At 43.1% G+C, this 121896-nt stretch overlaps 1 protein-coding gene across 3 annotated transcripts; it reads right to left on the bottom strand.

Annotated features, from left to right (window-relative positions):
* Positions 1-1015: 1015 nt before the first annotated feature.
* Positions 1016-99864, bottom strand: LOC142383629 (NT-3 growth factor receptor-like). 3 transcript variants are annotated; one of them, XM_075469245.1, is made up of 19 exons: positions 99821-99864; positions 98218-98289; positions 95367-95438; positions 93823-93977; positions 85088-85230; positions 81070-81211; positions 66252-66364; positions 59077-59260; positions 57661-57674; positions 55128-55147; positions 54843-54861; positions 51476-51490; positions 46575-46677; positions 31855-32043; positions 26903-27033; positions 24710-24882; positions 10691-10934; positions 6868-7026; positions 1016-1227 (listed from the first exon to the last, which is right to left on the bottom strand). In XM_075469245.1, the coding sequence occupies exons 1-19, from the start codon at positions 99847-99849 to the stop codon at positions 1042-1044; spliced, it is 2163 nt and encodes a 720-aa protein (XP_075325360.1). In that variant the 5' UTR covers positions 99850-99864; the 3' UTR covers positions 1016-1041. The 3 variants fall into 3 exon arrangements, with proteins under 3 accessions (XP_075325360.1, XP_075325358.1, XP_075325359.1); XM_075469243.1 differs by lacking the exons at positions 54843-54861; positions 55128-55147; positions 57661-57674 and adding an exon at positions 55530-55553 and having other exon boundaries at positions 51476-51522; XM_075469244.1 differs by lacking the exons at positions 54843-54861; positions 55128-55147; positions 57661-57674 and adding an exon at positions 54819-54830 and having other exon boundaries at positions 51476-51522.
* Between the last annotated feature and the right edge of the window lie 22032 nt (positions 99865-121896).

Raw genomic sequence — 121896 nt, 5'->3', positions numbered from 1 at the left:
TTTCAGTGACGTTATTTGTTTTGTTTTATGGTCAGTGTTGTGGCCTCTTTTTCATTTTTCACCTCATATCAGGATTACAATGTAAAAATCGGGTAAAATCAGGTGTACACATGGTCAAAATAATCCATAAGGGGCACATTCTCGCCACACATTCTTCCTTTGAATATATTGTTTATGTGGAGGAAAAGGTATAAACATGGTTTATGCATCTGACCACAGGTCTTCTTTGACTAGCTCCAGGCAGTTAATAATAATACTGTGGTCTGGCAATAATCTTTTGCTCATCTGGCACTTGAAACAAATTTATGCAAATGGTATATCTCTTTGGAGATAGGCTCCAGCCCCCACGCGACCCGACCGACGGATTAAGCGGCGGGTATGGAAAATGGATGGATGGTATATTTCTTTCTTTACATAGACTCCTCCAGCTGGTTTTCACAACACCTGTGCTGCCTCAGAGCAGCAACCACAGCCACATTGGCTAACCCTAACCCAGGCTCAAAGGTTAAGACATACTTTTTTCAAAGGAGAATAAGAGCATGAGCAGCAGTTAAATAGGGAGGCATAAAGCTTCGTAAATAAGTTTAAGTGATTCATTTGAATAATTTCTTCCCCTATCAATGTTGCCGGAGGGCAAACTCTCCCAGTTACATATACAATTGGATAAGGCACAAAGATCACTGTGTCCACACCGTTCAGGTGCTACTGCGCCTTGTTGGTAAATACTGACTGTAATATTTTTATGCCAAAAGGGGATTTGTGACCCTTAAACCCTTAGTCGATCTGAGCTCAAGTCTTTTCATTTATGAGATCAGCTGAAAAAGATTACAAAGCCCAGTAACACAGTTGAGTTCAGCATGGTTCATTCTGGCCTCGTTAAAACATCACACCATTTTGGTGCGTTTTTTCATTTGAGTCTATGTTGGGTAGATGGATGCAATGTATCATCGATTCCATTATCTTATTTCACATGATTCTATGATGCAAGTCCAGACAACACTTCTCCTCTAACGCGTTATTCCTTTGCCATGGTATCCATTTTCATCCCAGTATATCCAGATACACTGGGGTGGCTTTCATCATAGTAAACAGCTTCTTTTGAATGTCCTTAATATTGAGCCGCTGTTGTGGCTCCCTTTGCCAGCAGCCCAGCATAATATCATTCACTTCTTTTGGGCAGAGTCTTGGGCTCTCCAGTACCCTGCCCTGAGTAATACACTCTATCACCTGAAAAGGAGGAAGACAAATGATTAAAACCAGATAAACATCATTAGAACAGAACAACATACACTGGCTGAGGTGAACAGCACTGTATTTTCACATGTGACAGCAGAAACATGAAGGATACGGTGTTATACTGTTATTGTGCTACTGTTAACAACATGCGCCAACCTTTGAATGGAATTTAACAAATACTGATGCTTTTCTGGGCTGCGTGGTGATGTGAATTGGATTGAGTGGGTATAGAAAATGGATGGAAGCTGCTTCTCTGGTGTGCATGACCTGCTAATATACCCAATGATGGCCTTCATTTTCTGTTATACAGCTTCCAAAAAAGAAATACCATGAGAATATAGTTCTGGGGGAGCAATTCAATATGATTAGAAAACTGTAGATCTTTGGAACGTTTGGGAGAGCGCATCCTAAAGATCAAACCCAACTAGAACTGAACATTCCGTTTCTAAGGCAGACATAGTGGAAAAATCTAAAAGTATTTCAAGCAAGCTTGTGAACATATTTTTTTCTATTTGAATAATTTGTATTATTCAAATTGTTGGCTCTGTGTGCTGCTCACCGAACATACACTTAAGTATAGCTTGGCAGATTAACTGTTATGCCGTTTGCCCTTGCTGCCTGCTGAGGACCACTGAGGAACATCAAAACAGTTTATGAGATTTAAACCTCTAATGGAAACCTTGAGTTTTGGTTTTATAAATGTCTTTCCATTACGAAATAGGCAATGTATTTACATACATTTAAATCAATAAAAGTCAATGTTCTTAACACATTTGTTAGAGCTCAAGTAGAACCCATTTGAATTCTCATATTCAAAGGTGATTTCAGATTCCTTATTATTGGATGGTATTGTTTTTGTGACATAACAAAGCACAATATTTCCCTTATTCATTAGGACATAATAATGATAATAATAGAAGTAGTAAAAGTGATAATAATAATAATAATAAATGCTTCTCTAATATCGCCAGTACTTTGAGAACTCTTTAGATGAAAACAGAATTGAACAGTATGATGATGTATAGTATTACTCAAAATAATTCAAGTTCCAGAGCACAACACGCAGTTGAAAAACACTTTTTGTCAGTCATGCCCTCAGGGCTGTGTTCCTTCTCCTCTGCCCTGCTCCCTGTACACCAACAGCTGCCCCTCCACTCACCAGGGACACCACTCTCATCGGACTCGTCTCTGATGGCGACGAGTCCGCCTACAGGTGGGAGGCTGACCATCTGGCGACCTGGTGCAGGGAGAACAACCTGGAGCTCAACGCTCTAAAGACAGTGGAGATGGTTGTGGACTTCAGGAAGAACTCAGCCTCACCTACCCCCATCACCCTCGGTGACTCCAAAATTGACACTGTGGAGTCTTTACGCTTCCTGTGAACCATCATCTCCCAGGACCTCAAGCTGGAGCTGAACATCAGCTCCCTCATCAAGAAAGCCTAGCAGAGGATGTACTTCCTGCGGCAGCTGAAGAATTTCAACCTGCCAAGGACAATGATGGTGCACTTCTACTCCTCCATCATTGAGTCCATCCTCACCTCTGCCATCACCATCTGGTACGCTGCTGCCACCGCCAAGGACAAGGGCAGACTGCAGCGTGTCATTCGTTCTGCAGAGAAGGTGATTGGCTGCAACCTTCCGTCTCTCCAGGACCTGTACGCCTCCAGGACTCTGAGGTGGACAGGGAAGATTGTGGCTGATCCCTCGCACCCCGGTCACAAACTCTTTCAGACACTCCCCTCTGGCAGGAGGCTGCGGTCCATCAGGACCAAAACCTCACGCCATTAGAACACTTTCTTCCCATCCGCTACTAGCCTTATCAACAAGGCCCGCCACCCCCCCCGACACTAGCCCCTTTCACACTGCCGAATAACCCGCGTTTAATCCGCGAATTTAGCGTGTCCGCTGTTGCGTTCACACTGCCGACCCGGGCTGCCGCGTCAACTCGACTCGCCTTTCGACCCGCGTCGGACCCTAGTCTTTTGCCGAGCCGAGTTTGGTGTGAACGCAATCGACGCGGGTCGGACGTGGGCGTGGCGTGACGTGAGGAGTTTGAAAGACAGAATGGACAGCTGATTCAGAACAACAGCGACAGGTGAGGACAACTTTCACTCTGTTTTAGCCTACATCAAGTTCGAGACTTTTTAATATGGCCAACTGGGGAGACAAGGAGGTCCGCGAGCTCCTCAGCCTCCGAGCAGAGGACGTTATTTACCGCCACATTTCGGGGACTATAGTGCTCTTGTATTCTCCGCATATGTTCTTCGGCGGCATCCCACGTTGTAACCATCCACACCCCGTAAAATAACATCTCCATGAACTGCATATACAATTGCAAAAACGAGTCCTCAAGGTGTATTTAACCCTACCTCCAACGCATGGCTTGTGCCTACGTCATTGTACACGCCCAGCATTTTATGTGTTCCGTGTGACGCTCTGCCACTAGGCAACGCCCCCTGAACTCGGCTTCAGGCGACATGGGTCACCAACACGCCAAGCGTTCACATTGCTCGACGCGGGTCGAAGGTGCAATTTGGACCCGCTAAGGTAGCGGGTCGCAGTGTGAAAGGGGCTACTGACTCTCTCCCTCTCCCCTTCCAGACCTACAAGCTCCATTAACGTAGCATCTTCAGACCTTCTGCCTTACAGTAACGCACAGTCTCTATTTATTTGGGACCACTTCATCCTGTTGTATATCTGCACATTTATAGTATTTATAGCATTCAGCTTGCACCACAGCTCCTTATTTTTTTAAGCTTCTGTATATATATATATATATATCTAGATTGTCTATACTGAATACTCTGCACCAACTACACCAAGTCAAATTCCTTATAAGTACAAACCTACTTAGCAATAAACTTGAGTTTGATTATGAGGTAGATCTCTCCTCCAACAATAAAGAGAAGTTTAAATCAGAGCACTTGGCTTCACCACCGTCATTCAACAGATGTGCTTCTGGTTTTACTGGTTTACTGGTCACCTCTATTCAAAAGGTGGGAACAGTTCTCTGTTGACTCTAAGTCCTTATGGAGGGACACAGTGGTAACATCTGGGTACGTTTGTGGTCAGGGGTGCTTCTCTCTAAATGCAGAACACATCCTGTGCAAAGGGCCTAATTTTATATACAACCTAATAATATGCACTGGAGTGTCAACAGTGCAAACAGTACAGGCCCCCCCATACCATTGTTTGACAAACATGCAGGTGCCAAGTCACATTACATCAGTTGAGTGAGTTTCTGTCATCTGATTGACCATGAAAATGGAACCAATCGCTGCTCAGAGCAGGGCGTTACAGCAGGTGAAAGGATGGTGACCAAAAATTTTAATCAAACGCAAGTAAGAAGAAATTTAAAATGAGAATTTTGAGCTTCACTCAAAGATAAGTATGTTATCAAAGTAAAAATGTAAATATTTGACCATATTATACAGCTGCAGTTCACCGCATGACAGTCTTTTCCATACCTTTATCCAATTCAAGGTTGTAGGGTGCTGGAGCCTATCCCAGCTGGCATCATGCTAAAGGCAGGGTGCATCCTGGACATGTTGCCAGTCCACCACAGGGCCAACACAGAGACAAACAACCATAAATACTCAAACTCACTCCTCACGTCAATTAACTGTGGAGGAGGAATTTGAACTTCCGCACACAAGTAGAGAACATTCAAACTACACAGAGAAAGGCTCCAGCTGATATTCACTCTAGAACCATCTTGCTGAGAGTCGACAGAGCTAAGCACCACAACCCCTGTGCGGTACTGTGACCCAAGTCAGGCCACAGGACCATCATGTTCCAAAACCTTAGCCATCAAAAAAATTCTGTCTTAATGATTTTTGACCAGTAGCACTTACATTAGTAAAGGATCATACCACATCCATCCTCCCCTCCTCACTTGACCCAAAGCATTACATTGAGGATGCTATATCCACTGTACTTCATGTGTGTCTGGAAGACCTGGAGAAAAAAGATGCTCATGTTCGGATGCTGTTTGTCGATTTTGGTTTGACATTTAACACCATTATCCCTCAGCATCTGCTAAACAAACTGGGCTCACTTGGACTTAACACTCCACTGTGCAACTGAATTTTAGTCTCTCACAGAGAGGCCTCATTTGATGTCGGTAGGCAATAACACATCACATACCATCTCAATTAGCACCGGATCCCTGCAGGGATGTGTCCTGAGCCTTTCATTGTTCACAATGATGACTCAACTGTTCTGGTAAGTGCAACACAAACTACATCATACGGTAGGCTGACAACACAAGAGTGGTGGGACTGATTCAGAACAACCAGGAGAACGGTTCAAAAGAGGAGGTGATAAACATTTTAAAGAGGGCTCATCTCAATTCTTCCATCCTCACCACATTCTACAAGGGCACCATAAAGAGTGTTAACCAGCAGCATTTCTCTCTGGTACGAGAAGAAGACGATCATTGGCTTCATGCTGCCATCTATTGACAACTTGGCCCAAAATTGCTTACTGGCAAAAGCGACCAGTGTCCTGGATGACCAATTAATCTCTGTCACAGACTGTTTTACCTAACGCCTTTGGGCAGGAGCTACAGCAGCCTGCACTGCAGGACTGTCCGGTTCAAAAACATCTATCTACAGAACTGCAACCAGGCTGCTTAACAGTGTGAAAAGATGCTGACTGACTGTGCTCTGCTTGTCATGAGCAACATAAATTCCAGGTGCAAAAGCCCCCCCCCCCTAATTCAGAGCAATACCAGGGTATGCAAACTATATATTTTACCATTTAGTTACTGTGCAGTTTTATACATAGTTAGTTTCTAGACCTGTCTATTTATTTCCTGTTTTCTTACATCTGTGATATGTTAGTTGAACGACAATAAAAGGAATCTTGAATCTCGACTCTAGCCCAAGTAACACTGCTATATTTATCCACAGTGGCCGCAGGACAAACAAGCAACAGGCTGTTGCCTCTTTTTTCTCTTCGAAGAGGATCTAGACAAGCTTGTCCACTTTTAAAATTTTGTTTGGTAGCACAACTGAAGAAAAAATTTAACCACGATTCTATTTCAGCAACATCAATTATTGGTAGTTGCTTCATAGTGGTTTCATATGTCGTGAGTCCTTGGAACCAATGTTATTTTAGGGACTCTAACAAGATGGACTGCACATTCTTGGTCTCCTTATCCATATCCATCATGTACAAGATGGATGAGCCAATCAGAGAATCTTTGTATTTAACTACATGCTTGTTCATTCATACTACCGAATGCTCCACATGAAACCAATTGAAATGAAATTTTAAAAAATGTGCTTTATTAATCAATTCACAAAGGTGTCCTAGGGGATTAAGCTAGTGAGGGATTAATCACATCTTTCAAACTTGACAAGGTCAGGTTTGACTTTAAATACACTTTCAAATATGTTTTTCTACAGTTGATGGCATTGTGCTGATGTGTAGTCTTGCTCTGTTTACATTTTTGACAAAATATCAACCAAGCTCTATTATTTCAGAAATATCAGGTGTCTTAATCTGGTTTATTCTATTTATTCTAAGCAATCAATTTAAATTTTTAAGTTTAAATGAGAAAACCCAAGATTTAAAAAGTCACAGAATGGAACACTTTTTCATTTTTCTGTAATTGTTACTGTACCTCATTATTAGCGAGCTGAAACCATGGCTGTTTACCATATGTGAAAATCTCCCACAGAATGACTCCAAAGCTCCACACATCACTCTCTGTGGTGAACTTCCTGTACATGATGCTCTCTGGGGGCATCCAGCGAATAGGCAGCATGGTGTGACCTCCCACCTGCTTGTGCACGCACACAAACACGCACACACACACGCACACACACACACACACACACACACACACACACACACACACACACACAGTAGGAAGATGTTTGAAACAAGGAAATGAAAATGTGTGTGTTAATGTTTGTTAAAACTGTCTGTGCCTTGCTTGTATGTCTGGATGTGAGGTTCAAGTGATCTTCACAACTGCGAACCTTTGAACAAACGAAACAGGAGTGATGCTCCATTAAATCTGGAGACAGCTACAGTATTAACACCATTAGAGGCATTCTCTAAGTGCTTAGCACGGATTTTATAAACTTTTATTTTACTAATAAAGTTGGGTCAGTTATAGGAAGAAAAAAGTAAACTTTCCCAAAAGGTTCAACGGTAAGTCTGTAAAAAAAAACATGATCTGTTGGATCACCTCCCAACCTCAAGGTTTAATAATGTTCTAAATCTCACTAAGCGCTGTATTAGAACAGATCAATTTGTCTTCGGTTAGCTTTAATGAAACCAAAGCTTTAAAAGCCTCTTGATCCTGACAATAATCCAAAAAAGTATGAAAGTTTAGAAAAGGTTGTTTTAAAACAAATAATTGCCCATTCATAGAATAATGGTCTGTATGAGGAGTATCAGTCTGGATTCCAGTACACCATATTACTGAAACTATATTTGATAAAGATACAAATGACCTCCTTCTTGCCTCTAAGAATATTGTAGTGTTTAAGCTGGTCCTTTTAAAATGTAATACTGCATTTGACTCCATTAATCACAGAATACTATATCAAGGACTCAAACACATCGAGGATACTGTTTTAGAGTGGTTTTAAGTCTAGTTTGGATTCTAGTTTGTTTTAGTAAGGGATGTTTCCTCCTCTCATATCATAGTTAATTACAATGTTCTACAGGGCTCTGGACCTAAAATTTTCTATATGTGGTTCCCTGACGTAAGATCATCAGTAAATGTAACATTGCTGATACCCAGTTCTATTTCTCAATTTAACCTGATGACGCCCACTGAACCTGTTTTAGAGACATGTTCCAGAAAACTTCCAAGATCAATTTTCAAACGATATAGTTACACAACATGGCATTTTCATGGCATTACTGCTAATATAAATGATCATTGCTTAATGATGCAGAGATATCTTTCAATTAATATATGAAACAGGTCTCTAAAGCAGCTTCTTTCATCTGTGAAATATTGCCAAAATTAGGGGCATCCTGCCTCAGGGTGATGCTGAAAAACTGGTCCATGCATTCATAACCTCTAGAATGGATTATTGTTATGTCATTTTAGCCGGGTGTCAAAAATCTCGGAAAAATCTATTCATTTTTTATACCGGCTTAATCCATTGCTGGAGCCTATCCCAGCTGGCATTGGGTGAGAGGTGGTGTCCACACTGGTGTCACCAGTCCATCACAGGGCCAAAAAGAAACAAACAAGGCAACCATGCACGCTACTAGAGTTATCTATTTTGTCAAGGTCACGTTTATTGATAGAGCACCTTATAATAACCTAGGTTGACCAAAGTGCTTTACATAAATGAATAACAATAAAATCCAAAGATAAATTTCACAAAAGATATATGCACTCGACACACAAAGGCAACTTTCGTCTTACCCGGCTCCGAAAGACTGCGAGAGAAGGTTATAAGAGAAAAAAAAGTTTCTGACGAACGGATATGCAGCGGTAAACCATTCCACAGCGTAGGGGCAACCAGTGCAAAAGCTCGATCGCCTTTAGTTTTTAGCCTGCATTTAGGCACATCCAGGTATAGTTTGTTAGCAGACCTCAGAGCTCTGATTGGTCTGTGCACATGTATGAGTTCAGCTAAATACTCGAGGGGCCAAACCGTTCAAAAAAGACAAACATCAGGATCTTAAAATCAATTCTGAAGCCGACAGGAAGCCAGTGCAGAGAGGCCAGAACTGGGGTTATATGTTCCCGTCTCTTTGTGCCAGTTAAAAGCCGAGCAGCAGCATTTTGCACAAGCTGTAGGCGTTGCAGAGAGTGCTGGTCTAAATCTACATACAACGAGTTGCAATAATCCAGTCTGGAAAAAATAAAAGCATGAATCACCTTCTCCAGGTCACGAGGAGAGAGTAAGGTTTTACCCTGGCCAGAAGTTGCAGCTGGCTCATCCAAGTCTTGATGTCAGTTATACAGGCAAGTAGAGTTTGTACAGAGTTTTTACAGTTCATTTGTAAGGGGAGATAAATCTGAACATCATCAGCGTAGCAATGAAAAGACACATTATGTTTGTCTATTAAGAGAGTCCACTTGTGTTGCTTTCTGATTCTGCATGCGATGTCATTAGCTCAGTTGTTGCCAGGCAACAAACACAACAACAACCCAATCTCTTCATGGTGAGAGTCTAGATATCAAAAAGATGTGGTTGAAATCTGGATATTCAAACCATCTCTCTGCTACAATTCCAACTTTCCAAGATCTGTTTGTTTGTTAATCAACTCGCGCAATTACTCTTTGTAAATGATTATATTTCATATTTCTTTGGAAACATTCCTTCATCCTAATTTCTTAATGCGCACACACACAGGGGAAACCTTTTCCAAATGTGACACTATCTCCTTTGGCTTCATCTGCGCTGTCCCATCCATTTATTCTGAAATCTAATGTTGATTTTAGCTGTGACTTCTGGATATATAATCATTCATGTTTTCCTCCTGTCTTTAACTACCTGTAGTCATTAGCAGTCAGGCTCCTTACATTTCATTTAAGAATTATTATTACATTACCATGCACCTGTATATATCTTCACCAGTGCTTATCAACTGAATGAAAACGTCTCTGAATGGATGATTCGATTTTTATGTCATTTCCATGTCCATTAGTAAGTTTAAAACAAAATATAATGCTTCTCCACGAATGTGTAGCTTCTTGATGTCACCCATAAGTTGGCAAACTGTGTCAAATTTGATATTCAGGTCATCATCTTGGTCTTTCTTGAGCAAGAGGTGACCTAATTTGGCTATGATGAAAGTAAGTGTCTTTGTGGAAAAATACCAATGAAGTTAAGGAATCTTTCTAGCAGGAGTGAATCTAGCTCACCACACAATCATGACTACAGGGAATATTGAGAAACTTTTTTATGAAATGAAAATCTGTTGGAGCCTGAGCTGCTTTGAAGCCAGAGCCCTGTGGTACTGCGACGTTTAAAGCACTTCCACGTTAGTTTCACATCTAACATCAAATCTTGTTGACCACTCAAAGCACTTTTGCACACACATTTGAGGGTTCCTTTGGACATACTGGTTTAATACATTCTAAAAAATGAAAGTAACAACCTTGGACCAAATAGCATAGACAAGCTTTATAGTAAATAGTGCTGCGATGGTCTGTTAGCCTTGTGCCATAGAGCTATTGAGCACACTGAGGAATGCAGAAACATTCATCCTTCATTTCTCCAACATTAACAGTTTGAAAACAGATGGCACTAAGCAAGCATAGATGTGGAGTGGATTCATGTCATTCATTTAATTCTGATTTGAAAATATAATTTTTTAATGGAAATAAATCAGACATATATTTCTAAAGATTTTAAAACCATACTATGTAGGGGGGGGTTAACACAGAAATGATTGGTAAATTAATGGACGATTAAAATAAATCAAACGTTGTGATATGTACCAACAGTCCGATGCATTCTTACCCTGTAATAATCTGTGCTGTAAATGTCTCTGGACATGCCAAAGTCTCCAATTTTCACCAGAAGACCATTCCCCACCAAGCAGTTCCTTGTTGCCAGATCACGATGTACAAAGTGTTGAGATGCCAAGTAGATCATTCCAGCTGCTATTTGACTAGCAATGTGAAGCATCTGGGAGAGACCCAGCTCACTGTTAGTCTGAAGAGGCTGCCCATCTACCAGGATCATAGCATCTGGCCCATGCGCTCTGAGGAGACAGTTAGAGATAATGTTAGAAACTTAAAATATATCTTTGACGTGTGCTCATGTTCAGGGCAGATCTGAATGCCACAAAGTTTTAACCATTTACATGGTAATTGTTGCCTGAATCCTTTTTCAGATGGTTTTAGTTTATTTGATTATACTTTTCACACAGCCCCCTAAATTGTCACATCAGACTGCTTGACAAACATCAAAAAAAGTTTTCATATATTGAAATGCAAATTATAGAAATAAAACTAATTGATTGATTGACACCCTCTAAATAACTAAAGGGAGAGGCCAGACTGTACTTCCAACTTATTAACTTATTGCTTAAGTGACATTGAATAGTATAAACTTTAACGTGTGCTCAGACAGAAAAAACTGTCAGAACAGTTATGCACACACAGTACACTGATAAAGCTGTCATTTCGCATTTGCACTCCCTCGTTGGTTAGCTCTTTACAGTTTGTTTGTCTTTCTGTCGCCCTGCTCACAAAATTTCTCAAAAAAGATACAAATAAAAAACAGAAGTGCCTCATAAGTGGAATAATAAGTTGCATCCAGTTTCAAACAAATTTGGATCAAGTGTACAGACTGGGATCACAAATAAGTTAAAAAGCATTTCAATGTCAGATTCTTAGTAAAGGAAAACAGCTATAATGAAATGGGGACACATCATTCAGTGTTTCCCACAGAATTTTTGGAAACTATGGGGGGGGGGGGGGTAAATTCACGCGGCGTGAATTTGTGCGGCGTAAATTTGTGCGACTGCAGATTTTATTTTATTTGATTGATTTGCACACATTCATTCAAATATAACAAAAAAATACACAATAAAACACAACAAATTAAAAAAAAGGAATGTGTGCTGGAGATGTCAGAAACCCTTGTGGGCTTATGAGGAAACCTCATCTTGTCATTAAAACCCAATGATAACAATTGTAATAGAAAATATTTACAGGTTAAAACTAAACTTCATGAAAAATATGAATGGATCATATACAGTGAGGACTTATGCCTTTTTGAGAAACTTGAAAAGGTTTTCCTTGATAACAAAGGGTGTGGGAAGTACACAATGAGTTCAGGAACACATCAGAAGCGGTTTGGTGTTGATATCTTTAAAAACAAGAGAGCTATTACAAAATAAAAATCTAAAATGGAATTAACTATGCACACTGAGTAAATGTTCTACCTAAAATGATTTTTCTGGAAACTAAAAGACTGTGAAAGCTTTATAGTGAGTTCACAAACCCATCCGAATTGGTTTGGTGTTCATTGGTTGAATATCCAGTGAGAACAAAAAAAGGCGTTGCACTTTTGCGACGGTCCCTAAGCGCTCCGGCTGCCGTAGTTCACTTAGAAATATATTCGGCGCGGTTACTCTGATCTTTCAGGCTTACTTTGGTGAGTTGATAAAGCCTGTGGTATGTTAGTCTTAGTTTTCTGTAAATATTAATACCATCCTGAGGCTAATTGGTGCGGTTTTCGTGACGCTATTACAATTACAAAGCCGGAAAATAGGCGAATGTCGAATATAAAACCAACTTCACCCCGCTCCGCCTATTCGGGATGGTTGAACCACACATGCGGGACGGATGAAACACCTTATTTTAAACAGAAACTATTGAGCTTACTATTTTTTTAAGCAACATACCGGACAACATACTAGTGTACCCGTCATTGCTCAAATTTCACATTATTTCTCAGAATATAAATAGGTCAAAAAAATATGTTTGTCAATGAAATCACGATGATTACAGCTGATCTTTATGCACGCGCACCCACTAATTTATAACGTGTGTCAATCGCCCCGACAGCGACTAATAACACATAAACCTTTTTTGCCACTAAACTTCAAAACTCTGACATTGCACACTTTAGGACATGTTTAATTACTAGTTCACCTGTTGTATAGTCATATTGGTTGGTTTTCGATGAAATCGCTGTGTTTTAAAAAAAAAAAAAAAAATCGCTGTGTTTCAAACGATTGGGATTCGGAAACTATGGCGGCCAAAAGGAAACTATGGCGGGCTGCCATAGTTTCCTCAATGTATGGGAAACACTGTCATTCTTCACACAAGTCAATCTGTATTACAGAGGTTTAGTCAGTAAACCGAAGACAAATGGTTTTGCGTTCAAGTCCAGAGTACAATTAGAGTTATTGATCCCGGCCGATAAAGTGTATGTTTTTTTTCAGTGTAGGACACAGATGCAGCCCTTCAACAAACTGACAATGGTCTGAATAAAGACAATTTCACAACAAAGAGGATGAAATACCCAAAACCATGAATAGCAAAGAAGGTGGAAAAGCTCAGCGAGCAGCTGCATCCAAGCCATAAATCACCAAGTGCAATGCAAAGCGTCGGATGCAGCGGTGTAAAGCACGCCGCCACTGGACTCAGAGCAGTGGAGACGCCTTCTCTGGAGGGACCAATCCCGCTTCTCCATCTGGCATCTGATGGAGGAGTCAATTCAATTCAATTCAGTTTTATTTATATCGCGTCAAAATGACAACAAAGGTCATCTCAAGGTACTTCAATAATACAGTCCAGTTCGAGCAAATTGGAGTTCAATTCATTGTAATCAAATGTACATAATATCATTTTAGAGAATAAACGGGGGACAAAGAGAGCAAAGTGAGAAAAGGTGTGACGTAAGGGGCCTCTTATGTTACACCTTTCCTCACTTTGCTCTCTTTTCCCCAGCAGTCTGGACCTATGGCAGCTTAACTATGGGATGTTTCAGGATCACCTGAGCCATCCCTAACTATAAGCTTTATCAAAAAGGAAAGTTTTAAGCCTGGTCTTAAAGGTAGAGAGGGTGGCTGCTTCCTGAACCCAAACTGGCAGCTGGTTCCACAGAGAGGGGCCTGATAACTGAAGGCTCTGCCTCCCAAACTGGCAGCTGGTTCCACAGAGAGGGACCTGATAACTGAAGGCTCTGCCTCCCAAACTGGCAGCTGGTTCCACAGAGAGGGGCCTGATAACTGAAGGCTCTGCCTCCCAAACTGGCAGCTGGTTCCACAGAGAGGGGCCTGATAACTGAAGGCTCTGCCTCCCAAACTGGCAGCTGGTTCCACAGAGAGGGGCCTGATAACTGAAGGCTCTGCCTCCCAAACTGGCAGCTGTTTCCACAGAGAGGGGCCTGATAACTGAAGGCTCTGTCTCCCATTATACTTTTAAAAACTCTGGGAACCTCAAGTAAACCTGCAGATTGGGAACGAAGTGCTCTGTTAGGAAAATATCTTATAATGAAATCTTTCTGAATGCGCCACTGAGGTTGGCAGCTCGTTGGAGTAGCTCTGTACCTCACATTGAGATTTTTTCTTTTTTCTAAATTTCATTCCTGTTTTTTCTTGGAAGAAATTGCATTTTTTGGACAACTGTTCCTTCCTGCCTTGGATGCTGTGCAGCTGGATTGATTTTTCACAATACTTTTGTATATTTTGCTCTTTTGTTATGATGCATAACCATAGCAACAGGGTGGTTTACAACAGGGAGCAGCTGATTAACATTGGAAAAGCAGAAATAATTCGACAACTGAAGCCAGAAATCCCACTGGAATTGAAAAGGAGGCGTCGTGGATGCAGAGCAGGAGCAAAGAGGAGAGAAAGAAAGAAGAAGTTCAAACCATCACTGCCATCCGTCATCATGGGAAATGTAAGATCGTTAGCTAACAAGTTGGATGAACTTCTAGCCTTGACAAGGACTCAGCAAGAATATCGGGAATGTAGCATTATGTGTTTTACTGAGACATGGCTGCAGGATCATATCCCCGACTCCAGCGTCTCTCTGCCGGGCTTCCTGACTGTACGAGCAGATCGAGATTTAAAGAGTAGCAGGAAAAGGAAAGGGGGTGGATTGGCAGTGCTTGTCAACAACAGATGGTGTCACCCAGGACATGTTACTGTGAAGAGTCGTCTCTGCAGTCCTGACATTGAACTATTGGCAGTAAGTTTTCGTCCATATTATTTGCCAAGAGAGTTCACCAGTGTTGTTTTGGTGGCTGTTTACATTCCACCCTCAGCTGTTGCCGACACTGCATGTGATGTCATCAGTTCCGTTGTTGCTAAGATACAGACACAACACCCCAATTCTTTTGTGGCAATATCTGGTGATTTTAATCATGCCTCACTCTCTGCTACACTGCCAACTTTTCAACAGTTTGTCAGCTGCTCTACCAGAGAAAACAAGACATTGGATTTGTTTTACACAAATGTCAAGGATTCATACATTTCCAAATCAAGACCTCCCCTGGGTAAATCAGATCACAACCTTGTTTTTCTCTGTTCAGCATATAAACCCCTTGTCCAGAGACTACCTGTCACAAAAAGGACTGTTAGAAAGTGGTCACATGAAGCTGAAGAAGCCTTACAGGGTTGTTTTGATGCAACTGATTGGATTTCTCTTTGTAAGCCACATGGAGAGGACATTAATGCCATGACTGAGTGTGTGACTGACTATATAAACTTCTGTGTGGACAACACCATCCCCACCAGAACAGTGAGATGCTTCCCTAATAACAAACCCTGGATCACCAGTGAGCTAAAGGAACTATTGAACAAGAAAAAAAGAGCCTTTAGGGAGCGAGACAGGGAGTTACTGAGGAGTATACAGAAGCAGCTCAAAGTCAAGATCAGAGAGAGCAAGGAGGTGTATAGAAAGAAGCTTGAGAGTAAACTGCAGAGGAACAATATCAGAGATGTGTGGTCAGGAATGAAGAAGATCACAGGCCTCAAGCAGAGGGAGGATCGGATGGATGGAAGTCTGGACAGAGCAAATGAGCTGAACCCATTCTTCAACAGGTTCAGTTCAGGAACAAGCTCACCATCCTCCCCTCCTGTTCCCAGCCAAAGAGACATCCCACCCTCCTCTGACCCACAGCTTTCCTGTAACATCTCCACCTCCACCTCAGTCATGGATTCTTCTGCTTCCACTAGTTTGTCTTCAACCCAATCAGGAGATGCTGCTGTCCCCTTTGACTCCCCCTCCCACTTTTCTGTTTCTAGAAGTCAGGTGAAGAGGCAGTTGGAGAGACTGAACCGGAACAAGGCTGCAGGTCCAGATGGTGTCAGCCCCCGAGTCCTGAAGGCCTGTGCAGAGCAGCTCTGTGGGATTCTGCAACGCCCTTTCAACCTTAGCTTGACCCAAGAGAAGGTACCATTGTTGTGGAAGACATCCTGTCCGGTTCCGGTACCAAAAAAAAAACCTCACCCTTCAGAAATCAATGACTACAGACCTGTTGCCCTGACATCCCACATCATGAAGGTCCTGGAGAGACTCCTGTTGACCCACCTGTGTAAGCAAACCAGCACATATCAGGACCCCCTGCAGTTTGCTTATCGCCATGGAGTTGGAGTTGAAGACGCTATCATACACCTGCTTCAACAAACCCACTGTCATCTGGACAAAGCAGGCAGCACTGTGAGGATCATGTTATTTGATTTCTCCAGTGCATTTAACACAATTCAGCCTGATCTGCTTCGTCTGAAACTCCAGAAGACTCAGGTGGAGGCCTCAACAATCACCTGGATTAATGACTACCTGACAAACAGACCACAGTTTGTCAGACTGAAGAATTGTGTGTCTAACCAGGTGATCAGCAGCACAGGAGCACCACAGGGGACTGTACTCTCACCATTCCTTTTCACTCTGTACACTTCAGACTTCCAGTACAAGTCAGACTCCTGTCATCTACAGAAATATTCAGATGACTCTGCAGTTGTCGGGTGTATCAGAGATGGACAAGAAGCTGAGTACAGAGAGCTGGTGGACCACTTTGTGGCATGGTGTGGGAACAATCATCTCATCTTGAATGTTAACAAAACAAAGGAGATGATTGTAGATTTCAGGAGAAACAGGGTCAGATCGAACCCCGTTTCCATCATGGGAGAAGAAGTGGAAGTGGTTGAGGAATATAAATACCTTGGTGTTCATGTGGACAATAGACTGGACTGGAGACACAACAGTGAAGCAATCTACAAGAAAGGACAGAGCAGACTGTACTTCTTGAGGAAGCTAAGGTCCTTCAAGGTTTGCAACAAGATGTTGCAGATCTTCTACAAGTCTGTTGTTGAGAGCGTCATTTCCTCTTGCGTCATCTGTTGGGGCAGCAGCATCAGAACCAGGGACCTAAAAAGACTCAACAACCTGATAAAGAAGGCTGGTTCTGTTCTGGGGACGACTGTGGAACCTCTGGAGACAATAATGCAAAGAAGGATTTTGCATAAAATCAAGAGAATTATGGACAACCCTGAACATCCTCTCCATGAGACTGTTATCGGAAAACAGAGTCTCTTCAGTCAAAGGCTTCTTCAGTTTGGATGCAAAACGGACCGCTACAGGAAATCATTCCTGCCCACAGCCATCAGCATCTATAATAACTCTTTGATTTAATTGAGCTACATCAACATTTAATTTCCCTCTGGGATAAATAAAGTATTTTTGAATTGAATTTGAATTGAATTAAGATATGATGGAGCTCGGTCATTAAGAGCTTTATATGTGAGGAGAAGAATCTTAAATTCTATTCTGAATTTAACAGGGAGCCAATGAAGAGAAGCTAAAACTGGAGAAACATGATCTCTCCTGTTAGTTCTCATCAGAACTCTGGCTGCAGCATTTTGGATCAGCTGGAGGCTTTTCAGAGAATATGTGGGACAGCCCAATAATAAAGAATTACAGTAGTCCAATCCTGAAGTAACAAATGCATGGACTAGTTTTTCTGCATCACTCTGAGACAAGATGTTCCTGATTTTAAAGATCCACTTCCATCGTTATTTAATTTACAAATATACATATTACTGTGGTCACCACTATGATTGAATGCATTGTGCATCGTTTCTGTCAAAAATATCGTCCTTGTCTCCTTGTTTCAAGCTGTTTTGTGTGAGCTAGAATTGGCCTGTGTGGCAAACGACTGGCTTTTCCGGTTTTCCTCATGAATATCCACGACGTGACAATAAGGCACCTCTGATTGTTTTCTAAAAAAAAAAAACGTCACGGGGCACACCCCCTAGACCCCAGCTGAGCTGTGCCACTGCCAGCCCGCAGCGCGCTATGTTTGAACTGTGCCCGCAGTTTCTTGCTGCACTGCAACGATTGGCAATCATTGCTGTGAATTTGTGAAAGTTGGCGGATAAAATCATGTCTTCGGAGATACAACCCTACATTTACGACCCTGAATCGGACGAGGACGAAGAAGACGACGAGCAACAACAACAACAAATGTCTCCTCGTTTGTCAATGACCGTATCCCAATGGTAATTAATTGATCTCTCCCTAAACTCTCCATCATTATCTTGCATGAAATTGCAATTAACGTTAACAAAGATATTAGCAATGATCCTATCTTTATCCTGTCAGTCACTGTAGTCTGGCAGATTGCTGTCAGATTGCTGAATTAGCATTATAATGCAAATTCATAGGGTTAACATTCAGCTAAATATGTGTCCACCAACCGTGCATAGGCTACTAATCTCATTCTCATCAGTCAGATAACGTTAATTTATCTTTTACACACCGCGCTCTTCCTTATTGTTGGTGCGTCTCTAAAGTAATCAAACAAGTAGGGAATGGATCGCACTCAAGTTTCTTCTCTCTTTTCTTTTTTATTCACTCATTGCAGGGTCAGACAGATGTTTCAGCTGTAGCCGGAACGTCCGTCTGACCCTGTGATTAGCGGAGATTAGCTGTGGCCATGCCATACAAGGCTATGGGCGAGGCTTATGACCGAGTGACGAATCAAAGTTTCGCCTTCTCTCACGCGCTCATTTGTCTGTGTCTCTAAGTGGGTTGACCCTTCAATGACCAGTGCAGCCCAAGTAGATCGAATTACACTTTGGCGAGGCGCATACTCATATGACTTGTTGTGACCTACCACATTTTAAAATGAGTGACACAAAAGTGGTTTCCAGCGAAAGTTGGCCTTTAACTCATTCGCTGCCAGCCATTTTCAGTGCAGAGAGACCCATACTGCCAAGTGTTTTACAGTATTTTGACTGATTTTCCAAGACCCACAGAAAAGTGTGTCTTATGACTATGTACACACCGAAATTACCAAAAGAAAGAGTAGACTCTCTTCTTTCATCAGGAAAAAAAGTTTGTTTCTACCATTTTCAGTCCTTTAGTAATAGACAGTAGAACATAGGTTGGTTTCACCAAAAACAGCTGTTTTTGACCAAAAAAAATGGAGAAAACAAGCTTTTTGTGCAAAGAAACCTGTCAAGCAGAACAGTGACTTTGGTGCTAACATTTTTTGCTTTAGTGACACCTCAAACATCTGAAAAGTGGTTTCCTTCCATAAAACAGCAAAAACAACAGTGAGAACGTATTTTGATAGCATAGCATTGTCTGAGTCATCAGAACTGTATGGTGGTGCGCTCCGCTGAGGTGAAATACGCGCACGCCGACGACTCTCTCCGCTTGGCCCGGGTATCTCGTCGGTGGATAGTGGTACACTACTTCTGCTGCACAGAAGGCTCTGTTCGAGCGTTAGCTGCCTAAATTTTTTGTTTTGTCTCGCCGGCGACATTTTCTCCTTCTCCGATCATGGCAATTATAGTTTACAAACATTTTGATTAGTCTCATTGGCTTCAAAGCCGCTTCAGTCTTCTTCTACAATCTATGTGATCTTTACTCATCTCCCATCCAAAGTAAGTAATTTTGCCAGTATATTCTCTGTTTAGTGTTTACAAGCCCAAGATTTAGTGACAAACTCGGCTAGATTGTTCCCCAGCCCGCTCCGTTAAAAAACGCAATTGATGTCTATAGACGTCTTTGGCAGTCAACGGTTGAATTTAAATTGACGGCAGCCAATGAGTTAACAATATTACGAAGATGAAATAATGCAGTCCTAGAAACCTGTTTTATATGCGAGTCAAATGACAGATCCTGGTCAAAAATAACTCCAAGGTTCCTCACTGTAATACTAGAAGCCAAAAAAATACCATCTAGAGTAACTATATAGCTAGACAATTTCTCCCTGAAGCGCTCAGGTCCAAAGATAACGACTTCAGTTTTGTCTGAATTTAGAAGCAGACAGTTCTGAGTCATCCAGGTCTTTATGTCTTTAAGACATGCTTGTAGTCTGACCAACCTATTGGGTTCATCTGGTTTTATAGATAAGTACAGCTGAGTATCATCTGCATAGCAATGGAAATTTATGCCATGCTGTCTAATAATGTTACCTAATGGAAGCATGTATAAAGTGAAAAGAATCGGTCCAAGCACAGAACCCTGGGGAACTCCATGACTTACTCTGGTGTGTGAGGAAGATTCTTCATTTACAAGAACAAACTGAAATCTATCAGATAAATATGACTTAAACCAGCCTAATGCAGTTCCTTTAATCCCAATAACATGTTCAAGTCTCTTTAATAAAATATTGCGATACATATCCTATCAACAAAGACAGATTGATCAAATCCAATATGGAAGTGTCAATTAAGGGAAAACTCCTTCTTGAACAGTCTGTTTGGGATTGGGTCTAAAACACAAGTTGATGGTTTAGAAGAGACTATTGCTGTTGTTAGTTCAGAGAGATCAACTGGGCAGAAGCCGTCTAAATACAAATCAGGTTCTAAAGATACTTCTAAAGCTGCTGTACTTGATGATACATCACTGATAATAGTGGGAAGGACTCCATCAATCTTCCCTCTGATAGAAACAGTTTTATTGGTAAAGAAACTCATGAAATCATCACTGCTGAGAGTTAAAGGAATAACTGGCTCAGCAGAGCTCGGACTCTTAGTCAGACTGGCTACAGTGCTGAAAAGAAACCTGGGATTATTCTTATTCTCTTCTATCAATGATGAATAATAAGCAGTTCTAGCTTTACGTAGGGCTTTCTTATACGTTATTAAACTATCTTTCCAGACTAACTGAGACTCTTCTAAATTAGAGGAACGCCACTGTCTCTCCAGCTTTCTTGCAGTCTGCTTTAAAGCACGCAGCTGTGAATTATACCAAGGAGCCAACCTCTTCTGACTGATTACCTTCCTTTTCAGAGGGGCAACATTGTGTGCCATGGTTGTGTTTATAAGTTTTTGGATTGATAGTGAAGTCAGGCACCCTAATACTCTCAAGCACAGAAAGAAGTGATCCTTTTAATGCTGAATCTGTTTGGCCATTTTAGACATGGGTAACATAATCAAATGCCAAATACTCCTAAAAATTACCACAAGAGATTTTGGGAAGAAATCTTCTCTGCAGAATTTGAATACAAGATTAGTTATTGTTCAACTTGCTCCTAAAACATGTAAAATCTTGGTCCTCACAAGTGCATCAATATCTGGTGTCAAATTTTGAGCTGCAGTCAATTTCTGAATGTAATCTAAATGCTTGTTTGCGAGTCTGGAACACAGTCTTAATTTGTTAATCTTCAACATGGAAAAAAAAAAATTGTTCATGAAGGTAAGTTGTTCCACACATGCACAAAACATTTGCTGCCAGGGCTGGGAGTTTTGTGTATCCTAGTAAAGCTGGGCATACACTGTGCGATTTTTTCAATCGCAGTATTCAGCTGCTGCTCATACTGTACGAGTGAATCGCAAGGGTCAAAACGTCACAGCTCACGATTCCTGTTCTCACACTGTACGACCCGATGGTCTGATGCGATCTGGCTCCTCACACTGCACGACACGTCGGACTCGGTCGCCGGTCGCTGCCATGCTGTTCTGTTGTCTTCTTCTTCTTCTCCTGTTGTCAATTTTCTCTTCCGTATCTATGTTTGCGCATGCGTAGTGTGACAGGATGAGGTAAATCGGCTCGTGCAACTGCTTCAACTGTGCGAGAGCCTCACGAGGGGCGACCAGGATTTCAAACAAGTTTGATTTTCATCCGATCGATCGGGAGGTGGTCGGGAGGGCTTAATCGTCTGTCGTTACCCCATGTATACTACACGATGCGAGACGCACGATTGAGCCAAAACTCGGCCCCATCTCCAAAATAGTCGCACGAGTGAAAATCTTGTCGACATCGGGCCAAAAATCGCACAGTGTATGCCCAGCTTTAAAGAGACTGGTAAAATGTGTCCAAGCTCACAGATGCAAATCTGTTCTTCAAATCAGAATCAATAATCTCCAGCTGGATCTTGACGGGCAGATAAGATACCTGACAGGGAATGGGGAGTGAAAAACAGTGATTTCTGTCTTGAGTTTATTCAAGACACAAAAGTGTTGTTGAAACTTCCAAAGTAATGCTATCATTTTGTCTCTGTAGCGAATCATGTCATCTTCCAGCCCCGTTGCACATCCACCCTACAAACTGGGAACATGAGCAGAATCCCCATTTGACAGATGAGACTCCCACAAAGTTAGCTTCTGTTGTAAAGTGCGTATGCTGTGTGACAACATTAGTGTGTTCTGCTTTGTTATAATGCTGTATATTTACTATAAATGCAATATTCTGTAGTCACTCTTTATCCTCAAACCTTCTCTCTTTTACCTCACAAAGTGTCCAGTTTCCTTTCTCATAAGTCAAAGAAATGTACAAGCACAGCTTCTTAACATCACCCAACAGCAGTGTGGTACGGTAGATCATGAGTGGTGTACTTACCATTAAGCAGGCTGTCAAACTGACGATGACTCATTCCTCTTACTCGAATGGAGCAAACAGTTTTCAACATCAACTCTCATTATGTTATCTGACCTTAATGACTCCACTATCCGCAAACATAATGTGTCTTTTCATTGCTACGCTGATGATGTTCAGATTTATCTCCCCTTACAAATGAACTGTAAAAACTCTGTACAAACTCTACTTGCCTGTATAACAGACATCAAGACTTGGACTTCTGGCCAGGGTAAAACCTTACTCTCTCCTCGTGACCTGGAGAAGGTGATTCATGCTTTTATTTTTTCCAGACTGGCTTATTGCAACTCGTATGTAGGTTTAGACCAGCGCTCTCAGCTTGTGCAAAATGCTGGTGCTCGGCTTTTAACAGGTACAAAGAGACGGGAACATATAACCCCAGTTCTGGCCTCTCTGCACTGGCTTCCTGTCGGCTTCAGAATTGATTTTAAGATCCTGATGTTTGTTTTTAAAATTTTGAATGGTTTGGCCCCTCAAGTTTTTTTGCTGAAATTTTCTTTGTTGAATTTATCTTTTGGATTTTATTGTTGTTCATTTATGTAAAGCACTTTTGTCAACCTAGGTTGTTATAAGGTGCTCTATACATAAATGTGACCTTGACCTTGACTTGCAGCACAATACTTCCTGGTGAAGATACAATATAAATCCACATATTCGGCCCTCCATTTGTGGCCTCACTTTTTCTTTTGAATTTGGCAATATCGCCTTTCTCTGATCCTGGATGATGCACCTTCTTTAGCCAAGCTAGGGCATGGGCAAAATATTTAGTGGTGGTATCCATCATTGGCACTAACTTCAGGACTTCCTCTGTGACAGCAAACACCTCAAACGAATATGTCAAGTTGAGCAACATTTGTTATGTCAAATTATGTATAAATTGACTTGATTCTGTCCCTTATTTGGTTTTCTAAATATTCAGGAAGATGAAGTCAGACAGCCTGAATGTATGGCAGGCCATGCAATTCAAAAGCTTATCCAGACAAAAAGCAGTTTATGTTTTGGAGAACATAATATTTATAGGGAAATCTTCAATATCCTTACCGTGCAAGCATGAACTTAACATAGTTATCTACCGAGAAACAAGGATAGGAATATAAGCAAATGAATTTAGTTGCCAAACTATTCCAAAGTTTTGTTACTTTTAGTGTTTAAGAATGTTATTATGTATTTTTAGGGCCATATTCAAATAAACATACATAGAAATTGGGGTTATCGACAGTTATTTCTTGCTCATTTCTTTAGAATAAAATTCAATGCGACATTTATCATGTTGGTTTTATAGGATCTTCCATTGTAAGTCTTAAAGTAGGATGAATGTATGAAATATAGGTCAAAATATATTTATTAAAGCCTCTGATTCATCACTGGGAATTATTTTGTGCGGTGAGCATGAAAATAGAGAATATAGATTTGTTGAATAAAGTGTTCAGTTTTGTGTGTGTCACATACAGAATGTCTGTGTGTGTGCTCAGTGGCTCATTTTAGTGCTCTTTGCTTTCATGTTAACCAAGTCTTCAGGATCATCATAGATTTTGTTGTGTTCTTCATTTATTTTTAATTTAGGTTTCATTCAGATCTTTTGCTTTTGTTAATCCGTTGTTTTTTTCAGTAGGTCTGTTTTTATTATCTTGCAGTAATGTTTTTTTGTATAGCTTCTGTGTATTTACCTTATTATTCATCTTCCCTATTTCCAGTTAATCTTTCTTGTTTTATATAGTAAGAGAATTCTCACTTGTGCTTTTGTTCAGTTTTACTCTCTGTCCTTCTCACCTGGACTTGATTTACTGGTTGCTACACACTTGCTTTGCATCTGGTGTTGGTCACGAACAGTATAAATACTCTAGGTTTTCCTTTGTTTAGTGCCAGGTCAGTGACAGAGAAGTGATATTTACTTGATTAGCTTTGGAGGGCTTTTTAACATGCTAAAACCGGAGTAGTGTCACAAATTAAACTGTGAAAAAGAGGAAAGAAGAAAGAGTGGAGCAGACTCCGCAGAGGCTCCTCTGAATGCGACATGGTCCACCGTAATAGAAGTCCCAGCAGGGAAAACCAACGTCAAACCAACATGATAACTTTGAAATACATTCTTATTCTCAGTTTATGTTCATAATATCAAAACTTAGATAATTCTTCTTTGTTTATTATTGAGGTTGTAGTAGATAGTGGTGTTCGAAACAGGTGAACTCACCTGAGAAACTTATTAAGATCTCCATGCTTCATGTATTCAAACACCATGCTGAGAGGTTCTCCATCCGCACATACTCCATAGAACTTAACTATGTGCTCGTGCTGGAGGTTGGTCAGCAGCTCCGCCTCACGCTGGAAGTCCTTCCTGGCTGCAAGTGTTGGGTCCTTTAGAGTCTAGAGAGGGTGAGAGGGCTAATTATGCACTGGGCTAATAAATAATGTTCTGCTTTCTTTTTTAAGCTCAATACATTTCTCACTTCACTAAAGTATTAGCTCAACTTTTTGTCCCACAAATACTGCAGTGTTTGTATCGCACATTGAAATTAAACCTTTTCTTTAATATTCTACTTCCATCAATTAAAAGTAAGGTTAAATAGTATTTTTATATTCTCCACAACACTCCCATTATTTTGGAGAAAGGGTTGTATATTTTACATGCAGTCTGAAAAGTAGCCTAGGTAGATTATAGTGTTTTTGTGTTCTGGCCTCTGTTTGGTTGATATCACTGTCTCCATGTAGACCTTTTAGGTAGTTTTTTTTAAAAGGATTTTTATTCATTTGTGTTTAGGTGGAGTTGTGTAGTACTTATGAGTCGTAAGTGTTTTACCTACAGTAGTCAGCAGTGAGAGTGCTCTTATTTGGAATATCTGATGGTTTCCTACAGGATGAGCTAAAGCTAAAACATACTCAGAATGGGACCACCAGAGGAGCAATTTTTTGGCATCTAAAACAACTCAAATTGAACCAATTTAAAGCTGTTCAAGAAAACACGATACTGTTTTTTTTACACTGCGTCCCTTCTGCGTCAGACACTTTGTCAGTACACTTCCTCAACTGCAGAACATCCATATAGCAATACAGTCCATTCCAAAATGGTCTGGGTTGCGACACCACGTGGCAACACAAACAATGTTACTTCGATCCAGTCCACCTAACTCTCTAATATAAAAATGTTCCAGTATGAAAATCCAAAAATCAACCTTTTGCTTAATCTGCCATGAAGTTTCCGTTTCAGGGGTTTCATTCATTTTAGCTGGAAAATCTGCTCTTCTGGTGTCCACTTTCTGAGAAGCTTGAATTGAGTGTTACGCCTTCTACAGGTAAAACATCGAGAAGACACAACTCCACAAAAAGGTTTTAAAAAAGTTTCTGCTCTCCATTTTGGTTTCAAACAATGATTTGTCTACAGTGAACATGGGAAGGCATGAACATCGTTCTCCAACCTTTGTGCAACTTACTGTGAGACCATGTTGAAATAAAGCATGTGAACCTATGCTTATTAGTAGGTAAGCAACAGTACATGCTGTCAACTGTGCTGCTTCATTCTCTTTTTTCTGAAAAGATCTTCATCTGAATGAGAGCATTGCTCTAAAACCTGTATGTGCCTTTCAGCACTGATGGACCCCTTACAGATGTACAACTTTCCAGTTCTATTTACACAAACGCACCCCCATACCATCAGAGATGCAGTTTTTTTAACTAAGTGCCCACTGGATGATCCCTCAAGCAGAACATGAGCTGGTGTCTGAACAAAAGCTTTACTTAAGCAAAAACAAAGCGCTGCAGAAGCAGGAATTCCAAAAGATAAACAACTGATTGACTGACAGAATATCTGGGACAGACTGAAAAAAAGACAAAGAACATATATACTGGGATGGGTAATTAGGTGATTGGATGCAGGTGGAGTACAGGTGGTAGCATGGTGATTGCAAAACAAGACAAAGGCAACTGAAAGCATCAAAGGATAATAGCCAGAAACAGAGGGAAAAAATAACTGAATAGACAAGAAAACAGCGACAAGAAACTGGACATAATACACAAGATATAAGGCTCTACAAAACAAAAGCCAGGGCAGATACAAATTAGAGTTGAACAAAAACAAAGAACACCAGAAACCAAATGACAAAACAAAACCACAACATCTGATCCAAACGTAAATCCAAAAGACAACAAACCAAAGCTCAAAAAACATTTTGTATGAAGTATATTTATAATTACATTGACATACTTTTTAGAGCTGCGTATACTAATGATGTTGATTGTAATGATTATCATTTCCTCACAAAAATGTGATCCATTTTGTAAAAAAAAGTGTAAATGTATTGTCTTTTTTTTCTTTTAGTGCAGAGAGCACTAAAGTACACAAATTACCAACAGGCCAAACTGAGGCGGCACATAAATGTGTGACTCTTACCTTCACAGCCACCAGCATCTTGTCCTTTGCTGAACTTAGGTTGTAACATTCGGCTAAGAAGACCTTGCCAAAGGCTCCTTCCCCGAGTTCCCTCTTCAAAATAATATCTTGCCGTTTAATATGCTGAACATCTGAGAAAGACAGAGACAGAAGTCCAGTCGATTCAATTTTTTGTATTTTAGCAACTGTGTCCAGTGTGCTTTTTATGGAAAACACTGATTTTTGAAAGATTTTTGCAAGCTGGTTTGGATGTTGTGCAGTCCTAGTGATTTCTGCTGTTAATTCTGGGATTTGTTAGCATCTGTTTTGATTAGGAACCGTGCCACAGGGAAGGTTGTTTACATCCAAAAGTAGCTGAATGAGCTTGTCAAAGCCATGATACTGCCCAGAATGAGACTCCAAATACGGGACAAGTCAATGTTCTGTGGAAAATAAAATCACTGTCACTTAAGTGGCTCAGGATGCAGGATTGAATAGAATTTGAAAATGTGATGCAATCTTTTGGCTTCCTTTACAAGCCAATTTGTCTGAATTGGCAGTACATGAAACTGAATTGGACTGCATTGTCTTAATTGTCTTAATGTGATTGCATTTCATTTGACTTATGTTGAATTTGTTTTCTTTCTCTGTTAGGAGCCCTGATGCACTGACTTGTGCATTGCCTTTCTTCCTTCTTAGTTTCTCACTGAAAATGTTTTGGGGAAGCAACAGGCCACACAGGGCAGCTTAAAGGTGGTACATATTTCCCCTTAGTTGTATTGAAAGTAAACGCAAGAAACTTGTGCTACAAAAAAAATGGACCAGACTCAGTGAATAATTCCGTAAATTCAACAATTAACCTTTTAATACTGGCTCAGTACCAAACGAGATTAATTCGATTATAGCTATAGTTGGATTATGCTCCTTATTTGAGCAAGGGCAATTATCCAAGTATATATGGCGGTGAATAAATGGAATTATAATCAATGAAATTCTTCACCACCACCAACAACAATAACAAACTCAGGCATTCGAGAAAGATGGCGAATGAAAAGCAAGATGAAGCTACGTCCCTCTACATTTAGTTTGTGAGAGGCATGGTTATTGCACAACAGCACATTCTCCATCGCGCTGTTTGTTTCTTTCCGACGGCAGCGACAACAACAGTAATATCGTCTCATTTGACTTCCGGGTCATGACCCCGGGAAAAAATCTCGAGCATGCGTAGAACGCAAAGTCCAATTTATTTGAACAGGGACAGTGTATAATAAACATTGACCATGAGGAAAGAATTCACCACGTGCTTCACCGTCTACAAGCAGGTTTAGTGTGACTTTCAACCGAGTTATCGCAGGGTCTTAATCCGATTGCGAGTATCCCGATCCAGTCCAATTTTTAGTCAAACTAAGGTGTATACATGAACTTAATAACTCTGTCTTATTGTAATGTAGCCATTAATCCGATTCTTTACAGTGCCATGTAACCCCCCTGAGTGTTTCGTCTAGTTGGGCACACGACGCCTCCAGGAGGCTCGACAGTGATCACTGGCGCCCCAGAGTCACTCCCCTAATGCCAGCCATCACTGCTCCTCACACCACAACAACCATCTTTTCTTCCACAAGCAGCATTATTATCAGCTAACCAAGCCTCTCACCAACTGCACACCAGTCATAGCGGGGTGGGGATTCAAACCCTGGTTCCGGTAGGGGAAAGATATAGAAGAGGTGAAAATAAGTAGGAATTGAGGCAGTACAAGACACACTAGCAGATTCAGCCGACAAACTCTCCTAAACAGTCCTATAGTCATTACAAATGCCAGCAAATACAAGGCCATACAGGCCAAATCACCTGAAATGGCCGCCTGGTTTCAAAAAGCTCACACGGGCCACACCCTCCAGTTAAATACATCCTGGATTTCATCCTTGCTTCTCCCAAGAGTCTGTTTACCCTAAGTGCTGCCCCTGCCGGCCCCCCAGCTGCTATTGCTTCTTCTAATCCAAATCCACTGACTGGACTTTACTGCCTCATATGATAGTTCCTTCACTATTTTCCTCACACTCTGTCCACTTACACCCAGCTCCCTCTACAATGAGACAACAGACTTTGCAACAAATCCTCTACATCCTACTTCCACTGGACAGATTCTAACTTTCCATCCTCGCTGCTCTGCTTCTGCCCCCAACTCTACATATCTAAGCTTTTTCCTTTCATATGCTTCTGCTACTAATTCCTCCCATGGAACAGTCAGCTCTATGAAATAGACTCTCATTCTACTCCTAGACCACAAGACTATATCAGGCCTTAGATTTGTAGAAAATATTTCCTGGGGAATAACAAGCTTTCCTCCTAAATCTACCTACATCTCCCAATCACAAGCCTCTTCTTAGCTGCCGTGCCTCCTTATTGTATTATTAATTTTCTCCCCCTCTTGAACAAACTGAATTGCCACTCTCTTTGCCTTAGACCCTCCTCAATTTACCTGCCTTGGTTTTTAGCTTCAATACCTGGAGCTAAGCTTCTTAATACTTGGTCATGTCACCATGTATACCGGCCTTGTGACAGACTAACCTTACAACCTGAGAAAATATGCCTTAGAGTTGCAGTACCTGAACATAACGAACATAGCTGGTCTCCATTTACCCAGAGTTTTAGGTTCTGGGGAGTTGGCAATACATCATATGTTGCCCCTATCAAAAATCTATCAAAATCTTTCGTCCATACTCCACAGCTCTTTCCAACTAAGATTTTTCTTCTACACACTTTCCCAATTCAACCACCGTCCCTGCTTAGCCTGAGCCACTGCCTTTGCACCCCTTAACATTTCCTCCTGTCTACGAATCTGCTCAACAACTAGCTTTCTCTTCTCCTTGGGACCTGCACTACTCCACACCGGTTTGCCTGGGCCAAGCCCCAAGCCTCCCCGGCCTATTTGCACATTACCCACAATCTCTGCATGTCTAAGCATTGCTTCTACCTCCTGAGCTGCCATTCTTGGTTTCCACTTCCTCCCCTTGGTTGGGTTTGGAACCACCTTACTAACTACCACATCTTTACTCCCAGCTAACAGGAGCTCTGTCCTAACTTTAGTACATTTAAACTCCTCTACTAGACTAGATACTGGGAGCTGGAGTATGCCTTTCCCATACAGTGCCACAGTACTTAAGTATCTAGGAACACCTAGCCACTTCCTAATATAAAAGCTAACTAATCTTTCCATTTTCTCTACAACAGATAATGGAATCCCACACACAGACAGTGGCCATATCAATCTAGGAAACCATCCAAACTGCAGACACCACAGCTTCAACTTTCCTGGAAGCTCTGATTTATCTATTCTATCCAGTCCCTCAGCAACATCTTTCCCAAACTGCAGTGCCCGCTCTCCATCATTCATGTCTGCCTGGTACCACCTACCTAAACACTTTACTGCCTTTTCCCTAATTATTGGAATGTTTTCTTCACCTATTACAAACTTTCTATCACTTAATTTCCCTCTACTTATTGAGATACTTCTAGACTTAGTAGGTTTGATTTTCATACCAGCCCACTTTAAATTTTTATTAAGTCTCTCAAGTATTCTCTATATACATGGCACTGTTGTAGTCACCAACGTCATATCATCCATGTATGCCCTAATTGGTGTAAGACGCATGCCATCCTGACGTCTCTCTCCACCTACAACCCACTTGAAAGCTCTGATAATTATCTCCATCGCCATTGTAAATGCTAATAGAGAAATCGTACACCCTACCATAATGCCTTAGTTAACAACTACTAAAGGCAATCTAAAATAATCAAACGCTTTCCAATAAGGCTATGTGGCACTGAACCAAATGCATTTGCTAGATCCAGAAATATAACAGGCAAGTTTTTTTTCTCAATCTTGGCTGTCTGAATCTAATGCCAAATCATGCTAGTGTGCTCTAAACACCCTGCGAAACCTGGTATTCCTGCCTTCTGCACAGTAGTATCTATTAAGCTATTCCTTTCGAAATAACTAGTTAATCTCTGTGCAACTAAACTAAAGAAAATCTTCCCCTCTACATTTAGGAAAGCAATCATTCAGAACTGACTCAGGTCCGAGGACTCTTTCTTATTTGGGATAAGAATGCCTCCTGCCCTAGGTGGTCTAACATCCATCTTATGAGCTATCTCTCCTAATGGTGGCATGTCAGGTGGAAGGCCTGCTACTCTACGCTGCTCAAGATCTGAATATGTATTTCTTAGATAGTCTTCCACCTCTGACTTTGTTGCCTTAAGCTGCCCTCCCTTTTCCTGGTTAAACAATCCTTTAACAAACTTGAACGGGTCCCTGTAAAATGCCGTCCTTACATATTCTTTCTTCTTTCTCTTTTTCCTAAGATATTCAGCCCTTCTGAGTATTGCTAGCCTGCTTCTCAGTTCTTCCTGCAAAAAATTAATTCATAAAGAATTTCACTTCTTCTTTCCTCAACCAATTTCTCCATCTCTTTTTGCCATCTAGACTTAACTAAATGTACTCTTTCAACCCTCTTTCTATCTTGCACTCCAAATCTTTCTTCACCATAGGATTAAATTATATCTCCCATCTTCTCTAGCCTATCGCTTGCATTTCCTCCTAACCTATCTAATATCGACAAATTCTCTACCATGGATTGCTAGCCCATAGCAGCACCTTTGGGGTCTTTGCCTCCTGTTGTAAAGATATTTCAAAAGTAGGTTTGAAGAATACCATAATTACACAAGTAATTTTCTGTTATGAGACCTTAGTACAAATGGTGCTATAACACAAATCAAAGGCAAACAGTGATTATTAGAATGTTTGACTTGCTTTTAAATTTTGAACTGTCGAAATGCACCAAATAACTCATGAACACACCTATATAGGTTTCCATCTTTTCATTATTTCCTTTTTTTTTTTTTGCTTACTGTGTCCAAGAAGATACAGAAAAATAACTAATACTTAAATAACTAACAATAATGCCATTACTCACAGGTGACTGGTTTGTTGCAGTTGTGTCCATGTCTAAAGTACTGTGGGTTTTCTATAATGGGGATCCTGGTCATTCCAATCACCACAGCATCCGGCCCAACATCTAGCATGCAGGGGCTGATGATCCCGTGGTTTACATGATGAAGGGGGCTGGCAGAGTTTTCCTCACCACTTATCACTGCCACTGGACCTGGAAAGACAAATGCATAGGCATGAATACATGTTCACTGACAGAGTCTTAGATAAATAACTGTTGCTCAAAGGAATTTGTTTCTTACAGATCCTATTGTAGATGACTATGAGAAGGAGTATGAAAAGGATAGGTGGGATGGAAGATTAAAGAGAGGTAGAATTTGTCTTTAGATTAGAATTTTTTTCTTTTTTGGTTTGATCTTTTTAAATATTTAACATACTAGACAATACAAAGAGCAAAACAAGAAGTCAACACATTATTAGCTTTCTGTTAATGTACAGTAAAGAGGTCAAATACTCACATTATCTGTGTGCACTCATAGCATTTCAGCAAGAGACTCTACTTCTGTTTTGTTGCTCTTTTCCCCCTGTCTGTTTCGTTTTATGCACGGTATCTTAACTGCTGCACACACTCAATGGCTCTAATCCATTCTGTGAATCTGCACATGCAGACTCCACTTAGGGTGTGTTTTTTGCTCTCACACATGCAGAATAGGAAGTGGGTCTTTTTCCTCCATAGCTGTCATTCTCTGGGTTTTGTGTTTGAGTTTGTATTTTATTCTGGGGCTTTATTTAAATCAAATTTTAGTTTGTTTTGCTTCCTGTTTTATTTGTGAAGCATGCCCCTTGTGTTTTCTCTTTAGCTTACTTCTTGTTGTTGTTGTTTTTACACCTGAATTTGTTTAGCAAATTTTAACCACCTTCCTTTTGTTATTCATCAGCACCATAGTATAAATACTCCTTGGTTTCCTTTGATCAATGCCAGATACTTTTCAACCCTGTCTTGTAGCTCCTCAGTGGTTGTCATTCTTGTGTTCTTTGCAGCACCTTCTGTTAACAAAGTGTTTGCGCTGACATCTACCTGCCTCCCGCAGCTTAGTTCTTGTTTGGGTCCTCCATCTGTCGTCATACCTCTATACCATGGACTGTGACAGTAGCACACCAAGCAGAGCCAAATACAATAATCTTACTAAATCTCACTAATGCCTTATATTTCTGCCCATACTTGAGCTTTCTGACATCTATTGGGCTCATAATAATAAAGCTGTGGGCTCTTATGTCCTTCTGTCATTGCATTTATTAACAAAACCTGTGTGGATCCAGATATCTTATAGTTCAATTCATCCTAGCTTGTTTGCTTTTCTTTAATGATACGTTGCTGAAACATGATAGTATAAAGATTATTATTCAGTCTGCAGACTGTTTTCTTCTTGCCTCTTGACTTACCAGCTGCCATTTGGCATTACAAACACCAATGAAAGCATATAAACTTGCAGTGGCCCAGTGATATCAGGCTGAATATCAACATAAACACTAGATTAACACCAAGGGGGTATTCCTAGAAGCTGGCTTAGCGGAAAGCCTGGCTTATTTCGCTACTTCTGGCTAAATTTAGCGAGAGTTCCGTTCCATAAACGTGGCTTATTTGAACTCCCGCTGAGTAACCATGGTAATTTATGCTGCTGAACTAGCCTGGTCTCGGGCAGGCTAAAGTTGAAGCTTAGCTTAGCTGCAACTCAAAAAATGTCCGACCGGCTGAAACGGACTCCAGAAAGAAATGTTCACCAAGAATTCTGCGGTGCCGCAACTCATGTCTTGTCTAAAAAACGAAGCAAAAACTCTGGTTATCATATCACCACTTTCACTGTCTCAAAAAATCAATCAGTCGGTGCCAGTTCAACTAAAGAAACGCAACTATACACACGTATTGAACATGAAATTAAATGAGAGAGAACATGGTATTCATTAAAACTAATCAATACCTAACAAACATCCGATCTACACCCACGTAGGACCAGACTCAGAAAAATGGGGGACAGGTTTGTTAATAATACAAATTATTGAAAGCTCCTTTCAAAACAGTCAAGGACACTGTACAAACAAGATATTAGATAAAACGCAGGAATTAAAACATCATACCATATTAAAAATATGACCTCTGTCCTTTCAGGCTGCTGCTCCACATTTACAGTAGCCGATAATGTAAAACAACCTACTGGCTGAAGTATTTGCATTAAGTTCATCATCTCCCTCAGGCTTCCCTAATGTTATCGGTGCACTACACTGTACCCATGTACGCATCCAAGGCAAGGCAATTTTATTTGTAGAGCACAATTCATACACAAGGCAATTCAACGTGCTTTACAGCTACATAAAATCACAAGAAGGCAATAAAATCATTCCAAAAAACAAAAAAATCATTAATTCATTCATTTAAAGTGAAGAGTGCAGATAAAATACTTTCAGGTGTCATATGCACATCTAAATAGAACTGTTTTCAGTCTGGATTTAAACATTGTCACATTGTTCAGGCCCCTGCTGGACCCGTGGAGGCTGACTATGTAAACCAAACATTTTTCCATATCCTAAATGTACAGGTACACTTGGGGATAATTGTCCATAGACTCTGAACTGGATTTCTCATTTTGAAAAATACCACATCAACCCCTTTGAGTGATGCTGAGCAATGTTACATTTATGCCCTGTGAAACCTCATCATTGACTCCTATCCTCCGTGCATACAGATGATCTGTGATGGAGCTCATTTCATTTCCAACATTGAGGCTAAATGGCCGGGATCAGTTCATGATTCTTGGATGTTCCGAGCATCCTCACTGGCACAGAGGTTTGCACAAGGCGCAAGAATTTTACTGACCTGAAGGAGTGTACTTTTGAAGTAAGATAGGCATAATTTTGGTAATCTAATGAGAGGTCAGGTGTAGAGGTCATCTTAAGGAATTTAAAGTGCTCATCATACTTTATTATAAATAGCCATATAAGGCACATATTGCATCAAATTGCCAAGTCTTAACACATGTATATCCATCCAACATTTCTCTTATTCTGCAGGAGAGTTCAATGGTGTCCTGCTTGGGGACAGAGGCTATGCATGCTGGCCGTACCTCCTCACGCCATATCCTGATCCAGGAACAAGGGCATGCACATGCACATGCACATGCTACAACAAGGGCACGGATAGAAATGACCTTTGGCCAAATTAAATACAGGTTCATTGCTTAAACTTCTCAGGCACCATGGCTGACTTCTGACAGAGCCATCTTAAATTAATAATATACTTCATATTTTATACATTTTGTCTTGTGGACAACTTTTCAGACTCAAGTCTTTTTTCGTTGAGTCCCCCAAAAAGAGCATTAAACATCTGCAGCTCATCCAGAACGCTGCTGCTGGAGTTTTAACCCGGACTAAGAGATCTGAACACATCATAGCAGCTTTAAAATCTTTACACTGGCTTCCAGTCAGTCACAGAATAGATTTTAAAAGCCTGCTGATGGTTTACAAATCCCAGAACGGTTTAGGCCCAAAATACATCTGTGATATGTTCAGAGAATATAAAGCCAGCAGAGCTCTGAGATCCAAGGACTCAGGTCAGCAGGTCCAGTCCAGAGTCCAGACTAAACATGGAGAAGCAGCATTTAGCTGTTATGCTGCAAACAAGTGGAACAAACTGCCAGTGGAGATTAAACTTTCACCAAATGTAGACATTTTTAAATCCAGGTTAAAAACATTTCTGTTCTCATTCGTCTATGCATGAAACCTGCACGGTATCTTTGAACTTATCTTGACTGTTGCTTGTTTTTAAATTCATTTAAATGATTTTATTTGTTTCTCTTTTAAACAGATGATTTATAACTTTCCACACGTTTAGGTCATGGCACCCCACTGTGAATATAAATGTAAAAAACACATTTCTAACACGTTGCATGAACCGTACAATAATGACAAGTTTGAGTTCAAGTTGTGTTGAATTGTTTAATTATTATTACATGTTTCTCAAGCTGTGGAGAGAAAACAGAATTAAATACAGTTCAACCTATGACCTTCACCTTTATCTGAATTTATACTAACATCCCTCTCCAGTTTCATAATCTCTAGCTTGATCTTTTTTATTTTCAGTTTCTTGTATTCCATATCTAGTTTGCTGCTCTCTTTATTGGACAAACACATTTCTTCAAAGGCTACTTACCACTCTGAAATATGTTCCTGTACTTTACCTTCACCTGCTGCCAGGTACGCTTTTGGCTGTTAAGATTGCTCCTGCTGAGATGTAACAGTGAAGAATTAATATGTGGGTCACACACTCACGATAATATAGTCACAAAGTATGATGATGCGTGTCGATTATTGGGTTATTAATAAAGTGAGCAGGGCCAGTATATGTGTGCTGTACATCTCATACAGAGACAATTCAGCATGCTTTATGTAAACACATTATAACACAAAGAGGAGAGCATAAATACATGAGGACAGTAAAATAAATGTCAATGGTATGAAACTTTCATAACTTACGCATTTAGTCTGTCAGCAGTTGCTAGTCATGCCGTTTCTTCGCTTTATTGATCGCAGCTGTATTACCATTTCTGGTGATGACACTTTTAAAATCCTCATACAGCTCCATCAGCATTATTTGTTCAGCTGCCGAAAAAATAACAGCTCTTGTCTCGCTCTCATTTTCACACAGATCTCGTTTTTTCCACCATCCACTCGTCAGGGCTTCTTACGTTCCTCGTGCACTCGCACTAAGCTAGGCTATGTAAGCCTCGCTTGGATTAGCCTCACTGAGATGCAGCTAAAATATCTTTGAGCAACGACTTGAGGCTTAAATGGGAGATGGCGCTAGTTCAAGCGACGCTTACCGGCTATAGCCTGGCTTTCTTTAGCTACTTTCTAGGAATACCCCCCAAGTCATTTCAGTAGCAGCTAAAAGGATGCAAACTCAAAGGTGAAATAAAGTAGCAACAACAAAATGCTCGGCCTAGTTGATCCTTCAAAGATCAATTCGAAAAAAGACCACCAGATATGTTAAATCTGGTGATGGGGCATCATAACTGTAATGAGGGATTCCAATATTTATATTCAAAACTGGTTGGGAGAATTGTGACCGCTGTGGTGCATCAGTCAAAATGCACAAGATCCATTTCTTGAAGATTTATTAACCATCAAAGGGAATCTTTACATATACGTGGGTTTTACTGTTACTGTGTGGTTTTCTCCTTGGACGCACACAGAACACAAAAACCAGTGGATGGCGAACTAAACACAAGATATCAAACAGATTGTCTCTGCAAACATCCTTCCACTGAGCTGCTATCTTGAGAATGAAGGAAATTAACAAGGAACATGACTGGGCAAGTCTAACCTGCAGTACCTACTACTAACCAAAGGGGGCGCTGATGGGCTACTTTCTACACACTACAAAGTAAATAGGCCTAAATAAATTGCCCAAAAATACCAAGCCCAAGTCCTTCAATACAGCCGCCCCCAAATATGCAAAGTCATATTTGCTATCCTGGAGAAGGACTGCCGTCGGAAGCAGTCTCTGGAAGGCCCGGCAGTGGGACCAGACGGGCGACTGGTCTAGTGTAGGTCCGGTCGTTGACCTTGATGTCCGCTGTCCTGATCTTCCCGTCTGCACTTGGGGTGACCTTCGTGATGCAGCCTACAGGCCACGAGACTCTGGGTAGTTGCGGGTCCACAATCATGGCGACAGCGCCTAGCCGTAGCGGGGTGGTGTCCCTCTGCCACTTCGACCGTGTCTGGAGGAATGGCAGGTGATGTCTTATGAACTTCCTCCAGAACTGGTCAGCCAAGACCTGGGTGTGTCTCCAACGACGTCGGCTCAGCAACTCAGATTCTGTGTACACAACCTGAGGCAAAGAGGGGTCGTGCCGCCCCATCAAGAGCATGTTGGGTGTCACTGGATCTGGGTCTGCGATGTCACTGGATACGTAACCCAGTGGCTTTGAATTAAGTATGCCCTCAATTTCAATGAGAACTGTGCGAAGGACCTCTTCTGTTACGGTCTGTGACTGGATGGTGGCATACAGGGCCGCCTTGATGGACCTGATTTCCCTCTCCCAGGCACCACCAAAATGGGGAGCACTTGGTGGATTAAACAGGAACTTCACCTGGTGCTTAGCCAGCTCGGACTGTAGGGCAGGGTGCATAGCCTTGAAGGAGTCATGGAGCTCCCTCGCCCCTCCTCTGAAATTTGTGCCCTGGTCTGAGAGTAACTCGGCAGGTTTCCCTCTGCGGGAAATGAACCGGCGGAGTGCCATCAGAAAGGAATCCTGGTCCAGACTAATCAAGAGATCTATGTGGACGGCGCGGGTAGTGAGGCACTTGAATAGTATACCCCAGCGCTTCTCCTGTCGTCGTCCAACCTTGACAGTAAGAGGGCCAAAGCAATCCATGCCGGTGGAGAAGAAGGGTGGCTTCAACAATCGGAGACGTGCAGGTGGTAAGTCTGCCATCTGGGGTATAGCTGGTTTTGCCCTCCATCTCTGGCACTCAGTACATGAGTGCTGATGCCGCTTCACTGCCTCTCGTCCACGGAGGATCCAGTACGTTCGACGTAATTCAGCATAGAGGCGCTCAGATCCGGGGTGACGAAGATCACAGTCGGCACTCCGGATTATGAGCCTGGTAACTGGGTGGGCTGGATCCAGGACGATAGGGTGAATGCTCTCAGCCTCGAGCACGTCGCTGCGTCGCAGTCTGCCTCCAACCCGAATCAACTTGAGCTGTTCGTCATACTCAGGGGCTAGGGCGATCAGACGGCTGGTTGAAGGAACGGGTTTGCTTTCTGACAGGTGCTTGAGGTCCTCTGGGAAGCATTCCACCTGCACTTCTCTCAGCAGGTCCCTCTCGGCGTTCTGATAGTCCTTGGCTGTTGGGGTAGACTGGTTGCTTGCCGCCCCATGACGCTCCTGCACCACTGCTTCCACTAATTCTTTAAAGCTGTTAAACTGACTCGCGTCAGGTAAGCAGGAGGGTGGGGCAGTGGTTATGGAACCACAGAATGCGGTCTTGCACAACTCTTCACCCTCCAGGGACTCCGCTGTGGGTTTTGTTGGCCAGTGCTCAGGGGACTGACTCAGGAATGCTGGGCCGTGACTCCAACGGCTGCTTTTCCCTGCAAGGTCTCTTAGGCTCTTCCCACGGGTTATGTCATCTGCAGGATTGTTTGCAGAGTCCACATACCTCCAGGATTGGGCCTCGGTCATCTCCTGGATTTCAGCGACTCTGGCACCCACAAACACCTTGAATCTGCAGGAGTCTGACTGGATCCAAGACAGTACGGTGGTTGAGTCCGTCCAGAGCGTAACCTCAACAAGGCTCAGGGTTAGCTCTTGCTGTAAGAGTTTGGCCAGCTGGGCGCCTGTCAAGGCTGCACACAGTTCCAACCTGGGGATTGTCTGCTGGCGCTTGGGGGCTACTCTTGATCGCGCTGTTAGGAAAGCCAATTCCACCTTCTTGCCTGGTATCTCTGTACGCAAGTACGCTACTGAGCCATAGGCTTTCTCAGATGCGTCGCAGAAGATTTGCAGGCTTCGCAGAGCAGCAGGGTTGTCCAGAGGGGGGCTTGTATAGCAACGAGGCAGGACAATCTCTGGAAGGTGTTGCAGCTCGGCTTCCCAACTCAGCCACGCCTTGAGAGCATCCTCTGGCAAGGAGGGATCGTCCCATTCTCTTTCCTTCTTCCACAGGTACTGCACAATGATCTTGGCTCGCGTGGTGAAGGGTATAAGAAAGCCTAGTGGATCGTAGAGCCTTGCCAGTGTGCTGTAGATATTCCTCATAGTAGGAGTGGGGCTTTCTGAAAGTCGATACTTGTAGCCTAGAGTGTCTGACGCACATAGCCAACGGAGTCCAAGGGTGAGCTCTTGAGGATCTTCATGGGAATCTATGAGCCATAGCTCACTGCTCTCAGATCTTGACTCCTTCGGCAGGTGGCTGATGACTTCCGGGGCATTACTAGCCCATTGGCGCAGGTCAAAGCCACCTGTGGCAAGCTGAGCCTTGAGTTGGTCAACCAGCTGCCGGGCTTCTTCAGTGGAGGGGAGGCTTTGCAAGTGGTTGTCTACGTAGAAGCACCGCTCAATGGCCACACGAACATCGTCCCCTGGCTGGCAGTGGTCTGCCACATGCTTCTGCAGTGCATACGTTGCACAGCAGGGGCTGCATGTGGTCCCAAAGGGGAGGACTTGCCATTCATAGATGCTTACTGGTAAGTCTCTCTTCAGATCCCTCCACAAGAAGCGGAGCAGAGGCCTGTCCTCTGGTAACAACCGAACTTGGTGGAACATGCCCTTGATGTCACTGCTGAGGGCGATGGCATGTTCCCGAAATCTCAGCAGGACACCAAGAAGGCTGGAGGTAAGGGTCGGACCAGGGAGAAGTAACTCGTTCAGGTTCTGGCCTTTGTAGGTGAAGGAGCAGTTAAACACAATCCTGTTTTTCCCGTTATGCGTCACCATGTGGTGTGGGATAAACCAGGACTCGGTTGATGCGTTTACCTCCTCATCTTTAATCTTGACAACATAGCCGGCCTGTTTGAGTTTCGAAATCTCCGCCCCATAGGCTGCTGCTTTCTCTGGGTCTTTAAGCAGACGTCTTTCAGTGCTCCGCAGATTGGCCAGGACAGCTTCCTTGGGAGTTCGGAGGCAGGGCATGTCCTTTACACGTAGCAGTGGAGTGGCGTAGCGCAAGACTCCATCAACTTCCACCCTCACTGTCTTTGTGTCAAGCGTGTGTACTGCCTCCTGGTCCTGCTTTGAACGCGTCACCACCCTTTCACTCTTGTATGGCACCACGTCGTTCTGCCATAGCTTCTCCACATGGTGTTGGAGCTGCTCTGAGGGTGAAAGTATGCCAATATTCAGACACAGTTCGGGCTGGAGCTGTTGCCGAATAACACTGGTGGGCCCTTGGACGGCCCAGCCCAGTCGGGTCTTCACAGCCGCTGGTCCTCCTGGTGGCCCCAATCGGACTGGCTCTGTCGGGGTAATCAGGTGATGATTATCAGATCCAATGAGGACCATTGGCTGAACTCTATCCAGCGTTTGGAGCGGCAGGCCTTGGAGGTGTCTATACCTGCGCTGGAGCATCTTAACAGGCTGGGAGTGCTCTGCCAATCCCAGTTGTTCAGCAGTAAAGGCTCTCTGGATCTGGAAGTGTTTCTGCGGTTGACCAGCAGGTGAGATGGCGAATGAGACAGACATGCCCTGAAGCACTTTCAGGTATTGGTGCACTGTTCTAAGAACAATCTGCTCTGGCTCACCTTTTAGATGTAAGGCCTTAGCAGCAGCTTGAAGGAGCATTGTTCGCTCTGAGCCATCATCTAGTATTGCATAAGTTTCCATAGCCTTCTCCCCATGGTGTAGCACCACCTTCAACACCTTTAAGAGCACTTGGCTGGAGCCTGCCTTGCGGTCTAGATAGAGCACTTCATTGGTTGGAGCACTCACTACGAAGGACTTCTCCTCTCTGGCTGGCTTTGTGTTGAGGTCATGAAGGGCATCCAGATGTCTCCCTCCACAAGACTTACACCTGGCTTTCAATCGGCATTGGGCGGCTTGGTGGGAACGACCGCAACGCCAGCACCGTCTGTTGCTCTTGATCCAGGCACTGCGCTGCTCAGTTGTGAGCTGACTGAAAGTAGTACACTGGTTCAAGTAGTGCTGGGCATTGCTGCAGTATGGGCATGATGGTGGGACCTTACTCGCGGGGCTAGCAGTAGGCGTTGTACTCTCTGAAGGCTTCTCGGTACCATGGAGTACTGTGGTGGGCTTAGCCGACTTGAAATCCTGTCTTCGCTCTTTCTTACCCTCAGTGGTCTCTTTCACATCTTTATACAAACACTGCCCATACTCTTGGACCTTTAGCTCAAACTCTAGCCAGTTGGAGAAGTCGAACAATGTGGGTACTCGGACATTGAGTGGATGCACATACTTCATGAAGTCAGCACACCGCTCTTGTGGGAGCTTAGACATCAGCCTGGTGACGTGCGACCCACACTTCAGCTCTATATGACCCTCTTCTCCAAGCTTGTCGAGCATGCCAACCAAGGCTCTCACTCTGAGGGCAAACCTCTTGAAGGCGGCCGCGTCTTGGCTTCGGATGGTGGGCGCCTCCATTAACTCTGCAATGCGCCGTAGCGCCAACTGATGAGGTTGCCCATAATGCACTGTGAGTGAGGCCATGGTATCCGTATATGGTTGGGGAGAGTTCATATACGAGTCTGCTATGAGGAGTGCATCTTCAAATTTAAGGTGGTCCAAAAGTATTTGGTATTTAAACCTTTCTGTAGCATCTGCAGGGAGGAGGTTCTCAAGGGAGTCTTTCATCCTATTAAACTCACGGGGGTCCCCTTTAGTGAAGTTTGGGATGGTAGCTTTAGGCCCCCTATAGACACTCTCTCTCTGTCGGTGGGCATAGGCATCCTCATGGTTTGGGTCACTAAATGGGGCTTGGCGTAGAGTGTTGAGATGCATAGGTTCAGCTTGAGTAGACAGTGGCCGGTGAGTGGGCCCTTGCAACACAGACGCTTCAGAATATAGCTCACAGTAATCAGGTGTTGGTACCCTTGGTGGGTGCTCTGGGGCCCTCCCCATCCTCTTAAGACAGGCTGTCAGCTCTTCCACTAGAGGCACTGGCAGAGGAACTGTTGCTGATGGATACGGCGTGCCGTCCTCGGCCACAGGTGGGGGAGGAGGAGGCCATTCTCCATCTTCAATTTCGTCCTTGACAGCTACACGCATAGGGGGTGTGGGCGCCGGAGTGGCCTGTGCAGCTGGCTGTGAGAGGCTGCGATCCAAGGCATCCCTGGGTAGCGCTGGCGGTATGCGTGCTGGTAACTGTGTGACAGGGTCTGACAATAGAGAGGGGGGAGGAGGAGGCAGGGATATGTCTGACTGTTTACTTGCGTTGAGCTGCCTTTGTATCTCCATTACAGTGGCCTGAAGCCTGCGATTCTCTTCCTTAACCTGGCGCAGCTACTCTTGCATTGCAGGTGAGGGGTCTAGTGGTGCTCCGATAAACCGTGGATCAGGGGTGCTATGATACTGGGGTCCCGAGTACACTGAATCTCTGGGATACTTTGGTCGGGCATCATACGATGGGGTCCACGGGTTAGAGAGCACAGGTGGGGCAGAGATGTCTCCACGCCTCTCCTGACTGTAGTATGGTTGCTGGGTTAGGAGATCAAACTGGCTTGGAGCTGCTGTAGCGAACAGAGGTCTATCAATGGGTGGCAGCTGCACTTCATAATCATCCATCCATGCTGGGGGACGTATCTGACGTCGGGGGCGATCATCAGCAGGTGTAGTCATATCTCTCCTCTCATATGGAAACATTTTCAAAGTTCACAGTGATCACTCTTCCCGGGTTTCGGCACCAAATTTGTAATGAGGGATTCCAATATTTATATTCAAAACTGGTTGGGAGAATTGTGACCGCTGTGGTGCATCAGTCAAAATGCACAAGATCCATTTCTTGAAGATTTATTAACCATCAAAGGGAATCTTTACATATACGTGGGTTTTACTGTTACTGTGTGGTTTTCTCCTTGGACGCACACAGAACACAAAAACCAGTGGATGGCGAACTAAACACAAGATATCAAACAGATTGTCTCTGCAAACATCCTTCCACTGAGCTGCTATCTTGAGAATGAAGGAAATTAACAAGGAACATGACTGGGCAAGTCTAACCTGCAGTACCTACTACTAACCAAAGGGGGCGCTGATGGGCTACTTTCTACACACTACAAAGTAAATAGGCCTAAATAAATTGCCCAAAAATACCAAGCCCAAGTCCTTCAATACAATAACATTTTCTTCAGCTCTCTCTCATCTGAACAAAACAGGGAGCATTGTATGGATCATGTTTTTTTAATTTCTACTGTCTTTTTAATACAGTTCAGCCTCCACTATTTTTTGAGAAATAGAGATGGATGCCTCTACAATCACCTGGAATATTGACTACCCGACAAACACACCCCGGTTTGTTGAATTGAGGGGTCGTGTGTCTAAGAAGCAGTGCAGGAGTACTACAGGAAACTGTACCCTCACCATTTCTCTTCCCTCTGTACACCTCAGACTTCAGGTACAACTCAGAGTCCTTTTATCTAGATGTACTCAAATCATTGTGTGGTTGTTGGACGTATAAGTAATGAAAAAGTTGCTAAATACAGGGAGCTTTTTGTCCCATGGTGTGTCCTCATAAGCCCTCCAAGCTTGTATGTTTTATTTGCCATGGATCGAACATTTCTCTAAGTTTCTCCTTTCTGAGGTCTATCTGGGGTCCACTGAGAAATTAAATGAAAACTTGACCATTTTGTTGTCAATAAAGATTATCTGCATGGCCAGAAAGCAGAAGCTAGATAACATTCTTGAGTTTTCTGCAATATAATAGCACCTCTGCAACAATGCACATTTTCTTTTTTACTTTATTTTTAGCTTGAATTAATGTATAGAAATAGAAATAGAAAAATACTTTATTCATCCCCCGTGAAGGAAATTCAAATGGTCATGTAGCTCAATTAAATGATGTATCCAGTGACCTGATCTGGCACAGCCTTCCAGATCCACTTCATGAGTGGGTACCTCTCTGAAAATCAAAGCACTCAAAGCAGTGCTGCATCACAGGCAGCATCATCTGGCCACACAGTGATTGGGTTTTTTTTGCCTGCTTGATGGTTTTCAGTAAGGGTTGGAACCAACAAGTCTGAGATATGGTCACAGAGGCCAAGATGGAGGTGCAGGATAGATTTATATGCGTTCCTTGTGTTTGTGTACACTTTATTTTTGAGGAAGCCAATGTAGCAGCTTAGCTCTGCTATCCCCACATCAGCATTTACGCTTGGGGGATATAAGCAGCCACTATGAACACTGCTGTGAGCTCACGGGGTAAGTAGTATGGTCGACATCAAACAGTTAGGGTACTCAACAGCCTCAGATCAGTGGCTTCTGAGAAGGGAACTGTTCGTACAACAACCTATGTTTACATGAACACACATGCCGCCTCCCTGAGTTTTACCCAATAAATGGTTGTGGTCAGCTCTGAATAGACTTATGGCTCATTTATAAAGAAGGAGCAGTCTGTGTCCTGCATTCTTTTTGTGCCAATTTTGCTACGTTTTCTGAGACCTTGCAGATGCAAACCTAAATGCAGCAAACAGAGCAGTATCACCAGAAATCGTGGGGGCAGTATTGTATAGCTGTACAGTATAGCTCACGTACAAGCAGCGAAAGGAACAAACAAGAAGAAGGAACTCCGTCACATGCTGCAATGAATTTAATGGCTGCACAGACCACCGCCTTCCCCTGCGCGACCTATTTTATATGGTGCTAAATCAGTCTCAATTTTCACAAATGCGCAGGACAACATTCACAAATGCGCAGGACGATTTATGAGTAAATCATCTCCCACGTTGGGTGCGTTCTTATGATTGGCTGAAACAAGGAAGATATTTGATTGGTTGCAGATCATTCCGTGTTGAAAAAAAATACATTTGCAGGTTGACGCAAGTCAGAGGAGTCTCAAAAATCACACACAAATGCAATGAAGTCCACAGACCAGAAGTCATTTGTAAATCAGGTTATATTTGTGTGGATCAGAAATACATGTGTGAATCTTGTCCTGTGCGTTTGTGAAAATTGAGACTGATTTAGCTCCATACTTTTTATGCAGGGCTTTCAAGTTTTGAATGCAGGCAAGAGTAACACCCCCCCACCCGTTGGACAGGCCAGTTGGATGGGTCGCATGAATGGGGGTCTTTCATTAATAACATTATTATTGGTGTTGTTGTTATTAATAACTAATAATACAGACTCATGGGAAACATGCTTTTTTCTTGCTGTTTCCATAGCGATAGCGGCGCGCCAGAGAAATTTATATGATCATTTTTTTCAGCTTGAGAAATACAATGTGTGGCGGGACTGCGTGAAAAAAAGACCAAAAAGCGCGACTGTCACGCTTAATGCGTGAGACTTGAGAGCTCTGTTTTATGTCTTCCCAAGAAGGTGCATTATCATGATCTCCATCACTGTTGCCATGTTTGTTATTGTCTGTAACTGACATCAGAACTTGGAGGTGAACTCTGAACTCTGGTGGATGTATTTCCTAACAATCATGCCAAAGTAAAACACACATGGGAGGAGGTGGGCAGTGAGGTTCAACAACGTTTGAAACGGATGTACCTATGTACATACATAACCGGAGTATAAATGAGCCTTTAGCCTGTCAATCTGGAAAGCCATGTCAGGCAAAGTGTCTTTCAGCCAGGATTCCATCAACAAAAGCACACAACAGTTCCTAATTTCTCACTGGGAGTTGAATCAAAGCTGGATTAGGTCCTCTTTGTTGTCCACTGAGCATACGTTGGCTATGAAGAGTGAAGGAATCACAGCTATGCTCCTGTTAGCATTTAGCCTGGCTAACAGGCTAGCCTGCTCCCCCCTCTTCTCTTCAATAGCTTCAAAACTTTGAATGGACTGTACTTTAGTCTCTCAGACCGGAGTGGCTCACTGTTGTACTCATGAAAAGGAGAGAAAGACTCAAAAGAAAAACGAAAAACAACCCTATTTTCATCACTATTGATTGCTCTATGAGCTGCAACCACGGCAACCATCTCTGGGATATTTTAACCACATCTCTCTTTTTGCTACAGTTCAACCTTGCGAAATTTGAACAAATAGACTGAAAAATATATTACTTTCTTACCTTTCATGTTGAACTTTGATCGTCGTCCATACTTGCTGATGAGAAGGAAGAAAACCACCAGCATAACACATGCAAATCCTGTCAGACCTACTGCTACGGACACCTGCAGACAAGAAGCAGAAGCAGAATTTTAAGAGGCATCTGTCAAACAGTTTCTTGACAACCATCCTAAGATATTCAAATGTAATTTTCGGGGTTAGATGGTTTTACCATCTAAAAGACATTGTCATAATCAAAAGAATAGTGTCTAAACCAGACTTAGAAAGATTAATCCATGCGTTTGTCTCCAGCAGGTTAGACTACTGTAACGGCCTGCTCACTGGGCTCTAAACGCGCAGTAAGACAGCTGCAGTACATCCAGAACGCTGCTGCTCGAGTCCTGACAAGAACCAGGAAATAAGACCATACTAGTCCAGTGCTCAGGCCTCTGCACTGGCTTCCTGTCGCTCAGAGAAGAGACTTTAAAACAGCTCTGCTTGTGTACAAGTCTCTTCATGGTCTAGCGCCAAAGTACATCTCTGACATGTTAGAGCCATATGAACCAACTCGGGCTCTGAGAACCTCAGGGAGGGGTCTCCTGCTGGTGCCCGAGTCAGGACTAAACAAGGTGAGGCTGCGTTTCAGTTTTATGCTCCTAAAATCTGGAACAGACTTCCAGAAGATGTGAGACAGGCCTCAACTCTGACAATGTTTAAATCCAGTCTGAAAACAGTTCTATTTAGCTGTGCATATGATACCTGAAAGTATTTTATCTGCACTCTTCACTTTTAATTTCATGAATTAATGATTATTTCATGTTTTATGGAATGATTTTATTTGCCTTCTTGTGATTTTATGTAGCTGTAAAACACTTTGAATGGCCTTGAGCTGTCACCTTACCGCGGTGGGGGGGTTTGCGTGCCCCGATGAGTCTGGGAGCAAGTTGCCCGGGGCTTTAAGCCCCTGGTAGGGTCACCCAAGGCAAACAGATCCTAGATGAGGGACCAGACAAAGAACAGCTCACAAGACCCTCTTTGACGAAAAAACTAATTTGGACGACTTCTTCCTTTGCCCGGACACGGGTCACCGGGGCCTCCCCGTGGAGCCAGGCCTAGGGGCGGGGCCCGGTAGCGAGCGCCTGGTGGCCGGGTCTGTGCCCATCAGGCTCGGTCGGGCACAGCCCGAAAATTTGACATGGGTCCCGCCTCCGACGGGCTCACCACCCGTGGGAGGGGCCAATGGGGTCGGGGGCAACGCAAGCTGGGTGGCAACCAAAGGCGGAGACCTTGGCGGTCTGATCCTCGGCTACTGAAGCTGGCACTTGGGACGTGGAATGTCACCTCTCTGTTGGGGAAGGAGCCTGAGCATTTCGGACTAGATAAAGTTGGAATCACCTCGACGCTCGGCTTGGGCTCCGGAACCTGTCTCCTTGAGAGGGGTTGGACTCTCTTCCACTCAGGAGTTACCCATTGTGAGAGGCGCAGAGTAGGTGTGGGCACACTTATTGCCCTCCGGCTGTTCGCCTGTACATTGGGGTTTACCCCGGTGGACGAGAGGGTAGCCTCCCTCCACCTTAGGGTGGGGGGACGGGTCCTGACTGTTGTTTGTACTTATGCACCAAACAGCGGTTCAGACTATCCACCCGTTTCGGAGTCCCTGGAGGAGGTACTGGAGACTCCCTCGTTCTGCTGGGGGACTTCAATGCTCACATGGGCAATGACAGTGAGACCTGGAAGGGGCTGATTGGGAGGAACGGCCCCCCCGATCTGAATCGAAGTGGTGTTCTGTTGTTGGACTTCTGTGCTCATCATGAACTGTCCATAACGAACACCATGTTCAGGCATAGGGGTGTCCATATGTGCACCAGGACACCGTAGGCCGCAGTTCAATGATTGACTTTGTGGTTCTATTGTCGGACTTGCGGCCGTATGTCCTGGAAACTTGGGTGAAGAGCGGGGTGGAGCTGTCAACTGATCACCACCTGGTGGTGAGTTGGCACCGCTGGTGGGGGAGGACGCCGGTCAGACCTGGCAGGCCCAAACGTATTGTGAGGGTCTGTTGGGAACGGCTGGCGGAATCCCCTGTAAGAAGGAGCTTTAACTCCCACCTCCGGCAGAGCTTCAACCATGTCCCGGGGGAGGTGGGGGACATTGAGTCTGAATGGGCCATGTTCTGTGCCTCCATTGTTGAGACGGCTGACCGGAGCTGTGGCCATAAGGTGGTCGGTGCCTGTCGTGGCGGCAACCCCCGAACCCGCTCGTGGACACCAGTGGTGAGGGAAGCCGTCAAGCTGAAGAAGGAGTCCTATCGGGCCTTTTTGAGCAAGTGGGAAGGAAGCAACTGATGGGTACGGCCAGGCCAAGTGGAATGCAGCCTCGGCGGTTGCTGAGGCAAAAACTCGGGCTTGGGAGAATTTCGGTGAGGCCATGGAGAAGTTTTCTTCTTGGGTACAGGGGAGGAGGACCCATCGGATAGTTGCATCTCGGATTCAGGAGGTGCAGTGTGGTTTTCGTCCTGACCGTGGAACAGTGGACCAGCTCTACACCCTCAGCAGGGTCCATGAGGGTGCATGGGAGTTCGCCCAACCGATCTACATGTGTCTTGTGGACTTGGAGAAGGCGTTTGACCGTGGCTGGGATGAGAATCAGCACCTCCAAATCCGAGACCATGGTCCTCCGGAGAAGGGTGGAATGCCCTCTCCGGGTTGGGAATGAGATCCTTCCCCAAGTGGAGGAGTTCAAGTATCTCGGGGTCTTGTTCACGAGTGAGGGACGAATGGATTGGGAGATTGACGGTGCGGCGTCCACAGTGATGCGGGCTCTGCACCGGCCCGTTGTGGTGAAGAGGGACCTGTGCCAGAAGGCAAAGCTCTCGATTTAACGGTCAATCTACGTTCCTACCCTCACCTATTGTCACGAGTTGTGGGTAGTGACCGAAAGAACGAAATACAAGTGGCTGAAATGGGCATCTTCTGCAGGGTGTCTGGGCTCTCCCTTAGAGATAGGATGAGAAGCTCGTCAACTGGGAGGGACTCGAAGTGGCCGGGGACAGGGATCCCTTGCGATGCCTTGCCTTGCCTTGCCTTGCCTTGCCTTGCCTTGCCTTGCCTTGCCTTGCCTTGCCTTGCCTTGCCTAAATCCACACATACATAGGGAGAACATGTAAACTCCAAATAGAAAGGCCCCAGCTGGAAATCAAACCGAGAACCCTCTTGCTGTGAGGTGATAGTGCTCACCACCACACCGTCATCCAGCCGCCTTATTATACATCCATCCATTCTTTACCGACTTAATTCAATTCTAGGTTCGCAGGGGATCTGGAGCCTATCCCAGCTGCCATTGGGTGAGACGCAGGGTACACGGTGGACAGGTCGCGAGTCCATCACAGAGCAACACAGAGACAACGGAGACAAACAACCATGTACACTCACACTCACACTCACCCACCAGTTAACCTAACGTGCATGTTTTTGGGTGGTGAGAGGATGGTGTGGTGGTTAGCACTATCACCTAGTATAGGCTTTTGATGCCTCCCAAAGTATTCATCTTACAATGTTGAACAAATCATTAAGCAAACCATAAAGCTCATTGACTAACATGATTTGAAAAAAAAGAAAAGTGATAAAAAGAGGGTAAAACATGCATACAGATGTAAGTATAGTGTACATGGGAGAAATAAAAGAATGATTTTGTTGTGGGAAATGTGTACCTTCATGAGTCTGTCAACCCAAGTATGAACGGACAGAGAACCACTTAGATGTGGCTAAACACGTTCATTATAACACAATGTTATCACACAGACTAGATTGTAGATCATTTCTAATAGATACATTAATCAAAGGGGCCTAGTATATCTTGCTATAGGCTGAGTGCTAGCAACATCTACCTGCTAAAAACAGTTTAGCTAAGGTTAAGAATCAATCCCTCTTCCTTATGCCAAACAAAATGCGTCCCCTGCAGATTCCAAATGGTGTAGGTGGTAAGATTAAAAAAAGTTTTGGGTCTACCAAAGGGATGCAAGCTGCTGTCTCTTTACATCTGCAGTCCTCATGAACAATATGACCGTGTAATGGAAAGCATTCTTGAAAATTGTAAAGCCTTTTTCTTAATGTCTTTGGACAGAGAACATTGTTACTGCTCTAAAAGATGTGGATTACAATATTCTGATATTTCAGTTTAACCGCAGATTATAAGCCTCACACGACCTGCTCCTGGGCTGGAATCTGTGAAAATGTATTACCACTGCCCTGGGTTTCGGACCAGGGGCTGGTTGTGCTGAAAGGTCCATCTTCAGGGCTGATTTCTCAGTGAGCTTGCCAAAAACTTTGAGCAGATATCTAAAGAAGAAGGCTGTTGGTTGGGAACCTTTGTTCTTGTGGCTTCTACTATTCAGGTCAATAAGCCTCGTTCTCAGCTTTACATTATCAATGACTATAGCAGTTAGCTGTATCTACATGACTTGAATGTTGTGACTGGTAGTGTCAGAGGATGATTCCAATAATAGAAGACAATATTGCCCAGGTTCCCCTCAACTTTGGAGAATACTGCATGCAACTCTTTACAGCATGAGGGGAAACTATCAAATGTACTTTGTTTTTTGGTTGTTGTTTTTTACAGCTGGGTATAAAACTCTGGCTGAACAATAAGGAATGTTAAAAGTGAATTGCTTGGCTGCATGAGAAAGTATGGCTACTCCATCTTACCAGTAACTATTGACAGTAACAGTAAGTTTTACAAAAAATAGGCCTATCTATTCAAGATTTGTGTACATACTGTCTGTGACAGAATTTTCCAGTTTATTCCCAATTTAGTAAATTTACCACAAATTTCTGTCAATAAACACCAGTGTTATAAGTAGAAATCTTAGAAACTAGTCAAGACCTCAGCTAAATATTCAGTATGTGTAATAATTCAGTCACTCACCCCAAAAGTATCTTCCTCAGGTTTGTGCGTCTCTGCAGTCGGAGTTACTGGAAAACACAATAATTTACTGTCCCGCTTCTGCAGGGGAACTGTGTACGCTAAAAATATTGCATATTAAAACAGAACTACTCATATCTGTAATAGAAAAAAGTAAACACAAAGACTGGCAGACAAAGTAAGGTCTAAGGTATATAACCTAAAGGTCATTGATGTGAAATTACTTACTTACTTGCTCACTTTCTCTACATCAAATAGAAATCAAAGGGTCTCCACGGTGATATCTATACAATCTAATACACTGAGCAGCCCTAGCTTTTCAAAATTCCACTTTTGCCACTGATTGAACCAGCACATCTCTGTTCATCAAAAGTGCACATTTGGACATAATAATATAGCCACCCATTTTTGTACCTGAATACGAATTCTGAGCCACATAAGGAGTGTATATGCTCACCTTGTGTGTCAGTCTCTAGAATATTAGTCTTTGGTTTGACAACTTTGAAGAGCCGTGTTGCTACAGAAAAATTAGCATTTTCTTTTCAACACTATAAGCAGAGAGGAATGGTTCCTTAGGTTTGCTTTATATGAAATACTGGCTGCCAATGTTTTAGTCACATATATATATTTTCAAAACTGTCATTGCAGTGGTATGATTGATACATTTTCAAGTAATTATGTTATATTAAAGCTGGTTCAAATTAAATTAAATTCAAGCACCTGGGCATGCAGACTGCTTCTACAAACATCTGTGAAAGAATGGCTCGCTCTCAGGAGCTCAGTGAATTCCAGCGTGGTACCGTGATAGGATCCCACCAGTGCAACAAGTCCAGTGGTGAAATTTCATCGCAACTAAATGGTATTATAGTGGTATTATAACAAAGTGGAAGCGATTGGGAACAACAGCAGCTCAGCCACGAAGTGGTCGTCCACGTAAAATGGGTCAGTGGATGCTGAGGCGCATAGTGCGCAGAGGTTGCCAACTTTCTGCAGAGACAATCGCTGCAGACCTCCAACCTTCATGTGGCCTTCAGATTAGCTCAAGAACAGTGCATAGAGAGCTTCATGGAATGGGTTTCCATGGCAACTGCATCTAAGCCATACATCACCAAGTGCAATGCAAAGCGTCGGACGTAGCGGTGTAAAGCACGCCGCCACTGGACTCTAGAGCAGTGGAGACGCCTTCTCTGGAGGGACCAATCACGCTTCTCCATCTGGCAATCTGATGGAGGAGTCTGGGTTTGGCGGTTGCCAGGGGAACGGTACTGGTCTGACTGCATTGTGCCAAGTGTAAAGTTTGGTGGAGGGGGGATTATGGTGTGGGGTTGTTGTTCAGGAGCTGAGCTTGGCCCCTTAGTTTCAGTGAAAGGAATTCTGAATGCTTCAGGATACCAAGAGATTTTAGACCATTTCATGCTCCCAACTTTGTGGAAACAGTTTGGGGATGGCCCCTTCCTGTTCCAACATGACTGCGCACCAGTGCACAAAGCAAGGTCCATAAAGACCTGGATGAGCCAGTTTGGTGTGGAAGAACCTGACCGGCCTGCACAGAGTCCTGACCTCAACCCGATAGAACACCTTTGGGATGAATTAGAGCGGAGACTGTGAGCCAGGCCTTCTGTCCAACATCAGTGTCTGACCTCACAAATGTGCTTCTAGAAGAATGGTCAAAAATTTCCATAAACACACTCCTAAATCTTGTGGAAAATATGTCCAGAGAATCCATCTTCCCTAAAGACCCAGCAATCTTGGATCAGTGGATGTATTGCCCCACAAGCAACAGTCGCTAAAATGTTTGAGTTTGTTTGCTTCACTTCACAGACAATAGTATTTTGAACAAGGCCCATTACGAAGCTGGCTTTGCTGGGTGACTAAAGCTAAAGCTAGCCATTTGTTGCTTCCACAACTGTTAAGCAACCATAGTTTTCATTTTGCATTGATGTAAACAACCCATAGTGACAATGATGCAAACAAGAACATAATGAGCAAGTGTCTAAGTGTCATACATATGATCTCAACAACTCTCACAGTTCTAAATGTTTGCATTTTTTTAGCATGACATTCCTAAGTGTTTGGTTAGAACTGAAGAAGCCTTTTGGATGAGAAGTGAAATGTCTTAAAGAAACAAGAAAATAAATCCATTTGTATTTTACTTAAAACATTTAGGTTTACCAAAACTTGTTTTCAAACATGAACAGCAGATATGTTCAGGAGAATGTACTGACAATTTGATCCAGTCTATTTCTGCAGTAGCAGTTCCCACAAACACTTTACAGCAGAAGGCTTTCTGCTTTAGATGCTCTCTCCCTGCTGGAAATGTGAGGGAGGGGTACAGGTGTCTAAAGCACAGACGTTTTCTTAAAAACACAGAACATTGCAGATAAGGCCACTTCTTGTTTTGAATCTATCCACAAATACATTTAGGTTTTTTGTAAATCATTAAGAACTCCAGTGTTGCCAAGTCAAGAAGAGAAGCAAACACAACAGCTAATACAATTAGTTTTGGCATGATGTTGTCATGCCAAAACTAAGTTGTCAACTTTTGTATGATGGTTATTAGCATTTATCTATAGGGATGGGAATTGATAAAATTTTTACGATTCCAATACCATTTTCGATTCTGCCTAACGATTCGGTTCTTTATCGGTTCCCTTATCGATTCTCATTTGGAGAAAAAGGACAACAAACCGGTCGATTATCATCAACTTTGTTGAGTTTAGAAGTAACACGAGTCATGACCTTACAAACCCAACAACGGTGAGGTCCACATTGGTCTATCATGGCCTGGGTAATTTAACTCTTCCTGCTCTGGTGAAAGGAGAAGCTGGAGGTAGAGGTGAACTGGGGGTAGTACCACCAGCCTCTGGCTCTGAGCCAGTCAGGCTCTGTCTCTCATGATTTCATCTAAATGTAATGCCTGAGAAGGCATTCATTTAACCTTAGCCGTTACTAACAGCAGCTTTTACAATGAGGCAAATGGCGCTAACATGATAGGCAGTGTTTGTTTGTTAGTTAGTTAGTTACCTGCAGTGTTAGCCGAGGATATGCTAACGTTGCTAACGTTGCTGGGTTCAGATTCACCAACGTTATTCCGGAGCAGATCGAAAACGCGACATTCATTCATAGTTATTGCATGTTGGTAGTATTTCCTCCCTTTGGTGAAATGTTCACTTTGCAAGTTGCCCTGTTGTCGTCTTTTTTAGGGATGTGTAATCAAACTTTCGAGCGTTTGGGCGCCATGTTTACTTTTGACTGCTGGCTGCACTGGACACGTCATTCGCGCCCACTGGAATCGATAAGGGAATCATTTGCAAAATTGCCAAACGATTCCAAGGAATTGAAACACTGGGAACCTGTTCTCAACAAGAACCGGTTTTCGATTCCCATCCCTATTTATCTATCTATCTTTCTATCTTAATGATCCAGGTAGCTGCATTAGATGCATGAGTGACTACCCAGGCAGAATGAGTAGTGTCTTCTCATTTGTCACAGCCGGCAGCTCATTTACCAGTGCAGGCTTATCATAGGATAAGTAGCTGGCTTCATGAGCAATATAGCCTGGCCATATAAGTAAGTATGTAGTGGGGTACTCAGTCGTTTTATTTTTGTCTCTTTTACTCCACCTTTTTCAAAAGTTGTATGGACGGGCAGCAGCTCAGGAGGAGGAGCGGTCATCTGCCAATTGGAAGGTCTGTGGTTCAATCCTCAGCTTCAGCAATCTACATGTTGAAATGTCCTTGGGCAAGACAATGAACCCTACATTCCATTCGATGTTCCAGTGTGTTAATGTGTGTGAGAAAAAGCATTGCACAGCTTTGTTAGTGTCTGTGTGTGCACAAATGAATGCGCCCTGTAGTGTAAAAGCTCTTCAAGTGGTCAACAAGACTAGAGTGCCATGTGAATACAGTCCAATTGCTGTTTATTCTATGATGATGTGCACAAGAGATTTAACTATGTACTGAATTCTGAAGCCTTTTACAAAGCATATGATGTCATAATGACACAACACAAAGAGTCTGTGCTATAATACTATCACACTTGTGTAAAAAGCACTTACCATAATCATAATCCGTTTCTTGATCTAAAACAAAAGCAAGAGGAGCAGAGAAGATAAAATTTTACTGTAAGGCAACAAAATAAACAGCACGGTGAGGTACATATGTTACAGTATACATGTCAACAGGAGAGAAAAAAATAACTCCATAAAAAGCTAAGAAAACAGTTCAATAAATGAAAACAAAAGCAAATGCAAGATTAGACCCAGTGTAAACTCATTTAAAGAACAGCTTCCAAGTTAGACTTTTGAATTTCCCCCACTGGGGGATGAATAAAGAATTTTTCTACTCTATTTCTATTCTATGAGTGTGTGTTCTAAGGTCTATGTGCATGTGTCTGTCAACAGGTGCCAACCTGGATGGGTTAAAAGCGGAGGACAAATTTCGTGTGTATGCATGACAATAAATCTGATCTTAATCTTCTATTCTAAGAGGTAGTTGAATTGGACATTCTTTTTTCCTGACAGAGCCAGAGGTGTATCTATGTAATTGGCAAAGGTGTTTCATTTCAACATAAATCAACAACATCAGACACAGAGGGTTGATACCTCATCATTACTGGGGAAATGTATTTGGCCCCAGTAACTTTGGTTAAAGGAATGGTTCAGCGTAAAATGATCATTTGAGCATCACATGGTCATGCCACATAATTTATATGGGTGATGAGCCTTTCTCCGAAAGACCGCGGCATTCCGAAGTTGGCTATTTTGAAGTGTTTTGTTAGAAACGCAGCCAATGCAACTGTAGGCCTACGGGGCCAATTTGGAAAATATAAGAAATCGGTTGTTTTTCCGCGATAAACAAGCTCAAAAGCGCTACATACTTCAGCTGTGTCATAACAAAGGCCTCGTCAAGCAAACCGAGGCACAGAGAAGTTCATCGGACCACACAGCCTTTCACTGGCTTGTGTTTTTTGAGGCATCACCGGTAGTTCCAACTCCTGCTTCAAGTTATCAAAGGGAGGCTGAGACGCAAATATGGCAGAAGACGACCATAATTTTTTCGAAGACGAGCCATTTGCGTTTGAAGGCCAACCATACTTGTTTGAGCCCGAATATACAGACGAGGAGTTGCGGGAACGGGAGGAACAACAGAGATGTGCGGAGCAAGCGTCAGTGGGCGCTTCTGCTCGGTCGCGTACTGGAGGTACATGGTGGTACATGGTGGTACGACAACCGGTGAAAACACAAGCCAGTGAAAGGCTGTGTGGTCCGATGAACTTCTCTGTGCCTCGGTTTGCTTGACGAGTCCTTTGTTATGACACAGCTGAAGTATGTAGCACTATTGAGCTTGTTTATCGCGGAAAAACAACCGATTTCTTATATTTTCCAAATTGGCCCCGTACAGTTGCATTGGCTGCGTTTCTAACAAAACACTTCAAAATAGCCAACTTCGTAATGCTGCGGTCTTTCGGAGAAAGGCTCATCACCCATATAAATTATGTGGCATGACCATGTGATGCTCAAATGATCATTTTACGCCGAACCATTCCTTTAATATCTATGGACCTAATTTGATCAGCCTACCTGTTGTATCCCAAACTAACCTCTTTGTTGGGGGAGATCTTAGTTGGACAGTTAGGGATGATGTATACGAGGTGAAATTTCAGAGGTAGAATTTAACGATGAAAATGTATTGAATATGTGTATTCACTCGTTTTTTAAATCATTTAATGTATTTATTTATTTAATATTGTATTCTTGAATTTCCCCCACGGGGGATGAATAAAGTATTTTCGATCTATTTCTATGCATTGGAGATTTCTTTTTACCCTTTAGAGTGTGACTACTCTTTCCATTTACTTGTACATAATATTAACTCCCACATCAAGAACGTCCTGGTAGCCTCACCTCACAACCTCAGACATCTTGACATATTGATCTCAGTCACAATCATGCTTGGCTGTTGGTGTGTTTTGGATCTGAGTCTTTGGCGGGCTGAGCAGGTGTTCCTGAGAGCATTGGGCGAAGCCTGGATTGCTCCTGCCACCACACCTGTTCCTCATCTGTACTCATTAAGACGTCCTTATAGGGGCTGCAGGAGCAACCAGTCTTCGCCAGATTGTCTCACTATCTTTAGTGGTAAATCGGCGCTCTATATGATTCTTTGTATAGTTCTCCAAGTGTCTCTGACAACTCCCTTTTCCTCTAGCATCTACCTGCCTCGCCTGGTCTTCCTTCTTCCTGGTTTCCATGTACCTGCCTTGCCTTATCCTGGATATCCCAGCCAGCCATTATCAACTACCTGCCTGCTCGCCTCACCGCTGACTCGGATCCAAAGCAGACGCAGCCAGCGCTCTCCCCTCATTCACGGACTTCCTTCATCTCATAAATAAGGACTACCCCCTTTGGATTATTCATCTACCATTACGGAGGATCGTTCTAACCCTCTCCCTCCTCCTGCAGAATCATCCGGTGTCTGGATCCTACTCCGACTAAGCCACCACAACTAAGGAATCAACCTTTTATCTTTGTATCCTATTCAGTCTGCATTTGAGTCCGAATTCTTGGCGGCTTGTGCTCAAGCCGTGACAATCTCCAATCACAGCCCACTTACATTCTGACTTTACTTAAGTGGTCTATGTCCATTGGCAGTTGCGGAGAACGCATCTTATTGGGGATCCTAAATTCTCTGCATTCTTAAATAAGCTACTTTATTTAGCAAATTTATTTATATAGTTCAAACTCACAACAAAAAGTCCCCTCAGGGCAATTTAAAGAGCAAGTAAACATGTTCAATACAAGTCCAGTTAGAGGAAGTCCAATTAAATCCACAAAAAGGCATAAGAGAGCTAAGCTTTGTCATGGACCGTGTTTTGGTTTATTAGTTTCTGTGTCATATTGTGTTCTGTATTTTAGTTATTTTCTTTCAATCATTTATCTTTATTTTGTATCTCAGTTTCCCTGCTTCAGGCTTTATTTTGTTGAGCTTATGTATTCTGTTGAGTTTCCGCTTTTTTTTTTTTTTTTTTTTTCCACCAGGTCTTAATTTGCCACACCTGATCCGGGTTTGTTATGACCTCCCTCAGTATTTGTCCTGCAGCAGATTTTCCTTTGTTCAGTGCCAAACCACTCCAGGTTTGTTTTTGTTTTCTTTCCTCTCCAAATATTATTCAACCCTCCGTGATTTATAATTTATACAATTTCTCTTTGGGATAGCTAAAGTATTTTTTTAATCTAATATTATCTTTTTATCAATAGCGTTTCCTTATTTATTATATACAGTAATAATATAATTTGGTATCCCTTATTGGATTTATTTATTTATTTTTTTTTAAATTCAATTCAGTTCAATGTAAATTCTATTCTATAGTTACTACTGTAACTGTTAGAGGCACAGGTCAAACACAAACCCTCCAGTATGAAAAGTTTTCTCCTCTGAAGGTATGTTAGAAGGTCAAGGCACTGAAGATTACTTTGACAGTTTCATTTGAAAGGAATAACTGCAGATATCAGGCTGGTGTGTTCTCTATAGTAATTTGTATAGCATATACTAAAATAATAGCAGATATTACATAAATTCAGCATGCCTACAAATGTTCCAGCTTACCATCAAATGGCTTGTCGAGGAAGTGCCCATACACAGTGCTGGTGACTACACCCAGGTAGTTGATTGCCATTAAAGTGTAGTTGCCGTTATTGTGGTGTGTCGGGTTTTTAAACGTTAGGCACCCCTCTATGTCATCCTGGTAAATATCCATATCAGGTCGCACATACTCCGTATGGTAAATTTCCTAAATGGAGAGCAACAAACAATAAACATCAACAAATTGTATTTTTTAAGAATTTCCTGCATATATAAAACTCGTGGAAGAACTGTACAATACACGAAAGAGTGCATCAGGAAATTAATAGAGGGCTAATTTAATATAGGAAATTGTATTGTATAACATGTACCTAAAATTAGGCAGGAAACATAGCCATCGTTAAGGTAAAATATGGATAAACTTGATATAAATGTAAATATTAAATAGCCTTACAAAACATAACAAACTTGGGATATATAATGTCAAATCTCAGGATTACTTTATTTAATATTCACACTACCATCTCTAAAAATAAACAATTATAGCAAAATGCAAGCAGTTTGGTTAAATAAACTACCCCTACATAAAAGAACAGAATGGAAAAGTAATTTAGTTGGTGAAAGATCTATTTTCCAAATAAAAAGAAGAACAAGAACAATAAATCAGGAGCAAGTGAAAGGCACATTCATTGTACATTTCAATATAAAGGGGAAATCCCCTCTGACTGAAGATGCTGCTGAATAAACAATATGTTTAATGGTGTGTAATATAATTTTAAGATCCACAACTGAGGGGCAGGCTGAGACTGTAGAAAGTGTGGGTCCAGGGAGGGTGTGAGGTCTGTGTGGGTGAGGGCAGGGGAGCAGAAGGCTTAGCATCCTTTGAGCTGAACCCAAAATATTTCAGTTCATTGGCTCTGTCCAGACATCTATCAGTCTGAATCCCCCATCACCTTGAATCCTGTGATCTTTTTCATTCCTGACCAAAAATTCCTCACATTTTTCTGCTTCTACATGCCCTCAGCTTTCTCATGTCCACCTTCCCGTCTCCCTTATCTTATTTCTAAACTCTCTGTACACTCCTCTATAACTTTCTGTCTCCTTGCATCCCTGCAGGAAGGTTTCTCTTCTTTAGTGGCTCTCTCAGATCAGGTGATTCACTCACTGTCCTAATGGGGATAGAGTTCAACACACATTTGTTGAAGGAATCTGTCACACACCCAGTTGTAGCAATAATATCATCTTCATGTGGCTGTCAGACTGCAGCCATGTCTGTGTTTTAAAAGCATCCCTGCATAGCTTCCTTTATTTCAGGTAATCTAACAACAGTTATTTTGGTCACAGGTTGTTGGGCCACCCAGGTTGCTGAATATTATCATCTAATATTAGTTAATATTATTAACTAACATAAATCTTTATGGCAAAAAAAAAAAAAATCTTATGAGAAAACTGGAACCCAAGAAGGAAGTTCTGTGTTGTGGTGCAGCTTCGAATCTAACAAACAGCTGTGACAATGTGAGGAAGATGTCACCAGATGATGATTTGACTTGCCATATATATATATATATATATATATATATATATATATATCGGATCCCAAACTGTCCTTTTCCTGTCATCTGTCTACGCTTATGAAAAGAAGTTTTTTCCACGTTTTCCATGTAGACTCAGATCTGACTTTCAGCAGCCACATCAAAGCTGTCACCAAGGCAGCTTTTTACCATCTCAGAAACATCAACAGAATTAAAGGTTTCCTCTCCCAAACAGACCAGGAGAAACTCATCCATGCATTCATCTCCAGTAGACTCGATTACTGTAATGCTCTTTTAACTGGACTTCCCAAAAAGAGCATTAAACATCTGCAGCTCCTCCAGAACGCTGCTGCTGGAGTTTTAACCCGGACTAAGAGATCTGAACACATCACAGCAGCTTTAAAATCTTTACTCTGGCTTCCAGTCAGTCACAGAATAGATTTTAAAAGCCTGCTGATGGTTTACAAATCCCAGAACGGTTTAGGCCCAAAATACATCTGTGATCTGTTCAGAGAATATAAAGCCAGCAGAGCTCTTAGATCCAAGGACTCAGGTCAGCTGGTCCAGTCCAGAGTCCAGACTAAACATGGAGAAGCAGCATTTAGCTGTTATGCTGCAAACAAGTGGAACAAACTGCCAGTGGAGATTAAACTTTCACCAAATGGAGACATTTTTAAATCCAGGTTAAAAACATTTCTGTTCTCACGTGTCTATGCATGAAATATATTTTAACTTATCTAGACTGTTGCTTGTTTTTAAATTAATTTAAATGATTTTATTTGTTTCTCTTTATATTCTTTTATGTATTTTTAATGCTTCTTGCACTCCTGCTGCAATGCTTTTATTTTATGTAAAGCACTTTGAACTGTTTGTACATGAAATATGCTATATAAATTGATTTGATTTGAAATATATATATATATATATATATATATATATATTGGGCTTTTATGCCTTTAATAGACATTACAGTTAAGAGAAACAAGAAGCAGGGGGCAGAGAGACGGGGAACGACATGTAGCAACGGGCCGTCTGATGCGGGACTCAAACCGGGGCCAGCTGGAGCAAGGACTACAGCCTCTTGTACATTGGGCGCCTACTCAACCCGCTACGCCACGGACTACCCCACCATTAATATTTTTGATTCAAATTAATATGAAAACACCCTGGGACGAAGAAAAACACAAATTGCCATGATTTTACTTAGATTTCAGTTTTAGGACTGTCAGCATAACCCGAGATGACCATGATTATTTAGAGAATGGTCACACAGGACATACCCTAAACATTAGGGGAACTAAAAACTAAATATTGGAATTGAAAATTAATTCTTATATGCATTGTATTGAGTGTTACTGTGTATAACCTGCAGATGACCACCTGCAAGATACCAACATATCTAGTTTTTCTCATCCCTCCCGAGAACATGGTGTGCTGGTTGTATGATAAAGCTGCACTTTAAGGAGGATAGAAGGGAGGCTGGTACTTGCAGCTGTGTCTGTAACCTTAACTGTAGTTAGGGAGGAAATGTAGAAAAGAACGCTCAACTATACTAATATATAGGAGCGATGACGCAACAATGTGCAGTATACGTGAATTGTTTTTGCCTCAGTGGTCAGAGCAGCTCTGTACTTTATACTGTGTTGTTCTCTCTTGAAAGATATTATACAGGACACTGTTTGCACATACAACCAGACTGAAACTGCTTCTACCACAGAGCTGTTTCTATGATGAACACTCAGCAGTGACTCCTGTCCTCCCAACACACACTCTGCCCACACTACACACACGCTCTGTTAGACTACACTACAGCAGTCCCCCCTAAAACAATCACTCACCTTACTGACTCGACCCAACCCCCTCAAACAACCACACAGTGCATAACATAACTGCACTACATAACAATCGCCCCAGAAAAGCTCCCCACACATCAAAATGCAATACTCAGCATCTGTCACTTTACTGTATATATCATTTGCATTTCCTGTAAATACCATTGTATTTATTCTCTATATCAATGATCCGACACAGGACAAAAGAAAACCAGGAGTTTTTATGCTCAGACGAGGGGATTCAAAACAGGTGAGTGTAATTAAACCTTGTGTAACACAGGAAATGAAGTAACTCAAACAGTACAGAAACAGGTGATGGTCTTAGAGGCCAGTCCAAAAGTCTTTCAATGGCCCAGCTGACACCAGGCTTGGTAGGCAGCCAGAGCATCCCTCATCGGGACCCCCTAGGGAACAAGGACTGGTGCCACTGCCGTTGGCTCAGAAGCAACAGACTGGAAAGCAGGCGCTGTGGGCCAGGGCTGGAACATAGGCGGCGTGGACCAGGGCTCTGAAGGCTGGTGCTCCGGAGACTGAAGCTCTGTAGACCGGGGGGCTGGTTCTATCTCAGACACAGATTCTGTTACTGGCTGAAGCAGCGGCTGCAGCGAAGGCTCAGAAGCTGGTTGAAGCAGCGGCTTCAATGACAGCTTGGGAACCGGCTGTGAAGACTCTGATGCAGGCTCGGGCTGAAGGCTCATGAGCTGGACCAACAACGGGAGATGTCTGTATCTTGGGAGTTTTATGTGGCTGTAGAGAATGCTGTAAGCTACGTAGATCTGCCAAAGCTTTACTGTCAACCGCCTTAACCATAGTCTCCCAGATTAACAACATGAGGAGATGAGGTCTAGCCTGCAGGAAACCCATAAGCTCCACTGAAATCCTCAGTCTCTCCCAGGGCTGTGAAGGCCCAGCAACAGTTTCACTAAATGTTTTAATAATCTTGAGAGCTACCTGGAGCTCCTCCGGAGTGAGCCGAGCCACAGGATCCCCAATGGCAGACCCACCAGCGTCGGAACAAGAGCTGAAGAAGCCAATGCTGGAATGGGAGCTGAAGAAGCAGACGCATGAGCTAAATCTAAACTATGTGTTTGGGGAAAACTTGTTGGAAGCTTTGTTGCTTTCATTGTAGAGCAACACTGCTACACTTTATGTGTGCTACAACACTTTTACAATCTGGCATTGATAGCAAGAGCAGGGAAAAATTGTGAGTGTATACATATCTATACTTGGTATGTGAGTGAGCTCTGAGGGTCCACCATAACAACTTCTATTAGATCAAATTGGCTTGTGGTTAAATTCTCAATATATTAAAAACAAGAATTGAATTGAATAGTACTTTATTAATCCCAAAATAGGAAATCATTTTTGCATGATAAAGAATTAAAACAGTTTTTATTCATGAGTTATTGAGTAGTTGTTGCTGTTGAAGGAAAGACTCTTTGATTGCTGTTTGATTATTTTCTTATGTAGAGGATGTGCAGGATGAAAAGCATGGGTGCTGAGAGGTGTTCTCTTGCTTACTGAGGTGAGAAAATCACAGTCTCTCCAAGACTTCAATGGTGTGAGATGTTAGGGCATCTGGTCTATAGTCATTAAGAACAGATGGGTGAGATTTTTTACCAGAATAAGACAGGCTTTCTTCCACAGTATAGGAGCTTTCTCCTGTCCCAGGTTAAGGTTAAAGAGGTGCTGTCGAGTCCCAAACACCTGTTCAGGGCAGGCATTCCCTGGGTCCCTGGGTCATCTTATCTGCAGCCTTGTTCCAGTTCAATCTCTCCAGCTGCCTCCTCCCCTGACTGCTGGATATAGACAGGCTGGAAGGGGAGAATGGGGAGATCTCAGTTTGCCCTGATGTGGGGGGAGATGTTGGTGAGGCTGTGTTAAGATCCAGGACTGAGGTGCAGACACTGTCGAGGTGTTTCAGGGAGACTGTGGGTCCAGGTAGAGTGAGGTTATTGTAGTTGGAGACAGTGGGGGCAATGTTAAGCATTGCTCTGAGCTGAACCCACTGAAACACAGGTTCCGCTCAGTGGCTCTGTCCCGGCTTTCGTCAGTGTGATCTCCCTTTTCTCTGAAGTCTGTGATCTTTTTCATCCGTGAACATACGTCCTTCATGTTGATCTGCTTGAGTTTGTTTTCCAGCTTTATTCCTGTACAGCTCCTTGCTCTCTTTTATTAACTTTTTCAACTGTTTACATAATCTCTTTAAAAAGACTCCCTGTCTACTTCCTTGAAAGCTTTCTTCTACATGTTCAGCAGCTTTTTCAGGTCAGTGGTGATCCAGGGCTCATTCTTGGGGAAACACTTCACTCTTCTTGTGGGGATGATGTCTCTAAACGGTGACATTGATGTCGTCTCCATGTAGCTCACAGTGTAGCTCACAGTGTAGCTCACAGTGTAGCTCACAGTGTAGCTCACAGTGTAGCTCACAGTGTAGCTCACAGTGTAGCTCACAGTGTAGCTCACAGTGTATTCCACTCTATTTCCTCAAAGCACCCCATCAGAATTTGCTCAACTTCCTGAGAAGCCTGTGAAGTCTTCTTTTTAAAGTTATTATGATCAAAGGTTTCCGCTGAATTGAGTTGAGGCATAACAAATTATGGTTTGATTTTCCTGAGAGAAAGTACAACACCTGTATGCATCTCTTCTATTTGTTTGTAACGTGCATAGATCCAACGTTTTATTTTTGCTGGGGGAGCATTTGTAAGTCGGCTTAGATATTAGTTTTCCCTGTTTTGCTTTTGGAAAAAGAGTGCGATATCTAGATGGAATAACACAAAGAAATCTCCAGTACGGGTGTTTGTAAATAATGGAAAATAAAAGAATAAATAGTTACTTAGTTACTATTTTAAATATAATTTCATTTCAGTAACGATTTCATTGTCTTTTTCAAAAAAGAATTTTTAACCTTTGTCCTTGTACCCTTTTGATTACGCACTAAGTAAGAATCAGATGGAACCAATGTTCCCTCTAAGCTGCGCACCTGCGCAATCGCACACTGCTCGCACATTCTCAGCGCACAAGAAAATCTATGCAGCGCATAAAATAAAATTCACCATAAACGTATTAATTAATATCTAATACTAGACCTAATCTAATCTAATTAATTAGACCAATAATCTGTTTTTCTGTACCATTTTTCAATATAACGCAGTGAGTGACAGGTGTTCAGCCAATGATACGATACGGTTCACTTACGCTCTGCAGCCAATCATAGCATTAATAGTGCTTTCATATGTGCCCTGCCCATACGCGCCGTGCAGGTTAGCTAGCTAACAACAGTGCGGCAGAGTTAGAAGCTAAGAGACGCCCCTTAACATGGCGAAACGAACGGGCATCCACTCACCAAGCCAAAGTAAAAAAGAAATGCGGTTCTTTTAGGATGGAATGGCTGTCTGAGTATGTGCAAATAGAAGAGGTGAAACTGGGTGAGATTTTTCTTTTTCGAGTGAGAAAGGTCTACTCTGCAAAACATGCAGGCTGCAACATGACTCTCACATATAACATATAACATACTACACATCTCATGAACAACAAGATTTTTGTCTTTTTCATTTTAAGTGGGCCAAATCACTTATATTAAAAGTAAACTAATGAAAATTGCTGCTGTGATTTGATTCTTTTAATAAGCCGTGTAACTTGCTATGATCCAAGGTTTTGAACAGGTGTGATACTGGTGTGTGGCCACAGCGTGCACATCTGATGTTGCTCACAGTGCTCCTCAGTGTGCTCAGGGAGCTTGTGTGTTTGCCCAGACTCATGAAAAATTAGAGGGAACATTGGATGGAACATTTAATCTGTACAATAGATTTCGTAAAAATAGACTCAATCTCACCTTATCATTGTAGAACCATCTTAAGGTCGGGTGAGGCGAACCACGAACAGTAAACTCGATGCATGTATCATGGCGGCGCTCTGGCTCCTTCAGCTTTACAATGGTGGGAGGAACTGAAAGAATGAAAGAAAAGAAGAACAGAAGACCACTGTTCTCATCAGAACTGTTTTCTACTCTCACTTGTGCCGTTTTCACACATAAACATGGGAGATGTTGCAGTGGCGCAGTTGTAGTTCACACAAGTAGATCACTGCAGGAGGCTTTCAGGAAACAAGAAAGTTTTTATGTTTTAGGGTCGAGGCAGGGCAACAGATCCTAGAGCCTTTTGTGGGTTGGTCTAAGTGCTCTCCCTTCTTTTTATCTATTTTGGCCTGCCCATCACTTTTGTGTTTCATGATTTTAAAATAAACATGAGCTGCTGTTTGGATCAGTGGAATTTGCTTGTGAGGGACTCTTGGTGATAATGGAGGAGTTTAGTGCATGGTGGCTGACTATCCTTTATAGGGGTTTATTACATTTTATGTATATATTTATATACAGTCAAGCCCTAAATTATTCATACCCCTGGCAAATTTTGAGTTAAAGTTACTTTTATTCAACCTGCAAGTTTTTTCTTGATTGTAAATGACACAGGCATCTCCCAGAAGATAATAAGATGATGTACAAGAGGCATCATTGTGGAAAATATTTCTCAGCTTTTATTTACATTTGAACAAAAAGTGACATGTCCAAAATTATTCATACCCTTCTCAACAATCAATAGAAAAGCCTTTATTGGCTATTACAGCAATCAAACGCTTCCTATTATTGCTGACCAGCTTTTTGCATGTCTCCACTGGTATTTTTGCTCATTTGTCTTTAGCGATGTTGAGAATGTATCTGTTGCAAAGACATTTGAGAAGAATAAATAAGGTCATACAAGTTGAAATATAAGTTAACATTAATATTGATAAAACCCAGTTCATGCGATGAATATGTGGTTAAAAGGAGATTGAATTTCATTTATTTGTAGTTACATTCAAAGGACTTCACTACCCAAGATGTTCTAGGAACAGGAAGGTGAATGTGACGTGATTACGTCAGAGTTTTGTTGGGTGTTGTGGGCCGCCATGTTGTAACTCGCAAAACCGCACGCTGTATGTTTTTTCCTTTTGTTAATAACTAAAGTATGTCTGAACTAAAGAAGACGTCTTGCTTCGTCATTCTTAGTCTGTAAGTTAAATCTACAACGAGCGATGAGCTCCAACTCTTTCAGGTTGGAGGGTCTCCTTGCCATCACTCTGATCTTTAGCTCCCTCCACAGATTCTCAATTGGATTCAAGTCAGGACTCTGGCTGGGCCACTGCAAAACGTTAATGCTTTTGTCCACTAACCATTTCTTCACCACTTTTGCTGTGTGTTTTGGGTCGTTGTTGGGCTGAAATGTCCACTGGTGCCCAAGGCCCAGTTCCTCTGCAGACTGCTTGATGTAGTTGTTGAGAATCTTGATGTATTGCTCTTTTTTCATGGTGCCATTTACTGTGATTAGGTTCCCTGGCCCATTGGCTGAAAAACACCCCAAAAGCATTAGGTTCCCACCACCATGTTTGACAGTGGGGATGGTGTTTTTAGGGTTGAAGGCTTCTCCTTTTTATGCCAAATGAAGGATACATAATTGTGGCCAAACAATTACATTTTTGCTTCATCTGATCATAAAACAGAAGACCAGAAGTCTTCTTCTTTGTCCAGATGAGCATTTGCAAAGGCCAAGCGTCCTCCTTGGTCTGCGTCCATGGAACCCAGCAGTGTGCAGTTTCCCTTGGACTGTCTGCCTTGAGACGTTGCCACCAGCAGAGCGCAGTTTTCACCAAGTGACGTGGTGGTGATCCTTGTATTCTTTTTCACCTCGTTCACTAACCTCCTGGCCAGCACTGGTCTTATATGAATAATTTTGGACATGCCACTTTTTGTTCAAATGCAAATAAAAGCTGTGAAATATTATTTTATTATGTGTATATGTATGTATGTATATATAATTATTGTAACGTAACTTGATAAAATATAAGGATTTACAAGAAGTTCTCACAATCTAAATAAACCTTATTTGACCCCGTATGTACGGGCATCACCTTCAAAGAATGAAAAAGGCAGAATCTTACAATTCTGGTATGTTAAAATGAATGTTTCAGTCTCATAGCGCTACTTCGTCAATTCTCGTTTGGTTTGACCGACATTACGTACAGAAAACATACAACACAACCTGTTAATTATTTATATATATGAACTATTTATTAAAACGATATGACCAAAGACATGAACCCTAAAACAAACAGGAAAAATGCGTTGAATATGGGCTATTATAGGAAACACTAAGTGAATTGAAAAAGAACTATGGGGAATGGAGAGATACCGGATTTACTCAAATAGTCTAGATTGGTTTACTATTTGCAGTTAAAGGCTAACATCTTGGAGTCACTTATCATTTTAACAGTGGATGCTCTCGACACCCATCGTATGAAAAGGTCTGAATGGTAAAAGAGGGCAGACCTTACTTGGGTTGACACTTTAGCCCTGTTAGTCAGCTCTGAACACACCAGGTGATAGCCAGCGGGGTCCAAGTGGGTTTCTCTTGGTTCCGCATCTCAAGGCCTTCCTTAGTTGTGGGTGACTTTTGTGGACTTTCAAGTTGCCTGGATAGGTCGCTCTTCTACACTGGAGCTTCTAGTCGCCAAGGAGACGGAACTGACTGGTGTCGAGGGTTTCACCGCAAAGAACGACAAAAATGTCCAAGTTGTTGGAGTTGGTTTGGTTGCTCTGATGAGGTGAACTTAAATTCACAAAATATTAACAAAAAGTTGACAAGCTTAACCTGGCTTTCTTGGTAAGAAAAACTATGTGATAACGTGTGCAGCAGCGGAGGTTAAGAACGTGCGACACTCGTAAAAAATACAAAAACGTATATCTTTCTATTACTTCATTCTGTTTCTTTCTTTGCTCGGATCTTCTTTTTCTTCCTCCTCATCTTTCTATCCTGTCATCTGTCTTAGTCTTTCCATCTTCTTTCCTCATTCTTCTGACTCGTACTATGTTCTCGTTCTCATTCTGACTTTGGATCGCCGGTTCTGGGGTTTGATTTGCGGAGGCGGGGCATAGGTTTACGCTACACTTTCAGCCAATGATATGCCTGAAACCGTTATGACGTCTGCCTGGGCGTGTTTTGTAGGATCTAATTCTAGCGTTAGAGATCTTGGATAAAACAAAGAAACTCGATTTCTCCATTCCTTCGTCTCGTAAAACATTCGTCTCGATAATTCTGAAAACACCACAACTTTTTAAGATATGAAGGTTTAAGATATAATGTAGACTTATGATATAAAGACCTCAAATAACAACATAACATAACACAGGTAACGATTATGAGTCTCAAAATTCAGATGGATATCTATAAAGTTATGACATATGAATAACGAACCAAACAATGGGCCTCATGCAACCACCGTTCGTACGAACAGATTTGTTCTTAAGTCGTGCGTACGAGGGATTTAAGAGAATTTGCGCATTCACCAATCTTTTCGTATTATACGTTTTCTTTCAGGTACGAACAGAATTTACGAGTGATCCAGACCTGTCGTAGGAGTTTCGTAAAATAGTCCGCTGTTATTCAAATCAAGTTTGCTTGACTAATGGATTGTATATTTAATTACTTTGAAGAAAACATAAATAAATATACATTATACCCCATAATTATGCTGACATTATTCTGTTTGACTTAAATTATGCACTAATTGAAGGTTAATTTGAATCTGTAACGGGAAGCGCAGCGGCTGACTTGCTACTTTTGGATGCCTTAGCGCGTCAGGCTCTTGAAGAGACCGTGTAGATACCCATGTGGAGACAGACGAATGGCTGACATCGCGATTAAGATTCCCAAGGACTGTGCTGCTACAAATATGCAGCTTGCTAGAGCCACAACTCCAGAGAGAAACACGCCGATCAAACCCAATTCCACCACACGTCCAGGTCCTCACCACCCTTGGATTTTTGGCCACTGGAACCTTTCAGAGCGAGATTGGAGACAGATCGGGGGTGTCCCAGTCCTCTGTGAGTCGTGCGCTCCCCTTGGTCATCAAAGCTCTCATCAGTTTATCACCCATGGTACATCAAATTCCCATAAACCGCTGTCCAACAAGTACAAATTAAGAGGGACTTTCATGCCTTGGCTGGACTGCCAATCATAATTGGAGCACGAGACGCATATACGCATCAAAGCACCCGTGCTGTCGTGGAGCGCACTGAGCTGAAGGCCAGGTGGGGGTGTCTCCATACAGCTGGGGGCAAACTGCTCTATAGCCCAGAGAAGGCATGCCAGATTTGCGCAATATTGCCATGAACGAGGGTCTCCAACAACCTGAACCAGCCCAGACAGACCAGAAGGTGTGGTGCCAGAAGACCCCCCTCATGGACCACCCCATCAAAGTTCCATCATGATGAGGCAACAACTGATTGCACGGCTTTAGTTGCAGTCATCGATTGCCTGGCCAAACCATTTCTTTTTTATTTCGTTGACATTACGAACTACAGGTGACACGGTATTAACAGCACTCGTAATAACTTCCCATTTCTTGGCTTTAGCAGGTCCCATAATTCCACTGCTGACTGCTAAAAATGACAGATTTTCCTTTCTGGATCTCTGAAAGCAGAACTTCAGTCTCAGAGCCCCTAAAGTTGTTCTTTTTGCACCTTGATGCCATTCTCATGACTCAACACTCAACACTTCCTGGCACAGCAGAGAGGAAGCACAGCTCCTAATATGGTATTATTTTGGGCGTGGAGTATGCAAATCTTCTATCCTCGTGCACGTGCACTTAAATACACACGGGTGATTTTAACATCCACATGGACAATACCAATCTGCCTCTCACCAAAGACTTCACTTCCTGTTTAGATGGTTCTGGATTTCAGCAACATACCACTATTCCCACACACTCCAAAGGGCATATTCTGGACTTAATCTGCTGCTCTGGTGTCACCCCTCTCAACATAACAGCTGATGAACTCCCCATAACTGACCACTTTCTCCTCTCATTTACAGTGAAGCTCACTCTCTCAATCGCTAAAACACCACGCCTCATTTCTTTCCGAAACATAAAGAACATTAACCCCTCCACTCTTCATGCCTCCTCGATATCAACAATCTGTCCACCCCCGATGACCTGGTCTCTCACTATAACACTGGTCTCCATAATATTCTTGATTCTCTGGCTCCACTAAAAAACCGATCTGTCTCCTTCACCATCTCCGCCCCCTGGTTCACCCCCGATCTCCGACTCATGAAAGCCAAAGGACGACAACTGGAACGACTTTACAGAAAAACTGGTCTCACTATTCACAAAGAAATATACAATAACCACATCTTACAGTGTAAGGACTTCATTGCCAGCACCAAATCACACTACTACTCCAGCTTAATCACTGCCAATCAAAGCAACTCTAAGTCACTTTTCTCCCTACTCAACAATACCACCAAACCCCAGGACTCTCTCCCCCCTCACCTCTACACAACCTCATTCTGCAATGCCATCATGTCATTTTTCACAGAAAAAAAAAAATCAAGAACATCCACCAGAACCTCGGATCAATACCTCACCTCAGCACCCCAGTCGACCTTCCCCCACCTACACACTCCCTCTCCTCCTTCCATCTCCCCACTCTCTCAGAAATCACAGAGCTCATCCAGAAATCCAAACCATCCACCTGTCAAATAGACCCCCTGCCAACCCAACTTGTCAAAACCTGCCTCCCTTCTCTGGTCCCTCTCATCTCCGCAATCATCCACACCTCCCTCACCACTGGAACTGTCCCTACACCTTTTAAAACTGCAGTCATTACCCCAATTGTAAAAAAAACCTGGTGCTGACCCCTCCAACTTCAACAACCTCCGTCCTATCTCCAATCTACCCTTCATTTCCAAAATCCTCGAAAAAACAGTTGCCTCCCAGCTCCATTCTCACCTATCCCACAACAATCTGTATGAACAGTTCCAGTCCGGTTTCCGCCCACTCCATAGCACTGAAACAGCACTCATCAAAATCACCAATGACCTCCTCATGGCATCTGACTCTGGACTACTTACCATCCTCATCCGCCTCGACCTAAATGCAGCCTTTGACACCATCTGCCACACCACCCTCCTCAGCAGGCTATCTTCCATTGGCATCACCCACACTCCCCTGGACTGGTTTACCTCCTACTTCTCTGGCCGCACTCAATTCATTCAACTCAAGACCCTCAAATCAACTCCTTCCCCCATCACCTCAGGTGTGCCCCAGGGCTCTGTCCTGGGGCCCCTCCTCTTCATCATCTACCTCTTTCCCCTTGGCAATATCTTCCGCAAATTCAACATCCACTTCCACTGCTATGCTGATGAAACCCAGCTCTACCTCACCACTAAACCTTCGTCCTCTCTCCCGCCCACCTCCCTCACTAATTGCATATCTGAAATAAAAGCCTGGTTCACCCAAAACTTCCTCAAATTAAACAGTAGCAAAATGGAGGTTCTCCTCATTGGCACAAAATCCACTCTATCCAAAACCAACAGCTTCCCACTCACTATTGACAACTCCTCCGTCTCACCCCTCCCCCAGGTTAAGAGTCTGGGCGTCATCCTGGACAGTACACTCTCCTTTCAATCCCATATCAATAACATTACCCGGTCAGCCTACTTCCACTTACGAAGCATCAACCGCCTCCGCCCCTCCCTCACCCCCCACACTGCTGCCATCCTTGTCCACAGCCTCGTCACCTCCCGCCTGGACTACTGTAACTCTCTCCTCTTTGGCCTCCCTCAAAAATCACTCCATAAACTTCAACTGGTCCAGAACTCAGCTGCCCGCATTATTACAAGAACCCCCTCTATCCACCACATCACCCCTGTCCTCAAACAGCTCCACTGGCTCCCTGTCCAGTTCCGTATTCAATACAAAGTTCTCCTAGTAACATTCAAGGCCCTTCACAATCTCGCCCCCCCATATCTGTCAGATCTCCTCCATGTTTCCACCCCCTCCCGCTCTCTCAGATCCTCTTCTTCCACACACCTGTCTATCCCCTCCGCCCATCTCACCACCATGGGCAGCAGAGCATTCAGCCGCTCTGCCCCCCGCCTCTGGAACTCTCTACCACCCCTGCTCAGAAACACAGACACTCCCCCATTTCAAATCACAACTCAAAACTCATCTGTTTAAAACTGCCTATTCCATCTCATACAATTTCCCTGCCCCCTTTTTAGTTGTAAATGATTTTCTGTGTTTTATTAATTTTATTGATTTCTGGTGTTTTACTTCTTTTAATATTGATGTGTTTTATTTTGATGTTTTTATCCACTTTGTAAGGTGACCTTGAGTGTCCAGAAAGGCGCCTCTTTAAAAATAAAATTTATTATTATTATTATTATTATCATTTACGCAGGTCGTTTACACACTTTTTCCGAAGTTAAGAGCGTTTGTTGAATCTGACGTGGCGTGTTCGTACGAGACCTTCGTACGAAAAAAGTGAGAGAAATTTAGAATAAAAATACGAAAATGTTCTTGCATGAGGCCCAATGTTATTTTCCTGTATTAACCATGGAATACAAAAAGAAAACATTGGTTAACAGTTGCATTACTTCATAGAAATGTCCAGTTTACTGACTTCATTTCGATTTAACTATTCAATACTACATACCACTAGGGGACAATATGGTTCCATAGGCAGGTTAGTCATTTTCCAAAATAACGATTTCTTCGTTATTTTTCCAAGTACGATCGTGAAAAAGGTCTTAAAATGCAGCTCGTGATTTCACTGAGATCCTGAAAGAACTTGTACAAAGATATAAAACACATTCGATACAGTTTCAAGATTCGACTGAAAGTGTAAAGTAATTTTTAGAGTTCCATGAGGCGTCTGTCTCTCGTTTGGCTGGGTCAGAGCAGATGTCACCTTTGATTTACTTTGTCCAGATAAGGTAGGGAGTGGGTTAGTCTCCATTGTTCTCCTAAGAGGGTCCTTTGTTTGTTCAGCTTAGTTAGCACTAATTTGTTAATGCATCCCTGTAAGTTTATGTGTGTGAAAGAGGAACTTCCAAATACTTTCACAGGGCAAAGGTTGTTATTTATTAGACAATCGCAGTCTCTTTCTTGGTGTAGAAATCCCCATCTGGTCCCTACACAGAAAAAATTCCCCATAGGATTGTTGGGGTCTTCCAAAGGTTTAAGTTTGTATTAAATTCCACACTCGAGTTCACTACATTATGTATATATACATACACACTGCTCAAAAGAATTAAGGGAACACTAAAATAACACTTCCTAGACCTCAATGAATGAAATATTCCAGTTCCACCATTACATAGTGGAATGCATTGAGAACAAAATAACATAAAAATGATCAATATAAATCAAAATGATTATCTCATGGCGGTCTGGATTAGGAATCATACTCATTGGAATCATGTGGAAAATTATATTCCAGGCTGATCCACAAGTCAAAATGAGGCTCAATAGTGTGTGTGGCCTCCACCTGCCTGTATGACCTCCCTACAACGCTGGGCATGCTCCTGATGAGGCGGTGGATGTTCTCTTGAGGGATCTCTTACCAGACCGAGATTAAAGCATCAGACAACTCCTGAACAGTCTGTGGTGCAACGTGGCATTGGTGGATGGAACGAGACATGATGTCCCAGATGTGCTGGACTGGATTCTGGTCTGGGGAACGGGCAGGCCGGTCCATAGCATCAATGCCTTCATCATGCAGGAGCTGCTGACACACTTCAGCCACATGAGGCCGATCATTGTCATGCAGCAGAAGGAACCCGGGGCCCACTGCACCAGCATATGGTCTCACAATGGGTCTGTGGATCTCATCCCGGTACCTAATGGCAGTCAGGGTACCTCTGGCTAGCACATGGAGGGCTGTGCGGCCCTCCAAAGAAATGCCTCCCCACACAATTACTGACCCACCACCAAACCGGTCATGCTGGAGGATGCTGCAGGCAGCACAACGTTCTCCACGGCGTCTCCAGACTCCGTCATGTCTGTCACATGTGCTCAGTGTGAATCTGCTCTAATCCGTGAAGAGCACAGGGCGCCAATGGTGAATCTGCCAATCTTGGTGTTCTCCGGTAAATGCCAATCACCCTGCAAGGTGTTGGGCTGTAAGCACAAGCCCCACTTGTGGACGTCGGGCCCTCATACCCCCCTCATGGAGTCTGTTTCTGACAGTTTGAGCAGAAACATGCATGTTAGTGGCCTGCTGGAGGTCATTCTGCAGCTCTGGCAGTGCTCCTCCTGTTCCTGCTTGCACAAAGGAGGAGGTAGCAGTCCTGCTGCTGTGTTTTTGCCCTCCTACCGCCCCCTCCACGTCTCCTGGTGTACCGACCTGTCTCCTGGTATCTCCTCCATGCTCTGCACACTGTGCTGAGAGACACAGCAAACCTTCTTGCCACAGCTCACATTGATGTGCCATCCTGGATGAGCTGTACTACCTGAGCAGCTTCTGTGGGTTGTAAACACCGCCTCATGCTACCTCTGGGGGTGAGAGCACTGACAAAATGCAAAAGTGACCAAAACATCAGCCAGAAAGGATGAGAACAGAGAAATGCTCTGTGGTCACCACCTGCAGAACCACTCCTTTATAGGGGTTGTCTTGCTAACTGCATCTCATTTCCACTTGTTGTCTGTTCCATTTGCACAACAGCAGGTGGAACTGATTCACAATCAGTGCTGCTTCCTAACTGGACAGGTTGATTTCACAGAAGTGGGATTGACTTGGAGTTACATTGTGTTGTTTAGGTGTTCCCTTCATTATTTTTTTTTAGCTGTATGTATATATAATAATAATAATGTATAGATGGCGGGGGAGAGGAACATTTTATCAGGTGTTGTAGGTGATTTTGAACAGGTGGGTTTTGAGCTGGCTTTTGAATGAGGGGAGTGTATCGGAGTGAGGAGGTTTGCATCAGAGGAGCGGAGATGTCGAGTGAGGGAGTAGGGGTGGAGGAGGTTTGTAAGGTATGGAGGTGCAAGGTTATTGAGGGCTTTGTAGGTGATGAGAAGGATCTTGAAGTTGATTCGCTGTTTTATTGGAAGCCAGTGAAGTTGTTGAAGGATGGGAGTGATGTGTTCTCTGGAGGGGGAGTGAGTGAGCAGTCGGGCGGCCGAGTTTTGAACATATTGCAGTTTTTGAAGAGCAGAGGAGGGGAGGCCATACAGGATGCTATTGCAGTAGTCGAGTCTGGAGGTGATGAAGGCATAGACGAGTGTTTCGGCAGCTGAGGGGGAGAGAGTAGGGCGAAGGCGTGCAATGTTGCGGAGGTGGAAGAAGGCTATTTTGGTAACCTGGTTTATGTGGGATTTGAAGGAGAGTGTGGGGTCCATGATGATGCCGAGATTTCTGACCAGGGGGGAGGGAGTGACAGAGTGACCATCAATGCAGAGTGACAATTGCTGGGAGGTGGGGAGGGTGGATTTTGGGCCAAAAATTATAATTTCAGTTTTATTGCTGTTGAGTTTGAGGAAGTTGTGATTCATCCAGGCTTTGATGTCAGTTAGGCAATTGGTGAGGGTGGAGAGAATGGCAGGAGTAATGGCAGTGGTGGTGATGTATAGCTGGGTATCGTCGGCGTAACAGTGGAAGTGAAGACCATGGTGGCGGATGATGTGACCTAGTGGGAGCATGTAGAGGATGAAGAGGATCGGTCCGAGCACTGAGCCTTGGGGAACTCCGTGTGAGACAGGGGCGGTGAGGGATTTGTGTTTGTTGATGGAGATGTAGTGGAGTCTTTCAGATAGGTAGGAGGTGAACTAGGAGAGAGCGGAGTTGATGATGTCAATGGCTTGCAGACGGTTGAGGAGGATGGAGTGATTGATGGTGTCGAAGGCAGCACTGATGTCGAGGAGGAGGAGAATGGTGAGGGAGCCGGAGTCGGAGGAGAGTAGGAGGTCATTGGTGACTTTTAAAAGTGCTGTTTCGGTACTGTGATGGGTTCTGAAGCCAGATTGGAATGTTTCGTACAGGTTATTGGAGAGGAGGTATTGCTTTAATTGTGCTGCGATGGCTCTTTCCAGAATTTTTGAGAGGAATGGGAGGTTGGAGATGGGCCTGAAATTGTTGGGGTTGTCAGGGTCAAGGCCAGGTTTTTTAAGGAGGGGGGTGATGGCAGCAAGTTTAAGAGGAGAGGGGACGGTGCCGGAGGTAAGGGAGGAGTTGATGGTGTCCGTGATGAGTGGGGCGAGGGAGGTGAAACAGGCTTTGACAAGCTCAGAAGGCATGGGGTCCAGAGGGGAGGTGGATGATTTCATGGTGGAGAGTATTTTGGAGAGGTTGGCTGTGGTTATGGGGGAGAAGATGGAAAGCTGGTGGTCGGGCGATGAGGGAAATGGAGGTTCAGAGTTGGGGGTGGTGGCAGTGGAGGTGACAAGCTGGTTGTGTATGTTATCGATCTTAGAGTGGAAAAATGATAGGAGGTTGTTGCACTTCTCTGGGATGAATGTGGATGAGATATTGTTCTGGGGTTTGAGGAGTTTGTTTATTGTTGAAAAGAGAGTGCGTGGGTTGTAGGATCCAGAGTGAATGATGCCAGAATAGTAAACAGAGCGGGCTTTGTTAAGTGCAGATTTGTAGAGGTGCATAAGATCTTTGTAGGCGAGGGCGTGAACTGTGAGACCGGTTTTCTTGATTAATCGTTCTAACTGTCTGAGTTGTTTTTTGAGTTTGTGAAGTTCCGGGGTGAACCACGGGGATGAGTGAATGAAAGTGACAGTTTTGGTTTTCAGGGGGGCCAGTTTGTTGAGAGATATATATATACATATGTGTATATGTATTTATGTATGGACAGAGCATCTCCTTGGTAGATGCCGCACTTGATGTTCACCTGTGTAATTGACTTAAAATTGGCCTCCAGGGTTGTCTCCTCAGACCCATTTAGTTCCTATAGTTTGTCGACCACCACAATGTCTGGCTGCTTAGGCACCACTTGTTTATCAGTCTAGATCTGGAAGTTCCACAGGATCTTAGCTCTGACATTCTTCACTGCCTATGAAGGTAGGCTATACTCCACAGTATGATTTTGGGACTCCCAACCCATACTCAGCACAGTTGTTCCTGTATACTATTCCTGCCACGTAGTTATGGTGTTCCATGTATGCTGTACCTGCCTCCATCTTACACCTTGCTACTATGTGATGGACTTATGTCACATGGAGTTCATGGAGTGTAGTTATCTTTAGCCAGTGGGTGTGTATCATTTTGAAGGAAACTACAAATGGACATATATTTAAAGGTGGGATCTGAGATCTTGGAAAAATGGTTCCTGCAAGCTATATTTTTGAAAATACACAACCTTGCATCTCCCTTCAGCCCACCCCTCGAAACCACGCCTTCAAAACACATGAACGAGTCACGAGTCTGTGAACGCGCAGGGGGGAGGGGGGGGAGGGGGGCTGACGGTTGATTGGCATGTCAGAATCCAATAGAAGTAACTCTCATCATTACTTCTATTGGTCAGACATTTCCAGTGTTGTATAGTAACGAAGTAAAAATACTTCACTACTGTACTTAAGTATATTTTGGAATACTTTGTACTTTCCTCAAGTTTAAATTTTTTTGACAACTTTCACTTTTACTTCACTATATTTCCAAACTTAATTGCATACTTTTACTCCAATACATTTTCATTGTTCGGTTTAGTTACTCGTTACAAAAAAAAGAGAGAGAGAGAGAGAGAAAGAGAGAGAAAACGCAACAGTGTTTTGACCCCATGCATGTTATGCCTGCCCAAAGACGTGGAAATCCTATCTTACAGAAACTCCCCTTTTTTAGGTTTTAAGGTAGTTTTACAAAAAAGGTCTTCCTCTTCAGATGCCAGATAAGCTGCAGTTCCCTCCCAATTCTTTTTTTCTTTTGCATAATGACCGGTTGTGTGTGCACCTCCTATAGCTTGTGAAGTACAGTATCAGTATCGTAACAGCTTCTTTTCTTGGTGATGTTGGCCGCATTTTCTGTACTGAGTTATTTTATTTATTTTTTAGAAAGGTTTACAAAAGGGGTTTCAAACTGGACTCCCTCTTCAGATGCCAGATAAGCTTCAGTTTTCTCCTATTTTTTTCTTTAAATTTTGTTTATAATGATGGCAATAACAGTAGCAGCCTCTTTCGTTTCATTTTTTTCTTAATGGTGTAATGTACGCCTCATTTTCAGCACTGACCTTACTTGAAGAAGAAAAACTTAAAGGTTCATAAAGTTTGTATTTTCTGTCTAAACTGCATTTGCCTTGTTTACTTTTTACTTATACTTTTCATTACATTACTTAAGTACATCTATTTTTACAGTAATTCTCATACTTAAGTACAAGACGTTTCGGATACTTTAAGACTTTAACTCAAGTAACATTTCAGTCAGTGACTTGGACTTTTACCATTACATTACATTACATTACATTACATTACATTACATTACATTACGGTCATTTTGCAGACGCTTTTATCCAAAGCGACTTACAATAAGTGCGTTCAACATCGGTAGGCAAAAGAACTTCAGGTCACAAGAAATCATGAGTGCATTTCCTTCCAATACCAAACAGCTAAGAGCAAAACTAGTGCTAGAGTAAGTGCGATAAGTCAGATACCTCAGCCTCTCACCAACTGCACACCAGTCACAGCGGGGTGGGGATGCAAACCCTGGTTCGGGTAGGGGGTAATGAAAATATAGAGGGTGCCAGTGGTGGAGGAAACAATAAGTGCGTAAGGAACTAGGACGGATCAGGGTAGTGTTTCCTGAAGAGATGGGTTTTCAGCCTGCGGCGAAAGATGGGCAGCGACTCAGCTGTCCTGATATCAGTCGGGAGATCGTTCCACCATCGGGGTGCCAGAATAGAGAAAAGCCGTGACCGTGTCGATCGTGCGCAGGGACCCCTGAGTGACGGGGCAGCCAGGCGCCTGGTGGCCGCAGAGCGAAGTGGTCGGGCGGGGGTGTAGGGCTTGACCATAGCCTGGAGGTATGAAGGAGCTGTTCCTTCCACTGCCCTGTAGGCCAGCACCAGAGTCTTAAACTGGATGCTGCAGCTACAGGGAGCCAGTGTAGAGAGCGGAGAAGGGGAGTGGTGTGGGAGAACTTGGGGAGGTTGAACACCAGACGAGCAGCAGCTTTCTGAACCAGCTCCAGAGGTCTGATGGCAGAAGCCGGGGCGCCAGCAAGGAGGGAGTTGCAGTAGTCCAGGCGGGAGATGACAAGAGCCTGGATGAGCACCTGTGCTGCCTTGTCGGTGAGGAAGGGGCGAATCCTCTGGATGTTGTAGAGGAGGAATCGGCAGGAACGGGTCACTTACCAAAGTCATATTTTGGAGGGGTACCTATACTTTTACTTGAGTGTGAGATTTCAGTACTTTATACAACACTGGACATTTCCTCTTGCTACACCCTCTACAATGGACTAAAAGATTTAGTTTTTTTTCCAAACATTCTATTTTAGTGGGTGCAATGGGGTCGTGAGGAGGTTTTCAGACAATATGATAAAAAATGCTCCAGAAAACATCTCAGAACCCACCTTTAAAGGAAGAAAATCTCAGTTCACAGATTTGATTTAACATACTCCTGTCAATAAAACAATGGGGGTGATGTGCTAATCCCTCTATTTTTTTAATATTATTATCATCAAAATAACATAGTTATCACAACAGCCTTTAATTTTCATGCCCCCCCTGGTAAGGTATTTGGGCTATAAAGACTTATAAACTGGACTGTAAATCATTTACATCCCATATCCATCTGGTCTCTGAATGTTTATGTGTGTGTTCTGTGTATTAGCTTACAGTGAACAGTTAGCTGAACAGAAGCGTTGGTCATCCCCACTATGTTGGTGGCTGTGCAAGTTAGCAGAAAGTTGTTGTCGTCTCTGCTCACATTGACCAATGTTATGTTGATGGAGAGAATACTGTTGTTGTAGACTCTAGCCTGGAAGGACAGCAAGATGAGACAAGCAGACATGCTTGAAGGAATGAACATGTCAAATGAGTCTAGACTAGAATGAGAAAAGAAATATCACACAGCATACTCATTTAGTCACAAATGTCAAATTTTCTCACGTAGTGTTATCAGAATGAGACAACTTTACATTATTGTAACTCAGGCACTCATGTATCTTTGATGGTTAAGCCCTGTCATTTAATTTTCTAGAAGAGTGATAAACACAGTCATGAAATCTTTTGAACAATGGTTAGTTACTATAGTCACACTGTCTGTTTTTAGCATTTAGGTAATACTTGATTTTAAGGAATATATATCTGGAAACAGTCTGCTGGAGTTTATGTGACTTACACACGAACAGAGGTGAGTTGTTCAGATATGATAGGGTAATACATCTATACACTGACATGATCAAACCAGAATTTGTGTTAATGTGTTGGAGTAATGACTAATATTTGAGCTCAACACAATTACACTACAATAGAATAGTGGGTGAATAGTTAGACAAATGAGCAAAAATGTTTATAGGCTTGAGTTTTTTCTCATCTGTTTCTAAGGAGGCTTGAGGCACATGAAACCACATGGTAAATCAACTACATTTGAACCACATTCACACACAAACTCAAACAACACTTGTTACTCTATTTTTCTTTTACAGGTTATGTAGTGTGTTTTGTTTCTTATGGGTTTTTTTTCACACACATTAGCAAACTAGTCAATGTTATATTATCTGATTCACATTGTTTGTGCTGCTTTTCAAAGGTTCTATTCAGATTAGCTTTCCTAATGAATGTAAACCTATCAATCCATTTTCTATAACCGCATAATCCAACTCAGGGTTGCAGGGGATCTGGAGCATATCCCAGCTGTCATTGGGCAGCCTCAATATTAGTGATCCTCAAAACCGAAACAAAACCATTCAGACTAGATCTCTTTGTCTCTCTGTAATTCTAATTGTTTTTTTACTGTCTGTGTCAGGCTATTATCTTGTTGTTAAAATTTACACTGAAATACTGATATCTTTGGCTCTAGTTAGAGTTGTATAACACCTCAGTAGCTCAGAGTGAAGGAATTTCTACTACTCCACATTGTTTCTTTTGATTTTTTAACATAAGCAGCACAGCAGAGCAGCAGGAAAGATACAGCGAGCCAAGGGAAATTCTGAAAATTCTGGGAAGACATAAGTGAGTGAGATAGAATTGAAGCCAAGCTGTTGGATTAACGAGGTCCGAGTCAGGTGTTGGGATACCAGGACATAATGATGGCAAGTGCCCTACTGTAACAAGACATTAACGGACTACAGTTGAGAATCTCACATGTTGAAATGCTACTATTCCAGCAATCCCAGCGAGAAAGGATATATGCAGAGGATGTGGGACCAATGGATACTTCGAAACCAAAATCTAAATGACCAAAGACACAACTTTAACCCAGTGTTCTTATGTTTGGAAATGGAATCTGCCATCAAAACTAGAGATCGATGAGCTACAACGAAGATGCTGTGGCAAGGGGGAGCGAGGATGACAGGTAGGAAGGGGATACATCATCATCCCCACCACCTGAAAATGGGTACCAAGCCCCATTAGAAAGCTCTGATAACCTTAACATGAGAGCAGCTGACCTGAGATGGAAGATTATGGATAACCTGGATATTTGGAGCCTGCATGGTCCTTTGCCAATGCTAAGAGACAAAGTACCATCTAAAAATCCGCAATCAGAGCTTCAGAAAGGTGCAATGAAGAGGGGAACTCCCAAGAAATACAACAAACTCTCCATAGGCACTGGAGACTACTAAACAATTATCCACAGCTCTGGCTACCCACCTAAGAAGGTACACTAGAGAAGCTGAAGCCAGGAGAATAAATAGGAGGTTCTCCACAGAACTATCCAAAGTGTACTCTCAGTGGCAGGGTAATGAGAATAGACCCACCCAGGTCTAATACTGAACAATACTGGAAGAGCACCACATAACACCAATGTTCCATGGCAAGTGGATCTGAGAGCTGGCCAATGTCATCTCCTAAAACTGGAAACAGTGACCATCACAGTGGCGGACATCCAATAAAGAGTCAAGTATGAAAAGTTGGACTGCACTAGGTGCAAGCTGTGCAAAGAGGCATCTGAAGACAATGGGCCTCATGCAACAACCATTCGTACGAACAAATTTGTTCTTAAGTCTAGCGATTTAAGATTTAAGAGAATTTGCGAATTCACCAATTTTTTCTTATTTTAAGTTTTCTTTCAGGTACGAACAGAATTTACGAGTGATCCAGACCTGTCGTAGGAGTTTCATAAAATAGTCCGCTGTTATTCGAATCAAGTTTGCTTGACACGTGATCGGCCCCAATTTCCGATCACGTGATCGGATCAGGACATCCCTAGTCATATGCATTCTTTCAATCCACTCTCTTTCTCCCACACTTTACTATATTTCTTTCCATATTTTCCCCACTTTTCGGGTCACGAAAAAGGACAAACTATCGTATCACGTATGTGTGTCTTGTTGGAGAGCTGGGAAAGAGGCAGCAAAGCAATCCCAAATAAGCAACTACACTTTAGAAAACAAGTCCAAAAACCCACAACCCGCGACTGACGACATTTACAAAACTTTACAGAAAAACACGCCCAAAGTTGACTTGGCAACTATGGACTCAACACTCAACACTTCCTAGCACAGGAGAGAGGAAGCGTAGCCTTATATGGTATTATTTTGGGCGTGAAGTTTGCAAATCTACTATCCTCGTGCACGTGCACTTAAATACGCACGGGTGGCATTCATCATTTACGCAGGTCGTTTACACACTTTTTACGAAGTTAAGAGCGTTTGTTGAATTTGATGTGGCGTGTTCGTACAAGACCTTCATACGAAAAAAATTTGAGAAATTGCCTAACAGTCAGGAAGTGCCTCTCCTTTTATATCTCACTCGCTCTGTCTCTTATGGCGCATTTCCACTAGCTCGGCACGGGTCGATACGGCTTGGGACGGCTCAGTTTGGTTGTGTTTCCATTACAACCGAGTATCACTTCGTGCTTCCTCGATGTGGGCGGGGTCGTCGTAACACGGCTGCGCGACCAGAACAACAACAACAACATACGAGGAGGATAGCATGGAGGACATGGAGGCGCTCGTGTTGCTGCTCACCCTGTGGCTTTTTGTCGCACAGAAGGCAAGAGAAGAGAGCCAGAGAAGACTCCTGGCCGCCAGACAAAACAGTATTGAAAAGTGACGACACTCATCGGCCAATCAGTGGAAGGCAGTCGGCTGACGTCACGTTTTAGTAACGCTTCGGCTCACTTGGAACCAGGGCTGAGGTGATACCAAAAGTCTACCCGGTTGCAGGTACTGCGTGCTAGTGGAAACACGCAATAGCGCACCGAGCCGAAGCGAGCTAGTGGAAAAGCGCCATAACTGTCTCATGTCAGATGTTGGTGGTACACTAAACTGGTCAATGAGTTTGCAGAATAGTTAAAAAATGACAGTTACAAAAATTGATATATGACACACACAAGAGATAACCTGTGAGATGGCTAACACCTTCCATGGCATTGTGAGATACAAGTATTAGTTTCTGTTAAGCTGTCTAAAAGAAGAAATTTGAACTGAAGAACTATGTACTGTGTCAAACAGGGCATATTGGTAGTTCTTTTTTATATCAATGCAGGAAAAAGCAGCAGGATGAATGCAGAGGCTTACAGAAGCATTCCCTCTCGACAGATTATTATTATGTCCATGATTGATGTCAACAGCTACATAAAATATTGGGAAAGGAATTGCCAGAAGCAACTGGGGTGTGGAGTGTAAAATGCTTTCCTCGCGAATCTAGTCGTTGCTCTCCTTACTGTGAGTGAATGTATCATCCCTACCCCGTGTGAAGTGGCGGAGTGCAAGCCATTGTCAGGCCAGTCCAAATCAGGTAGTGGGGCTCCAGAGCCATTACAGATCGCTGTTACTCGATCCCCCTCAACAACTGTTAGGTTGCTGTGACTGACTCTGATAACAGGCAGGTCTGGAACAGAGAAACAGATGCGGTCTTCACAATCTCATAATCTATGCTTGATACACATATACATATACATACACATACACATATATTCTACACCTTGTCCTCTATAGCAGTGGTTCCAAACCTAGGGTCCCAGCCCTTCAGAGACCACAGAGGTTACCATAATTAGATTTGCAAAATTTAATTTGTTTTAATTCATAATACATTTACTGGATTAACTAAAATCTGTGTGAGGAAGAAGGCCATCAAATAAATGATATTAAATTCATAAAAAAGGAAAAGTGAGTGATCGTTCTGGAAAGGTAAGCCAAAAAAATGTTGTAGAGTTTTCTGTGCTTGGCAGTGTGCACAGCTTTTTGATAAATACAAGTAAAAACCACTGCCATCTTGTGAATTTGTTCAAATTCTTAACTGTGAATTTCATCCATGATGAAGAGCACATTAGACTGTCATGAGGATACCAACAACCTGCTGTACTCAACAACTTAAACGCGAATAAGGTCATCTTATTAGACAGCAACTGAAGTCGTTATCTTTAGCTATATAGTTACTCTAGATGGTATTTCCTTGGCTTCTCGTACTACAGTATGGAACCTGGGAGTTACTTTTGACCAGAACTTATCATTTGACTCGCATATAAAACAGGTTTCTAGGACTGCCTTCTTTCATCTTCGTAATATTGTTAAAATCAGGAACATCTTGTCTCAGAGTGATGCAGAAAAACTGCTCCATGCATTTGTTACTTCAGGATTGGACTGCTGTAATTCTTTATTATTGGGCTGTCCCACATATTCTCTGAAAAGCCTCCAGCTGATCCAAAATGCTGCAGCCAGAAAAGTAGAATGGGAGGCAGAGCCTTCAGTTATCAGGCCCCTCTCTGTGGAACCAGCTGCCAGTTTGGCTTCAGGAAGCAGACACCCTCTCTGCCTTTAAGACCAGGTTTAAAACTTTCCTTTCTGATAAAGCTTATAGTTAGGGATGGCTCAGGTGATCCTGAAACATCCCATAGTTAAGCTGCTATAGGCCCAGACTGCTGGGGGGCCTCATCTGTCACAGCTTTCCTCACTTTACTTTCTTTTTCCCCCGTTTAATTTCTCAAATGACAATGTACATGTGACATTTTTGTGGTCATTAACTCGTGTTTCCCTGTTCCAACAGGTATCCTTTGAATGCTGTCCTCTCAAACCCCAGCTGGTGGAGGCGGATGGCCACCCTTCCTGGTTCTGGTTCTGCCAGAGGTTTCTTCCTGTTCAAAGGGAGTCGTTTCTCTCCACAGTCGCCTCAGGCACGCTCAGGACGGGAGATTGGACTGAAGACAAGTTTCAGTGCAATCTGTTGGTTTCCTTAGCTAGGATCATGTTTTTGAATTGGCTCTGTATGAATTAATTGGATTAATTCAAATAATTAGATTCAATTGGATTATGATGGAGGAGCAGCAGCTCTCTGTGGTCTCCGCTGGAGACGCCGGACACATCGGGGGAAGCGAGCCGGCGCACTTGTCAGATTGTGGCAGCGTGGGTTTCGCACTGCGCTCCCGTCTATTCACCTGGCCAACGTCCGCTCTCTGGCGAACAAGGTGGACGAACTGCAGCTCCTCAATACAACCAACACGGACTTCAACAGATCTGCTGCCTTGTGCTTCACCGAAACCTGGCTCGGTGAGCACATCCCGGACACTGCTCTCTACCTGCCTGGATTTCACCTGCACCGAGCGGACCGGATAACGGAGCTTACGGGGAAAAAGAGGGGAGGCGGAATCTGCTTTTACATTAACGAAGGTTGGTGTACTGATGTCACGGTCCTAAACAAATCATGCGGTCCTCAACTAGAAACACTCTTCATCAACTGTAAACCGTTCTATTCGCCGCGGGAGTTTTCCTCGTTTGTTCTGGTCGGAGTCTACATCCCTCCTCAGGCCTGTGTTACTGAGGCGTTACAACACCTGGCCGACCAGATTAATAACGTGGAGAAAAAACACCCGGACTCTCTGCTCATTGTTTTGGGGGACTTTAACAGAGCAAACCTCAGCCACGAACTGCCAAAATATAAACAGCATATTAAGTGTCCCACCAGGGACACAAACACTCTGGACCACTGTTACACTGTTTTTAAGAACTCATATAACTCTGTCCCCCGTGCAGCCCTGGGACTCTCTGACCACTGCATGGTTCATCTTATCCCGACCTACAGGCAGAAGCTGAAATCTGCTAAGCCTGTGGTCAAGACGGTGAGGAGATGGACCAACAACGCCAAAGTGGAATTACAAGCCTGCTTTGACTGCACTGATTGGAGTGTTTTTGAGACTGCAGCCTCAGACCTGCATGAACTGACTGATACCGTGACATCTTACATCAACTTTTGTGAGGACATGTGTGTGCCCACCAAAACCTTCCGCACATACAGCAACAACAAACCCTGGTTCACTGCAAAACTCAGGCAACTTCGTCAGGCCAAGGAGGAGGCCTACAGAAGTGGGGACAGAGTCCTGTACAACCAGGCCAGAAACACGCTGACAATGGAGGTGAAAGCAGCCAAGAGGAGCTACGCTGAAAAGATTAAAAACAGCCTTTCAGCCAACGATCCAGCGTCAGTGTGGAGAGGCCTGCAGTCCATCACCAACTACAGGAGACCATCCCCAAACACTGCAGCGAATCATCAACTGGCTGACGAGCTGAATGTGTTCTACTGCAGGTTTGACACATTCACACCTCTCCACCCCCCCCCCCCACCCCCCCATTGACATCACCTGCCACTCTGCCACCTCTCCCCTCTGACCCCCCACCAGCACTCACGATCTGTGAAGAGGATGTTCTGTCAGTCTTTCACAGACAAAAGATCAGGAAGGCACCCGGCCCAGACGGTGTGTCACCTCCCTGCCTGAAGGTCTGCGCTGACCAACTGGCCCCCATCTTCACCCGGATCTTCAACAGATCCCTGGAGCTGTGCGAAGTCCCCTCATGCTTCAAACTCTCCACAATAATCCCGGTCCCCAAGAAACCCACCATCACAGGACTGAACGACTACAGGCCTGTTGCCCTCACATCTGTAGTCATGAAGTCCTTCGAGAGACTGGTGTTGGGGTACCTGAAGGACATTACAGACCCCCTGCTGGACCCCCTGCAGTTCGCCTACCGAGCGAACAGGTCAGCGGATGATGCCGTTAACATGGGACTGCACTACATCCTGCAACACCTCGACTCTGCAGGGACGTACGCCAGGATCCTGTTTGTCGACTTCAGTTCGGCGTTCAACACCATCGTCCCAGCCATCCTCCGCAACAAACTCACCCAGCTCACTGTGCCCTCCTCCACCTGTCAGTGGATTACAAACTTCCTGACTGACAGGAAGCAGCAGGTGAGGCTGAGGAGCATCACATCCAGCACCCGGACCATCAGCACAGGTGCCCCCCAGGGGTGTGTACTCTCCCCACTGCTCTTCTCCCTTTACACCAACGACTGCACCTCAAGAGACCCGTCTGTTAAACTCCTGAAGTTTGCAGATGACACAACAGTCATCGGCCTCATCCGGGACGGTGACGAGTCTGCATACAGACGGGAGGTTGAACGGCTGGTCTGCTGGTGACAGTGGACTTTAGGAGAAGCCCCCCCACTCTGCCACCCATCACCATCACCAACAACGCAGTGTCTGCTGTGGAATCCTTCAGGTTTCTGGGCCCCACAATCTCTCAGGACCTGAAGTGGGAGACCAACACAGTCACTACCATCAAAAAGGCCCAGCAGAGGTTGTACTTCCTGCGGCAGCTCAGGAAGCTCAACCTACCTAAGGAGCTGCTGATCCAGTTTTACACCGCCATTGTTCAGTCTGTTCTCTGTTCATCCATCACCGTTTGGTTCGGATCAACCACCAAACAGGAAAAAAACAGACTGCAACGGACAATAAGGTCTGCAGAGAAGATTATTGGTGTCAGCCTGCCCTCCATCCAGGATCTGTACCTGTCCAGAGTCAGGAAACGGGCAGGTTACATCTCTGCAGACCCATCACACCCTGGACACAAACTGTTTAAACTCCTCCCTTCTGCAAGGCGCTACAGAACTCTGTACGCCAAAACAACAAGACACAGGAACAGTTTCTTCCCTCAGGCTGTCTCTGTGTTAAACAGCTAAAACCGGACTTCAGTGTTTCATCCTTGCACCATGCACCAATTTGCACTTCTGATCTAATCTTGTTCTATGTCTATTTTTTTGTCTATTTTTTTGTAATTGTTGCACTAAAGAGAGTGAGGTGTAACCGGAGTCAAATTCCTCGTGTGTGTCCACATACCTGGCAATAAAAAGCGATTCTGATTCTGATTCTGATTCTGATTCTGATTACAATGAATTGGATTCAATTGGACTGTATTTTGAAGTGCCTTGAGATGACATTTGTTGTTATTTGGTGCTCAATAAATAAACTGAATTGAATTAATGTTTGCTCCTCAATAATGTATTTTCTTATTCACTCCAAGCGCCTGCTACCCATTAATCTTTTCAAATGACTCAACTGTGCATTGTTTTGTGTCCTATGCAGGCAGAGCAGCATCATTTTAAATATTAGTATGATCAATTTTAAAACATCTAACTGAACCATATTTGAGACTTTTCTTGCCAAGATTGAACTGTAAAGAACAATAAAGATATGTAACAATAACTATGGGCCAACTGTGGCTGAGGATACAATGCAGTCATCTATCAATCAGAACACCGGTGGTTTGTCCACGTCATGAAATCTTTTGGCAAAACGCTGAACCATTTTGAACCATCTGAAGACGGGCGATGGAGGACACACTAACCTCCACATAGAGCGCGTTACGGTAGTCCAGCCGAGTAGTAACAAAGGCGTGGATTACTGTCTGCCCCGGAACGATTGGTTTATTTTGGCCAGCTGCTTCAACTGGAAAAAGCTCAATTTAACAACTGACCTGATCTGGTTGTCGAGATTAAGATCAGAGTCCACTTTAAACCCCAAGGTAGTGCCGGTGGGTTTAACCACTGGGGCCAGGGGGGTGCCACCAAAAACCATCACCTGTCTTTTTATCATTAAAAAAAAAAAAAAAAAAGGAATATGCGCATTAGTCCGCAAATATATCCAAATGTTTCAGGCACGCACGCACGCCAATCAGGCTGAATTGATTTGAGAATCATCCCCGGTCTGCTGAATGACAGCCAGTGTAACGCGGCTCTGGTTTAACCTTATTTTGTTTAAAATAAGCCAGTATAGACATGGCAACGTGTGAAATTGCCATTTAGATAGAGTTGAATGTAACGAATGGGTTATAAACGTGACGTTTTGGGGTAGCCTGTAACTTTCGTTTAGACTGATTTAACTTGACACTCGCCAGATGAATGGGCTCCGCCTTGTTCCCCGAACATTCTCAGAAAGTTCAGCGGACATACACGCGATAAATAAAAGTACCCTTAACATGATTCCCTTGGTCACGTGAAAAATGGTTGATGAAATGTGCAGTTTATGAGCTCTAAATGAATAAAATAGCGTGAGTTTTATTGTGGTAGGATTCTGAAAGCCATAACTCCACTCAGTCCATATCCATATCCAGGCAAAGTGGTAAATAATCCTTTTGGTTTATCCGCAATAAATGAGAGACTGGGAAAGTAGAGGTGGGTGTGGGTGGGTTGCTACGTGGGGGGGGGGGCATTCAGAGAATTTTGTCCCGGGCCCAGCCAAACCTGTCAGCGGCCCTGAGTGGGTTAATGATGCGACAGCGACGAGCAGTAACAGCGTCACATTTAACTGTGTTACAGTCAAGAGAAACCTCAAATAAAACAGGCATGTGGTCAGAAAACACTGCGTCACAAATCTCAAGGTTAAAAACAGGCAATCATGTGATAAAATGAGATCAAGTGTGTCTCCATGTTCTTGTGTGGGTCCAGACACAGACTGCCCAAGATTAAAAGAGTCAGAGGTCCAGCAAGTCCTTAACCATTGGCTTATCAGGACAACACACGTGAACAATAAAATCGCTGACATTAACCACTTAACGCCTGAATTTATATAGCTGTATATAAAAAAAATGTTTTGTGAGTGTTTTAGCCTTTAAAGGCGGGGTAGGAGATCTTTTTCTGGAACATTTTTTTACATATTGCTTCAAATACTCTTCACACCCCCATTGCAACCAATTAATTAAAAGTTTTGACACAAATATGAATTTTTTTAGTGGCCTCTAGAACGTACAATCTAGGAAAAACAGTATCCAATCATTGTGAACGGACCGTTCACAATGATTGGATTCTGATGCGTCTATCAAACTGCAATCTGCTCCTCTCTCCCCCTCCTTCCCCCTGTGCGTGTACCCTGCTCCGTGAACAAATTACGCGTCCAGAAGCTTGGCAGGAAGCTAAACTAGAGCAGGCTTGGCTAGCACCTAGCATTATTAAATGTATAGTTAGCATATACTAAATACTAAATACGGCAACGATCGATGCTTGCTGTCAGAACAGCGCTCGTGCACCGTCGTGCTCGTGCGCGTTCATGTACTCTAGAGGCGTGCCTTCGGGGGGAAAGTGAAGAAAAGGGTTGGGACTTTTTACCTGTGTTTTTTCAAAATGCAGCTTCGCTGGACTCAAAATCCAGGATCTCCTACCCTACCTTTAAGTAGATGGTAAATAATGCTTAGATTATTAATTTCACTTTTGCACAAAAAATAAATAGAATTTTTGGTATGTTGCAAATTTGCGACAACAGGCATCCTGATCAATGGTTACTCCGGCTACAATTTGTAGCATATATGCGACAATAGGCGTTAAGGGGATAAGGACATGGTCAATATTTAGGCATGATTTCAGCCAGGAAATCAGAGAAGTAATTTAAAAAGGCCTTATTGTATTTGGGAGGCCGATAGACCACAGCACACAGCACCATGTGGGAGCGACCAAGCTCAAATAAACTCCACTCAAAGCTGGTGATAGCTGTTGACATTTAAAACGTCCGCGGGGAGCTGAAGTAGCAGCAATCGTGGGGGATAAGAGTTCTGTGAAAGCACTGGACTCACCAACACTCAATCCCGTCTCAGTCACACAGAGAAAATCCAATCCTCGGGATGTGAAGAAATCCTTTAAGATAAAAGTTTTGTTCGCTAGCCATCTAGCATCTACCAATCCTGGCAGAAATCGGCGGGTCCACGACGTCAGATGTCCGGGGAGCCCGACACACAGGCCGCAGATTGCGGTGATTCACTCCGAGCCTGCAGGGACGAGGAGAGTAGCGACCATGGGACAGAAACACCTGGTCCAGACCGACAACAGGTATGATACAGGCGTCCGTAGGGAGGTGGAGCCGGGACGAGCGCCGGGAGATAGAGAGGCAAGGCAAGGCCGAAGAAAAGTGTGCCAGACAGGCCTTCAGCCTCACCAGCTGACCGCTGGTCTACCCCGAATCAGCACGTCCGAGTCTCAGTCAGAGATGGGTGGATAGCCCACTCCGGGTTGGAAGTGAGCCACTGTCTCGCATGGAGGAGTTTAAGTATCTTAAAGTCTTGTTTACAAGTGAAGGTAGAATGGAGTGGGAGATTGAGAGGCTCACTGGGCGGTGATGTAGATCCTGTACTGGTCTGTTTTGAGAGCTGAGCAGAAAGGAGACGCTGTCGATATACCAGTCGATGTACAGTATATTCCATCCCTCACCTATGGTCAGGAATTCTGGGTAGTGACCGAAAGAGTGAGACTGTAAATGCAAGCAGCTAAAATGAGGTTCCACCAAAGGATGTCTGGACTCGCCCATAAGGAGGGGCTCAGAGTCGAGTCGCTACTCCTCTGCATCAAAAGGAGTTACTTGAATTAAGGCATCTGATGAGGATATTTTCTCGTGCCTCCACGGCGCAGGTGTTTTGGACATGGTCCGGGGGAAGGAGGCCTCGGAGTAGACACAGGACTTGCTGTAGAGATCATTTCTTTTGGCTGGCTGGGGAATGCCTCTGTATGTGTCCCTCTAGAAGAGCTGGAGGAGGTAGCGGGGAGAGGGAGGTCTGGGGATCTTTCTTCAGACTGTTGCCCCCACAACTTAATCCATCGGTGGTGCGGTGGTTAGCACCGTCGCCTCACAGCGAGAGGGTTCCAGGTTCAACTCCCGGCTGGGGCCTTTCTGTGTGGAGTTTGCATGTTCTCCCCGTGTATGCATGGATTCTCTCTGGGTAATTCCTCCCATTGTCCAAAAACATGCATGTTAGGTTAATTGGTGTCTCTAAAATTGTCCTTAGGAGTGAGTGTGGTTGTTTGTCTCTGCTTCCCTGTGATGGACTGGCGGCCTGTCCAGGGTGTACCCCACCTATCGCCCGATGACCGCTGGGATAGGCTCCAGTGCGACCCGACCGATGGATTCAGCGGGTATAGAAAATGGATGGATGGATCGATAGTAAGTCAGAATTTGTCGATAAAGTTATTACTTACATAATAGTATAATTTATAACATTCTATCAAAATAATTCTTGTTTAAAGGTACTGAATGTATGTATGTTTAAAGGTGCTCGATGTATGAACTTTAAAATATAAAGCTTGAGATTATCTTCCATCAATAAACAAGACATAATAAGTCCTCAACACCACATTATCTCATATCTGAGTAACATTTTATACTTTTTATTACCACAACTGCTGATGTTCATATCCTGCAGTTGTATATTTATGCCATCGCTGGCACAGTATAACTGTTGGCTGCTAAGTCCTGCCTCTCCTCTCTGTTGCCATAGCTGCAGCCAGCGAATCTCACAGCCACAGGCGAAAATCACTTCCTCTAAATGGCTGTAAAAAAGAGAACATTAACATAATCAGTAACAACATATAAACCAAACTGAGATCAAATGAAGCAGACTTAAGCAATTTGGTATATTACTATCGTCTTCTCATTTTTGATCTTAATCATTTGTTGTTTTTTTGTTTGTTGTATCTTATCCTGTTGTGTGTCTCGTTTGTCTCTATGTGGCCCTGTGATGTACTGGCGACCTGTCCAGGGTGTACCCTGACTCTCGTCCAATGACAGCTTGCAGTGGAGTCAAATGATGACCTGTTACTCCTCTGGCAACAGGATACAGTATAAAGTATAACTGCTGTATGATAAATGTAAACTGATTTGAAAAAAAAATCTTTATCAAATTAATTTAGACAATCTTGGTGATTAGTAATGAAATAGCTTAATGCAGAGATTTGCATACATCTGCTCAAATGGCAGTGGCAGCCAATGTTCTAGTTCTCCATACCATCCATCCATTTTCTATACCCGCCTCATCCAATTTAGGGTCGCAGAAGGCTGGAGCCTATCCCAGCTGTCATTTGGTGAGAGGGATACAACCTGGACAGGTCGCCAGTCCATCACAGGGCTGCACAGAGACAAACAAGACTAACGTGCATGCTCACACTCACTCCTAGGGTCAATTTAGAGTCACCAATGAACGATGCATGTCAGGGGGATGGTGGGAGGGAGCTGGAGTACCCCGAGAGAACCAACACATACATGGGATACTACAGAAAAGGCCCCAGCTGGGATTTGAACAAGGATCGGTGCAATCTGGAGCAATCTGTTGGTTTCCTCAGCTAGGAAATTGTTTTTGAATCGGCTCTATGTGTATGAATTGGACTAATTTTGAATTTAATTAATTGGATTTCATTGGATTATGATTACAATTAACTGAACTCCATTTGGCTTGAATTGGACTGTATTCTTGAAATGCCTTGAGATGACATTTGTTGTAATTTGGCGCGATACAAATGAACTGAATTGAATTGAAAATTCGGAGGCCCACATAAAAATGAGAAATGAACTTCAACTTGTTAATTTATCACATGGCAACTATAAGACAATTCCTAATTTTTTCCACATTTATTTATTAATTTCCAAGCAAATCCAAGTATCCCTTATTTTGTAATGTTGATCATACATTTTATCCAACACGTTCACAAAACAGTTCCAGAGGGCAACACTTTGCTCATGTTTAATTTTGTTTCAGAAACGAAAAAGTGTAGCTTTCATTTGTAAAAATTCTATTCAGTGTTTAGTTTCTGTCATCGCCTGAGGCAGCCACACTAGATCACCAATGAATGACAAGAGCCTACTCTTGTAGCTACACAAATATACACAAATATACACAATGATAGTGCTGAAAGCAATGAAGTAGGAACAAATCATGGGCTTACAGTTCTAAGAGCTGAAGAGGTTCAAAGATCTGCCAGGATAATGTTGTCAACATGGGGTTCTTGGACAGGTTTCTGAGGGAGAGAATAACAGATTACAAAAAACAGCTGGAAATTGTCAGACATACTTTGTGCAGTGCAGAACTACAGGGAAAGATTCGATTAAAATATATTAGAATAATGTTTACATCTCTAGATTAAACATAACTGCTAACTTCAATTTACTCTGGCTTGACGAGTAGAAACTGAGTACTTTCACAAGGCTGCTTTTTTCTGTTTTTGTCTTTTTTTAAGAATACTACAACTGCAAAATAGTTTTGGCAAAATGAGAAAGCAATAAATAACAATATCTAATGTAAATCACAAATTAGACCTAAAACATGTTTTTTTATCAAGTTTCATTGAAAGTAAAACATGTATTTATTTTGAAATATACCAGGATTCGACAGCGAGCCTCCAGCGTGCAGCCATCCAAGTTCCATTTTTTTCCCTTTTGTCATACTGAGTCATCAGATTTCAAATTGGATGTATAATGGTTCTCCTTCTTGTGACAACATTTATACAACAAGTGGTAAATGTCAACTTCAGAGTAATTTAATCAATTCATTCATTTTCTTCTGCTTATCCAAGGTCAGATCACAGAGGCAACAGGTCCAGGAGGAAAACCCAGACATCCCTCTCCCCAATGACATTCCCCAGCTCCTCCTAAGAGATCCTGAGGCGTTTTTGGGACAGAAGGGATATACAGTTCCTTCAGCATGGTCTGAGTCTGCCCCAAGATCTCCTTCCATCTGGACATGCCTGAAAGCCTCCAAAAGGATGTGACCAGCAGGTCTCCTAATGAGATGCCAAAATAACTTCAGCTGACTGCTTTTGATGTGGAGGAGCAGCGGCTATTCTGCTTTTGATGTGGAGGAGCAGCGGCTATTCTCCACACACCCCCTGGATGCTCAAGCTCCCACTTTCACTCACTACCCAAATCTTGGGACCTCATGTGAGGGTTGGAACAAAGATGGACCAGGGAATCGAAAGCTTTGTCTTCTGGCTCAGCTCCTTTTTCACAACAATGGACCATCGCAGTGCACTCATCAATGTTAATGATACCCCAATCCATGTGTTCTCCTCTAATTCTTACTTGCCATCACTTGTGAACAAAGCTGAATAATGTGATTATCAGCAGTTCTGTCCAACGTCCTTCACCCTGAGATTCTGTAGCTCCAGGAGGAGAGGCATGTGCTCCAGGGGTCTGTGGGCAAGACACTTAACCTCAAATCCATTTACCTATTAGAGCCCTCTCTGGGGCTCGAAAGACCTCTTTTTTTTAGCTGAGGGCCCCCACCATGGCACTCGGAAAAAGGTCTCTGTTCATTACACAGAAACTGTGTCGTTATGCATCCCTCGACTGTATAAATTCTCACCTAGTTGGGGTGATCACACTGACTGGCAGCCCTCTGTCCTTCATGCCTATGGTCGCCTCCCCCGCTGTCTGATACAGGATACGCGTCCCATCCTCATAAAACACAAACATAGTTTGACCGGGAACGGGGTCCGAAAGCGGATATTTCTCTGCTTTAACACTCGCTTCGCCTCAGCATATTCCTTCCTCTTCTGCAGAACTGCTGGGGGGTAATCTTGGTGAAAGTATATTATCTTCCCGTTCAGAAAAATCTTCTTCTTCCCCAAGCCTTGCGCAGAATCTCTTCTTTAGTCCTGTAGCGGAGGAATTTGACTATTATTGACCGCGGCTTGTCTTCCCCATCTCCGGCGGGTCTTGGCACCAGCGTGCGGTGCGCTCTCTCGATATCAAGCTCCATGGTCTGGGGGATCTCCAGCATGTCCCGGAATAATTTTTCCACAAACTGCAACATAGAAGACCCCTCGGCTCCTTCGGGAAACATTGTATATCCTTAAATTCTCCCGTTGGGATCTCCCTTCATGGTCGAGTAGCTTGTTTTCTTGCTGATACATGGCTTTTATCATCTTGTTCATTACGTGCTCCATGTTTTGAACACGGTCTTCAACCTTTTCAATTCGCACCTTAGCCTCCGCTTTTTTCTGGTTAACGTTGGGGATTTCTGATTTAATATCGTTTAGTTGTTCTTTTGTGTCTTTTCGGAAGTCCCGAATTTCCTCCAAAACTTTGGCTAAACTTGCGGCGGCATTTGGGTGAGAGTAGCATTAGCTCCGCCATCTTGTGCCTGTGTAGGTGAGCTGTTCTCCGGATTTTCGTCCTTTGCAGGCTCTGCAGCGGTGCTTTCTTTGTTTGTACGCGTCTTCCCCATTCTTGCCGAGTATTATCTGAAAATCTGGTATTTGACGGTCTAACGGGGCAAAATAACTATTTTTCGCGAGGAAGCTGTCACTTTATGCTGCCATTCAGGATGATGACGTCACCGGAACCCCTTCTTTCATTTTTCATGTTCATTTTGACATAGGTTGATACAAACACCAACTGTTGTTTAAAATAGCATTTTCTGGGAAAACTAGACAAACTCTATAATCTGTTATTTTGATGTATCCCTGCAATGTTAGAACAACTGCACTGGCACTGAACTGGCACAACAGGTGTTTACATACTGTCGGGAATGTTAGCACATGCTATTGTTCCACAGTGCATTTTTTATTACGAAACACCTTTTTCATTAGAAACTTTTTTTAAACCTGCTGCTTGCATAAAATCTACATATATCCATAAAAAAACAACATGAAATAAAATTTCTGTGATTGATATGTTTTATTTGACTATTTTCAGTCATATCTAAGGTTAAATAATTGGTCAATTATTGCAATAGTTTCATTTAAATTTTCTACATAATTTTAACCATTTTCTTTCAAATAAACATGAAGAACTTACATGTAGCGCAGTTGGGGATTCTTGGAAAATACACGAGCCTGGATGGTACGAAGGTTGCTCCGTATAATAGTCCTATCACAAACATATACACATATGCACATGCCCATACATACAGTGAGAAAAAGAGAAAAAAAAACAGGAACATTAGCAACATCTTTGCTGTCTACAATAAAGATACAATGACAGACAAAAATTTATGATGATGCACTGTGGAGTAGATAGTGATGTAAACAGCATAAATGTGCTTCATCCATTTTCAAAGCAACATACAAAAAAAATGGGGATAAATGCTGGAGAAGTAGTACAAATAAATATCCCATGAAAGTCGGATTCTGTGAGACATCCTCTGACAGAAGGCAACAAGTTGCCTGGGCCTGCCACGAATGACCAGATGCTTTACAGGTCTGAATGACAAAAACATTATTTAGAGTTCTAGAGTTGGCGCATCTCGTTACAAGAAGGCATTCTCTTTAGCTCCCTAAAGGAAAAAGTCAGACCTCACAATCGCTTGGCGCTAATTTGCACGGTCTACACAGCACGCAGTGATACGAAGAGAGAGAAAATAGAGCCAAGCAATTGTGAGGTCTGACTTTTTCTGGATGAACGATTTTGTGATGCAAATGTATTACTCTTTTGAACGCATATTGTTTTGAGAAGCAAAACGCTTTATTTTTGTGACCCCAGCCAACTAGCCGGACTACCTTCGTCAACGCCAAAACGAGGCTGGAACTCTGCTCACAGGACACAGCAGGGGGTAAGAAGATGTTCATAAATGATGTTGCTAATATGGGATGTCATACAGCTTCATGTCAAAAGAGGCGAACTATCCCTTTAAGTTGTAACTAGATTAATTAAGACATACTAGAATCAATATGCAAATTGCTTCTCACAAAGTGACCCAAAGTGTTGCTGTTGGTAATTCAGTCATAAAGTTTTTAAAAAACAAAAACACTGAATGGCTTGCTGTAGATCACGTTGTTGTTAAATTTGACAGGCGAGTTCAGGCTTTCAGTGCCACCATGATGGATTTAGAAGATTTACATATTGTGAAAAATGGTCATATTTGTTGGTTTTGATGCTGTTGGCACCAAATTTAGAAGAAAGCTGTTTAGGTCTGAGGTATACAACTCTTCTCTACATGATGAACATCAGTCCAGATACATCAATACCCATCAAACAAAATGTATTTGCAAGGAAACCAGAAATTACCAACAATTCAAACTTTCTTAAAACTTCTCAGAATAAACTCAACTGAAACATCATCCTCCTTGTCGTCATGTCCTGTATATATGTGATGATTTTGTTCTGTCAACCCTGTAAAATGCTGGTTTTAAATTTTAGTGAAGTGGGTCTTCTAAACTGTTTAGTATAAAAGTGATAGAATCAACAAATTACAGTTTGTATTATTTTTTATTATCATTGTAAAGATCACTGTGTTTATTATTATCATGCTGTACTTCTACAAGTGTATTCCAGGTATTAGTCTGATATGGAGAAATTGATGAAAAACTCCTGCCAGTCAGGCATTTTCATGGTGAAATGCTATAGAAACATCACAACTTGCATGAACAAACAGATGCACAAACACAAACACCTTACTTACAGCCTCTGTAAGCCAGGGTAAAGATCCATAACGACATCCGACAAGGTTTGCTGGCCAGTCCAGTTTTCAATGTGTCTGAAAACAAGGATAATCAATTGATCAGACAATCATTTCTAATTATCATATTTTTGTAACTTAATTGATCAAATGTTTCAATAAAAATATTAATAAAAAATAATAAAAAAAAAAAAAAGTATAAACAACATTTTCAATATCCTTGAAAATGTCATCAAATGTGTTGTCCAAAACTATGTATGTACTATGTAACTATGTTGTGCCCTGTCAGCTCTAAAAACCACAGTGACATTCATTCTGGAGTAGACAGCTCGTACCAGTCAATTCCACCAGGAATTTTCATGGAACATAACCCATAACACTATGGAAATAAGTATGGTTATTTACCAGATTATTATTTTATTTTTTTAAATGTCCACATTTTTCAGTAACTTTACTGTGTTTTTTAGATCTAAGATCCAAGAAGATCCAAGTTATGCCAATACTGTTTTAATTTAACATTTGCTATGATGTTTTATCTCAATAATCAAAAAAGAAAAAAAACACTCTCATTATTTTAGCCCAAAGGAAATTAGAAAACGCAAAGAAACATTTTTCCACTCCTTTGGTCTTAAGAGTTGACATTAGAGGGACCAGCCGAATTCAGAGCCCAACATTCTGTCACACCCAGAGATTTGCAGGACACAGGAGCAGGTGATGTAAATCCAAACCTTTTATTCAGGAGGAACAAGGTCGTCCAAACTCTCCAAGAGAGAACAAAAAGGACTATATATAAGTTATCAATAATTACATGTACTTCTCCCAAAATGAGAGAAGTATATCTATGAAAAGTTATAGAAATAATAATCACTCCACTGAGGAGGAAAAACAAAGGCTTTGAAACTTTATACTTTAAACTAATAATCACTCCTGCTACGGAGGAAAACAAAAAACCTCTCCTGTAAAAATAGGAGGCACTAGGATATGAAACTTTACTTAGAAACGAAAAATCACTCCACTCGGAGGAAAAAGCAATAATGCTATTAAACTTAAACTGCTCTTTTACAAGGCTAGAAATACAAAAGTTATACAAAAACAAAAACTCTTAGCGAGATCAGATCTGTGGCATGGAACATGGACTTAGGTTTTTGAAAGAAGGCAAGAGTGAGGTACGTTGGCTACAACAAGAACGACACACTGGCACAAGACAAAGGGAGACGTCAACTCTTGTACACACAGGGTTAACGGGGAACAGGTGGAAACACTCATACGACAATCAGACTGGAACACAAGAGGAAGGTTAATCTTTCAAAATTAAACAGGAAGTGACGAGACATGACATGGAGACGAGACAAAAAACCCACTTGACCTCACCGCGGTGTGACAGAGCCCCCCCTTCTAGGACCGACTCCTGACGGTCCAGGTAACTCAGGGTGGTCTCTGTAGAAGTCTGTGATGAGGGAGGGGTCGGCTATGTAGCTCCTTGGAACCCACTGTCTTTCTTCGGGGCCATAACCCTCCCAGTCCACTAAAAATTGCTTGCCCCTCCCTCTGTTGCGTACTGCTAGTAATTTTTTAACTTTATAAAAAACTCCCCCGGCGGCGGTTTCCAACGGCGGCGGGGGCTTGGTGGTCGGGACCATGGGGTTTTCTTTGGCAGGTTTTATTTGGCTTACATGGAATGTGGGATGAACTCTGAGGGAGCGAGACAGGCGTAGACGGACGGCAGCTGGGTTGATGACCTTGGAGATGGAGAAGGGTCCCACGAACCGCGGCGCCAGTTTTTTACTGGGTACCTTGAGGTGGAGGTCACGGACCGAGAGCCAGACCTTCTGTCCGGGTTGGTATGGTGGTGCAGGACGGCGTTTGCGGTCGGCGGCCTTTTTGACCCGGTCCCCCTGGCGGACGAGAACTTGGCGTGCAGCAGCCCAGATCCGTCGACAACGGTGAACCAGAGCGTGGGCGGAGGGAACCGTGACCTCACGTTCCGCATCTGGAAACACGGGAGGCTGGTACCCATATACGCACTTGAAGGGGGAGAAACCTGTGGCGGAGGTGGGCAGAGAATTCTGTGCAAACTCTACCCAGACCAGGTGGCTGCTCCAAGATGTCGGGTTCTGGGACACCAGGCACCGGAGGCCGGTTTCCAGCTGCTGGTTCAAGCGCTCGGTCTGGCCGTTGGCCTCCGGGTGGTATCCTGAGGTCAGGCTGACAGAAGCACCAATGAGCCGGCAGAACTCCCTCCAGAACCGGGAGATGAACTGGTGCCCCCGGTCAGAAACGATATCTTTGGGGAAACCATGGATTCTAAAAACATGTTGCATCATAATTCTGGCCGTCTCTTTGGCAGAGGGCAATTTAGACAGAGCAATGAAGTGAGTCATTTTCGAAAACCGATCCACCACGGTCAGAACTGTGGTGTTACCTGCTGAGACGGGAGCCCCGTGACGAAATCCATCGAGATATTAGACCACGGTCTGGAGGGAATCGGTAGCGGGTGCAGCAGCCCCCTGCGTGACCCGGAGGATGTTTTGTTACGGGCGCAGACCGAGTAAGCCTCAATGTACTCCCGAACTTCCGGCTCCATGGATGGCCACCAGAACCGCTGGGAGATGGCGAACATTGTTCTCCGAACTCCCGGATGGCAGGTGAGCAGCGAGGTGTGGGCCCAATGGATCACCTGTGGGCGCAGATTAACCGGGACAAAAAGACAATTATTTGGGCAACCACTAGGGGTATTAAAGCCGGTCTTCCATTCGTCCCCCTCTCTAATGCGAACAAGGTGGTATGCATTGCATAAGTCCAACTTGGTGAATATGGCAGCCTGTTGAAGCTGGTCAAACACAGTCGACATCAAGGGAAGCGGGTAGCGATTTTTTTACTCTGATGTCATTAAGGGGACTGTAGTCTATGCAGGGTCTTAGTGATCCATCTTTTTTGTCCACAAAAAAGAACCCTGCTCCGGCAGGTGACGAGGAAGGACGGATGAGACCCGCCTTTAAAGATGTCTGGATGTAGTCCTTCATGGCTAGTTGTTCGGGTCTTGACAGAGAATACAAGCACCCCTTGGGAATGGTGGCTCCTGGAATGAGGTTAATGGCACAGTCGTAGGGGCGGTGCGGGGGAAGAGACATGGCCTTGTCTTTGTTAAAAACGTCCTTTAGATGGTGATAGCAGGTGGGAACCGACGTTAGGTCTGGAGACTGGAACTCTGTGACAGGAGCAGAAGCAGTATTTAACGTAGCTAGAACCAGTCTGCCAGCCTTGGTTTGCAGGCACCTGTCCTCACAGTCTCTTCCCCACCCCAGAATCTTGCCCGAAGGCCAGTAAATGTGAGGATTGTGTTTAATGAGCCATGGACGTCCCAAAACCAGGGTGTGAGTGGGTGAATGGAACAGGAAAAAAGTTATTTTTTCAATATGTCCCTCTGTGACCAGGGTTATGGGTTCTGTTACGTGGGTGATGGAAAACAGAGAGCTGCCATTCAACGCGCTGGCCTTAATCGGCTGTGATAGAGCCTCGGTTTTTAGCCCCAGTTTTTTGGCTATTTCCCAGTCCATGAGACTTTCGTCAGCACCCGAGTCAATAAGAGCCTCCAGGTCTAAGGTGGTGTTTTTGTGTTTTACCTGGGCGTAGAATCGTTTGCGTGGCGTGGAACTTGGAGCGATGTGATCTGTTTTTACCTGAGAGGGTCTCACCGGGCATGAGGAGACGCGATGTCCGGTTTCTCCACAATAGAAACACCATCCCTCCCTGAAGCGGCGTTGTCTCTCCGCCTGCGTGAGTTGGGCTCTGCCTAGTTGCATGGGTTCCTCTCCTCCAGCAGGAGAGGAAGCGTGAGAAAGATGGGGCGACGGGGGTCTGCGTGTGGCTGTCCGTGGAGATGGATATGGGGGCGGAGGATATTCCGCTGACGGGTGGTGCCCTCCCCGCTGCGTCTTGAACTCGCGGAGTCGGTTGTCCGTCCGGACAGCGAGTGCGATGAGAGAGTCCAGGTCAGCAGGTAGGTCCAGAGGGAGCAACAGCTCCTGAATGGGGTGGCCAGCCCCTTCAGAAAGACGTCGTAAAGGGCTCTGTCATTCCATCCACTCTCCACTGCAAGGGTCCGGAAGCGGATGGCGAAAGCGCACACTGATTCCCGGCCCTGTTTAAGTCCGCTCAGCTCTCTCGCCTTCTGTCGCTCCGAAGAGACTGGGTCAAAAACTCGGCGCAGCCCCTCTTTAAAACCCCGGAGGTGCAAAGTGATGAGCCTCTTTCCCACTCTGACCTGGCCCACTCTCTCGCTCTTCCAGACAGATGGGTAATCATGTAGGCGATCTTGGCCTTGTCTGTGGAGAACTGGTGGAGGTTTAATTCAAAGTGCATCTCGCAATCAATGATAAAAGATCGGCTCTGACCAACCTCTCCTGAAAAGCGCTCCGGAGAGGCTTGTCGGGTTCCGACGACGGAGTGGGTTGGAGTGGGATCCAGAGGGGCAGATGCAGTGGCGCCCTGATCAAAGCGCCCCAGAAGTCGCTGCATCTGGTCCGTGAGTTGGCCCTTGTGATCCGAGACGCTGTCCTGGAAGTTCCTCTGGCTCCGGGTGAGGTTTTCGACCCCTTGGCCGAGGGCTGCCATCTATTCCTCCTGTTGGGAGAGACGATCTCCCTGCGAAGCGAGAGTTGCGCTCAAAAGCTCGGAGCCTGCTGCGTCCATTCTGGCCAGTGTGTACTGTCACACCCAGAGATTTGCAGGACACAGGAGCAGGTGATGTAAATCCAAAGCTTTTATTCAGGAGGAACAAGGTCGTCCAAACTCTCCAAGAGAGAACAAAAAGGACTATATATAAGTTATCAATAATTACATATACTTTTCCCAAAATGAGAGAAGTATATCTATGAAAAGTTATAGAAATAATAATCACTCCACTGAGGAGGAAAAACAAAGGCTTTGAAACTTTATACTTTAAACTAATAATCACTCCTGCTACGGAGGAAAACAAAAAACCTCTCCTGTAAAAATAGGAGGCACTAGGATATGAAACTTTACTTAGAAACGAAAAATCACTCCACTCGGAGGAAAAAGCAATAATGCTATTAAACTTAAACTGCTCTTTTACAAGGCTAGAAATACAAAAGTTATACAAAAACAAAAACTCTTAGCGAGATCAGATCTGTGGCATGGAACATGGACTTAGGTTTTTGAAAGAAGGCAAGAGTGAGGTACGTTGGCTACAACAAGAATGACACACTGGCACAAGACAAAGGGAGACGTCAACTCTTGTACACACAGGGTTAACGGGGAACAGGTGGAAACACTCATAAGACAATCAGACTGGAACACAAGAAGAAGGGCAAGTGACCTGAAACGAGAGGGGAGTTAATCTTTCAAAATAAAACAGGAAGTGACGAGACATGACATGGAGACGAGACAAAAAACCCACTTGACCTCACCGCGGTGTGACACATTCAGTGTTAGAAATTCATGTTAAACATTTGGGACATTATGATAACCAATTATTGCTGAATACATCAAGTAAATAAAATAACCAACGAAGTAATAAATCCAATGTAAAAAATCTGGCTCCATTGGTCAGGAGATGCCAAAACAATGATAAGTGGCAGTTGCAACACTACCTAATTTAGCCAACATATGGTCATGTGGTTCTTGTCGCTGTGATTAACTCAACTATTGTTAGCTGTAACTATTTTTGCTGCAATTTTCAGCAAATATAAACCATAAAATGTATCAATTACAAAAGGGACTTAATTTACGTGTAGTATATCAAAGCACGCTTATTGGAAGGGGCAGACACAGGGTAGTTTTTAGTTGTTTAGCTGTTTAGTAGTTTAAGTTCTGGAGGTAGTAATACCAAATACCTTTGAACATGGAGAGAGATATCTGCTTCACCATTAATTAAGACAGGGACTGGATACAAGTTGAAATAATTAGTAGTATTTATTTACAGTTCTTGACTTTGTATTAGCATTGATTTTCCATTACAAATAGTTACAATTTCTGTTGTTAATCAAAGACACCACCAGACTATTTGCATTAAAAAAACAGAATTAAGGAATCACAGAGTAAACATGAACAAACATGAACACATATTGCCTGAAAAACATTTGAACATTTGAATGAAAAATGAACGATACAAAACAATATCAACAGTAAAAAGATTATGTGCATGTGTGTGGGTGAGTGTGGGTAAGTGTGTGTGTGTGAGAGAGAGAGTCACTATTTAAACTGTATTACTTGTAGTGAAATTTTGCTCGTCTCTCTTTCAAAGAGGCAAAGAATCAATAACCCTGTCATTGAAATCAACCATTTTCCCGACCAGCTCCCTCTCCATGGAGAGCATGGCGGTGCATTCAGACGTTCCTGACCCCTTGTATTGAGCAGGAACGTCTTGATTCTCTTCTGTGTAGAGAAACACCTCTCAGCTTCAGCCGTTGGCATGGGCGTGGTGATAAGAATGTTCAAGAGAGCTACAGTCTCTGAAAATGTCTCCTGGAGGTTGTACCTCTGCAGAACCCGGTACAACACAAGTGCACCGCAGCAGTCGTTGAACTCTGGATTCTCACTGATCAGAGATCATTCTGTCGAGCTTTGCCTTGCTAAGCATGGGAAATGCCCTCACACCCAGCCGGCATGTCCATGTGGGGCCCATAAGGTTTAAATTTGGGCTGCAGATAAGGGTCCCAAGTGGGTTTGTCTGCAGTTTCCACGGTGGCCTCACCTGTGTTTGCCCATATAGGTTTCAAAGTGCAACTTGAAGGGTTAGGGGTTAGGTTTACCCTAAGCCTTAAATTATTCCAAAGGCAATACAGATAAACACATCACACAAAGTAAAGGAATGTTCACGTTCATATTGGCTAAATGCAAAGTCCAACCAAAGCCACACAGCAACTTGAAACCTATATGGGCAAACACAGGTGAGGTCACCGTGGAAACTGCGGACAAACCCACTTAGGACCCTTATCTGCAGCCCGAATTTAGACCTTATGGGCCCCACATGGACATGCTGGCTGGGCAGTGGCATTCAGAGCCTCAACAGGCCTGGCGCTTGCTTTGAAAAGACGGCGCAGCGCGTTGTCGTGCACCAGTCGATTTTTGTAACTTGGCTGCGCCGAGAACGACAAACCGGATGGACCGATGTGAGACCAGGCTCAGTCAGGAGGTGCGTTTATACAGGCAGCTGTACGACACTAGAGTGAAACAGCACAGGGAGCACGTAAACTCCCAAAACTGGTGGACAGAGATTGGCAGAACTTTGGGGAAAGAGGGAGAGTTCTGTAAGAATGTGTGGAAGAAGCTACGGGACAGATACGTGAAGGCAAAGAAGAGGGCACAGACTCCAAGTGGTGATGCCGGGGGCTTCAGACCTTCACCTCTACTGACTGAATTGTCTTGGCTCATGAACTTCGTGAAACACAGAAACACACGAAGCATTTCATCTTCCAGATACTGCAGCACTATCATTGATGACAGTGTTCCTGCTCTTGACAGTGGCATTGTTTTCTTCTCTACTTTCTTCGTTGTAGATTAGCAGTAACCTCTGTGATGGAGAAAATTGCAACTACTGGCGCTCACGCTAGCAGACACGGCAACCTTGCTAGAGCCTTTAGACAGCCTCTGCTTCTCCTCCTCTCCCGTTGCTCTCCTTGGTCTTGTGGTTCCTGTTGGTTCTTCTGCTGTTGAGATGAGTCCCTGGGAGCAAGGGGAACAACAGTGCTTGTTAATACCAGTGCCTGGAAGCAATTACAAAAGTGAAGAAGGTGCTAATTTCAAAACATTAATATTTATCTAGCTAATAGTAGTAACAGTATCTAGCTTTACAGTATAAACAGTCAGACACTTCATTAGCTACACATGTGCAATCTAATTCCATCCAATACAACAACTCTGCCATAGATTCTGCTTTACAAAGCTTGTCTGATTTTCAGTTTCAGAAAAGTGATAATTCTACTTCATCTCTGTTATTTATGTGGCAGTGGGTGATGATGGTGTACTGGATTGCATTATTTTGAAAAGCAATTCTAGTATTTTGTATGTGAGCTCAGTAAAAAGCATCAAGTAGAATTATCACTTTTTTGACAATGTTAACAAAAACTGAACATGTATAAACTTAATACATGTAGAATTACAGCAGAGCTTTTATATTGGATTGAGTTAGACTGCACATCTGTACCTGTATTGAGTTGGACTGAACAATATCATTTTTTCTTACCTTAAGCCCTGCACACTGCTCGTAAAGCTCTGGAGGGCACGCTTGATGAAGACTGCACCGACGTCCTTCTTCTGCAGCTGCTGGTACAGGATGTCAACATGAGGCATGCTCAGATGAAACAGCTTCAGGAAAAACACAAAGTCTTCATCCCGCAGCATCCTCAGGAAGCCAGATGCATCTCTCACTGTAGTGCTGTCAAATGAACCCGATGTTCTGATGGATTCAAAAAACTGCATGAAGTCATCTAGGTTCTCGTACACAGTGTTGATGACTCTACTATTGAAGTTCCACCTTGTGGATGAAGCTCTTGGCAGCCTTCGTGCAACTATCTGTTCGAGTATGCTGGTGCGTTTAGGGGACCGGGTAAAAAAACTGGCAATACCACCCAGGTCAGAAGAAAAACTTCTCACTGCTGGGATTGGCCTGCTGCTGGAAGTGGCCTGCTGCAGAATCAAATTAAGCTGGTGTGCATAGCAATGCACACTAGAAAATTTCTGAAGAAATTTAGAAGGGGCCTGCCAAAGTGTACGTATCGCTCAACCAATCACGGCTGCTCAGGAATGGTTCGCAAGGCCTAAAGAAGAAGCATTCAAGCCTAAACGGCATCAAAGCCGTTTAAATTAAAAAATTTAAAGCGGCGAACTGTCCCTTTAAAGAGGCGAACTGTCCCTTTAAAGCGGCGAACTGTCCCTTTAAAGAGGCGAACTGTCCCTTTAAAGCGGTGAACTGTCCCTTTAAAGGGGCCAACTGTCCCTTTAAAGAGGCGAACTTTCCCTTTAAAGAGGCGAACTGTCCCTTTAAAGCGGCAAAGGACTGGCTGGGCCACTAATAGCCTTGTTTCTATGGTAATTAATCTCCCTCAATTAACTGACAGTTAAACTGCCCCAGCTGCTGCCACACTAATTATATGAGACTCAGGCTTCTCAGAGCCAAAAAACCACTACGAACAAATGCTTCCCATTCGGAAACCGTAAGAGCTACGGAAAAAATTCCGGCAGAATGAGCGAGGGACGCCTTTGGACTTCACTATTGCCGCGTTTCAGATCTGTAGCACATTCACAGTGAAAGCACGGATGAGAGAAAGAAGGGCTGCAGGAGCTGCTGAGATTCTGAGAATTGGATTAATTAAAATAGGGATTTGAGGTCTTTGAGCCCCGACATCACTTTGCTCTGAGGGGCTCTGAGAGCAAACGGTCAGCCCTAGATGAAATATGAAAACATTTTATGAATCCCAACATGCGTGCCTATATTATGACAGTACATAATGGCATTGGAGCGATATTTGTAGGCATGAGGGCGATTTGAAAATTAATCTGAGGTCAGAACTCTTGCTCTTCCCACACTAATGAAATGGCAGTTGTGCTCTAAAAATTCAAATTTTGCAGATTTTGGCCAAAACTTTGGGTCGCTTGGAGGCATGCTGTGGGAAATCCGTAGCAGGTATCGACATGGCGTCTTCACTTCTGAACACAGCACGGACGTATCTACAAACTGACATTTGAATGCCGTTTCTAGGTTAATGCATGATGACACAGTAACTGCTCAAAATTTTGGGTTTTTTATGATTTTTCCAGGTCATCCCCCTGTTTATTCCTATGGGGGCTTTGGGGGGCTGTTTTTTTGCTTGTTACGTCGCCATGGTAACTCCAATCTTCAATAAAAGTAATAGCCCGCGAAAACTCATCGAGCCGGTCGTTTTGATATATAAATTGTTGGGATGTGGACGGAAGAATAAATATATAAATCTATAAATCTATAAAGAGACACGTTTTCAATGTTAAATCCCATAGACTTTTGCCAACGGAATTGGCAGGAAATGCACTTATGATTGGCAGGAAATGCACTTATGATTGGAAGGAAATGCACTTATGATTTCTTGTGACCTGAAGTTCTTTTGCCTACCGATGTTGAACGCACTTATTGTAAGTCGCTTTGGTTAAAAGCGTCTGCAAAATGACCGTAATGGAATGGAATGGAATGGAATGGAATAGTAATAGGTGCCTTGCCATGCATTTGTATATGCAATGCTATGGCAGGTGCTATGCAATGCTATATGCAATGCTATGGCAGGCCCCAATAATGCTCACGCATCTTTTGCTGCACACCAGCCCGCTCTCCCCTCATCACACTGGCTCCATCATAAGCATGCGCAATGAGTTTCTCTCTGTCACTGTCGGAAAAAAGACCGTTCAGTCTGTCCAAAAGCACACTGGCAATTGACTCAGATGTTACATCCACAACAGGCAGAAACTCAAAGAAATGCTCCTGCACTTCATGGTTTGAGTCAATGTACCACAACACAAGCACCAGCTACGTCTGTGTTGACACATCGGTGGTCTCATCCGCTTGGATGGCGACGAAATCAGTGGACTTGACCTCCTCCTTGATATGTCCCCTGATGAGCGCTAGCATGCTTTCCAGGAGCTCATTTTGCACGTGCCCTTAAAAACAGTGGCAGTTTTCAGGTGCTCCTCAAACACCTCATCCAGCGATGCCACCAAGTAGACAAGGCCACGGAAAACACTGGGGTCGTTGGAGCCCTCGCTTTCGTCTCTGCCTCGCAGAGCTAGCTCGAACGCGCCACAGAACTTGACACAGTCGATGAGGTGGTAGGATGTGCCGGTTCCTGCTGATCTCATCGTTGTGACGACGAACCGCTAGCCTGTAGCTCTCATACAGCTGCGTTGCAATGTTCAGTACTGCAACGCACTTCTCATGGGGATCCCCAGCAGAAGCCTCAAAAGGCTACAGTACATTCAGAACAGTGCTGCGAGGATCCTGATGAGAGTGCGGAAGTATGAGCACATCTCCCCCATCCTCCACACTACACTGGCTCCCCATCTCCGGAAGGATCGAATATAAGGTCTCCCTCCTCACATTTCACTGCATCTATGGCAACGCCCCTCAATGTCTCACAGAAGTCCTCATTGCATACACCTCAGCACCATCCCTCCGCTCCACCAACACCCACCTGCTAAACTGTCCAAGGACTAAAACCCGCACAATGGGGGACCGGGCTTTCTGCTCCGCTGTTCCACGCCTGTGGAACACCCTAAGGGCCACCTAAGGACCACCTAAGGGCTACCTAAGGGCTCCACAGACCGTGTCTGGTTTAAAAAAAAGACTTAAAACATTTCTCTTTAGGAGACATCTTAATGACTTTGGATAGCTGCGTTTTTTTTTTTTACTTGTTTTTATGAATTTACTGTTTTTTTATGGATTTAACTCCTGAAGCACGTTGAGCTTGTTTTTACAATGTAAAGTGTTTTTCAAATAAAATTTATTATCATCACCAGTTGGTTCGGAAATCTAACTGTCAAATGTAAATCACAGATTCTCAGCTTGGTCAGAGTAGCGGGCAAGATTATGGGTCACTCCCCCCTTAACCTTCAGGAACTGTTCAATGAGGCTGTCATCACTCAGGCAAAAAACACTCTAAATGACGGTTCACATGTGTTGTACAATGAATACTCACTAATGCCCTCAGGGAGAAGATATAGGGTCTCCTTATGCAAACACAACCGGTTCAAACATTCCTTTGTCCCAGTGTCAGTCAAGCTCATTAATGAGCAAATGTAGGGAGGTTTTGCAAGCACCAGAACTTCATTGTGCAGTGCACTTTGATATGCAATGGCACTTTATTGTAGCACTAGCACTTTATTGTGAATTGCACTCTATTGTAGCACTAGCACTTTATTGTGAATTGCACTTTAAATGTACATTAGAACCATAATTTATCCAAATCTGTACCAGCATTTTTAAAATATATGTACTAGCATTTTAACATGCACTGCACTTTAGGTGCATTAGCGTGTACTTTCAAGGCATACCTCTTGCACTTCGGTCCTTACCTGGCTGTCGGTTAAAGCTGCAGTCTGCAACTCTTTTTCAAGCATAATGCCTGGAACTGTCCGGGGATTCTGAAAGTAGTACATTAAATACCCCAATACAAAAAAAAAAAAATTTGTTCTCTAGGTCCCCTATATGTCCCGCTAGGTCCCTCCAAAGCCAGCAGGTTTGTTTACAAAATTGCAGACCGGACCGGTAAAAGGTAACCAATCAGGTTACGAGCTGGGCTCTGCTGCCTGTCAATCACCGATTGTGCACGCGCGATACAAGGTAGGCTCGTCCCCACGCTTATTTATCTAGACTATTGAACTTCATTACGGGCTAGTCTACTTACTGTGTCTTCCATGATCGCAAATGACAGGTGAGTTGATGAATGAGGAGTCGTGTGCGTGCACGTAGACGTGCACGAGTTCTCATGTGTTTTGATGGGGCGGGACAGGAAGTTGAATAACTTTTTATTTTTCAGTTAAAAAATAAGCATTTCTTGCATTTTGCGACTACGGAGGTCACCGTTTTCAACTTCAAGCGTTCTGATAGATCATGTAAACTCTTAAAATGCCAAAAATTAGGACTTTACGTATGACAACAACAAATCCTGCAGACTGCAGCTTTAATGTACCCTCCTGTTTGGATGGTTATACTGTTTTTACATAATGTTGTCTTGTATGTTCTATGTCTGTCTATGCAGCAGTACCCTGTCTCTGAACCAAATTTCTCCCAAGGGAGACGAATAAACGTACTTGACTTGACTTGATCATTAAGGCCTCGGTATGCGACTCCGTAGCTATCGGCCAATCCGTCTCCGTGGTCACGCAGTGGCCGTTAAACCTTTCAAAGTTCTCCGTCGGGATGTCAGATACGCAAGGCAGTTCACCTCCCGATCAGTAGGCGTCGCTACGCTAGACAACCCAATCTCGCGACGTCTATGGTGAACGTCGTTGATTGATTGTTCACCTTTCGGCTCCATTCCACTCCTCACAGTGAACGATGGCGACCGAGAGAAAGACTGTTGTTGGAGTTGGAGCTTATTGATTTTGAAATGCAAATAATTTTGACCAAATGTTGACCGGCCACACAGTAAACTCTTTCAAAAATGGTGGTGTTGTTGTTCTGAGAGGAAGGAGCTAAACCGGAAAAGTGATTCCGGAAATGATGTTGTTAGCCGACCAATCACAACCCTTGTGGTCTCCGCGAGTCTCCGTCTCCGCGAGTCTCCGTCTCCTCGACGGATAGATCGGAATGTTGGCCGACGCACGCAAGCAACGGAGAGCGTCTCCGGAAGGGTTTCCGACGACGGAGAGGGCTCTCCGTGGCTCTCCGCAGCCTTTCCCGGACGACTGTAAATCCGCCTTTATCATTATTTACCTGCCCAAACACAGAAAACTTGAGAAAACTGTCCATGTGGGTCTTAGATGGCTCATGTTTCTTGACCTTTTCCGAGAGATGGTGCATGTCGGTGACTCCCGTAGTTGTCCAAGCTTTGGCGTCTGCCGTGCCGCCATCAGGGTGAAACAGTGTGCAGGGATAGCAGAATAAAGCGTTGGCTGTTTCACAGCCCGCTAGTTTTCCGCTCATACCAGCTCCGCGAAAATCCTAGGTTATATGATTTCCCTCCATTAGTAGAAATTTGTTTTATATTTAAATTTGGTCTGGGAGGTTCTGATTGTTTGGTTACCAATTTATTGTCATTGCTATGCTGACTGAAGGGGATTTATTTCAATTAAACAATTGAGTTACTCCGTACACTCACCCTGCTGACCTTGAAAAGGACTAGCCCGTGGTGGCTACACTAGCTATCTTCACGTTACGCATGATGAAAGCACATTGGGACGAGCCCTCCCCAGAACCCATAGAGATTGTATTGTAACGCCAGAAATTTGAGCAGATTTTCAACCTGACCGAAATTGCCCCAATAAAACGGTAGCACGGCCTTACGCTGATTGGACAGTGACATACAAAGCAGCTGAAACTGTCTACACTGTGGAAAAATCCATCCATCCATCCATTTTCTCTACCCGCTCAATCCATCGGTCGGGTCGCGGGGGGGCTGGAGCCTATCCCAGCGGTCATCGGGCGAGAGGCGGGGTACACCCTGGACAGGTCACCAGTCCATCACAGGGCCACACAGAGACAAACGACCACACACACACTCACACTCACTCCTAAGGACAATTTTTTAGAGACACCAATTAACCTAACATGCATGTTTTTTGGACAGTGGGAGGAAGCCAGAGTACCTGGAGAGAACCCATGCATACACGGGGAGAACATGCTCCACACAGAAAGGGCCCAGCCAGGAGTTGAACCTGGAACCCTTTCGCTGTGAGGCGACGGTGCTAACCACCGTGCAACCTGTGGAAAAATATGGCCGGAAAAAAAAATTCCTTTTTTTTCCCTTTGTTGGTGCGTTGCCCGATTGCCCATATGGATAAACCACCCCTGCACCTAAGTACACCCATGATGTTAATAGCCTTGGTTTAAGATCTGTTTCTCCTGAAGTTGATCAACATCTCCTTTGGTCTTGGTGACATTTAGAAGCAGATGAATTCTGCAGGACCACTGCACAAAGCTTTCCACCAGTTCCCTGCACTCTGACTCCTGTCCATCTCTGATACACCCCACATCAGAGAACTTCTGCAGATGGCATGACTCTGAGTAGTACTGAATATCTGCGGTGTACAGAGTGAACAGGAATGGAGACTGGACAGTTCCCTTTGGTGCACCTACGTTACTGACTACATAAGACAGGGTGCTCCCCAGCTGAACAAACTGAGGCCTGTCTGACTGAGTCAGCTACCCAGGAGACAGTAGATGCACTGACACCCATCCTGAGCAGCCTCTCGCTCAACAAAACAGGTGTTGAGGGCACTAGAGAAATTAAAAAGGTTTAGATGTGTTGCAGTATGCCAGACATCTGGGCAGCACAGAAATTTAGGAGTCTGGGGCTGATGCGATCGGGGCCTTGCCTTGCCTTGACTTGCCTTGGTGGAGCCTTTCCAGCTGTCTCCTCACCTGGCCTGTTGTCACAGTCATGCGAGGGGTCGAGGCCACTGTTGTAGAGGTTGCTGCTGGGGGGTTGTGGTCTGAAGCGCTCACTCAGTGGGTCTACATGATGATTTTAATTCGATTATAGCTATAGTTGGGTTATGCTCCTTATTTGAGCAAGGGTAATTCTCCTTGGATATATGGCGGTGAATGAATGGGATCAGAGGCACAAAGCGTGTCATACCCCGGTATGATAGGTGGCGCTGTACCCATTTCAACTGTTGCTAATAGAGCCACTTCCTGTTGACCTCTTCACCACCAACAACAACAACAAACTCAGATATTTGAGAAAGATGGAGAACGCAGAGCAAGATGAAGCTACGTCCCTCTACATTTGGTCTGTGATGAGCTGCTTGTTGCACAAACGCGATGCCCAACGGAGCATTCTCCATCGCGTTGTTTGTTTCTTTCTGACGGTGACAACAGGAATATCGTCTCCTTTGACTTCCGGGTCATGACCCCGGGAAAAAATCTCGAGCATGCGCAGAACGCAAAGTCTGATTCACCACGTGCTTCAGCGTCTACAAGCAGGTTTAGAGTGACTTTCAACCCAGTTATCTCAGGGTCTGAATCCGATCACGAGTAACCCGATCCGATCCAATTTCTTGTCAGATTAAGGTGTCTACATGAACTTAATAACTCAGTCTTATTGTAATTTAGCCCTTAATCCGATTTTTACAGTGCCATGTAACCCCACCGAGTGATAGTTGGTGGAGTGTGGGATGATTTGTCGACTGAGGGGTGTGGGATGTCCCAGCAGGGGGTTCAGTGAACCTGTTGAAGAAAAGATTCAGCTTGTTGACTTTGTCCCAGCTGCCCCCCTGCTGCTGGTGATCTTTGGTGATGAAGCCTTTGTTCTGTTTCATTCCCTCCCACACGTCTTTGATGTTGGTTTTGTTATGTTATAACGACTAATAAAGGGACACAACTATCTCTCTACAATGAAACTAAACATTGGAATAACCGAAAAAAATCATAGCAGTTTTAGGATAGAAAATACTTTAGAACTGCAACTTTGTTGGTTCTGTCTCAAGGTTGTTCTAAAACTAGTGATTACAAAAAGCCGGTCAAGTTTTGCTGCTTGTGGTATAGGCCATGTAAGTACTGACATCGTTCTGATCTATCTGTAATCAATAATTCCAGATATAATTGACATTCTCAGACAATATCAGTGCATTAGTGATAAAAGTATTGACTTCTTTGTCATTGTTATAATTAATAGCATTTTGATATTGACATTAGCGCATTATTGATTCTCAGCTATTGATGTTCTGTCATAATGTATTTCATTAAAAACTCTTTTCAACACAGACAAATGAAAAAGAGGATCCATATTTACTGTCATTAGGACTGTTTGGCAGAACAAATGCAAGATGAATAGTAACATGTGTCCCTTTATGCCTTCAGCATTGGCACCCATAATAATCAACTATTTATAAAACAAAGTTAATAGTCTGCTAAATCATTCAAACAAAACCATGAAATAATTTAGAAATTTAGACTTCAGGAGTAGAAAACTGTAAAAAAAAATAAAAACCTGCTTATTAAAGTTAAAGCTAAAGGGGCGTTTAGAGTCATAACTATGTTCCTTTTTTTTACCGTAAGATAACAGCTTTAAAATCCTTTTGACTGTACACCAACTTAAAGCACAGCAAGTGGTATCTCTTTCACTATCACTTCCCCTTTTAACATCTGTTGTTGCATTATACAATTTGGATTTTCTTTTGTCATTTTATGTATCTAATAATAGCAACAGCAAATTTCTGTTGTCTTGTTTACATTCAAAATGAGGTGATTGTCCCCACACCATGGCAAAAAAATCATCGACCAGTTCTCTGTGCTCAGTTGCAGTCTGAAGCATTCAGAACCATAGCAAAAATACCACACTAGTTTTATGCTGTAAAAGGCAGTCAGCTCAGTGTTGTGAACATCAACTTGTTCTTGTTGAACACTGGTATTGGCATCCTGGAATGTGCCTGTGCCATCATGGAAAAAAATGGACAAAACCAGTCATTTAATATATTCAGAAAGTCATCTGACCTCAGTTTTTGTGCACATATTGTTGCCTAACCCAGACCTGGCAGACTGAAACTGCCCCAGATAATTTGCTCACTTAAATCAAGGTGATGTTTTTTTTTTTCTTTGTTTTTTTCTAGTGAAGACTTTTGCAGTTGCCAGACTCTCAGCATCAATACAAGATTCTGGCCAAAAAGGAAAATAAAAAAGAATGCGAAATGTTGTCATGTTGCATGAGGTCATGTTAAAGATGCCATGTTGAGTGGGTGTCCCAATCAAAGGTAAAGGTGGTCCAAAAACTATTAGTGTGTGACTTTTTTAGACAATCAGTTTAAACTGGCATGCATAAAGGTATGCTTTATGATATTTTAATTGTAATACAGAAGCAAATGACTATCTACCAATTGAAGAAATAGCAGTGTTATGATGATCATAGCAGCATGTCTCTCTCCATTTTTACCATAACTATAATACGCTAATCTGAGCAAATCAAGTGTTTGCTCATACACGTAAGTCTGAATAAACCACATTCTTCAGTTACAAGGTAAAAAATAGCAGCCGATTACTTTTTTCTATCCAACTCCTGTAAATGTAACTGAATCTTATATTTGCGTTATTTGACATTTTAACATTGAATAACGTCAAATAAGCAGTATTGCTTAGAGGCTGAAGTATAGTGACATTAGGGAGGAGAGGGCCATTTTATCTTTTTCAGCCAACACAGCCCTTCTCTTTTTTAACACAGTTTACATCGGTCTCCATAAATCACTGGACACAAACACAGGATAGAGAGTAGTTTACGGACAGTAAACTACACATTTGCACCCAGAGGAGCTGATGTTTCCGATGTATCATGATAAGAAACTGTGTGGCCCAATGCTGAATTGATGAAGTGAAAGAAGGAAACACTTAACAGGGCATCAGGATGTCCGTTTATTCAGGCTAGACCTTATAAATGAGTGTTTCCAAACCCATCAAGGGTCTACAATTAGGAAAAGCCACAGAAATTATTAGGGCAATCATATTTATTATGTCCTGAGACATAGCCTTGGTTACCTTGGGCGGCTGTAGCTCAGAAGGAAGAGCAGTCACCCACCAATCGGAAGGTCGGTGGTTCGACTTCGGCTTCCCCGGGCTACATGTCGAAGTGTCCTTGGGCAAGACACTGAACCCCACGTTGCCTACCGATAAATCCATCGGTGTATGAATGTGTGTGTGAATGATTAGAAAGCACGTAGTGTGTGTATAGGCATAGACGTGCTGTATGAGTGTGTGTGAATGGGTGAATGTGGCATGTAGTTAGAAGCGCTTTGAGTGGTCAGCTAGACTAGAAAAGCGCTATACAAGTACAGTCCATTTACCATTTACCATGGTTTCAGGTAGCATGTAAGAAAGCCAAGGCCATCCTGACCTAAAACAGATGAACAGTTACTACATGTTTTTTTTTCTTGAGACCCAATGAAATATCCACACAAATATGTTTTTATCGCCTTGTAGTATTGTGCATCCCTCAACACGTGTGTCTTCCTGCTCTGAGGGGCTTTGCATCAACATTTGTTTTAGAAAGGAGCTCAATATCCATATCAGCTGAGCAGATTGTTTGTTCGGCGTGTGCTTACCTAAAACTATCTGTGTCTGACTTGATCATTTTGTGGTTCAGGTTTGGATAGACTTATGCTCAAACACAGCAGAGAAGTTTATCACCATGCATGGGGGGAAAGCACTTCCTTCTTAACCTAATTTTCCACTTGGATATAAAAATAACTATCTGTTTAAGATTAAGAAACAGCTGTTTTTAGGAATAGGAAAAAAAACTCTGACAATTTGGAAAGAAGAAATGCACAGCAGTTTCCATGTTTTTGTTGTTCAAGCCACAGAAAAGAACTAATTTGTCTTATCTTTTTTTTCTGTTGCTCTGAAAGACGTTTTTCATTCTGCAGTGAGAGATTTTGTTCTTTGGACACAAATACCAGTAATAAAGATGTAATAAATACATTAACCTGGAAAACATCCTGCCTCTAAGCGCGCTGGAAGGCCTTGATGAGATTCTTTATTGTTGCTTCAGACCTGTTTATATTTTTTCAGGCAGCTCCCTCAGCCACAAAGCGCATTGGTTCACTTTACAATCAAGCACTCAAAATTATGGACAGAAAACCAATCCGTTATCACCATTGTCAAATCCTCTACAAACATAATTTGTTGAGCTTTGACAGTTTAAGCAATTTGTGTTTTCTCAAATTATTTTTTAAATGCTATCACAATTTGGCTCCAGAACCACTCAGGGAATTTATAAAGAGACCAAACAGCAGCAGGACAACAAGAGGCAGCTCCAACCACAACTGTACAATCCCTAAGTGCAGAACATCGTTTGGCCAGTCGGTCTTTTCTTACAAAAGCTGTAAACTCTGGAACTCACTGCCCACAGAGTTTAAATTGTTCACCTTTAAACTTAAATTTTGGCTTAAAACAAACCAAAACTGTACTCACTTGTAAAAATGTGAGAGTGAATGAATGAGATGAAAGTTTGAATTGCACTGTTGTATTTATAGATTAATGTTCTTATGTAGATTAATGTCTATTTTAGGTCTTGTGTCAGCATAGAAAAGCCTAATTAGGGACGGGAGTTGTAAATTATAGCACTTGTTGCTATACTCTGTATGCATCACATCAGCTACAAGCTTTGATTTGTAACTATGTCTGATTGTATTGTCCCTATCAAATAAACAAAAGAAAAAAAGAAAAAATATAAATAAATGCTGAGGGAAAATTTCTCCAGAGTCTCTGCTCGAGTAAAGGTTTACATTTTAAATTGTCTACCTACTGATGCATATTGCCAAAAAAGCATTTCAAATTCCCAGAGTGGCAAAACCAGTGTCCATGATCAAAGCCAACGGATTGAGAGGAAATATAACCCAAAAGGTGTTCAAAGATCATTCCTGAGACGAATGTAAGCACATGCATTAGCCTCAGTGCTTTAACCAAGCGTTAATTGAAGGGTCAGGACATTTGGGAGGATTTTTGTCATTCTTGTGTGCGTTCATTAAAAAAAATGACAAAATGGAAAACTTAAAAAGGGTCTGAACATTTTATATATACAGTATAATTCGGTTTGATCATAACAAATGTGATGGAATTGTATTAAAAGGGAAGTAACACTGATAACTTCATGGAGCAATACCCCGTTCTGATTCTGATTTTGAATCTTCTCATCAGCAAACTTCTGTGCCCGTTACTCCCAGTCCCACCCTCTTATACATAAAGTCATGTTGGAAACTGACCGAGTTTAACAATGATGTGAGAAGTCACAATCAATGCAACTATTGTTCCACGTATAACAATTCAATTAGTTATTATAAAAGCAACTCCACCTGTATCAGTCTAAACACAACGATGCAGTAAGTCAAGCAATTTCAGTCTCCAAAATCCGCTTATTTTTGAAAAATGAAAAGGTGAGGGTATAATTACTATCTTTTTGATCTAATCTGGCTAATCACAACTTGATTATTAGGGAGGGGGATGTGCAACGGTAACAGCAGGTGTTCAGCAAAAACCCTGAATGAATTTTTGAACAGTTTGATCCCTTAAACCTTAAGTCAGTTTGTTTTTTTCTGTAATGCTGTAGATATATTTTCACGTCATTTTCCACAATATCTTTTACTAACTGACTGAAAAGTATGGAAAAGCAGAGTTTTGTCACAGTTAGTGTAAGTAAATGGAATAAACCCTGACACGTTCTTGAGAAAAATTCAGCTTTCAATGGTACTCAGGCCAGTCTTAATTCCACTTTTTCTTGGTTAACATATATATCGAGGCCCCTGGTTAAATAACCAGTACATCACAGATGAGACCAGCTGGGAGAGTTTACATTATCGATGTAGATTAATTTCTTTTTGTATATATCATTTGATGTTTGACTGTGGCTAACAAAATCATTTTCATATTTAGACCTCCTGGAACATTTCAGTTTGAGGTTAAATTCACAAAGAATTTAGGAAGATTAAGAATTTAAAAAGAAAAAAAAAACTCAGCTGACCAAAGATAAGCCATTAATGTACTAAGCTGTCCTTCACTTCCGATTAATTGATTTAACACATATCTTACTCAATACACTGTGTAGCCTACAAGGGACCTATACTCTGTACTGGGGTTGTCTGCAGAGATTAATAGATGGAAGGCATCTCAAAAGCTTTAAAGGAGGTGGTCATGTTGAGAATACATTGGACATAATATATTGGATATATTCATATGCAATATATTATATCAGACTTTGTGCAATTATTCTCAAGTGCCCTTAAACCCAGTCTTCATCCCAAAGTTTCCGTGGAGAAATTCTGAACATAACTATCCTGTGTAATCAGATTTTAAAAATGAATCACATCTCCATAACATTTCATACACTACAAACTTTGAGAAAAAAGGGGTAGATTACTTAAGATTGATATATAAATATATATATTTCCCGTTATTTTTAACTAAGGTTTAAAAATGTCGCAGTTGTAACAATGTTTTTTTTTCCTATCAAAATTCTACATTAAAGTTTTAATTATACAATCATCCATGCATTCATCTCCAGTAGACTCCATTACTGTAATGCTCTTTTAACTGGACTTCCCAAAAAGAGCATTAAACATCTGCAGCTCATCCAGAACGCTGCTGCTGGAGTTTTAACCCGGACTAAGAGATCTGAACACATCACAGCAGCTTTAAAATCTTTCCTCTGGCTTCCAGTCAGTCACAGAATAGATTTTAAAAGCCTGCTGATGGTTTACAATCTGTGATATGTTCAGAGAATATAAAGCCAGCAGAGCTCTGAGATCCAAGGACTCAGGTCAGCTGGTCCAGTCCAGAGTCCAGACTAAACATGGAGAAGCAGCATTTAGCTGTTATGCTGCAAACAAGTGGAACAAACTGCCAGTGGAGATTAAACTTTCACCAAATGTAGACATTTTTAAATCCAGGTTAA

Source organism: Odontesthes bonariensis, chromosome 7 (genome assembly GCF_027942865.1).
Source record: "Odontesthes bonariensis isolate fOdoBon6 chromosome 7, fOdoBon6.hap1, whole genome shotgun sequence".
Classification (NCBI taxonomy): domain Eukaryota; kingdom Metazoa; phylum Chordata; class Actinopteri; order Atheriniformes; family Atherinopsidae; genus Odontesthes; species Odontesthes bonariensis.
Note: the sequence above shows the minus strand (reverse complement) of the source record. Positions and strands in the feature narration are given on the sequence as shown.

Excerpts from the sequence above, each read along its gene's own strand:
- LOC142383629 (XM_075469243.1), bottom strand. The coding sequence starts at position 99,849 with ATGGATCTTTACCCTGGCTTACAGAGGCT. Across the intron at positions 95,439-98,217 it reads AATCCCCAACTGCGCTACAT|AAACCTGTCCAAGAACCCCA; the intron begins GTAAGTTCTTCA and ends TCTCTCCCTCAG. Across the intron at positions 85,231-93,822 it reads TATGAACATCAGCAGTTGTG|ACCTGCCTGTTATCAGAGTC; the intron begins GTAATAAAAAGT and ends TCTCTGTTCCAG.